Source organism: Eriocheir sinensis, unplaced genomic scaffold (assembly GCF_024679095.1).
Source record: "Eriocheir sinensis breed Jianghai 21 unplaced genomic scaffold, ASM2467909v1 Scaffold481, whole genome shotgun sequence".
Taxonomy (NCBI): Eukaryota; Metazoa; Arthropoda; class Malacostraca; order Decapoda; family Varunidae; genus Eriocheir; species Eriocheir sinensis.
The window spans coordinates 83370-227548 of NW_026111811.1; positions in this window are offsets into that span (position 1 = coordinate 83370).

The following is a 144179-nucleotide window of genomic DNA, read 5'->3' on the forward strand; positions in this document are numbered from 1 at the left end:
GCCTGTCTTCGTCAGTGAGAACCGAGTTACCAATCTTTGTGTCGTCTGCAAATTTACTAATGCGGTTATTGAGTCCAACATCCACGTCGTTGATGTAAATAATGAAGAGCACTGGGCCAAGAACCGAGCCCTGAGGGACGCCACTAGTGACAGGCGCCCACTCTGAGTTAAATCCGTCAATCACTACTCTTTGTTGTCTGTTGCTCAACCAATTCGCGATCCATTGGTTTACTTGACCGTCAATACCTATTTGCTTTAATTTGTAAAGTAATTTATGATGCGGGACTTTATCAAACGCTTTCTGGAAATCAAGATAGACTACGTCCAGTGATTTGGTTACGTCATAAACAGTGAAGAGGTCGTTATAAAAGGTTAATAGGTTTGATAGGCAGGATCTGTTGTTTCGGAAGCCATGTTGTGAGTCCCCAATCAATGAGTGGCTTTCAAGGTAACTCACAATTTTGTCTCTAATTATGCCCTCAAGTAGCTTACCTACAACCGAAGTTAGACTAATGGGCCTGTAATTACCTGGTACTTTTTTGTCTCCTTTCTTGAAAATCGGTGTCACGTTAGCCTTTTTCCAATCTGAAGGGACGATGCCTTGTCGCAAGGACATATTGAATATGGTTGTGAGGGAGGAGAGTATTTCGCTCTTTGTTTCTTTCAGCAGAGTTGGATATACTTTGTCAGGTCCAGGACTTTTATTTGTTTTAAGTGAATGGAGAGCTTTAAGGACTTCATCGGTTGTTATTTCAAAATTAGGCAATGCATGCTCGAGATTTACAATAGTACTGGTGTTGGTGGTAGCGAGAGAAAGACTGTTAGTATTAAACACCGAGGAAAAGTAATTGTTTAAGAGGTTTGCAATGTGTTGGCTGTCAGTCACTAGTGCACCGTCGCTGTTTGTTAAAGGTCCAATACCACTTTTGATCGCCTTTCTGTTGTTTATGTAACTGAAGAAAGATTTCGGATTATTTTTACAGTTGGCTGCAATATTTTCTTCGTATCTACGCTTTGCCTGACCTACTAGTCTTTTTACTCGTCGCCTGGCATCATTATAAAGTCTAATGTTTTCGGGCGTGCTTTGTTCTTTCTTTAACCTGTAAAACAATTTTCTCTCATTGACTGATTGTTTAATTTCGCTATTAAACCACGGTGGGCTTTTATTAGTGTTAATTCGCTTCTCGCACAAGGGGACGAATGTGTTCTGCTGAGTGAGTAAGTGATTTTTAAGGCTTAGCCAGGCTTCCTCCACGTTGCCGTCATCTGATAGTTGTATTTCTGTTAGTTTTTGTCGGATTTCTACGAAGTTAGCTCTTTTGAAATTGGGCACCTTTACTTTATTTTCAGTCACTGATGATTGAGCTTTAATGTCGACGCGCACTAATTTATGATCGCAAGAACCGAGGTGTTCTCCTACCGTGACACTACTGACTAGGTTATCTTGGGTCGTTATAACAAGGTCAAGTATATTATTTTGTCGAGTTGGCTCAGAAACCATTTGGCTTAGATAATTTTCTTCTAGAAATTCGATCATTCTATGTGACTCGCCTTCTGTACCTGACAGTGTCGCCCAGTCGATATGGGAGAGGTTAAAGTCTCCTGATATCAGTGAGTCGCTGTTATTAAGTGACTGCCTTAAGACGCTGTACATTTCAAGGTCGTCATCGAGTGATTGCCCAGGAGGTCTGTAGGTGACAGATATATTTAAATTGACTTTTGCAATGTTTATTCGCACGCACAAATGTTCAACGTTACTGTTTCCCGGTGTTTTGTCAGTGGGTTGCAAATAGCTTTTGACATAAAGGGCGACGCCACCGCCTCTACGGTTTACACGATCTTTGTTGAAGAGTCTGTAGCCATCTATGTTGTATTCGGAACTTAAATCAATATTTGTGGTGTCGATAAATGTTTCGGTTATAGCAATTATGTCAAAATTTTCTGTTAAAGCAAGACATCTCAGTTCATCAAATTTGTTTCTTAGGCTACGCGCATTGAAACTAAGGATTTTTAAGTTATCTAGAGGCTTGGTAATAGAGGTGGTGGTACTTGCGGGATCACGGTTACGGGTTTGTTGCGATGCACGGCGTCTATTTACACGGGCAGGGTGAGGGACGTGGCCGTGACTCGTTTTTTGCTCGGATGACACGCACTGCTTCGTTGAGGAGCCTTCCGAGTCTGGCTGCCCCGATGGGAGAAAGGTGCAATCCGTCCCTGTGGAAGAGCTCATTTTGTCCATAGAAATTGTCCCATGCGTTTAGGAACTCCACGTCAAGCTCCCTACAAAGAGTCTGTAAGCGGTTGTTTAGGCTGAAGGCCTTACTGAAAAATCGCTCCGCCCAAGTCCGTGGTAGAACTCCTGAAATCAAAATGTTAGGGGATTTAGTCTTATACTGCTGGATGAGCCTACGGTACTTCTCCAGGAGTTCCTCAGACCGGGTCGTGGTGACGTCGTTCGTACCTGTGTGAATAACAAACAGTGAATCATTAGTAGCCTGGGGGGAGATCTCCTCAAGAGCAGCAGTTATGTCGTCGATCCCAGCACCAGGATAGCAATAGTTCCGTCTTCGACGAGGAACTCTGCCGCAGAACTCAACGACCTGCTGGCGAATCATGGAGTCACCCACCAGGAAGGTGCTCTCCTGCTCGTCCTCCTCCTCCAGAATGGCAAACCTGTTGAAGCAATGAACAGGATAAATCGCTTGTCTGGCTGGTTTGGCTCCTCCATTCACGACGGTGTAGCAATCATGGGCGGTGCCACTAGCATCCTCCCGTTGCGTGGTGTTGTCCGCTGGTGTCGACGGTACCGCTGAGGGCAAGGGGGCGGTTGGAGAAGGGTTTGGCACCACAGCAACGTTAGCCTGGATGAATTCCTGCAAGGAGGCAACAGTGCGAGAAAGAGAGAGAGAGAGAGAGAGAGAGAGAGAGAGAGAGAGAGCTTTATATATATATATATATATATATATATATATATATATATATATATATATATATATATATATATATATATATATATATATATATATATATATATATATATATATATATATATATATATATATATATATATATATATATATATATATATATATATATATATATATATATATATATATATATATATATATATATATATATATATATATATATATATATATATATATATATATATATATATATATATATATATATATATATATATATATATATATATATATATATATATATATATATATATATATATATATATATATATATATATATATATATATATATATATATATATAGATATATATATATATATATATATATATATATATATATATATATATATATATATATATTTTTTTTGTTAAAAGGAGACAGTCCAAGGCACAAAAAGTAAACATTAACAAAAAGCCTGCTACTCCCTGCTCCTAAAGAATCCAAAGAGGCGGCCGAAAGATAGGTCAGCTTGGAGGAGAGGTGTCCTGATACCCTCCTCTGAAAGAGTTCAAGTCGTAGGCAGGAGGAAATACAGATGAAGGAAGATTGTTCCAGAGTTTACCAGCGTGAGGGATGAAAGAGTGAAGATGCTGGTTAATCTTGCATAAGGGGTTTGGACATAGGGATGAGCATGAGTAGAAAGTCATGCAGCGGGGCCGCGGAGGGGGTGAGGCGCAGTTAGCAAGTTCAGAAGAGCAGTCAGCGTGGAAATATCGATAGAAGATAGAAAGAGAGGCAACATTGCGGCGGAATTGAAGAGGCAGAAGACTATCAGTATGAGGAGGAGAGCTGATGAGACGAAGAGCCTTAGCCTCCACTCTGTCCAGAAGAGCTGTGTGAGGGAGCCCCCACACATGAGATGCATACTCCATACGAGGGCGGACAAGGCCCCTGTAAATGGATAGCAACTGTGCGGGGGAGAAGAACTGGCGGAGACGGTACAGAACGCCCAGCCTCGAGGAAGCTGATTTAGTAAGAGAAGAGATTATGGACCGAGGATGTTTAATGTTGAAGAAGGTGAAAGCTGAGTGTTGTCAAAGAATAGGGGATAGTTGTTTGGTAGATTGTGTCGAGTGGATAGGTGGAGAAACTGTGTTTTGAGGCGTTGAAGGACACCAGGTTCTATGCCCCAGTCGGAAATAATACTAACGTCTGAGGCTGTTGTTCTGCAGCCTCCAGCCTTGAGACGTTAAGTTCCTGAAGGGTGGGTCTTCAATAAAAAGAATATGAGTAATGCAGAGTGGAATCATCGGCGTAGGGAATGGATAGGACAGTTCGTTTTGGAAAGAAGATCATCAATGAACAACAGAAAAGAGTGGGAGATGGACAGAACCCTGTGGGACACCACTGTTAATAGATTTAGGAAGAACAGTGACCGTCTACCACGGCAGAAATAGAACGGTCAGAAAGGAAACTGGAGATAAAGGTACAGAGAGAAGGATAGAAACCGTAGGAGGGTAGTTTAGAAAGCAAAGATTTGTGCCAGACCCTATCAAAAGCTTTTGATAATGTCCAGCGCAATAGCAAAAGTTTCACCGAAACGGTTAAGAGAGGATGACCAAGAGTCAGTTAAGAAGGCTAGGAGATCACCAGTAGAACGCCCCTTGCGGAACCCATACTGGCGATCAGATAGAAGGTCAGAAGTGGAAAGGTGCTTTTGAATTTTCCGGTTAAGGATTGATTCAAAAGCTTTAGATAGACAAGAAAGTAAAGCTATAGGACGGTAGTTTGAGGGATTGGAGCGGTCACCCTTCTTAGGTACAGGCTGTATGAAGGCATACTTCCAGCAAGAAGGAAAGGTAGATGTTGACAGGCAGAGGCGAAAGAGTTTGACCAGGCAGGGTGACAGCACGGAGGCACAGTTTTTAAGGACAATAGGAGGCACTCCATCAGGTCCATAAGCCTTCTGAGGATTGAGGCCAGAGAGGGCATAGAAAACATCATTTTGAAGAATCTTTATAACAGGCATAAAGGAGTCAGAGGGGGGATGAGTAGGAGGAATATGCCCAGAATCGTCCAGAGTGGAGTTTTTGAAAAAGTTTGAGAGAAGAGTTCAGCCTTAGAGATAGATGAGACGGCAGTGTTGCCGTCAGGACTGAGGAGTGGAGGGAAAAATGAAGAAGTGAAGTTGGAGGAGATGTTTTTGGCTAGATGCCAGAAGTCACGGGAATAGTTAGAGAAAGGAAGGTTTTGACATTTTCTATTAATGAAAGAATATTTGGTTAGTCGGAGAATAGATTTGGCACGATTTCGGGCAGAAATGTAAAGATCATAATTATCATTAGTTTGAAGGCTCTGGTACCTTTTGTGAGCTACCTCTCTATCATTGACAGCACGAGAACAAGCGTGATTAAACCAATGCTTTTTAGCGTGGGGAGTAGAGAAAGAACGAGGGATGTATGCCTCCATTCCAGAGACAATCACCTCTGTGATGCGCTGAGCACACACAGAGGGGTCTCTATCCTGGAAGCAATAATCATTCCACGGGAAATCGGAAAAGTACATCCTCAGGTCGTCCCACCGAGCTGAAGCAAAATGCCAGAAGCATCGCCTCTTCGGTGGGTCCAGAGGGTGTACAAGAGCGATAGGACAGGATGCAGAAATAAGATTGTGATCGGAGGAGCCCAACGGAGAGAACAGTTTGACAGAATAAGCAGAAGGGTTTGAGGTAAGGAAGAGGTCTAGAATGTTGGGCCGATCTCCAAGACGGTCGGGAATACGTGTAGGGTGCTGGACCAACTGCTCTAGGTCGTTGAGGATAGCAAAGTTGTAGGCTTGTTCACCAGGATGGTCAGTGAAAGAGGATGAAAGCCAAAGCTCATATATATATATATATATATATATATATATATATATATATATATGTATGTATATGTATGTATATATATATGTATGTATATATATATATATATATATATATATATATATATATATATATATATATATGAAAAAAGATTTATAAGTAGATACAGATACAGAAATGGATAAATATATAGATGGATAGTTATATACACAGATAGATAGATATAGTGATAGTAGGTAGGTAGACAGACGGACAGATAGACTTATATAACGTAAACTGATAATTATTTAGATTCTCGTGTTGCCTGGAAATGACCAAAGGAAGCAAAAGAAATGAAAGCGGGGCACCAAAACCGCCTCCTCGGGGAACGTGTGTTTTCTCTTATAGGCGCGGAAAGACACTTCATCTCATACCTCTGATATTAAATTCCTTTTTATTATCATTTATCACCTTTATATATGTCACCATGCGCTTGTGGGGAAGGATGCATGTGTGTGTGTGTGTGTGTGTGTGTGTGTGTGTGTGTGTGTGTGTGTGTGTGCTTTCTCTTCATCGCTCCTCTTTTCATCATTATTCCGCACACTCGCGTCTTTCATTGGCAGGGAACATTATGTCTCTGTGCTCGGAGCTAAATCGCGTTAGGTCGATGCCGCGCGGAGGGAACTGTAAATGGACTAATTATCTCCCTGCACTGAGAGAGAGAGAGAGAGAGAGAGAGAGAGAGAGAGAGAGAGAGAGAGAGAGAGAGAGAGAGAGAGAGAGAGAGAGAGAGAGAGAGAGAGAGAGAGAGAGAGAGAGAGAGAGAGAGAGAGAGAGAGAGAGAGAGAGAGAGAGAGAGAGAGAGAGAGAGAGAGAGAGAGAGAGAGAGAGAGTGTGTGTGTGTGTGTGTGTGTGTGTGTGTGTGTGTGTGTGTGTGTGTGTGTGTGTGTGTGTGTGTGTGTTTGCATTCATTCATCGCTCCGCATTTCGTCATTGGCATTTCCGCACTTTATCTATATATCTGTCTGTGTCTTTCGGCGTGTATGTGTGTGTGTGTGTCTGTATGTTTGTCTGTCTATCTGTCTATCCTGTGTCTGTGTCAAGTTGTTCCATACGTTGCGTGAGCTGGGTGCGGCGCACGTGTGTTAGCAGCGCTGGTGGCGATGTACTCGCTGACAATGGTTATTATTGGTACAGCTGTATTACCGGCCACGATTGGTGTCAGGCAGGGCTCACCAACATCCTGCCTACTGTTTATAATTTTTTGTGAATTTCATGATAAGTTTGATAAAGTCCAACTGCAGTCCAGACGGTTTCTTACAGTGGCTTCGTATACTCGTCATTATGGATGATACCGTCCTCCTCTCGACGACGCGCCACGGTATGGAACGATAGCTTGCATTACTAAATCAGTTCTGCGTCAATAATGGCATGCTTGTGAATAACATCAAGACCAAGTTCTTTGCAATTCATTGCTTCTGTGGGGGATCGTGAACAGTGAACCGTTCCGTGTTGGCGAGATGGAGGTGCGGTGGTGCGATAGTTACGTGTATCTGGGCAGTGTGTTTACGAGTAAGGGAACCCTGTCGTCTGCTATTGCCGCCCACACCCAAGCAAAGATGTGCCACATCTTGAAATTTGTGTCATTTTTAAGGACAAATGTTGACATACCATTTTACGTTAAAAAGAAAATGTTTGAGGCAGCTTTGATGTTATCCATCCTGTATGGTTGTGAGTCCTGGTTCAATAGAGACCTGAGACCCGTAGAAAAACTGTATAACTGGGGTATTAAGCAGTTGCTTGGGGTTCGCATGACGACGTGTACGGACATCTGTTACTTGGAGCGCGGGTATCCGCCACTAAAATCCTTAGTAATAGCAAGACAGAGGAAACTCTTCCGGCGAGTGTGGGCGGAGAGACGAGGTGTGCTGGATGACCCGTGGCGCACGCCGTCAGGCTCACTTTGGCGACTAATACACCCACAAGTAAACACACAGAATTTGATTAATGTGGCTGTTGATGATATTGGAACAGATTATCAAACTTTGAGACAATCAGTTGCTAATTCAACGTCGTCTAGATGACAAACGTACTATATATTAAATCCCGCCCTAGCACTTCATGAAATTTATAAACGCCGCGGTGAAATCAATGAGACGCACAGACTATCATTTAGTCGGGTGCGGGTCGTCGGTCATAACCTTGCGATCGAGACGGGTCGCTGGAGCCGGCGTGGGCGGGGACGTCTGGAGGTGGCGGAGCGGCTCTGTCCGTGCGGGGCCGTGCAAACAGAGCTGCACGTACTTGAGTCGTTTCCTCTGACACAGGACATACCCACCAGATATAATTTTACCTCCTGGACTCGGCTGATTGATGATGATGGCCAGTTCCCAAGTGCGGAAATAGTGTATAAGGTTCTTCCTTGTTTTCCCTAGGATGTCTAATGTCATGTTGTCTGACGGCCTGTAATTGCAATCTTCCCAAGGTATTATACTTTTTCTGGTTCTTATTGTTTTCGTATTAGTAAAGTTGTGTAAATATTTTGTATGAACTTCAAAGAAATGGAATTTGTGTTGTTGCCAGGTATTGTGGTGACTGGAACTATAGTTAACGTATTATGTGATGCATCCAATATGCCTTTAGTGATGGTTATTAAATATGAACCATAAATGTTTGATAATTAGTGATTTCCGAATTTATTTTGCTAAAGATTTAATTACTTGAAATCTTGTATATACATAATTGTAAATTGTGGTCAATAGATGTTTACTTGCTTACTTACTCTGTCTGTCTGTCTTTTTATTCTGTGTGTAATTGTGTGTTTCCATACCTGTGGAGGGGGGGGGGGGAGTGTGTTAGCGTGTGTAATAATAATAATAATAATAATAATAATAATAAACGGTTTATTGAGTGATTGCAGCTGTATAGCTGAAAATATACATGTTAAAATACAATATTGAAATAAAATAGAAAAAAAAAGTACAATGTGAAAGGGGTATAGGGGGTCTGGGGTGGTGAGGTGGTGGAATGCAGTGCGTTAGTGCTGTAGGAGGCGGTGTGGTTTTCCGGGTGACGGGTCAGGTGTTTAAGCCCCAGGTCAAAAAAGGGTCAGGTCGCAGTTGATAGCAGGGGTGCAGGTAGAAGCGGTGTCGGCCGTCACTCAGCTTAGTGATGACCTGCTAATCCCTTCAGCCGGTGAGGCAAGATAGGAAGAGGTGGACCGAGAAGCGGTAGGCGTGGGAACATCTAACATCTGCACTGCCCCATGCCACTTGCCCCAACTATGAGTCCACCTGAGTGACGGGCCTTAACACTGCACTGCACCTGAACCGAGTTCTCCCAGCAGCATGATGGTCGGGCTGGTGTACCTGGGGGCACCTGGGGACCGGCGTCGGCTGGATGGTAAGGCGGCGTCGACGTCACACTGGCCATTACTACTCTTCATTGTCTTCACGGCACCACAAACGCACTGCACTCACTTTCTCTCACCATGATTAAGCTTTATGTCACAAAAGTTTCTTACAGTGTTGGGTTATTGGTGAAAAGGGAGAGGGGGATGGAGGGGAAGGGGAGAGGCCAACAGGCTGGCCCCAGGCTGCTCCTTACGGAGCGCCGTGACCCATGTCTGACCTCGGTCAGGTCTGGGCCACAAGTCGTGCGTGTGTGTGTGTGTGTTGAGGTCGTGTCGCCGCGTCATAAGCGAAGCGGCAGTGCATACATTCTACACTCGACACGTGCGCGCCTCGGCGGGAATCTTTATAAAATCATTGTGAAGACAGCGGCGGAGGAGGAGGAGGCAGGAGTGCGCCGCGCCGCCACTCATTAACGAGGCCAGGGTGCTCCTTACTCCCCGCTGAGGAGCGCCGTTACCGAGCTCCCACGTACTATTAGAGGCTATAATCTCGCTGCCAGATGATTATCCGCGTTTGGGTACTGTAATAAAGGCACTTGGATTATTCTGAAGGGGTAAAAAACAAACAGACCTCACCGACACAACGGGTGAGCGACACTGTTTGAAGAGGCCCTAAAACAGACCTCACCGACACAACGGGTGAGAGACACTGTTTGAAGGGGTACTCAGACACACAAAGGACACAAAGGAAGAACAAACAACAGCAGACCTGCTGGTCCTTACGAGGTTGTTTGTGACAAGCTACACTAACTATCTAATCAAAGGTGGAAGATGAAGGACAGCAAAGGCGAAGCCTCCTCCCCACCCCCCATCCCTCCAGCCAAAGCTGGCAGGAAAGGAAAAAGAACCATGCAGCATGGAAAAACTGCATGGAAATTATGTAGGAAAGAGGAAAGAACTTCCATTACTGCTACCACTAACCGGGCGATAAAAGCGGACAAGGACACCAGTATTCAAAAGAACTTAACGTTATTACGACAATGAGTAATATCTTAGTTGCTGGTTGGATTCAAAATACTTGTCTAATCTATTCTTGAAGGACGTAACTGTTGTACTATCAACGACATCACAGGGTAGAGAGTTCCAAACATTAACAACTCGATTGAAGAAGAAGTGTTTAGCTTCGTGCGACGAGAATCTTTTACCACTTATCTTCAAATTGTGATTTCTTCTTGTTCTATTTGATCGATCAATTGCAAGGTAATCTTCCACATCAATATCACTGAATCCTTTAAACATTTTAAACACTTCTATTAGATCGCCTCGCATTCTTCGTTTTGATAGACTGAATAAATTTACTTCTTTAAGCCTTTGTTCATATGATAAATTTCTCAACCAAGGAATCATCTTTGTTACTCTTCGTTGAACCCGTTCCAACTTTTCTATGTCTTTTCTGTAATAGGGAGACCAAAACTGTACACAGTACTCTAGACGGGGTCGAACCAACGAATTATACAGTTTTCATATTACTTTTTCCGATTTATTATTAAAGACTCGTCCGATGAAGCCAACCAATTTGTTTGCAGTTTTAACTACCTCTGAACAATGCTGACCGGGCTTTAAATCGCTTGATATAGTGATTCCAAGATCCTTTTCTTTACTTACTGCAGAAAGTTGTTGGCCATTCATTACGTACCGAACGCGATTGTTATTTATTCCGATGTGCAACACTTTACATTTGTCAACGTTAAATTTTATTTGCCATTGATTGGCCCAACGTGCAAGTCGATCTAGATCTGATTGTAAAGCTTCTTTGTCGAGTGTCGCAGTTACTTTACTAGCAATTTTTGTGTCCTCAGCAAATTTTGATACTTTGCAATTGAGCCCATCATCGATATCATTAACATAAATTAAAAAGAGCACGGGGCCAAGCACTGATCCTTGAGGTACGCCGCTTCTGACGTCGAGCCAGTTAGATGTAACACCGTTTAGAACTACTCTCTGTTCCCGCTCAGAGAGCCTGTCCACAAGCCAATTGTGAATGTTACCCGAGATACCGTGCGCCAATAGTTTGCTGAGCAATCGTTGGTGGGGGACCTTATCAAATGCCTTTTGAAAATCCAGATATATGATATCTACTGATCTGCTTTCATCGAACACCTCAAAAATATAATTAAAAAAAATCAAGTAAGTTAGTTAAACACGAACGTTTACTACGGAAGCCATGTTGCGAATTATTTATTATATTATTTTCTTCGAAGAATTTCACCATATTGTCGCGAATGATAGTCTCCATTAACTTACAAACAATCGATGTCAGGCTAATTGGTCGGTAGTTTCCTGGATGAGACTTGTCCCCCTTTTTGAAAATTGGTGTGACATTTGCAAGTTTCCAATCCGACGGAGCTTTTCCAGCTGTTAAAGATTTATTGAATATGATGGAGAGCGGTTTACAAATTTGATGTTTGATTTCTTTAAAGACCCTAGGGGTAATTTTGTCTGGACCAGGAGCTTTGCTTACTTTAATTATTGGCTGGAGTAGGTAGGAAGACACCTACCGAACGGGCGCAAGCCACTCCCGGTGAGGTATATATGGGAGGTGAGAAGGGAGCTGAAGCCCTCCAAAGACCCTTCCCATGTCCTCACTAACCGTTTCCCTATTGTCTCACCAACACTGGAGAGTAGTTCAGCATGCTCTCTAAAGACAGATCCTCTCTTTATCCACACCACACTACATTCACACAACATATACACCTTTTCCCAAAATTAAAATTTCAAAATGGCGCACATACACCAAGCCTCGGAGTCCCCGCCTGGGGGGGGGACCACAAATTCCCCCAGGGAGGACTCCCCTTCTGGCTGCCGACCCGAGAGGTGTCTTGATAACTCCTCGAACCTCTTTCTTCTCAATTTCTGCAACATTCGCGGTCTTCGCTCTAATTTTCATTCTGTGGAACATCATCTCTCCTCCTCTAAACCTCACCTTCTCTTCCTTACCGAAACACAGGTTTCTGAGGCTACTGACAGCAATCTCTACTCTGTTCCCTCCTACTATCTCTATCCTAAATTTCAATCCAAAGCTGGATGTTGCGCCTACGTGCGCAACGACATCACTTGCTCTCGTGCCCACGACCTTGACTCTTCTGAATTTTCCACCATCTGGCTAAGACTTCATTGTCATTCTATTACTAAATACATCTGTGCTGTTTATCTCTCACCTAACTCTACCAACTATGTAAAATTCTTTGACTATTTGAATTCTAAAGTGGAGCACATCTTGACCCACTCTCCCTTCGCTGAAATCTCCATCCTAGGAGATTTCAATGTTCACCACCAGCTTTGGCTTTCATCCTCTTTCACTGACCATCCTGGTGAACAAGCCTACAACTTTGCTATCCTCAACGACCTAGAGCAGTTGGTCCAGCACCCTACACGTATTCCCGACCGTCTTGGAGATCGGCCCAACATTCTAGACCTCTTCCTTACCTCAAACCCTTCTGCTTATTCTGTCAAACTGTTCTCTCCGTTGGGCTCCTCCGATCACTATCTTATTTCTGCATCCTGTCCTATCGCTCCTGTACACCCTCTGGACCCACCGAAGAGGCGGTGCTTCTGGCATTTTGCTTCAGCTCGGTGGGACGACCTGAGGATGTACTTTTCCGATTTCTCGTGGAATGATTATTGCTTCCAGGATAGAGACCCCTCTGTGTGCTCAGCGCATCACAGAGGTGATTGTCTCTGGAATGGAGGCATACATTCCTCGTTCTTTCTCTACTCCTCACGCTAAAAAGCCTTGGTTTAATCACGCTTGTTCTCGTGCTGTCAATGATAGAGAGGTAGCTCACAAAAGGTACCAGAGCCTTCAAACTAATGCTAATTATGAACTTTACATTTCTGCCCGAAATCGTGCCAAATCTATTCTCCGACTAACCAAATATTCTTTCATTAATAGAAAATGTCAAAACCTTGCTTTCTCTAACTCTTCCCGTGACTTCTGGCATCTAGCCAAAAACATCTCCTCCAACTTCACTTCTTCATCTTTCCCTCCACTCCTCAGTCCTGACGGCAACACTGCCGTCTCATCTATCTCTAAGGCTGAACTCTTCTCTCAAACTTTTCTAAAAACTCCACTCTGGACGATTCTGGGCATATTCCTCCTACTCATCCCCCCTCTGACTCCTTTATGCCTGTTATAAAGATTCTTCAAAATGATGTTTTCTATGCCCTCTCTGGCCTCAATCCTCAGAAGGCCTATGGACCTGATGGAGTGCCTCCTATTGTCCTTAAAAACTGTGCCTCCGTGCTGTCACCCTGCCTGGTCAAACTCTTTCGCCTCTGCCTGTCAACATCTACCTTTCCTTCTTGCTGGAAGTATGCCTTCATACAGCCTGTGCCTAAGAAGGGTGACCGCTCCAATCCCTCAAACTACCGTCCTATAGCTTTGCTTTCTTGTCTATCTAAAGCTCTTGAATCAATCCTTAACCGGAAGATTCAAAAGCACCTTTCCACTTCTGACCTTCTATCTGATCGCCAGTATGGGTTCTGCAAGGGGCGTTCTACTGGTGATCTCCTAGCCTTCTTAACTGACTCTTGGTCATCCTCTCTTAGCCGTTTCGGTGAAACTTTTGCTATTGCGCTGGACATATCAAAAGCTTTTGATAGGGTCTGGCACAAATCTTTGCTTTCAAAACTACCCTCCTGCGGTTTCTATCCTTCTGTCTGTACCTTTATCTCCAGTTTCCTTTCTGACCGTTCTATTTCTGCTGTGGTAGACGGTCACTGTTCTTCCCCTAAATCTATTAACAGTGGTGTCCCACAGGGTTCTGTCCTATCTCCCACTCTTTTTCTGTTGTTCATTGATGATCTTCTTTCCAAAACGAACTGTCCTATCCATTCCTACGCCGATGATTCCACTCTGCATTACTCAACTTCTTTTAATAGAAGACCCACCCTTCAGGAACTTAACGACTCAAGGCTGGAGGCTGCAGAACGCTTAGCCTCAGACCTTACTATTATTTCCGATTGGGGCAAGAAGAACCTGGTGTCCTTCAACGCCTCAAAAACACAGTTTCTCCACCTATCCACTCGACACAATCATCCAAACAACTATCCCCTATTCTTTGACAACACCCAGCTATCACCCTCCTCAACACTAAACATCCTCGGTCTATCCTTAACTCAAAATCTCAACTGGAATCTTTATATCTCATCTCTGACTAAATCAGCTTCCTCGAGGCTGGGCGTTCTGTACCGTCTCCGCCAGTTCTTCTCCCCTGCACAGTTGCTGTCCATATACAGGGGCCTTGTCCGCCCTCGTATGGAGTATGCATCTCATGTGTGGGGGGGCTCCACTCACACAGCTCTTCTGGACAGAGTGGAGACTAAGGCTCTTCGTCTCATCAGCTCTCCTCCTCATACTGATAGTCTTCTACCTCTTAAATTCCGCCGCAATGTTGCCTCTCTATCTTCTATCGATATTTCCACGCTGACTGCTCTACTGAACTTGCTAACTGCATGCCTCCCCCCCTCCCGCGGCCCCGCTGCACTCGACTTTCTACTCATGCTCATCCCTATACTGTCCAAACCCCTTATGCAAGAGTTAACCAGCATCTTCACTCTTTCATCCCTCACGCTGGTAAACTCTGGAACAATCTTCCTTCATCTGTATTTCCTCCAGCCTACGACTTGAACTCTTTCAAGAGGAGGGTATCAGGACACCTCTCCCTCCCGTCTTTGATCTTCCTTTCGGGCACCTCTTTTGTTTTACTTTAGGAGCAGCGAGTAGCGGGCTTTTTTTATTATTGTTTTCTTTTTTTGTGTGCCCTTGAGCTGCCTCCTTTGTTGTAAAAAAAAATAAAAAATCTTTTCAATTATGCGTAAAATGTCACTTTCTACGATGAGCACGCCACTTAATATCTTTTCGGTCCTTCTAACCTCCGCGGTTGAGGTGATAAACAATCTTCGTCGGTAAATACGGATGCAAAAAAGTTATTTAGGATTGTAGCCATTTCATTTTCATCGTTCGTGTGGTTACCATTATCATTAGCAAGCGGTTCGATACCACAAGTGAGTGACTTTTTATTATTTACATAGCTAAAAAAAAAACTGGATTAGATTTAATCGTTTCCGCTATATATTCTTAAAGATTTTTCTTGCTTCGTTTTATTAATTTCTTGGTTTCGCGGCGAATTCTGTCCCACTCTAGTTTGTCAGCCTCACTCTAAGTTGATATGTATCTACTGTATACGCATTTTTTAAGAGATAGGCAATTTTGAATTTCGTTATTCCACCATTTGGTTTTTTTCTTAGAAGCTGAACGTCTGTTACGATAGGGTACGCATATGCTTATGGCATTGTTCAATATTGTGGTGAAGACACCCCAAGATTTATCAATATCTGTTTCCGCCGAGATTTCAGTCCAGTCAGAATTATTTAGAATTGATCGGAGTCTAACGAAATTCGCTCTCTGATAATCAGGCACCTTTTCTTTACTAGGAGCTACTTTACTTTCTTTCATATTGATGCTGAATGTGATTGTTCGGTGATCGCTAGAACTAAAAATTGGACCAACATTTACTTCGTTAACTAGATCAGCTGTCGTTGAAAAAAAGGAGGAGGAGGAGGACCATAAATGAGAGGAGAGGAAAAACAAGGATAAGATAAACAGAGAGAGAGAGAGAGAGAGAGAGAGAGAGAGAGAGAGAGAGAGAGAGAGAGAGAGAGAGAGAGAGAGAGAGAGAGAGAGAGAGAGAGAGAGAGAGCACCGTTATAAGTTTATGGGCTATTAATGTGGTTTCCAACACTATATTCTTTTCCTCATTTCCTCACCTCTCATATTTATCGCTTACAGACACCCTCTTCTCCTCCTCTTCCTCTTCCTCCTAAAACACAAAACAAGGAACGGGAAAATATGACAAAAAAGGAAACAATGCCACGATAAAATAAAATAAAAATCAAGCTACGAAGTCAAACTGAAAAAAATGAGGTAATGAAAAGATAGACAAAAAAATTGATGAGTTATGAGAGGTAAGAAGGGAAGAAAAGATAGCGACCGAGAAAATGTTAAAAAATCTAACGAAAAAAAGTATTTCAGAAAAACGAAAAAAATAATTATGAAAAAGTGGAATGAGAGCAAAATGAAGTAAACATAAGAGGAACAAAGAACAACACCGACACAGGCAATACATGAAAAGAACAAATGATGCGAGGAAGAAATGACAGGGAAAGCTAAAAAGAAGAAAACACAAAAACTAAAAAAAAAAACTCCGAAAGAAGCAGAAGAGAAAGAAATTACGCACAAAAAAACGCACACACACACACGCAAGGACTCCAGCTTCATTACTTCCTTCAACAGGTTAATGAGAACAAGGAAAACAGGTAATGCCAGGTGGAGTAATTAAGGCTGATTATGCACAGGTAACAGGTGGGACAGGGAGAGAGGGAGAGTGGAAGAGAGAGAGGGAGGAAGGGAGAAAGGAACGAAGGAAGAAAGAAAAAGAAGAGTGGGAAGGTAGGAAAGAAAGGAAGGAAGGGAAGGAGGAGGGAATAAGAAAGAAAAGAATGAAAGAAAAGAAACTGAAAAGAAAACGAATGAGAAAAATAAAGGAAGGGAGAAAAGAAGGGAGGGAGGAAAGAAGGAGCGAGTAAGGAAGGAACTATTGAAGGAAGGAAGGAAAGAATGGAAGGAAAAAGGAAGAAAGGAAGGAAGAAAGGAAGGAAAAAAGAGAAAAAGGAAGGAAAACAGGGGGAAAAGAAAACAAAATAATTGGGTAAAGAAAGAAAAGGGAGATAATAGACGGAAATGGAACAGGGATATGAAATAAGGCAGATAGATAGAGAGTAGATATAGACTCAAAACAGACAAGGGAATGTAGCAGATATTCAAAGAGAATTTAACACCGACGAAGGAGAAGAAGAGAAAAGGGAGGGGAGAAGGAAGGCAGCAAGAGAGGAAAAGAGCGGAAAAGGAAAAGGCGATGAAAAGGGTATATGAAAGAAAGAGGGAGAGAGAAAGTGAGCGAGAGATAAAGAGGGTGATATTGTGCTGGCTAAACAAGGGGAAGGGAATTAAGGAAAGGAGGGAAGGAAGGAGGGAAGGAGGATAATGAGAAAACGATGCAAAGGAGAGAACAGAGGGAGAGAGAGAGAGAGGGTGGATAAACAAGGTAAACAGGATAACGGAAGATAATGTACAAGGGAAACTGATAAAAATGAGGAAGAGGATAAGGAAAATCTAATCTCTGCGAGGCAAAAATGAGAAAGGAAAACGTTATGATAGAAGAGAAGTGAGGAGAGACGCTGATAAAGATTGGAAGTGAAGGAAAATAAGGAAAAGAAGAGATAAAGGAAATATGAATTAGTGTGGGGATTACAGGCCACGGAGGAGGAGGAGGAGAAGAAACATAAAAACGGAAGATGACAAGAAAAAGAAGAGGAAGAGGCTTACAATGAGAAAAAAAGTGCTGAAGCCTAGATTGAAGAATGAAGAGAGGGAGAAGAAGAAAGTAGATAATGGGGATGATGATGTAGAGCAAAAGAGGAAGGAGAAGAAAAGAGGAAGAACTGTTATGAACACAGTTAACTGACGTCTAGGGGTTGATTTGTGTTGGAAAGATAGCTAACTGGGACATAACATAATTGTAAGGTTAAGTGAAAGCAAATGGTACAATTTTACTTATTAAAACTTAACCTAATAAGACAATTACTTAGAACATATGACAAAATAGGCAATGACAAGAGTAGGTGGTTTGGTTCCCTGAGGTGATTAGTTATAGTTACAATTACACATAAGGAACTAAGAATGTGAAGTATCTTTGAGGAACCAAACAAGAATTACAAATGTGGAACGAAATATTAGTTCACTGAGGTGTTTTAGTTTAGAGTTAAGAATTACACATAAGGATTACAAATATATATGCAAGTGAGAATGGGTATGCGTGTGTAAGTGTGTGTGTCAGACCTCGTGGTGAATCCTGGTTTAGCTCACGATAAATTGAAGAGTCCCTGCTTCCTCGGAATGTGAGCTACCTCGGATGAGACTGTCGGGGTTAGCTTGTGGAGGTCTATTTATAACCTCGGCGGGCGAGACGAGTCCTCAAAATTGTGTGATATTCAATTGAATGATGGGTGAAGCCTCGGTGTGGAGTCACGAGTCCTCGGCGAGTGCGGCTGGAGCTTCAAGGATTCGTGCGTGAGTTGGTTATTGGTGAAGTGGTGATGTGATGATGGCGCGCTTCGAGGCTCGAGTAGACGAGGGTGCCATAACAGAACAAATACAACAATAAATGAAAATAATTAGCGAATAAAAAAGAGAAGAAAATGAAAATGAAAATAATATGCGACTGTTAAACTGACTGTCTAACCAAATGACTGATAGAAAGACCTACTGACTGACTAAATGACTGACTGACTGACTAAGGGATTCTGAAAGGACCAATTGACTGACTATGCGAGTGGCTGACTCTATAATGGGACGGCAAACTGGCCTATGAACTAACTGACTAACAGACTGCCCGACCTACTAACTGACTGTGAGAGAACGTACATTTCCTGACTATATGACTGACTGGTGAGGTGACAAACTGAGCTACCAACGGAGTGGCTGACTGATCGACTGACTGTCAGACCACAAGAAGAATTCAATTGGTTGACTGTGACTGACTAATTAGGTGACATACAAATTTACGGAACTACTAACGGAATGACTGACGGACTGACGGACGGACGGACTGCCGGGGCCTCCGTGACTAAGTGAGTGAGTAAGTGATGAGCCTTACCAAACAACTAACTTCCCAGAGAGAGAAAAAGAGACGGAGAATAAAGTGTGGAAAGAAATTCGGGTCAGTCAAATTAATTCCAAAGTTGAAACCGAGAGAGAGAGAGAGAGAGAGAGAGAGAGAGAGAGAGAGAGAGAGAGAGAGAGAGAGAGAGAGAGAGAGAGAGAGAGAGAGAGAGAGAGAGAGAGAGAGAGAGAGAGAGAGAGAGAGAGAGAGAGAGAGAGAGAGAGTCCTTCAAAAAAGTTTTATTAATTTTGCTTTGAAAAGTGAAGTTAAATAAAAACAATTTCGTCTAACACACACACACACACACACACACACACACACACACACACACACACACACACACACACACACACACACACACACACACACACACACACACACACACACACACACACACACACACACAACGGGCCCGTCACCTCATAAGAAACTTTTTAAAGAGATTTCTGAAACTTTTTAACGAGAGGTGCAACAAGTCATCCAGGTGGTGGTGGTGGTGGTTGACGGAATGAGTAGAAATGTAGAGGAGAGAAGAACTTATAAATATGAAGATAACGATTTGATAGATGGATAATAAACTAGAAGAAGAAAATGAAGATCACGAAGAAAAAAAAGAGGCAGCTTAAAATTCACACTTCACAATCGAAGAGCAACAGCAAAAAACGGTAAAAGAAAGATAAATATAAGGAAAGAAAAAGAAAGAGAAACGGGATGAGGGGGAATAGGCGAATATGGGAAGAAATGATAGTAATGGAAAGATTGCTGATAGAGGGTGGTGAAGAAGTGTACTGAATAATGAAACGTAAAGAAAATAGGGAAGATGGAAATAGGGAATGAAAAAATGAGGGCAGAAGGGAGCCAGTGAGTAAGGACGATGAATATAGGTCCCAGCAGGGATGGTGATGAGGGTGTGGGGATGACGGTGTGGTGGTGAGGGTGCGGGGATGACGGTGTGGTGGTGAGGGTGCGGGGATGACGGTGTGGTGGTGAGGGTGTGGTGGTGAGGGTGCGGGGATGACGGTGTGGTGGTGAGGGTGCGGGGATGACGGTGTGGTGGTAAGGGTGTGGTGGTGACGGTGTGGTGGGTGAGGGTGCAGGGATGACGGTGTGGGGGTGAGGGTGAAGGGATGACGGTGTGGTGGTGAGGGTGCAGGGATGACGGTGGTGGTGAGGGTGACAGGTGTGGTGTGGTGGTGAGGGTGTGGTGATGACGGTGTGGTGGTGAGGGTGTGGGGATGACGGTGTGGTGGTGAGGGTGCGGGGATGACGGTGTGGTGGTGAGGGTGCGGGGATGACTGAGTAGGTGGGTTTGGTTGAGGTGATATGCAAGGGAGAATGGGTATGTGGTGGTGAGACGGTGTGGAGTGAGGTGCGGGGAGTGAAGGTGCATGAGGATTATTGGTGAAGTGGTGATGTGATGATGGCAGGCTTGTAGTGGTGAGGGTGCGGTATGACTATGATGGTGAGGTGGACATGAGATACCGAGGGAGTGGCTGACTGATGTGGTGACTGAAGAATTACTGGTAATGAGGGTGCACGGAATGACTGACGGACTGGTGGACGGATGGTGCCGGGGTGAGGAGGTGTCAGGTGGTGAGTGTGGTGGTGAGGGTGGGTGAGAGAGGGGATGACGGTGTGGTGGTGAGGGTGGGGGATGACGTGTGGTGGTGGTGTGGTGGTGTGGGGATGACGGTGTGTGGTGGTGTGGGGTGCAGGGGATGACGGTGTGGTGGTGAGGGTGGGGATGACAGTGTGGTGGTGAGGGTGTGGTGGTGGAAGTGGGTGGTATGACGGGTGTGGTGGGTGAGGTGCAGGGATGACGGTGTGGTGGTGAGGGTGTGGTGGTGGGGGGTGCAGGGATGACGGTGTGGTGGGTGAGGGGTGCAGGGATGATGGTGTGGTGTGAGGGTGTGGTGGTGAGGGGTGCAGGGATGACAGTGTGGTGGTGAGGTGTGGTGGTGAGGGTGGGATGACAGGTGTGGTGGTGAGGGTGCAGGGATGATTGTGTGGTGGGTGATGACGTGTGGTGGTGAGGGTGCAGGGGGATGACGGTGTGGTGGGTGAGAGTGCAGGGATAACAGTGTGGTGAGGTGAGGGGGTGGCTGTGAGGGGTGTGGTGGTGAGGGTGCAGGGATGACGGTGTGGTGTGTGGGTGCAGGGATGACGGTGTGGTGGTGAGGTGCAGGGATGACGGTGGGTGGTGAGGGTGTGTGGTGGTGAGGGTGTGGGGATGACAGGGTGTGGTGGTGAGTGCAGGGATGACGGTATGGTGGGTGAGGGTGCAGGGATGACGGTGTGGTGGTGAGGGTGCAGGGATGACGGTGTGGTGGTGAGGGTGTGTGGTGGGTGCAGGGATGACGGTGTGCTGGTGAGTGTGGTGAAGGTGTGGGGATGACGGTATGGTGGTGAGGGTGCGGGGATGACGTTGTGGTGGTGAGGGTGAAGGGATGACTGTGAGGTGGTGAGGGTGTGTGGTGGTGAGGTGCAGGGATGACGGTGTGGGGGTGAGGGTGAGGTGGTGAGGGTGCGGAGATGACGGTATGATGGTGGGGGTGCAGGGGATGACGGTGTGTTGGGATGACAGATGGGTGAGGTGTGCGGGGATGACGGTGTGGTGGTGAGGGTGCGGGGATGACGGTGTGGTGGTGAGGGTGCAGGGCTGACGGTTTGGGGGTGAGGGGTGTGGTGGTGAGGGTGCAGGGGATGATGGTGTGGTGGTGAGGGTTTTGGGATGATGGTGTGGTGGTGAGGGTGCGGGGATGACGGTGTGGTGGTGAGGGTGTGGGGATGACGGTGTGGTGGTGAGGGTGAGGGGATGACCGAGTGGTGGTGAGGTGTGACGGTGGTGGTGAGGGTGCAGGGATGACGGTGTGGTGGTGAGGGTGGGATGACGGTGGTGGTGGTGAGGGGTGGGGATGACGGTGTGGTGGTGAGGGTATGGGGATGACGTTGTGGTGGTGAGGGTGTAGGGATGACTGTGTGGTGGTGAGGGTGCAGGGGATGACGGTGTGGTGGTGAGGGTGTGGGATGACGGTGTGGTGGGTGAGGGTGGGGATGACGTGTGGTGGTGAGGGTGAGGGGATGACGGTGTGGTGGTGAGGGTGCGGGGATGACGGTGTGGTGGTGAGGGTGCGGGGATGACAGTGTGGTGGTGAGGGTGTGGTGGTGAGGTGCAGGATGACGGTGTGGTGGTGAGGGTGCAGGGATGACGGTGTGGTGGTGAGGGTGCAGGGGATGATGGTGTGGTGGTGAGGTGTGGTGGTGATGGTGTGGTGGTGAGGTGTGGGGATGACGGTGTGGTGGTGAGGGTGCAGGGGATGACGGTGTGGTGGGTGAGGTGGGGTGCAGGGGATGACGGTGTGGTGGGTGAGGGTGATGAGTGGTGAGGGTGCAGGGATGACGGTGTGGTGGTGGTGGTGGGGGTGAGGTGTGGTGGTGAGGGTGCAGGGGATGACGGTGTGGTGGTGAGGTGGTGGGTGTGGTGGTGAGGTGGTGGTGAGGGTGTGGTGGTGAGGGTGCGGGGATGACGGTGTGGTGGGTGAGGTGTGGTGGTGAGGGTGTGGTGGTGAGGGTGTGGTGGTGAGGGGTGAGGGATGACGGTGTGAGGTGTGGTGTGAGGGTGTGGGTGAGGGTGTGGTGGTGAGGTGTGGGATGACGGTGTGGTGGTGAGGGTGCGGGGATGACGGTGTGGTGGTGAGGTGTGGGGATGACGGTGTGGTGGTGATGGTGTGGTGGTGAGGGTGCAGGGATGACGGTGTGGTGGTGAGGTGTGGTGGTGAGGGTGGGGATGACGGTGTGGTGGTGAGGGTGTGGGGATGACGTGTGGTGGTGGGTGCAGGGATGACGGTGTGGTGGGTGAGGGGTGTGGTGGTGAGGGGTATGGGATGACGGTGTGGGTGGTGAGGGTGCAGGGGATGACGGTGTGGTGGTGAGGGTGTGGGATGATGGTGTGGTGGGTGAGGGTGTATTGGTGAGGGTGTGGTGTGACGGTGTGGTGGTGAGGGTGGGGGATGAGGGTGTGGTGGTGAGGGTGGTGGTGAGGTGGGTTATGAGGGTGGGGATGATGGTGGTGGGTGAGGGTGGGGATGATGGTGTGGTGGTGAGGGTGTGGTGGTGAGGGTGCGGGGATGACGGTGTGGCGGTGGTGAGGGTACGGGGATGACGGTGTGGTGGTGAGGGTGTGGTGGGTGAGTGTGGTGGTGAGGGTGCGGGATGACGGTGTGGTGGGTGAGGTGCGGGGATGACGGTGTGGTGGGTGAGGGTGTGGGGATGACGGTGTGGTGGTGGAGGGTGTGGGGATGACGGTGTGGTGGTGGAGGTGGTGGGATGACGGTGTGGTGGTGAGGGTGGGATTGGGTGTGGGATGAGGGTGTGGTGGTGAGGGTGTGGTGGTGAGGGTGTGGTGGTGAGGGTGGGGGATGATTGGTGTGGTGGTGAGGGTGCGGTGATGACGGTGTGGTGGGGAGGGTGTGGTGGTGAGGGTGTGGGTGATGACGGTGTGGTGGTGAGGGTGAGGGATGACGTGGGTGGTGAGGGTGTGGTGGTGGTGAGGTGCGGGGATGACGGTGTGGTGGTGAGGCGGGGATGACAGTGTGGTGGTGAGGTGTGGGGATGACGGTGTGGTGGTGAGGGTGGGGATGACGGTGTGGTGGTGAGGTGATGGGTGAGGGTGATGACGGTGTGGTGGTGAGGGTGTGGGATGACGGTGGTGGTGAGGGTGTGGGGATGATGGTGGTGGTCAGGGTGGGAGGATGACGGTGTGGTGGTGGTGAGGGTGCGGGGATGACGGTGTGGTGGTGAGGGTGCGGGGATGACGGTGTGGTGGTGAGGGTGCGGGGATGACGGTGTGGTGGTGCGGGTCGGGGGATGACGTTGTGGTGGTGAGGGTGTGGGATGACGGTGTGGTGGTGAGGTGGGATGATGGTGTGGTGGTGAAGGTGTGGGGATGTCGGTGTGGTTGTGAGGGTGCGGGGATGACGGTGTGGTGGTGAGGGTGCGGGGATGACGGTGTGGTGAGGGGTGGTGGGGAGGGTGTGGTGGTGAGGTGTGGTGGATGAGGGTGTGGTGGTGAGGTGTGGGGATGACGGTGTGGTGGTGAGGTGTGGTGGGTGAGGGTGGGGATGACGGTGTGGTGGTGAGGTGGGGATGGCAGTGTGGTGGTGGTCAGGTTGTGGGGATGACGGTGTGGTGGTGAGGGTGTGGGGATGACGGTGTGGTGGTGAGGGTGTGGGGATGACGGTGTGGTGGGGGTTAGGGTGCGGGGATGACGGTGTAGTGGTGAGCGTGTGGGGATGACGGGGTGGTGGGAGGGTGCGGGGATGATTTGTGGTGGTGAGGTGCGGTGTGGTGGTGAGGGGTGTGGTGGATGACGGTGTGGTGGTGGTTAGGGGGCTGGGATGACGGTGTGGTGGTGAGGGTGCGGGGATGAAGGTGTGGTGGTGGGGTGTGGTGAGGTGGATGACGGTGTGGTGGTGAGGGTGGGGTGGTGAGGGGATGACGGTGTGGTGGTGAGGGTGCGGGGATGATGTGGTGGTGAGGTGGGGATGACGGTGTGGTGGTGAGGTTTCGGGATGACGGTGTGGTGGTGAGGGTGTGGGGATGACGGTGTGTTGGTTAGGGTGGGGGGATGACGGTGTGGTTGTGAGGGTGTGGGGATGACGGTGTGGTGGTGAGGGCGGGGATGACGGTGTGGTGGTGAGGGTGCGGGGATGACGTTGTGGTGGTGAGGGCAGGTGTGGTGGTGAGGGTGTGGGATGACGTTGTGGTGGTGAGGGTGAGGGGATAACGGTGTGGTGGTGAGGGTGCGGGGATGACGGTGGTGGTGAGGGTGCAGGGTGTGGTGGTGAGGGTGTGGGGATGACGGTGTGGTGGTGAGGGTGAGGGGATGACGGTGTTGTGGTGAGGGTGGGGATGACGGTGTGGTGGTGAGGTGGGGATGACGGTGTGGTGGTGAGGGTGGGGATGACGGTGTGGTGATGAGGGTGTGGGGATGACAGTGTGGTGGTGAGGGTGCGGGGATGACGGTGTGGTGGTGAGGGTGTGGTGGTGACGGTGTGGTGGTGAGGGTGCGGGGATGACGGTGTGGTGGTGAGGGTATGGGGATGACGGTGTGGTGATGACGGTGTGGTGGTGTGGTGGTGAGGGTGCGGGGATGACGGTGTGGTGATGACGGTGTGGTGGTGTGGTGGTGAGGGTGCGGGGATGACGGTGTGGTGGTGAGGGGTGTGGTGGTGAGGGTGGGGATGACGGTGTGGTGGGTGAGGGTGCGGGATGACGGTGGGGTGGTGAGGGTGTGGGGATGACGGTCTGGATGTGAGGGTGCTGGGATGACTGTGTGGTGATGAGGGTGCGGTGCTGAGGGTGTGGGGGTGTGGGTGTGGGTATGACGGTGTGGTGGTGAGGGTGAGGGATGACGGTGTGGTGGTGGAGTGGTGGAGATGACGGTATGGTGGTCAGGGTGCGAGGATGACAGTGTGGCGGTGGTGAGGGTGCGGGGATGACGGTGTGGTGGTGAGGGTGAGGGGATGACGGTGTGGTGGTGATGATGGGGGGATGACGGGGTGGTGGTGCGGGGGTGGGGATGACGTTGTTGTGGTGGTGAGGGTGTGGTGGTGAGGGGTGGGGATGACGGTGTGGTGGTGAGGGTGCAGGGGATGACGGTGGTGGTGGTGAGGGTGTGGTGGGTGAGGGTGCAGGGATGACGGTGTGGTGGTGAGGGTGTGGTGGTGGTGGGGGTGTGGTGGTGAGGGTGTGTGGTGGTGAGGGTGTGGGGATGACGGTGTGGTGGTGAGGGTGGTGGTGAGGTGTGGGGATGACGGTGTGGTGGTGAGGGTGTGGGGATGACGGTGTGGTGGTGAGGGTGCGGGGATGACCTCGTGGTGGTGAGGGGGTGGGGATGACGGTGTGGTGGTGAGGGTGCGGGGATGACGGTGTGGTGGTGAGGGTGAGGGGATGACGGTGTGGTGGTGAGGGTCTGGAGATGACGGTGTGGGGGTGAGGGTGGGGATGACGGTGTGGTGGGTGAGGGTGCAGGGATGACGGTGTGGTGGTGAGGTGTGGTGGTGAGGGTGTGTGGTGGTGAGGGTGTACAGGGATGACAGTGTGGTGGTGAGGGTGCGGGGATGACGGTGTGGTGGTGAGGGTGTGGTGGTGAGGGTGTGGGGATGACGGTGTGGTGGTGAGGGTGTGGGGATGACGGTGTGGTGGTGAGGGTGTGGGGATGACGGTGTGGTGGTGAGGGTGCGGGGATGACGGTGTGGTGGTGAGGGTGCGGGGATGACGGTGTGGTGGTGAGGGTGTGGTGGTGAGGGTGCGGGTGTGGTGGTGACGGTGTGGTGGTGAGGGTGCGGGGATGACGTGGTGGTGGTGAGGGTGGGATGACGGTGTGGTGAGGTGGGGATGACGGTGTGGTGGTGAGGGTGGGGATGACGGTGTGGTGGTGAGGGTGGTGGTGGTGAGGTGTGGGGATGACGGTGTGGTGTGGTGAGGGTGCAGGATGACGGTGTGGTGGTGAGGGTGTGTGGTGGTGAGGGTGGGGATGACGGTGTGGTGGTGTGGTTGGGTGGATGACGGTGTGGTGGTGAGGGTGTGGGGATGACGGTGTGGTGGTGAGGGTGCGGGGATGACGGTGTGGTGGTGAGGGTGTGGTGGTGAGGGTGTGGTGGTGAGGGTGCGGGGATGACGGTGTGGTGGTGAGGGTGTGGTGGTGAGGGTGCGGGGATGACGGTGTGGTGGTGAGGGTGCGGGGATGACGGTGTGGTGGTGAGGGTGTGGTGGTGACGGTGTGGTGGTGAGGGTGTGGTGGTGAGGGTGTGGGGATGACGGTGTGGTGGTGAGGGTGCGGGGATGACGGTGTGGTGGTGAGGGTGTGGTGGTGAGGGTGTGGTGGTGAGGGTGCGGGGATGACGGTGTGGTGGTGAGGGTGCGGGGATGACGGTGTGGTGGTCAGGGTGTGTGGATGACGGTGTGGTGTGAGGGTGTGGGGATGACGGTGTGGTGGTGAGGGTGCGAGGATGACAGTGTGGCGGTGGTGAGGGTGCGGGGATGACGGTGTGGTGGTGAAGGTGCGGGGATGACCGTGTGGTGGTGAGGGTGTGGGTGAGGGTGTGGTGGTGGATGACGGTGTGGTGGTGAGGTGTGGGGATGACGGTGGTGGTGAGGGGATGACGGTGTGGTGGTGAGGTGCAATATATATATATATATATATATATATATATATATATATATATATATATATATATATATATATATAATTATAATTTGGCAACGAATCTATATATATCAAGCTTCCTGACAGACTGTATATTTATTACATTGTACTATTATTATCTTTCTAAAGGTTGCAGATAGTTCAACCATAAACCTAAATACAAATATACAATAAATAACAACATTAACTATAATACCAGATGAAGTTATAATAGTTATATCTAAAATGTTAACTATAATAACAACTACAACAGCATCAACAATAATAATAATAATAATAACAATAATAATAATAATAATAATAATAACAATAATAATAATAATAATAATAATAATAACAATAATAAAAATAATATGGACAATAGTACTATGCAATTCACTGATTAGATTTAATAATGTAAATTTGTGTTCATGTTTCAGGAATAAATTATAATTTTAACCGTGATTGTTTTGGATTGCAAATAAGTGTGTTTTACTGACTTTTAAATAGAGAGAAATTATTACTATTAAGGAGATTTTTATTTCTACTGGCAAAGAATTCCAAACTTGAGGTCCTGAGCATAAAATACTATTTCTGAAAAGAACTGTCCTGAACTGTGGAGAGATAAGATTTATATTGTTCCTGCGCGTATTATGCACTGTATTAATAACTTGAAAAGGATGAGTTCCATGCATCAGTGCAAGTTTTTATAAATAATAGTAGAAAATAACAATGAATGTTTTAAAATTAAGAAATCTATGTGTGGAAAATACGTTATGTGTGGAATCAAACTTGTTCATGTAAACATACACCTAAATATCTTATTTTGAGAAACCTGAAGATTTTTAAGAAAGGAAGGTCACGTACACAATAAATGAGATGCGGGTAACAAAGTGTATAATAAATACTGATAAGTGCTTCTTGTGTAAGGCTATTTCTTATTCGATACAGTATGCCACATATCCTAGATAGTTTATTTGCAACAGAATTAATTTGGTATTTCCAATTGATATTTTGATCTATGACAACGCCCAAAAACTTAGTATAAGAAACTCGTTCAAGTACTTTTCCTTCAAGTGTTATAGGTGGCATGTTAGTAGTGACTGATCGGTTTTGAAAGATAATGTATTTTGTTTTAGTGATATTTAACCTTAACTTATTATGTTTAAGCCACATATTAATTGAATTGAGCTCATTATTAATGTTTATATGCAAACTATTTATATTTTTATCATCTAATAGTAAATTAGTGTCGTCAGCATAAATGGTATACTTAAATTTATTACTAGCATTGACAATATCATTAATATAGATGAGAAAAAGTATAGGTCTAGGATAGATCCTTGCGGTACACCCATTTTGATAGGCTTGAAAGAAGAATATTTAGAATTACAGTAAACAGCTTGAAATCGATTTGTTAAATAATTTTGAATAATTCTAAAAGAACTCCCTGAATCCCAAAATTACTAAGTTTACTTAATAGAATTTTATGACATAGCGAATCGAAAGCCTTAGAAAGATCTAAAAATTCCAACTAAATAATGTTTCTTTTCCAGATATTTATACACATTATTGGTAACTGAAATATGGCTGACTCAGTAGAGCGCCCTGGTCTAAAACCATGCTGACAATTCGAAAATAAATTATTTTCTCAATGAAATTTACAAGACGAGTGCATATCACTTTTCAAAGACTTTACTGAACACAGGAAGAACTGATATAGGTCTGTAGTTATTGACATCATCTCTATTATCTGACTTAAACAATGGAATAATTTAGCTTTCTTAAGTTCGTCCGGTAAGACTCCTTTCTTTAATGTGAGGTTAACTATATGTGTTAATGGCAAGGAAATTATGCTGGCAGTTTGTCTTACGACCAAGGAGAAATTTCATCAAAACCAGATGATGTACCTTTTAATGTCTTAAGAAAGTTTTCAATTTCTATCTGTGTAGCTGGTGATAAGTATACCGAGTAATTAGGTGAGTTGTGTAAATATGTCATATATTCATCCCTACTATATCATGATCTAGCCCCAACCTTCAAAAATGGTCATTAAATGTTTCAGAACTGTCAGTACAATGTGGCATTAATTCAATAACTGTATGTTTAGCACCTGTGCATCTACCAAGAATAGTATTAATGGATCTCCAGTGTTGTTTTGGATTACCTTGGCTATTAAGTAACTGCTCTTGGTTATACTTCTTCTTGGCTAATTTTAAAAGTGACGTTAATTTATTTCTATATATTCTATAAGGCTTAAACGTTAAAGGCCATTTATGAGCTAGTTTTTCAAGTCGATGTTTTCTCTAATACTATTCTTAAGAGCTAGAGTAATGTGTGGACTACGTTCCTTTTAAAACTAAATTTAATTTTCTTTCCGGAAAACACTTATCAAAACATGTTTTAAATTTACTGTAAAATAAGTTGTAGGCCTCATTAGCACATATACAATTAAATGTGTCACTCCAATTAGTTTGTGAGAGACTATTACTAAATTTTCCAAGGGAGTCCTGATTAAATATTCTTTTAGTTACGTAAGTGGGAGAAGGATGACGATATTTATCACATTTAAATACAGAGATTACTGGGTAGTGGTCACTGATATCTGTCTTTAATATATAATTGGCAGTATTACTTTCAATCTGAGATGACCAAACATGATCAATTAACGTGGATGAAGTTGAAGTTACTCGAGTAGGCAAGGTAGTTAGAGGAAATAAAGAATAGCTGTACATTATATTAATTAAATCCTGCACATTGTCATTATTACATTGTAACAAATCTATGTTTAAGTCTCCAAACACAAAAACCTCCTTGTAATTTTTATCTTTAATTAGGGATAAGATTTCATTAAGTGAATTGTGAAAATTATTTATACTGCTTTGAGGTGGTCTGTAAATACAAAGAAATAAATAGGTATTAGCATTACATATTGCTTCGATTCCCAAACATTCCATAAAAGGTTCCAATTTAGAAAATTCATTGATCACAGAAGATTTGTACTTACTAGAAATATAAATGGCCACTCCCCCACCAAACCTGTTTCTGTTATTAGTGAACATTTCATATTCCGGTAGTGAGGTGGTGAGGGTGCGGGGATGACGGTGTGGTGGTGAGGGTGTGGTGGTGAGGGTGTGGGGATGACGTTGTGGTGGTGAGGGTGCGGGGATGACGGTGTGGTGGTGAGGGTGTGGTGGTGAGGGTGCGGGGATGACGGTGTGGTGGTGAGGGTGCGGGGATGACGGTGTGGTGGTTAGGGTGTGGTGGTGAGGGTGTGGTGGTGAGGGTGCGGGGATGACGGTGTGGTGGTGAGGGTGTGGTGGTGAGGGTGCGGGGATGACGGTGTGGTGGTGAGGGTGTGGGGATGACGGTGTGGTGGTGAGGGTGCGGAGATGACGGTATGGTGGTGAGGGTGCGGGGATGACGGTGTGGTGGTGAGGGTGCGAGGATGACGGTGTGGTGGTGAGGGTGCGGGGATGACGGTGTGCTGGTGAGGGTGTGGTGGTGAGGGTGCGGAGATGACGGTATGGTGGTGAGGTTGCGGGGATGACGGTGTGGTGGTGAGGGTGGGGGGATGACGGTGTGGTGGTGAGGGTGTGGTGGTGAGGGTGCGGGGATGACGGTGTGGTGGTGAGGGTGTGGTGGTGAGGGTGCGGAGATGACGGTATGGTGGTGAGGGTGCGGGGATGACGGTGTGGTGGTGAGGGTGCGGGGATGACGGTGTGGTGGTGAGGGTGTGGGGATGACGGTGTGGTGGTGAGGGTGCTGGGATGACGGTGTGGTGGTGAGGGTGTGGTGGTGAGGGTGCGGGGATGACGGTGTGGTGGTGAGGGTGCGGGGATGACGGTGTGGTGATGAGGGTGCGGGGATGACGGTGTGGTGGTGAGGGTGCGGGGATGACGATGTGGTGGTGAGGGTGTGGGGATGACGGTGTGGTGGTGAGGGTGTGGTGGTGAGGGTGCGGGGATGACGGTGTGGTGGTGAGGGTGCGGGGATGACGGTGTGGTGGTGAGGGTGCGGGGATGACGGTGTGGTGGTGAGGGTGTGGGGATGACGGTGTGGTGGTGAGGGTGTGGGGATGACGGTGTGGTGAGGGTGTGGGGATGACGGTGTGGTGGTGAGGGTGTGGGGATGACGGTGTGGTGGTGAGGGTGCGGGGATGACGGTGTGGTGGTGAGGGTGTGGTGGTGACGGTGTGGTGGTGAGGGTGTGGTGGTGACGGTGTGGTGGTGAGGGTGCGGGGATGACGGTGTGGTGGTGAGGGTGTGGTGGTGACGGTGTGGTGGTGAGGGTGCGGGGATGACGGTGTGGTGGTGAGGGTGCGGGGATGACGGTGTGGTGGTGAGGGTACGGGGATGACGGTGTGATGGTGAGGGTGTGGTGGTGACGGTGTGGTGGTGAGGGTGCGGGGATGACGGTGTGGTGGTGAGGGTGCGGGGATGACGGTAAGTAAGTAAGTAATAAGTAAGTAATGTTTATTGCCATAATATATACACATTGATATATACATATATATATATATAATTATAATTCTGGCAACGAATCTAGCCTGTCAAGCCGAAGCTTCCCGACAGACTGTATATTTATTACATTGTACTATTATTATCTTTCTAAAGGTTGCAGATAGCTCCCAACCATAAACCTAAATACAAATATACAATAAATAACAACATTAACTATAATACCAGATGAAGTTATAATAGTTATATCTAAAATGTTAACTATAATAACAACTACAACAGCATCAACAATAATAATAATAATAACAATAATAATAATAATAATAATAATAATAATAACAATAATAATAATAATAATAATAATAATAATAATAATAACAATAATAAAAATAATATGGACAATAGTACTATGCAATTCACTGATTAGATTTAATAATGTAAATTTGTGTTCATGTTTCAGGAATAAATTATAATTTTAACCGTGATTGTTTTGGATTGCAAATAAGTGTGTTTTTACTGACTTTTTAAATAGAGAGAAATTATTACTATTAAGGAGATTTTTTATTTCTACTGGCAAAGAATTCCAAACTTGAGGTCCTGAGCATAAAATACTATTTCTGAAAAGAACTGTCCTGAACTGTGGAGAGATAAGATTTATATTGTTCCTGCGCGTATTATGCACTGTATTAATAACTTGAAAAGGATGAGTTCCATGCATCAGTGCGAGGTTTTTATAAATAAATAATAGTAGAAAATAACAATGAATGTTTTTAAAATTAAGAAATCTATGTGTGGAAAATACGTTATGTGTGGAATCAAACTTGTTCATGTAAAACATACACCTAAATATCTTATTTTGAGAAACCTGAAGATTTTTAAGAAAGGAAGGCCACGTACACGCCCACACAGATACACAATAAATGAGATGCGGGTAACAAAGTGTATAATAAATACTGATAAGTGCTTCTTGTGTAAGGCTATTTCTTATTCGATACAGTATGCATAATTTCCTAGATAGTTTATTTGCAACAGAATTAATTTGGTATTTCCAATTGATATTTTGATCTATGACAACGCCCAAAAACTTAGTATAAGAAACTCGTTCAAGTACTTTTCCTTCAAGTGTTATAGGTGGCATGTTAGTAGTGACTGATCGGTTTTGAAAGATAATGTATTTTGTTTTAATGATATTTAACCTTAACTTATTATGTTTAAGCCACATATTAATTGAATTGAGCTCATTATTAATGTTTATATGCAAACTATTTATATTTTCATCATCTAATAGTAAATTAGTGTCGTCAGCATAAATGGTATACTTAAATTTATTACTAGCATTGACAATATCATTAATATAGATGAGAAAAAGTATAGGTCCTAGGATAGATCCTTGCGGTACACCCATTTTGATAGGCTTGAAAGAAGAATATTTAGAATTACAGTAAACAGCTTGAAATCGATTTGTTAAATAATTTTTGAATAATTCTAAAGGAACTCCCCGAATCCCAAAATTACTAAGTTTACATAATAGAATTTTATGACATAGCGAATCGAAAGCCTTAGAAAGATCTAAAAAAATTCCAACTAAATAATGTTTCTTTTCCAGATATTTATACACATTATTGGTAACTGAAATATGGCTGACTCAGTAGAGCGCCCTGGTCTAAAACCATGCTGACAATTCGAAAATAAATTATTTTCTCAATGAAATTTACAAGACGAGTGCATATCACTTTTTCAAAGACTTTACTGAACACAGGAAGAACTGATATAGGTCTGTAGTTATTGACATCATCTCTATTATCTGACTTAAACAATGGAATAATTTTAGCTTTCTTAAGTTCGTCCGAAAACTCCTTTCTTTAATGTGAGGTTAACTATGTGTGTTAATGGCAAGGAAATTATGCTGGCAGTTTGTCTTACGACCAAGGAGAAATTTCATCAAAACCAGATGATGTACCTTTTAATGTCTTAAGAAAGTTTTCAATTTCTATCTGTGTAGCTGGTGATAAGTATACCAGTAATTAGGTGAGTTGTGTAAATATGTCATATATTCATCCCCTACTATATCATGATCTAGCCCCAGCCTTCAAAAATGGTCATTAAATGTTTCAGAAATGTCAGTACAATGTGGCTTTAATTCAATAACTGTATGTTTAGCACCTGTGCATCTACCAAGAATAGTATTAATGGATCTCAGTGTTGTTTTGGATTACCTTGGCTATTAAGTAACTGCTCTTGGTTATACTTCTTCTTGGCTAATTTTAAAAGTGACGTTAATTTATTTCTATATATTCTATAAGGCTCCTTAAACGTTAAAGGCCAGTTATGAGCTAGTTTTCAAGTCGATGTTTTTCTAATACTATTATTAAGAGCTAGAGTAATGTGTGGACTACGTTCCTTTTTAAAACTAAATTTAATATTTCTTTCCGGAAAACACTTATCAAAACATGTTTTAAATTTACTGTAAAATGAGTTGTAGGCCTCATTAGCACATATACAATTTAATGTCACTCCAATTAGTTTGTGAGAGACTATTACTAAATTTTCAAGGAGTCCTGATTAAATATTCTTTTAGTTACGTAAGTGGGAGAAGGATGACGATATTTATCACATTTAAATACAGAGATTACTGGGTAGTGGTCACTGATATCTGTCTTTAATATATAATTGGCAGTATTACTTTCAATCTGAGATGACCAAACATGATCAATTAACGTGGATGAAGTTGAAGTTACTCGAGTAGGCAAGGTAGTTAGAGGAAATAAAGAATAGCTGTACATTATATTAATTAAATCCTGCACATTGTCATTATTACATTGTAACAAATCTATGTTTAAGTCTCCAAACACAAAAACCTCCTTGTAATTTTTATCTTTAATTAGGGATAAGATTTCATTAAGTGAATTGTGAAAATTATTTATACTGCTTTGAGGTGGTCTGTAAATACAAAGAAATAAATAGGTATTAACATTACATATTGCTTCGATTCCCAAATATTCCATAAAAGGTTCCAATTTAGAAAATTCATTGATCACAGAAGATTTGTACTTACTAGAAATATAAATGGCCACTCCCCCACCAAACCTGTTTCTGTTATTAGTGAACATTTCATATTCCGGTAGTCTGTACAGTCTACATCTAAGCGGGTTTCTGTTAATCCTATGACATCAAATTTAGTTTGGCACGAAAGGACAGTGTCTACAAAGTATTGGAAATTCGATGAGATGGATCTAATATTCAGTGTTAATAAATATAATTCACTATTATTAGTAGAAAAAGGAAAGCTATCCAGATAAATATATTCAGATTTAGAAAAATTTAAATTTCTTGCTCTTAAATAAAACTGAGTTACATCAAGATCGTTATTATAATTTCTATCTTCTACACTAAGTGGATGGAAAGCATGTAGGTCTTGATTTTGTATTATTGACATTAAAACAATGCAACAAATCTTCATTGTTAATAGAGGCAAAGGAAAATATAATCTATTGGTGGAGGCATATTATCGTTAGTAGTAGTAGTGGAAGTAGTAGTAGTAGTAGTAGTAGTAGTAGTAGTAGTAGTAGTAGTAGTAGTAGTAGTAGTAGTAGTAGTAGCAATAGTAGTAGTAGTAGTAGTAGGTGGTGATGGTAGTAGAAGTAGTAGTAGTAGTAGTACTAGTAGTAGAAATAGTAGTAGTAGTAGTAATAGTAGTAGTAGTTGTGGTGGTGAGGTGTGGTGGTGACAGTGTGGTGGTGAGGGTGGGGATGACGGTGTGGTGGTGAGGGTGCAGGGGATGACGGTGTGGTGGTGAGGTGTGGTGGTGACGGTGTGGTGGTGAGGGTGCAGGGATGACGGTGTGGTGGTGAGGGTGTGGTGGTGAGGGTGTGGTGGTGAGGGTGCGGGGATGACGGTGTGGTGGTGAGGGTGTGGTGGTGAGGGTGTGGTGGTGAGGGTGCGGGGATGACGGTGTTGTGCTGAGGGTGTGGTGGTGAGGGTGTGGTGGTGAGGGTGTGGTGGTGACGGTGTGGTGGTGACGGTGTGGTGGTGAGGTGCAGGGGATGACGGTGTGGTGGTGAGGGTGTGGTGGTGAGGGTGCAGGGGATGACGGTGTGGTGGTGGTGGTGCAGGGATGACGGTGTGGTGGTGAGGGTGCAGGGATGACGGTGTGGTGGTGGGGTGCAGGGGATGACGGTGTGGTGGTGAGGTGTGGGGATGACGGTGTGGTGGTGAGGTGTGGTGGTGAGGGTGCAGGGATGACGGTGTGGTGGTGAGGTGCAGGGATGACGGTGTGGTGGTGAGGTGGGGATGACGGTGTGGTGGTGAGGGGTGTGGGGATGACGGTGTGGTGGTGAGGGTGCAGGGATGACGGTGTGGTGGTGAGGGGATGGTGGTGAGTGTGGGGATGACGGTGTGGTGGTGAGGGTGGGGATGACGGTGTGTGGTGGTGGTGAGGTGTGGGGATGACGGTGTGGTGGTGAGGGTGTGGGTGACGGTGGTGTGAGGTGTGGTGGGATGACGGTGTGGTGGTGAGTGGTGAGGGTGTGGGGATGACGGTGTGGTGGTGAGGGTGGGGATGACGGTGTGGTGGTGAGGGTGTGGTGGGGATGACGGTGTGGTGGTGAGGGTGCAGGGATGACGGTGTGGTGGTGAGGTGCAGGGATGACGGTGTGGTGGTGAGGGTGTGGTGGATGACGGTGTGGTGGTGAGGGTGCAGGGATGACGGTGTGGTGTGGTGAGGGTGCAGGGATGACGGTGTGGTGGTGAGGGGTGGTGGTGACGGTGTGGTGGTGGGTGCAGGGGATGACGGTGTGGTGGTGAGGGTGCGGGGGTGACGGTGTGGTGGTGAGGGTGTGGTGGTGAGGGTGCGGGGATGACGGTGTGGTGGTCAGGGTGGTGGTGAGGGGTGGGGATGACGGTGTGGTGGTGAGGGTGCAGGGGATGACGGTGTGGTGGTGTGGGTGGTGAGGGTGCGGGGATGACGGTGTGGTGGTGAGGGTGTGGTGGTGAGGGTGTGGGGATGACGGTGTGGTGGTGAGGGTGCGGGGATGACGGTGTGGTGGTGAGGGTGTGGTGGTGAGGGTGCGGGGATGACGGTGTGGTGGTGAGGGTGCGGGGATGACGGTGTGGTGGTGAGGGTGCGGGGATGACGGTGTGGTGGTGAGGGTGCGGGGATGACGGTGTGGTGGGGAGGCTGCGGGGATGACGGTGTGGTGGTGAGGGTGCGGGGATGACGGTGTGGTGGTGAGGGTGTGGGGATGACGGTGTGGTGGTGAGTGTGTGGGGATGACGGTGTGGTGGTGAGGGTGTGGGGATGACGGTGTGGTGGTGAGGGTGGTGATGACGGTGTGGTGATGAGGGTGCGGGGATGACGGTGTGGTGGTGAGGGTGCGGGGATGACGGTGTGGTGGTGAGGGTGTGGTGGTGACGGTGTTCCGATGACGGTGTGGTCGTGAGGGTCCGGGGATGACGGTGTGGTGGTGAGGGGTGTGGTGGTGAGGGTGTGGGGATGACGGTGTGGTGGTGAGGGTGCGGGGATGACGGTGTGGTGGTGAGGGTGTGGTGGTGAGGGTGCGGGGATGACGGTGTGGTGGTGAGGGTGTGGTGGTGAGGGTGTGGGGATGACGGTGTGGTGGTGAGGGTGCGGGGATGACGGTGGTGGTGAGGGTGTGTGGGTGCGGGTGCGGGGATGCCGGGGTGGTGGTGAGGGTGTGGGGATGACGGTGTGGTGGTGAGGGTGTGGGGATGATGGTGTGGTGGTGAGGGTGCGGGGATGACAGTGTGGTGGTGAGGGTGTGGTGGTGAGGGTGCGGGGATGACAGCGTGGTGGTGAGGGTGTGGGGATGACGGTGTGGTGGTGAGGGTGTGGGGATGACGTGTGGTGGTGAGGGTGCGGGGATGACGGTGTGGTGGTGAGGGGGCGGGGATGACGGTGTGGTGGTGAGGGTGTGGTGGTGAGGGTGCGGGGATGACGGTGTGGTGGTGAGGGTGTGGTGGTGAGGGTTGTGGGATGTCGGTGGGGTGGTGAGGGTGCGGAGATGACGGTATGGTGGTGAGGGTGCGGGGATGACGGTGTGGTGGTGACGGTGTGGTGGTGAGGGTGCGGTGATGACGGTGTGGTGGTGAGGGTGTGGTGGTGAGGGTGCGGGGATGACGGTGTGGTGGTGTGGGTCTGGGGCTGACGGGGGGGGGATGACGGTGTGGGGGTGTGGTGGTGAGGGTGCGGGGATGACGGTGTGGGGATGACGGTGTGGTGGTGTGGTGGTGAGGGTGAGGGGATGACGGTGTGGTGGTGAGGGTGGGGTGATGACGGTGTGGTGGTGAGGGTGAGGTGATGACGGTGTGGTGGTGAGGGTGTGGTGGTGACGGTGCGGGGATGACGGTGTGGTGGTGAGGGTGGGGATGACGGTGTGGTGGTGAGGTGTGCGGGATGACGGTGTGGTGGTGAGGGTGTGGGGATGACGGTGTGGTGGTGAGGTGTGGGGATGACGGTGTGGTCAGGGTGTGGGGATGACGGTGTGGTGGTGAAGCTGCGGGGATGACGGTGTGGTGGTGAGGGTGCAGGGATGACGGTGTGGTGGTGAGGGTGTGGGGTGACGGTGTGGTGGTGAGGGTGTGGGATGACGGTGTGGTGTGGTGAGGGTGCAGGGGATGACGGTGGTGGTGAGGTGCGGTGCTGACGGTGTGGTGGTGAGGGTGCTGGGATGACGGTGTGGTGGTGAGGGTGCGGGGATGACGGTGTGGTGGTGAGGGTGCGGGGATGACGGTGTGGTGGTGAGGGTGTGGTGGTGACGGTGTGGTGGTGAGGGTGCGGGGATGACGGTGTGGTGGTGAGGGTGCGGGGATGACGGTGTGGTGGTGAGGGTGTGGTGGTGACGGTGTGGTGGTGAGGGTGCGGGGATGACGGTGCGGTGGTGAGGGTGCGGGGATGACTGTGTAGTGGTGAGGGTGTGGTGGTGAGGGTGTGGTGGTGAGGGTGTGGTGGTGAGGGTGCGGGGATGACGGTGTGGTGGTGAGGGTGTGGTGGTGAGGGTGTGGTGGTGAGGGTGTGGGGATGACGGTGTGGTGGTGAGGGGTGTGGTGGGTGAGGGTGTGGGATGACGGTGTGGTGGTGAGGGTGTGGGGGTGAGGGTGGTGGTGACGGTGTGGTGGTGAGGGTGCGGGGATGACGGTGTGGTGGTGAGGGTGCGGGGATGACGGTGTGGTGGTGAGGGTGTGGTGGTGAGGGTGCGGGGATGACGGTGTGGTGGTGAGGGTGCGGGGATGACGGTGTGGTGGTGAGGGTGCGGGGATGACGGTGTGGTGGTGAGGGTGCGGGGATGACGGTGTGGTGGTGAGGGTGCGGGGATGACGGTGTGGTGGTGAGGGTGTGGTGGTGAGGGTGCGGGGATGACGGTGTGGTGGTGAGGGTTTCGGGGATGACGGTGTGGTGGTGAGGGTGAGGGGATGACGGTGTGGTGGTGAGGGTGTGGGGATGACGGTGTGGTGGTGAGGGTGCGGGGATGACGGTGTGGTGGTGAGGGTGTGGGGATGACGGTGTGGTGGTGAGGGTGTGGGGATGACGGTGTGGTGGTGAGGGTGCGGGGATGACGGTGTGGTGGTGAGGGTGTGGTGGTGACGGTGTGGTGGTGAGGGTGTGGTGGTGACGGTGTGGTGGTGAGGGTGCGGGGATGACGGTGTGGTGGTGAGGGTGCGAGGATGACGGTGTGGTGGTGAGGGTGTGGGGATGACGGTGTGGTGGTGAGGGTGCGGGGATGACGGTGTGGTGGTGAGGGTGGGGTGGTGACGGTGTGGTGGTGAGGGTGTGGTGAGGGTGTGGGGGTGTGGTGGTGAGGTGGTGTGTGGTGGTGAGGGTGGGATGACGATGTGGTGGTGAGGGTGCAGGGATGACGGTGTGGTGGTGAGGGTGTGGGATGACGGTGTGGTGAGGGTGTGGGATGACGGTGGTGGTGAGGGTGGTGTGTGGGGATGACGGTGTGGTGGTGAGGTGTGGTGGTGAGGGTGTGGTGGTGAGGGTGCAGGGATGACGGTGTGGTGGTGAGGGTGTGGTGGTGAGGGTGTGGTGGTGAGGGTGTGGGGATGACGGTGTGGTGGTGAGGGTGTGGTGGTGAGGGTGTGGTGGTGAGGGTGCGGGGATGACGGTGTGGTGGTGAGGGTGTGGTGGTGAGGGTGTGGTGGTGAGGGTGTGGTGGTGACGGTGTGGTGGTGAGGGTGCGGGGATGACGGTGTGGTGGTGAGGGTGTGGTGGTGAGGGTGCGGGGATGACGGTGTGGTGGTGAGGGTGCGGGGATGACGGTGTGGTGGTGAGGGTGCGGGGGTGACGGTGTGGTGGTGAGGGTGTGGTGGTGAGGGTGGGGGGATGACGGTGTGGTGGTGAGGGTGCGGGTATGACGGTGTGGTGGTGAGGGTGCGGGGATGACGGTGTGGTGGTGAGGGTGTGGTGGTGAGGGTGTGGGGATGACGGTGTGGTGGTGAGGGTGTGGTGGTGAGGGTGTGGTGGTGAGGGTGTGGTGGTGAGGGTGTGGTGGTGACGGTGTGGTGGTGAGGGTGCGGGGATGACGGTGTGGTGGTGAGGGTGTGGTGGTGAGGGTGCGGGGATGACGGTGTGGTGGTGAGGGTGCGGGGATGACGGTGTGGTGGTGAGGGGTGTGGTGGAGGGTGTGGTGGTGAGGGTGTGGTGGTGGTGAGGGTGATGGTGTGGTGGTGAGGGGTGGGGATGACGGTGTGGTGGTGAGGGTGGGGATGACGGTGTGGTGGTGACGGGGGGGTGGGGAGGGTGCGGGGATGACGGTGGGGTGTGGTGCGGGATGACGGTGTGGTGGTGAGGGTGTGGTGTTGAGGGTGTGGTGGTGAGGGTGTGGTGGTGAGGGTGTGGTGGTGAGGGTGGGGTGGTGAGGGTGTGGTGGTGAGGGTGTGGTGGTGAGGGTGTGGTGGTGAGGGTGTGGTGGTGACGGTGTGGTGGTGAGGGTGCGGGGATGACGGTGTGGTGGTGAGGGTGTGGTGGTGAGGGTGTGGTGGTGAGGGTGTGGGGATGACGGTGTGGTGGTGAGGGTGTGGGGATGACGGTGTGGTGGTGAGGGTGTGGTGGTGAGGGTGTGGTGGTGAGGGTGTGGTGGTGAGGGTGAGGTGGTGAGGGTGTGGGGATGACGGTGTGGTGGTCAGGGTGTGGGGATAACGGTGTGGTGGTCAGGGTGTGGGGATGACGGTGTGGTGGTGGTCAGGGTGCGGGGATGACGATGTGGTGGTGAGGGTGCGGGGATGACGGTGTGGTGGTGAGGGTGCGGGGATGACGGTGTGGTGGTGAGGGTGTGGGGATGACGGTGTGGTGGTGAGTGTGAGGGTGTGGATGACGGTGTGGTGGTGAGGTGTGGTGGTGAGGGTGGGGATGACGGTGTGGTGGTGAGGGTGCGGGGATGACGGTGTGGTGGTGAGGGTGCGGGGTTGACGGTGTGGTGGTGAGGGTGCGGGGATGACGGTGTGGTGGTGAGGGTGCGGGGATGACGGTGTGGTGGTGAGGGTGTGGTGGTGAGGGTGTGGTGGTGAGGGTGTGGTGGTGAGGGTGCGGGGATGACGGTGTGGTGGTGAGGGTGCGGGGATGACGGTGTGGTGGTGAGGGTGCGGGGATGACGGTGTGGTGGTGAGGGTGTTGGGATGACGGTGTGGTGGTGAGGGTGCAGGGGTGACGGTGTGGTGAGGGTGCGGGGGTGACGGTTTGGTGGTGAGGGTGTGGTGGTGAGGGTGTGGGGATGACGGTGTGGTGGTGAGGGTGCGGGGATGACGGTGTGGTGGTGAGGGTGTGGGGATGACGGTGTGGTGGTGAGGGTGCGGGGATGACGGTGTGGTGGTGAGGGTGAGGGGATGACGGTGTGGTGTTGACGGTGCAGGGGATGACGGTGTGGTGGTGAGAATGAGGGGGTGACGGTGTGGTGGTGAGGGTGTGAGGGTGTGGGGATGACGGTGTGGTGGTGAGAGTGCGGGGATGACGGTGTGGTGGTGAGGGTGTGTGGATGACGGTGTGGTGGTGAGGGTGCGGGGGTGACGGTGTGGTGGTGAGGGTGCGGGGTTGACGGTGTGGAGGTGAGGGTGTGGTGGTGAGGGTGTGGGGATGACGGTGTGGTGGTGAGGGTGCGGGGATGACGGTGTGGTGGTAAGGGTGCGGGTATGACGGTGTGGTGGTGAGGGTGTGGGGATGACGGTGTGGTGGTGAGGGTGCGGCGATGACGGTGTGGTGGTGAGGGTGCGAGGATGACGGTGTGGTGGTGAGGGTGCGGGGATGACGGTGTGGTGGTGAGGGTGCGGGGGTGACGGTGTGGTGGTGAGGGTGTGGTGGTGAGGGTGCGGGGATGACGGTGTGGTGGTGAGGGTGCGGGGGTGACGGTGTGGTGGTGAGGGTGCGGGGATGACGGTGTGGTGGTGAGGGTGCGGACACGAGAAGATTTGGGCGGGAGGGGTTGAAGGGAAGGGAAGTAATGGGAAACAAAAGAGCAGAACGCGGAAATTGTTAAAAGACATTGAGCTGAAATATGGCGGAAAAAAGGAAAGAAAAAAGAAAAGGTAACAGCCAGTGACATCAACAACTATAACTACCACTACAACTACAACAAAAACACCAATAACATGAACATCACAACCACCAACAACCCCACCCCCACCACAACCAACAACAACAACAAAAAGGTTGATTCCTTTGTCGAAACAAAAACACGTCACAATAACTCGTTATCCTTTCTTTGTTTCCAAAATGTTGATTTCTTTGTCGATAAAACTAAATGAACTCAAAAATATATTTTCCTTTCTTTGTTTCCAAAACGTCGATTCCTTTGTCAATAAAACTAAACCATCTCAAAACTATATTTTCCTTTCTTTGTTTCCAAAACGTCGATTCCTTTGTCGATAAAACTAAACCATCTCAAAAACATATTTTTCTTTCTTTGTTTCTAAAACGTCGATTCCTTTGTCGATAAAACTAAACCATCTAAAAAACATATTTTCCTTTTTTTGTTTCCAAAACGTCGATTCCTTTGTTGATAAAAACACATCGCAATAACTCGTTATCCTTTCTTTGTTCTCAAAGTCGATTCCTTTGTCGATAAAACTACGACATCCCAACAACTCATTTTCCTTCCTTTATAGTTCAGTATCCCACCCCGACATTTACGTCAGGGTCAGCATCCCACCCCGACATCTACGTCAGGGTCAGCATCCCACCCCAACATTCAAGCTGGGGTCAGCATCTAACCCCAACATTCAAGCTGGGGTCAGCATCCCACCCCGACAATTAAGTCAGGGTCAGCATCCCACCCCGACAATTAAGTCAGGGTCAGCATCCCACCCCGACAATTAAGTCAGGGTCAGCATCCCACCCCGACAATTAAGTCAGGGTCAGCATCCCACCCCGACAATTAAGTCAGGGTCAGCATCCCACCCCTACAATTAAGTCAGGGTCAGCATTCCACCCCGACAATTAGGTTAGGGTCAGCATCCCATTGTGAGCCGAAAATGTGGATGATGACTTTTTCCTTTTTAGGATCTTGTGTTTCTATCGTATTCTTCTTTTCTCTGGTGTTCTTTTTTCTGTATTTTCCTTGTGCTGGTTTTCTCTTTCTTCATTTTCCTTTTTCTGGTGTTGTTTCTACTGTATATCGGCTTTTCTTGGTGCCGTATCCTGCTACAGACGAGTCTCCTTCACCCCCGAGAAGCCTCGCCCGTACCAACATACAACACCAAAGTCCTTAATCCTAGTTGTTCGTTTTGCTAATGTTGTGTTTTGTATCTGATTTCTTTTTCCTAGTATTCCTTTTCTGTATTATCCTGTCTCCGGTGTTATTTTTCTTTATTTGTCGTGTGACAGTGTTGTGTAGAGCATCTACATCGCCTCCACCTGGTGCCGTATCTTGCTACAGCGGAGTCTCCCTCACCCCAGAGAAGGCTCACCCATACCAATATACCACACCAAAGGCCTTCATGCTGGATTTTTGTGTGTTTTTGTTTTATTTCTTCATTTTTCTCATCTGTGCTTCTATGTTATCTGTTTCCTGGAATTCCTCTCCTGTATTATCCTATTTTTGATGTTCTTTTAGTATATTTTCCTTATTTTCGGTGTTTTTCACCTGTAATATCCCTGTCGTGGAGTTGTTCTGAAATCGCCCTTCCTTGGTGCTGTGTGCTGATACGAATGAGTCTCCTTCACCCCAGAAAAGACCCGCCCATACCAACACACAGCACCAAACGCACTCCCCTCCCCACGCCCCTGGACACTCGGGATCTCCGGCACCGCCATGGACGCCCCGAGGGAGCCAAGACGCCCTGCCGGAACCCCTGAGCCCCGCGACGCTCGCCAGGGAGACCTTGGGCTCCCCGACGCTCCCCAGCACCGCCGAGGCGGGGGAGGGCGGGAACTCCAGACAACGCAGAACAACTCCAGACGGGAATATTAAAATAATCGTAAACACCGTGACGGCGCAAAGGCTGCGTTTGTCGAGTCTGGGATGGCAGGAGCCGCCGAGTGTTTTGGCGCGGCATGCGTTTCCCTCTTTGTTTCTGATTTCCCTCATTGTTTTTTGAGAGAGAGAGAGAGAGAGAGAGAGAGAGAGAGAGAGAGAGAGAGAGAGAGAGAGAGAGAGAGAGAGAGAGAGAGAGAGAGAGAGAGAGAGAGAGAGAGAGAGAGAGAGAGAGAGAGAGAGAGGGGAGGAAAGTGGAGAGGGAAGAGGGAAGGGGAATGCAATTGGGAGTTAAAGAAAGAGTGTAGAATATAAATTAATAGTTAATTCCATTTCGTCTCTATATGACCATCTCGTTCACTATTATTTTTATCGCTGATATCCACTTTTTTCAGGTCGTTCCTCTTCCTCTTTCCCATCTCCCTCTTTGTCTTTTTTTTCATATTCCTCCATTTTTCCTTTCTCATATTCAGCATTGTCATACTATCGTTTTCCGGCTTCCTCCTCTCCTTCCTTTTTCTTAGTTTCGTTGTTTTTTATCTTCTATCATCAGAGTAGGAGTAGGTAGGAAGACACCTACCGAACGGGCGTGAGCTACTCCCGGTGAGGATATATTGGAAGCGAGGAGGGTGCTGAAGCCCTTCAAAGACCCTTCCCATGTCCTCACTAACCGTTTCCCTTTTGTCTCATCAACACCAGAGAGCAGTTCAGCATGCTCTCTAAAGACAGTTCCTCTCTCTTTCTACACCACACTGCATTCACAAAACACACACACCCTTTCCCAAAATTCAAAATTCAACATGGCGAAAAAAATAACTGCCTCGGCGTCCCCGCCTGGGGTGGGGGGGGGCCCATAAATTCCCCCAGGGAGGACTCCCCTTCTGTCTGCCGACTTGAGAGATGTCCTGATAACTCCTCGAACCTCCTCCTTATCAATTTCTGCAACATTCGCGGTCTCCGTTCTAATTTTCATTCTGTGGAACACCATCTCTCCTCCTCTAAATCTCACCTTCTCTTCCTCACCGAAACACAGGTTCTGAGGCTACTGACAGCAACCTCTACTCTGTTCCCTCCTACTATCTCTGTCCTAAATTTCAATCCAAAGCTGGATGTTGCGCCTACGTGCGCAGCGACATCACTTGCTCTCGTGCCCACGACCTTGACTCTTCTGAATTTTCCACCATCTGGCTAAGACTTCATTGTCATTCTATTACTAAATACATCTGTGCTGTTTATCTCTCACCTAACTCTACTAACTATGTAAAACTCTTTGACTATTTGAACTCTAAAGTGGAGCACATCATGATTCACTCTCCCTTCGCTGAAATCTCCATCTTGGGAGATTTCAATGTTCACCACCAGCTTTGGCTTTCATCCTCTTTCACTGACCACCATGGTGAAAAAGCCTACAACTTTGCTATCCTCAACGACCTAGAGCAATTGGTTCAGCACCCTAATCGTATTCCCGACCGTCTTGGAGACAGGCAAAACATTCTAGACCTCTTCCTTACCTCTAATCCTTCTGCTTACTCTGTCAAACTGTTCTCTCCGTTGGGCTCCTCCGATCATAACCTTATTTCTGTATCCTGTCCTATCGCTCCTGTACATCCTCTGGACCCACCGAGGAGGCGATGCTTCTGGCATTTTGCTTCAGCACGGTGGGACGACCTGAGGATGTACTTTTCCGATTTCCCGTGGAATGATTACTGCTTCCAGGAGAGAGACCCCTCTGTGTGTGCTCTGCGCATCACAGAGGTGATTGTCTCTAGAATGGAGGCATACATTCCACGTACTTTCTCTACTCCTCATGCTAAAAAGCCTTGGTTTAATCATGCTTGTTCTCGTGCTAATAAAGATAGAGAGGCAGCTCACAAAAGGTTCCAGAGCCTTCGAACTCCCACTAACTTTGATCTATACATTTCAGCCCGGAATCGTGCCAAATTTATTCTCCGACATACCAAAACTTCTTTTATAAATAGAAAAAGTCAACACCTTGCTTCTTCTAATTCTTCCCGTGACTTCTGGCATCTAGCCAAAAATATCTCCTCCAATTTCACTTCTTCTTCTTTCCCTCCTCTTCTTAACCCTGACGGCAGCACTGCCGTCTCATCTGTCTCTAAGGCTGAACTCTTCGCTCAAACTTTCTGTAAGAACTCCACCTTTGAAGATTCTGGGCATATTCCTCCTACTCATCCCCCCTCTGACTCCTTTATGCCTGTTGTTAAGATTCTTCCTAATGATGTTTTCTATGTCCTTTCTGGCCTCAACTCTCAGAAGGCTTATGGACTTGATGGAGTGCCTCCTATTGTCCTTAAAAACTGTGCTTTTGTGCTGACACCCTGCCTGGTCAAACTTTTTCGTCTCTGCCTATCAACATCTATCTTTCCTTCCTGCTGGAAGTATGCCTTTGTACAGCCTGTGCCTAAGAAGGGTGACCGCTCCAATCCCTCAAACTACCGCCCAATAGCTATACTTTCATGTCTATCTAAAGCTTTTGAATCAATCCTTAACCGGAAGATTCAAAAGCACTTTTCCACTTCTAATCTTCTATCTGATCGCCAGTATGGATTCCGCAAGGGGCGTTCTACTGGCGATCTTCTTGCTCTCTTAACTGACTCTTAGTCATTCTCTCTTAGCAGTTTTGGTGAAACTTTCTCTGTTGCACTAGATGTATCGAAAGCCTTCGATAGAGTCTGGCAACAGTCTTTGCTTTCTAAACTGCCCTCCTTCGGATTCTATCCCTCTCTCTGTTCCTTTATCTCTAGATTCCTCTCCGGCCGTTCTATCTCTGCGGTGGTAGACGGTCACTGCTCTTCCCCTAAACCTATCAACAGTGGCGTACCACAGGGCTCTGTCCTATCACCCACTCTCTTTCTGTTATTCATCAATGATCTTCTTTCCATAACAAACTGTCCTGTCCACTCGTATGCCGACGACTCCACTCTGCATTATTCAACTTCTTTCAATAGAAGACCATCACAACAGGAAGTACACGACTCCAGACTGGAGGCTGCAGAACGCTTAACCTCAGACCTTGCTATCATTTCCGATTGGGGCAGAAGGAACCTTGTGTCCTTCAATGCCTCAAAAACTCAATTTCTCTACCTATCAACTCGACACAATCTTCCAAACACCTATCCCCTATTCTTCGACAACACTCAGCTGTCACCTTCTTCAACACTAAACATCCTCGGTCTATCCTTAACTCAAAATCTCAACTGGAAACTTCATATCTCCTCTCTCGCTAAATCAGCTTCCTCGAGGTTGGGCGTTCTGTATCGTCTCTGCCAGTTCTTCTCCCCCGCGCAGTTGCTATCCATATACAGGGGCCTTGTCCGCCCTCGTATGGAGTATGCATCTCACGTGTGGGGGGGCTCCACCCACACAGCTCTTCTGGACAGAGTGGAGGCTAAGGCTCTTCGTCTCATCAGCTCTCCTCCTCCTACTGATAGTCTTCTACCTCTTAAATTCCGCCGCGATGTTGCCTCTCTTTCTATCTTCTATCGATATTTCCACGCTGACTGCTCTTTTGAACTTGCTAAGTGCATGCCTCCCCCCCTCCCGCGGCCCCGCTGCACACGACTTTCTACTCATGCTCATCCCTATACTGTCCAAACCCCTTATGCAAGAGTTAACCAGCATCTTCACTCTTTCATCCCTCACGCTGGTAAACTCTGGAACAATCTCCCTTCATCTGTATTTCCTCCTGCCTACGACTTGAACTCTTTCAAGAGGAGGGTATCAGGACATCTCTCCTCCCAAATTTGACCTTGCGTTTGGCCGCCTCTTCTGATTCTTTTATGGGAGCAGCGATTAGCGGGCTTTTTTTTATTATTGTTTTTTTTTTGTGCCCTTGAGCTGCCTCCTTTGTTGTAAAAAAAAAATCTTCCCTCTCTTTCTTTTTCTCATCTTCGTTATTACCTTTTTCATCCTCCTCCTCTTCTCCATCATCCTCATCCTTGTCATTCTCCTTATTATCACCTTTCTCCTCCTCTTCTTTTTCACCCAAATCTGTCAGAATCTTTCTTTTTTTCTCATTCCTATTCTTCTCCCTCATCTCTATGATAGGCATCCTCTTCTCTCTTATCTTCCTTTTCTTTTCAGTTTTCTTTCAATTTCATTCATGTAATCCCACTTTTTCATCTTTACTTTCTTCTATGTAGTTTTCATCCTTGCCATCCATCCACTTCATCATTTTCCTCATCCTCTCTATCCTTCCTCATCCTTATCTATATCCTTCTCCTCTTCTTCGTCATCCTCATCCATCTCATCCTCTCCCCCCTCTTCATCTTCCTCATCTATATATTCTGTTGTGTTTCTTTTCTGCCCTCCTCCTCCGCCTCTCTCTTTCCCTCCCTTATTATCATAATCATCGCCGTCGCTTTTAATATATTTCGTCTTTACAATTACTGGGCAACGTCTTTCTCAAACTTCCTGTTATATCCAACTCCTTTCTTCCTTCCCTCCTTCGTTTTCTTTCTCCTCTCCTTTGTCATCACCACCATTATCATTAATTATTTTTCGTCTCTCCGTTTATGCAGCAAATTATTTTCTTGACTGGTGATTTTTGTATATAATGGATTACAGCTCTCTCTCTCTCTCTCTCTCTCTCTCTCTCTCTCTCTCTCTCTCTCTCTCTCTCTCTCTCTCTCTCTCTCTCTCTCTCTCTCTACGGACAAAGTGAGCTCTTCCACAGGGACGGAATACACCTGTCCCCCATCGGGGCAGCCAGATTCGGAAGGTTCCTCAACGACGCAGTACGTGACACCCGATCAAAAAACGACCCTCAGCCACGTCCCTCCACCCCGCCCGTGTAAATAGACGCCATGCATTGCAACAAACCCTTAACCGTGATCCCGCAAGTACCACCACCTCTATTACCAAGCCTCTAGATAACTTAAAAATCCTTTGTTTCAATGCGCGTAGCCTAAGCAACAAATTTGATGAACTGAGATGTCTTGCTCTAACAGAAAATTTTGACATAATTGCTATAACCGAAACATTTATCGACACCACAAATATTGATTTAAGTTCCGAATACAACATAGATGGCTACAGACTCTTCAACAAAGATCGTGTAAACCGTAAAGGCGGTGGCGTCGCCCTTTTTGTCAAAAACTATTTGCAACCCACTGACAAAACACCAAGAGACAGTAACGTTGAACATTTGTGCGTGCGAGTAAACATTGCAAAAGTCAATTTAAATATATCTGTCACCTACAGGCCTCCCGGGCAATCACTCGATGACGACCTTGAAATGTACAGCGTTTTAAGGCAGTCACTTAATAACAACGACTCACTGATATTAGGAGACTTTAACCTCGCCCATATCGACTGGGCGACACTGTCAGGTACAAAAGGCGAGTCACATAGAATGATCGAGTTTCTAGAAGAAAATTATCTAAGCCAAATGGTTTCTGAACCAGCTCGACAAAATAACATACTCGACCTTGTTATAACGACCCAAGATAACCTAGTCAGTAATGTCACGGTAGGAGAACACCTCGGTTCTTGCGATCATAAATTAGTGCGCGTCGACATTAGAGCTTAAACATCAGTGACTGAAAATAAAGTAAAGGTGCCCAATTTCAAAAGACCTAACTTCGTAGAAATCCGACAAAAACTAACAGAAATACAACTATCAGATGACGGCAATGTAGAGGAAGCCTGGCTAAGCTTTAAAAATCACTTACTCACTCAGCAGAACACATTCGTCCCCTTGTGCGAGAAGCGAATTAACACTAATAAAAGCCCACCTTGGTTTAATAGCGAAATTAAACACTCAGTCAAGGAGGGAAAATTGTTTTACAGGTGAAAGAAAGAACAAAGCACGCCCGAAAACATTAGACTTTATAATGATGCCAGGCGACGAGTAAAAAGATTAGTATGTTTGGCAAAGCATAGATATGAAGAAAATATTGCAGCCAACTGTAAAAATAATCCGAAATCTTTTTTCAGTTACATAAACAACAGAAAGGCGATCAGAAGTGGAATTGGACCTTTAACAAACAGCGACGGTGCACTAGTGACTGACAGCCAACACATTGCAAACCTCTTAAACAATTACTTTTCCTCGGTGTTTAATACTAAAAGTCTTCCTCCCACTACCACCAACACCAGTACTATTGTAAATCTCGAGCATGCATTGCCTAATTTTGAAATAACAACCTTAAAGCTCTCCATTCACTTAAAACAAATAAAAGTCCCGGACCCGATAAAATATATCCTATACTGCTTAAAGAAACAAAGAGTGAGATACTCTCCTCCCTCACAACCGTATTCAATATGTCCTTGCGACAAGGCATCGTCCCTTCGGATTGGAAAAAGGCTAACGTGACACCGATTTTTAAGAAAGGAGACAAAAAAGTACCAGGTAATTACAGGCCCATTAGTCTAACTTCGGTTGTAGTTAAGCTACTTGAGAGCATAATTAGAGACAAAATTGTGAGTTACCTCGAAAGCCACTCATTAATTGGGGATTCACAACATGGCTTCCGTAACAAAAGATCCTGCCTATCAAACCTATTGACCTTTTATAACAACCTCTTCTCAGTTTATGACGTAACCAAATCACTGGACGTAGTCTATCTTGATTTCCAGAAAGCTTTTGATAAAGTCCTACATCATAAATTACTTTATAAATTAAAGCAAATAGGTATTGACGGTCAAGTAAACCAATGGATCGCGAGTTGGTTGAACAACAGACAACAAAGAGTGGTGATTGACGGATTTAACTCAGAGTGGGCGCCGGTCACTAGTGGCGTCCCTCAGGGCTCGGTTCTTGGCCCAGTGCTCTTCATTATTTACATCAACGACGTGGATGTTGGACTCAATAATCGCATTAGTAAATTTGCAGACGACACAAAGATTGATAACTCGGTTCTCACTGACGAAGACAGGCAAAGCCTCCAAGAGGATTTGCACAAAATTTCAGCTTGGTCGGATAGATGGGAGATGCCCTTTGACGTAGACATGTGCCAGGTCCTTCAAGTTGGAACAAGAAATAAGAAGTTCGATTACGAAATGCGCGGCGTTAAACTCACAAGCGTTCAATGCGTTACGGACCTGGGGGTCAAAATCGCGTCAAACCTCAAATTCTCACATCAATGCATCGATGCAGCAAATAAAGCGAACAGAATGTTGGGCTTCATTAAAATAAACTTTTTATTCAAAAATAAAGATATAATACCTCCGCTCTACAATAGTTTAGTCAGACCCCACTTGGAATATGCGGTACAGTTTTGGTCTCCTCATCATGCAAAGGACATTGCTAAATTAAAAGGTGTTCAGCGTCGGGCAACAAAAATGATCCCTTCCTTGCGCAACAAATCCTACGAAGAAAGGCTTTCCACCCTTAATATGTTCTCTCTTGAGAAACGTCGCCTCCGAGGGAAACTGATCGAATGTTTTAAAATACTTAATGGTTTCACGAATGTAGACAGAACAAAATTGTTTATGATCGATAACACTTTGCGTACGAGGAACAATGGCACAAAACTCAAATGTAGACAAGTAAATTCAGACTGTACCAAATATTTCTTCACCAACGTTGTAGTGCGAGAATGGAATAAGCTCCCACCGTCAGTGGTCCAGTGTAACACGATTGACTCCTTTAAGAACAAGCTCGACCGTCACTTCCTTGAACTTAATATTAATTAGAGTAGAAAAGCAACGTTTTGGAGCCTTCTGATTAATGTAGATTCACTTAGGTTTAAGGACAGACCACCTAGTCTGGACCATGGGGTCTGTGTGGTCTGATTTTCTATGTAATTCTATGTAATTTTTTTTTGTTCTCTCTCTCTCTCTCTCTCTCTCTCTCTCTCTCTCTCTCTCTCTCTCCATCCTTGTCGTCATTATCAATCATACCTTTTCCTTCCGTCACTCCTCTCCCCTTTCTTTAACTCCGGCCTTTACTTGTCTCCCTTCCTTCTTTCCTTCGCCATATCCCTTTCTTTCTCTACTCTCCATTTCTTCCTTGATCATTTTCCTTCCCTCCTTTCCTTCTTTCCCTGCTCTTCCCTTCCCTTCCTTCTGCCTCTCCCCCTCCACTCATTTCAGCTGTATCCTTTATCTTATTCCCTTCCCTCCCTTCACTTTCCTTTCCTTTTTCTTCCTCATTGAAAATGCAAAACAGAAGAACAATTTTGGCAAGAAAAAAAGGCTGACGCTGGGGATTAAAAGAACCAGACGAATTTTCTTCACACTTTCGGCTCTCAGAGATTTAAGGTTTTAATTTGGATGAACGGTACTTATTTGGCATCTTTTATTTATTGTGTTGGGAAAGAAATGACGTTGAGTGAGGCCAATCTGCTTTTTATTTATTTATTTATTGTGTATATTGAAAAAAAAATATTGAGTGAGGTCAATATTTGTGGCCTATTTGCTATCACCTTTAATCAAATTTGGAACTTTTTTTATGTCAGCTTTCAGATATAAGTTTTCTAATATTGCATGAAAGGTGCTGGCCATGAATCAGTTTATTTTTATTGTTTATCAGGAATATGGATAAAACCTGAGACTAATGTTGACGCTTTCTTTGTCACTTTCAAGGTTAGTCAGTGTAGGCCAGGGGTTCCCAGCCTTTTTGTTCCTCTGTACCCCTTGGGCATTTTTATAAGTTCTCGTGTACCCCTAAAAATTTAGAATAAAAAAACGATGAAATTGTAATATTTTTATGTTATTTTATAATGAAATCTGTATGTGTAGACCGATGATATAATTTAAATAACAGTTTTGCTTACTAAAATAAGGAAATGAAAAAAAAAAACACGACATTGTGCAATTTGGATGCAGATTACAACACCATGTATTGTACAGTAGTGGTTATTCTCTCGGACCCAATGTACCCCCTGAAAAGTGCAAATGTACCACTGGGGGTACATGTACCCCAGGTTGGGAACCCCTGGTGTAGACTATGGGATAAAAAATAAAGTCGACACCTCATGTTGAACGATAATTAGTAATTCCTCACGAACCATTCTGGCATTCCGGCTGTACTGGGAAGGACGTGTCAAAATACTTCCTCCTCAGCTACACAGTTTAATCATCCTGAGAGTAAAGTTACGTGTGGAATATGAGGCAAAAAGTTGATTTATCATAACGAAAAATAATAACTGACATGATGAGCTTTTTACTTTAAGATAGCTTGGCATGTGTCAAAATGCTTCATACGCGTCAGTATGTTTTCGTCAGTCATCTTTCATGTACATGTATTCATCTCTCCCTTTTGGTCATCTTTGTTTTTCATCTTTCTCGTCTTCCTCCTATTCATTTGTCTTCTTAGAGAACACAATACCATGCTTCTAAACGTGACACAGTTATTGCCTTAATACAACGGTGAAATAAAATGTGAAAAAATAGAAAGTCGACAAAATGCCCCTTAAAGGTAAATATATTGAAGGAAAGCATGGCAGCAAAACACTTCCGGAACACAACAGTTGTATCCTGTGACAAAAACAACAACAAAAACAAAAACAACAACACATAGATACGCTCTCGTACACATGCATACAAACATTGTTTTTAAAAACAAATAAAAACCTCTCTCTCTCTCTCTCTCTCTCTCTCTCTCTCTCTCTCTCTCTCTCTCTCTCTCTCTCTCTCTCTCTCATTCCTTATTCCTCTTTTTTTTCTTCATCTCCATTTTTTTGCTTTTAATCTCAAATTGTTCCTTTTTTTCTTTTATTTCACAACATTCAATACCAACAACAACTACCTCCTCCCCCTCCTCCTCCTCCTCCTCTTCCTCCTCTTCTCCTCTGTCGCTGGGGGGTGACTCCTCCTGTGGTTGGGTAGTGAAATATTTCCACCACCGTATTCCCTGCGTGTCGTAAGAGGCGACTAAAAGGGACTTCTTCCTTTCTCTCCGGACTATTACCTTTTTTTTTCCTTCCTCTGGGTAGTCTATCCAAGGGTTGTCACCCTCCCCTACACTTTGAGGACACATCCCTTCCTTTCTACAGGTATTCTACCCAGCCTCTAGAATCAGTCTACCTCCGATGTTTATCTCACTATCCCGGGAGGTTCTAGTCACTTCGGAGTGTTCGCGGCGGTGTTCTTTTCTCCTGCGGAGTCCTCAGAGCACACCTGGTGACAGGTGCCTTGGGCCAGGGCCCGCAAGGCTCGTGCTTGAAGGGGGACACATGTTGTGATGCTCTTGGGTGGCTGACTCCTTTCTCTCTACCCAGTGTGGGTGATGGTAACAACGCCGGCCCCAGTCTGTTTGGGACAAAGCTCAAGGACAAATTCGACCAGGTTGACAAGGTTGCCAGCCTCAAATCCGAAGGCTCATCACTCATAATGCCCATTTTCTGGGTTTTTCTGGCCCTGCGGAGGTCTCCATACCTTTATTTTCCTGGGGCACTGGGAAACCGCAGTATCTCTTTTCTATGCATTTAACTTTTTTTAAATTGTATTATGGTGACACCCTTAAGTTTACAGTAACTGCGCTCTAATTGCTTTCATTGTCAGTTAAGAAATTGCTAATGCCGTCTCAACTGAGAGATTGCGAAGTATGTTGCGAGAAGTTCGCTCCTAAGTATTTTAGAAACTCCTCTGCTTGTCGCTTTTGTGTTAGCGACCGTAAGTATGGCGATTTGAAAATGAAATATGACATTTTAGAAATAACAACACGAATCCCTGAAGGAGTTTGTTGCGGCCAACATAGTTGTGCCGCAGACTAGCGACACTGCCCCTTCTTTGCCCAACCCGACCGTACCGACCTATGCCCAAGTCACGAGAAATCCGAGTACCGAAGCACCTGATGACGGTTTCATTCCTGTAAGGAATGGAGCCAGGCCTTATACGCCAAGAAAAATGTTGCAAATCACGATCTTCAGTCGATTTGCTATTTTAAAGGAGAAAGTTGATGAGGAACACGAAACCCGGTTGATTGGCGATTCAGTAATCAGAGGTCAGTTAACAGAATTTTGCGGTCGTGCTTCATATGAGAAACGTAAGCGCATGTGTTTCCCCGGTACAGGTGTAGATGGCACCACTGCGGCGTGCGACGATGTTATGACCGGCTCAGACCAAAACTCACTGTTCGTCATCCATGTCGGAACGAACGACGTAACGGCCAATCGTTCAGAAGAATTAATGGAAAAGTATCGTAGACTGATCCGACAATTCAAGGAAAAAACAAACAACATAATGATATCTGGTATCCTCCCGCGGATGAGAGAAACTAACGCCTTCTACAGTAAAGCCTTCAGCACTAACAACCGACTATAGTCATTATGTGCTCAAGAAAATGGTTTGTGAACTTTTGGAATAACATCTACTATGGTGCAAATGACTTATACGAACGCGATGGTGTGCACCTAAATCCCACTGGGGCGGCTAGACTTGGAAGACTCCTTACTGAGTAGGTGTCACTTTTCAGAGAAAAAAAAAAAAAAAAAAAAAAAAAAAACAGCGAGCCTCGACAGAGAACGCCACGTAAACAATCAAAGGACTACTAACCAATCCCACCATGACCATATAAACGCGTGTTACGTAAACGCCCGCAGCATTCGAAATAAATTCACAGACCTGGAAGAACTTGCTGCAACGGAAAACTTCCACATTATCGCCGTCGCGGAGTCATGGTTGAATACAAATAACAGAGATTTTATTGCGGAGTTTAACTTACCCGGCTATTCAATTTTTCTTTGCGACAGAGAAAACAGAGTTGGTGGTGGCGTCATCTTATATACTCGTGCTGGTTTAAACCCAAGTGTTATCAATGTAGAAAGAATAAATAATATAGACACCGTTTTCGTGAAAATTAAAAACCGTTCAAGTAAATTAGTTATTGGCATTGTTTACAGACCTCCAAACCAAGCAATGCAAATAGACAGAAAACTGTTCGAACAAATTTCTAACATATGCAATCAATTTGAAGCTGTAATTATGGAAGACTTTAACTTACCAGTAAAGAGTTGGGGAGACACGTTAAATATACACTCAGGTCACGATCTATACAGTGACTTATTAGAAAGTGCGCTTTATCAGCATGTGCATAAACCAACTTGCGAAAATAGCATCTTCGATCTAGTTCTCACAACTAAAGAAAGCCTAGTTAATGATCTCAATGTTGGTACAGAATTCAGCGACAGCGATCATCGAATGATTTCGTTTAAAATAAAAATAAAAGAGGACATGAAAACGAGTGACGACAGAATACCTGATTACGGACGTGCCGATTTTGACAAACTAAGAAATTTACTAGCGAATGCAGACTGGAGTGAAATGTCTGCAGCCTCAGATATAAATAATGCTTGGGAAACATTCACAGAAACCTTAAGTAGAGCCGTAAATTTATGCGTACCATTCCGTAAAAGACGACCAACAGCCAACTGGAAGCCTAAGTGGTGGAACAATCAACTCAAACGCCAAATTGAGAATAAATATCGAATCGAAATATTAAATAAAAATCGAACGCGTCGCAAATACTTAATTACAAATAATAAAACAGACAAAATTGATTTCCAAAGATTACGCCGAGAATCAAAAAGAATCACACGTCTCAATTAAAGAAACCTAGAGCTTCATATTGCAAGCACCAGCAAAACAAATCCCAAAGAATTTTTGCCTACGTAAGAAATAAAAAAGTTCTCACCCCCAGTATTGGCCCAATAGCAACTGTAAATGGCGAATCCACGAATGATGATAAAGAAATCGCTAACATATTGAATGATTATTTTGCCTCCGTTTTTACAGAAGAAATCTTATCCGATAGGCAACCTGAAGCTCCAAGATGACACATCCCTGAGTAGTATTAGCGATATTGTAGAAAGTGATATAGTGCAAATTATCGATAATATTAAAGTAAACAAAACGCCCGACCCAGATAAAATATCCCCGCGTATTCTATACCCTAGAAAGGTATTCCCTAAATTTTAACGTTCCGGGTATACGTGTGCCAATTGGAATCACTGTAGGAAAAAAAATAAAAATAAAATATAAAGACATGTTTTAGTGATTATAAATGAAATTGTGGTACAAAAAAAAGTTTTCCGGAGTAATACTGGCTATGTTTTATATTAACAAAATAAAAAAAATCTGTCTTTTAGATCATTGAAAAAAAAAATCCAAAAGATAAAAATATTTTGAGAAATATTTTTTTAAAAAAAAAAAAAAAAAAAAAATGAAATTAAAAAAAAAATGTGCCCTCACTAAACTAGAATGATGGTAGATGCCCCAGTCTGCCTCTCAACCCTGGGCTGCACAGCAATCATGGTGCCTATAATGAATAGAAATGGGGGGTGATTCCAATTGGCTTCACTCTAGGAAAAAAATAAAAATAAAATATAAAGACACGTTTTATTGATTTTAAATGGTACTCTGGTACAAAAATAAGTGATCCGGACTACTACTAGCTATGTTTTATAATTACAAAATAAAAAAAAATTGACTTTGACTGACCAGTTATTCTTAGAGGGGGAGGGGGACATCTCCACACACACTCACGGAGGAGTTCCCAGCATCAGTGATTGATTCCAGTGTGATGTCTGTTGACTGAGACATCACACTGGAGTTCAGTATCCTACATATGTCATCATCAGGAATTGGTCGTGTTCGTTTTGTGGCCATGACTCAAACCCACAAAAAAAAAACACGTATATAATATATAAAACTTGGTTTAGTGTATGGGTCATGTTTACTGATCAGCAATTTTTACTCACTGTAACAATCGGAAAATTCGCGCCAATTGATCTAACATAGCAGAACATATGACTACTTTCCTTCACACTTTTTTTTTTCCTAAAAACGATTCGGGTATACCTGTGCCAATTGGATACACAACTACTTACCATACTCCGAAACAAATGCGGAGCACTGACGCACACCCTTCCCCTACGAGAGCAAGTGGAATACAGAGGATATAAACATCAAATGCTGCAAAATACCCATTGCTGTGTGAACAATGCGTGCGAAAATTAGAAACACGCAAGTGTGTGATTCCAAATGGCACATGAATACCCTTCTAGGGTTAAAGAGGCAAAACATCAGCTCAACAAGCCCCTCTTGAACATATTCTCAAAGTCGCTAAACACAGGAAAAGTACCACTAGAATGGAAACTCGCTAACCTAACTCCTATCTTTAAAAGAAAAGGCGACAAGTCGCAACCAGGTAATTATCGACCGATCAGCCTAACGCCAATCGTGTGCAAAATTTTGGAGACGATCATTCGCGGAAAAATTGTAAAGTTATTTTTTTTAAGATAACAGACTAATTAAGGATTCGCAACATGGTTTTCGAAACAAACGTTCCTATTTGACTAACCTTCTCGATTTCTTCAACTACATCTTTAATGTATACGATGAAAGTCAATCAGTAGACATTGTATATTTGGATTTTCAGAGAACATTTGACAAAGTCCCTCACAACCGCCTCCTTAGTAAATTGCAAGCTCACGGTTTAACTGGTAATATTCATAAGTGGCTCAAAGACTGGCTTACCGACCGTAAACAGAGAGTTGTTATGAATGGTATATCATCTGACTGGCGAGACGTCAAAAGCGGTGTTCCACAGGGGTCGGTGTTGGGACCTGTTCTGTTTTTAGTGTACGTAAATGACATTAACGAGGGGCTATCGTGTAAAATATCGAAATTTGCCGACGACACAAAAATAGCCAGCAGAGTCACTACGACAACGGATAAAGAACACTTACAAGCTGATCTCGAGCGTTTAAGTACTTGGACACGAACATGGCAAATGTATTTCAATATTGAAAAATGCAAGGTTATGCATATCGGAATCAACAACGACCGTATTCATTATCAAATTAACGGAGTGCGACTTTCTGAAGCCAGCAAAAAAAATGATATTGGAGTAATAATTTCGAACGATCTTAAACCGAGTCAACATTGCACAGAAGTAGTAAACACTGCCAACAAACTGATCGGATTTATTGGTAGTACATTTGAACACAAATCAGAAAAAGTAATATTGACACTGTACAATTCGTTAGTTCGCCCACATCTTGAGTAATGTGTTCAGTTTTGGTCAGGGGCGGATACAGGGGGGGGGCCCGGGGGGCCCGGGCCCCCCCAAAAAAAATCTCCGCCCCCCCAGAAAATCTCGATTGTATGCGGATAGTGGGTACAGAACTGACTCGCTTATAATGTGCTGCAACTATAATACGGAATGTGTTGTCAGCTGTAAGCATATGCATGGGCGGATACGGGGGAGGGGAGCCAGATGGCCCGGGACCCCCCCAAAAAATATTAGGATAACTAAAATATATGAAATATCCATGAATTGAGAAAACATAAAATATATTTAAGATACCCCTAAAAAAACTAGAGAGCTGGGGAGCGAAGCTGCCCGCCGCTAGATAGCTCTGGACGCTGTCCTCCAAACTTTAAAAATAATCCTCCTGTATAGGTTCCTTGGGCTTTATTATGCGGAGGTGGACGGGATGCTCAGGCAAGATTTATATTTTTCGGTGTCTGATGTAATTTTTCACTCTCCTGCAGGGCCAGAGCACAACGGGCACGTGCCCAGGGCCCCGCGCTCTTATGGGCCCCGCACTCATCTAACAATCTATATACTCGTACGGGGCCGTATTACGCCGTACCCAGGGGAGAGAGGGACTGGGGGTGTCGTAAGATATCCTCCCCCCCCCCCATCTGGTAAAATGTTCCACATCTGGAGAACTCAGGATTTTCTTTATTTATTTTCAGTATTTAAGTTACGGAATCGTATATTGAATATTATAGCACAAGATTTAAAGGCCTAGGAAAAAATCTTTGTGACCTCATCCCTCACATGCAAGCAGAAACTGAATTTTAGTGCAGGCCACTATCATCATTCGGCACTTCGAAGAGGAAACAAGGAAAGACTTACTTGCCTTTGTGTACGCCCAAGACCTCACCGGTAGAGGTTTAGCCTGGCTCCTTTTGCACACCGTTGAAGACCTCGGATTGGACATGGCCAAGTGCAGGGGACTTGGTTTCGATGGAGCAATTGCCATGATGGGAAAATCCAAAGGGTGTGCCGCATTACTCACGAAGAAGTACACCCTGGCCAAGCCAATCCACTGCTTTAACCACCGGCAGAATCTAGTACTGACGAAGGCGTGTGACGTCAAGGAAGTGAAGATCGCTCTTCAAACACTGACCGAGGTGTACAACTTCGTTCATTCTTCGAATATGTGCTCTCGCCGCCTCACAGAGGTTGTCAAGCTTACCTCGGCCAAGCGCGAAAAACTTGTTCCCCTGTGACCCACCAGGTGGATTGAGAGGCATGACGCAGTGCTGGTTTTCGTTGAATTTCTGCCTGTCATCGCTGGTTTTCTCGAGGAGAAAGTTGACGCTACCGCTGGGCTCCTTCTCATCGCCATACGTGTTCCCCGCTTTCTCGTTGAACTGGTTGTAATGGAGTGTATATTGGCGCATATTCTCGAGCCGAGCCGAACTCTTCAGAGAAAAGATGGCGACCTGGTGTCAGCCTATGCCACGATTCGTGGCATCAAGACCATTTTTGCCAATTTCAGAGCAGATACAGAGAATCATTTCCACGACGTGTTCATGAAATCGGAAGAGCTTTTGGTCGAGGTGGGGTCATCGCGTGACACCATCCCTGTGCCACGACTCTGTGGAAGACAAACCCAGCGGTCAAATGTTCCGTGCGAGAATGCTGAGGAGTACCTACTACCGCCGGGCGGTGTACATTCCGTTCGTGGACCACGTCTTGGCTGAGTTAAAGAGTCGGTTCGGCGACGACACAGTGCCTGTCGCACTTCAGCTCAAGCAGCTCCTCAAAGGCCCCAAAACAGATGTTGCGGCTGTGCTTCAAGCGGCGAAGCTCTGCGAGCTCGACATCGAATCCCTGACACGGAAGCGGAGTGTAGCGGCACCTTAGGCCGCTACTAAGAAAACCAAACATTTATGTTTGCATGTTTTCCAGACAGCATACGTTGATAGCTGGTACAACGCCGTGTGATTCCGCTACGGCCGTCTTGAAGGATCAGTGAAACAACTGGTATCCTGGTGGTGACTCCATTGAGGAAAGCATTTATTTCGGAGAATATAAATGTATTTGAATATTGTGAATGAATATTTACAATTGTGATATACAGTAATACTTACAATAATGGGTCTTTGATAATGCAGCTTGAACATATTGTTGTTTATAATAATAAGAATGATTATGTACATTTATTATATGTAGTGACTCGTAAGAAAGGAAATTAATGTGTGATGAATATGTGTAATAGATGAAATGGAATAGTGTGTGTTGAGAGTGAGAGAAAAGAAAGAGAACGTGATGATTAAGGGTAGACTGAAGAAATGGAAGATGGAGAGAACGGGATGAGCAATAGAAAACGAAAAGACTTAGAGGGTCACTACAGGAGCGCTGGGCATTATCTGTTCCGGTGAGACGACTGATTGTATTCGATTTTTTTAGTCTGAACGTTTTCGACAGTTTAACATGTTTAAGAATGAATATTTTCGACAATGATTTGGCAACGTAGACTGATTATTTTCGATGGTTCTGCAATATATTTTTCAATCATGATTATTTTCGACACATTAAAAACATTGGTTGGAATGTTTTCGAAACTAAATAAACTTCACTATGAATGTTTCCGACACTAAAAAAATATTGAACTGAATGTTTTCGACATAAATAAATTTTTGAACTGAATGTTTTCGACACTAAGAAATGGTAAATTCTGAATGTTTTCGACACTGGAAAAAATGAACTGTCACATCACGTCACGTTTAGACTTAAACAAAAGACTAGAAAAACTAGAAAAAAGCTATCACACGTCACACTTAAAAATACTAGAAAAAAATCCTGTGCTTCATGGTAAACTCTGCTCTACAGATTGAGCAAGTGGATCCAATCCTTTCTACACAGTAGTCACAGTAGTAGCTATGACCGCAAGGAATCAGAATGAATCTGACATCTTTCACCTGGAAACACACCTTGCAATTCATCGGATTGTCTGCTACTTCCTCTTCCTCTTCCTCTTCTTCCTGAGGTTCAATGTCAATGTTTTCTTCATCAAGTTCGAGATCAAAATCCACATGTCTCTTCTTGAAACTAGTCACAGTATGTGACATGGCACTCAGGAATTGCATTGGTGTAGGTCTCATCTCCAAGCTTTCCAAAGTAGAGACGTCTTTTTTCCATGTTTCTTTTTGACACAATTTTCCTTGGCCTGTTAAGTGTTGTCAGGCCATTGTTCGTGCGAGTGATATCTAATTCTGCCCTCTTGCTGGTCTTATTCATCTGCACACAAAAGTGCCAGAAAGATGGGTGATTCACCTTGCATTCACGATTTAATCTTGAGTGTAATGACTCGCAATCGTTGTTTGTGGAGCGATCAAGGCCAAAAACTGTGAGGTTTGAAGGGCCAACCTGTAGCAGCCAAAAATTCTGCCAGTATTTCAGAAGCTGTTTCACCATAGTCTTCTCCTCTGCAGCCTCAACAAGGCCAAGTGCTTGTTGCTTGAGTTGCTGGAATGCAGGCTCAATCTGATCCTCTGGAAGGAAAGGAATCGACATGAGCATCCGTCCCCAGCGCTTGAAGTCCTTGTTGGATGCATAGACATTTGTCAGTCCCACTTTTTGTATCTTTGCATATATACTCTTGGCATAGTGAAACTGACAACCTGACAGCTTCATGTCAGGGAAAGCTTCGAGGAATGCTTTTCGACTTGCTTTCTCGAAATCAGACATGCCGGCAACAGGCTTGAAAGCTGGCGCAATCGTCTTCAGTTTTGCAAGCACACCCTTGTACAGCTGTTTGAGTGCACAGGTTAGGTAAATGTATTTGCCATTCTGTGACTTCTTGTTTTTGCTGTAGATGAAGGCATCAAACAAGATCATCTTAGTTCTTCCTTTCTTGTACGTCCCCTCTGTGTAGTTGCTCATCGTGGTCGCGGAGGTCGGAAGGTCACTCAACACGTAGTCTGTAGTGTAACAAGAAAGACTACAATATAATATAATATGTAACAATAATATGAAAGATTGATCTAACTATGTGACGTGGTAATGCATCTGTCCCTCCCCTTTTAACGAAACAAAAATCAAGTCACCTTCTCTCTCTTCTTCCTCTCTAACACTGCCATCCAAATCCAATCCATACCAAGCTTAACCAATAGACAAATAGAAATAATGAAATGAGTGAACCGTTTCGAAACACTTGAACACCTCCTTACTACTACTACTACTACTACTACTACTACTACTACATATTTCTGCTACTACTACTACTACTACTACTACTACTACTACTACTACTACTACTACATACTTCTGCTACTACTACTACTACTACTACTACTACTGAGACGACTGATTGTATTCGATTTTTTTAGTCTGAACGTTTTCGACATGAAATGAGTGAACCGTTTCGAAACACTTGAACACCTCCATACTACTACTACTACTACTTCTACTACTACTACTACTACTACTACTACTACTACTACTACTACATATTTCTGCTACTACTACTACTACTACTACTACTACTACTACTACTACTACTACTACTACATACTTCTGCTACTACTACTGCTACTACTACTACTACTGAGACGACTGATTGTATTAGATTTTTTTAGTCTCCAAAATAATCCAAAACGAACACTAAATGTGTAAGAGTAGTGTCGAAAATAATCCAAATAAGTTAAATTTATGTGTCGAAAACAGTCCAAAAAAACATAAAATGGGTTGTCGAAAATAATACTTCTTGGCAAGAATCGAAAACATTCAGTGTAAATTACTTTTGTAGAAAATCGAAAACATTCAGACTAAAAAAATCGAAAATAATCAGCGACCCCGTTCCGGTCTTCCAAACTATCAGAGAAGCCCAGGCACACGCCAGCACCAGCATGTTCCCCAATCTCGCCATTCTCTTGAAAACTCTGTTGACGCTTCCAGTCTCCAAAGGCGGAAGCCGAGAGGTTTTTCTCTGCATTGAAAAGGCTGAAAGCCTATCTGAGGAGTACCGTCGGCCAAGAGCGCCTGAACGGACTTGCCCTCCTCTGTGTCCACTATGATTATCTCCATTTCAGTCGAGAGTTCGGCAAATTCGACGAAAAAAAACCGCCGACCACGCTTTGCTTAGTGAGGCACTTGTTGAATACTTGGGAATTTGTAAATATATTTCTTTAGATCAGCCAATATTTGCAAATGAGTTACCTCAATTCCATGTAAAAGAAGCCCTATAGGAATTCCTCTTTATCTTCAGCTGTGTCTAATTTTACATATTAACTTTTTTGTAAAGGTTAGGTTTGTAATTTATATATGACCTGTATTATGATCACCCTTGCTGCTTACATATCGAAATAAACGTTTAGTTTTCTTCGAATGCTCGTATGGTGATGATTTCTACCTGTTCAGATCTGCCTTTTCACTGGTCGGATGTACAATTTGAAATGTTTCTTTCATTTGTCACATATACGTTGATTGCTCGGGAGCTGCGGATTTTAAGCAAAGAACCGCTATCATTATTCATTGGTCTTCACTCTTTGGAGGGCGTCGCTAACGTGAAATGTTACCATATGGCCCCCCCCAAATTGATTTTCTGGATCCGCCCCTGGTTTTGGTCTCCCTACAACATAAAATATATAGATAAACTCGAAAGGGTGCAGCGCCGAGCTTCTAAAACGATCACTAGACTGCGAAACAAACCGTACGAAGACAGATTTAAAGAACTGAACTTATTCAGCTTATCACAGCGCAGGCTAAGAGGTGACCTTATAGAAGTGTTTAAAATTTTCAAGGGATTCGATAACGTTATTGTTCATGATTATTTAAAGTCTCTCAATCAAGTGTAACAAGAAACAATGGATGCAAAATAACGAGGAATCGTTTCAACTCAAATGAGTCAAAACACTTCTTCAACTGTGTCATCAATGTATGGAATGGTTTGCCTCAAAACGTCGTCGAAAGGGAGACTATTTGCACGTTCAAAAACCGACTAGACAAATATTTGGAAGCTAACCCGAACATCCGCTATTTTGCTCCGGTCTGACAGAAAGTAGTGTTAGCCTAGTCGTCGTGAATGATGATCTTTCTATTCATATAAAATTCCATTGTAGTGCCAGCCTCGGCTGGAGGGACCGGTGGGAGGGGAGGAGCCTTCGCCTTTGCTGTCCTGTGTCTCTGACTAGTAGATTAGAGTAGATGGTAGCAACAACCAACAGCCTAGTTAGGACCAAGAGGTATGTTGCTGTTTGATTTTCCTTTGTACTCCTGTGTACTCCTCCTCCTCCTCCTCCTCAGCCAAGACCGATGAAGAGATACTAAATAAACACTGTCTATCTGATGACCACCACTACCACCACCAACAACAACAACAAAGTCACCACCACCATCACCAATACCACCACCACCAACAACAACGTCACCTCCACTATCACCACTTTTTTTTTTTTTTTTTACGTCTTGGCCTATTGCGCCGGTAGGCTTCTTCCCGGTGGATCCTGATGGTCGGTCCAAGACTTCTTCCAGGTGGGGCCTGATGGTCGGCCCAGCCCGTTCTGGCGCAGGCGTGTTTATAGTGGCGCCATCTTGCATTGGCTCATGCTGCCCTCCCGGAGCTGATCTTTAATCCTAGAATCTAGAGTCTGGGTTGATAGGTGGTCTTCTGGACAGCATGTGGGTAGTTTTAAGCCACTCGACGGCGGCTGAAAAATCCCAGCTTGGTGGCACCAGCCGGGGATTGAACTCGCGTACTCCTGAACGCGGAGCCGTCTCGCTATCTGTTCAGCCACAGCCTCCCCAAACGAAACTACCACCACCAACAACAAAAGGACATAAATAACATAACCACCACCCCCACCATCAACTACCATCACCACCACCAACACCTGCTGCATGTCTCTCGCTCTCTTTCGCTCGTCTCTCTCTCTCTCTCTCTCTCTCTCTCTCTCTCTCTCTCTCTCTCTCTCTCTCTCTCTCTCTAGTGACTGACAGCCAACACGTTGCAAACCTATTAAACAATTACTTTTCCTCGGTGTTTAATAATAACAGTCCTCCCGCCACCACCACCAACACCAGTACTAATGTAAATCCCGAGCATGCATTGTCTAACTTTGAAATAAAACCCGATGAAGTGCTTAAAGCCCTCAAATCACTTAAAACAAATAAAAGTCCTGGACCTGACAAAGTATATCCAACTCTGCTGAAAGAAACAAAGAGTGAAATACTCTCCTCCCTCACAACCGTATTCAATATGTTCTTGCGACAAGGCATCGTCCCTTCAGATTGGAAAAAGGCTAACGTGACACCGATTTTTAAGAAAGGAGACAAAAAAGTACCAGGTAATTACAGGCCCATTAGTCTAACTTCGGTTGTAGGTAAGCTACTTGAGGGCATAATTAGAGACAATTGTGAGTTACCTTGAAAGCCACTCATTGATTGGGGACTCACAACATGGCTTCCGAAACAAAAGATCCTGCCTATCAAACCTATTAACCTTTTATAACGACCTCTTCGCTGTTTATGACGTAACCAAATCACTGGACGTAGTCTATCTTGATTTCCAGAAAGCGTTTGATAAAGTCCCACATCATAAATTACTTTACAAATTAAAGCAAATAGGTATTGACGGTCAAGTAAACCAATGGATCGCGAATTGGTTGAGCAACAGACAACAAAGAGTAGTGATTGACGGATTTAACTCAGAGTGGGCGCCTGTCACTAGTGGCGTCCCTCAGGGCTCGGTCCTTGGCCCAGTGCTCTTCATTATATACATCAACGACGTGGATGTTGGACTCAATAACCGCATTAGTAAATTTGCAGACGACACAAAGATTGGTAACTCGGTTCTGACTGACGAAGACAGGCAAAGCCTCCAAGAGGATTTGCACAAAATTTCAGCTTGGTCGGATAGATGGGAGATGCCCTTTAACGTAGACAAGTGCCAGGTCCTTCAAATTGGAACGAGGAATAAGAAGTTCGAATACGAAATGCGCGGCGTTAAACTCAAAAGCGTTCAATGCGTCAAGGACTTGGGGGTCAAAATCGCGTCAAACCTCAAATTCTCACAGCAATGCATCGATGCAGCAAATAAAGCGAGCACAATGATGGGCTTCATTAAAAGAAACTTTGTATTCAACAATAAAGATGTAATACTCCCGCTCTACAACAGTTTAGTCAGACCCCACTTGGAATATGCGGTACAGTTTTGGTCTCCCCACCATGCAAAGGATATTGCTAAATTAGAAGGTGTTCAGCGTCGGGCAACGAAAATGATCCCTTCCTTGCGCAACAAATCCTACGAAGAAAGGCTTTCTAACCTTAACATGTTCTCTCTTGAGAAACGTCGCCTCCGAGGAAAACTGATCGAATGTTTTAAAATACTTAATGGTTTCACGAATGTAGACAGATCAACATTGTTTATGATCGATGACACTTTGCGCACGAGGAACAATGGCGTAAAACTCAGATGTAGACAAGTAAATTCAGACTGCACCAAATTTTTCTTCACCAACGTTATAGTGCGAGAATGGAATAAGCTTCCACCATCAGTGGTCCAGTGTAACACGATTGACTCCTTCAAAAATAAGCTCGACCGTCACTTCCTTCAACTTAATATCAACTAGAGTAGAAATGCAACGTTTTGGAGTCTTCTGATTAATGTAAAATCACTTAGGTTTAAGGACAGACCACCAAGTCTGGACCATGGGGTCTGTGTGGTCTGATTTTCTATGTAAATCTATGTAAATCTCTCTCTCATATCAAGGTGTCTGTTTCTGTTGAACTATTAATCAACTTACTTAATTTTCTCCTCCTCCTACTCTTCGCCCTCCTCCTCGTCCTCCTCTTTCTCTTCCTCCTTAACCGTTTCTTCTTCCGTCTCTTCTCTTCGTCTTCTTTTCCACCTCTTTCTGCTCTTCCTCATCATCTTCCTCCTCATCTCCCTCCTCCTCCTCTTCCTCCTCCTTCCCCTCCCCCTTGCACAGTTTCTTCTTCCCCAAGTTATCAGACGCAGTAGTGGATAGATCTGTGGCGTACGTCGATCAGGTGGCGCGAAGTTGTGTCCAGGTATGAAAAAGTTGTGTTGGCTGCGGGCGGGGAGCGGCGCCCGCGAGGTGTTCTGCGTCCTGTTTGCTGATAACAGGCGATGCTTCTATCAATTGCCAGGCTGTTGCCGCCCCTGGATACTCGTGGGTGGCAGCTGCAGGGGAAAAGGAGACGTGGCAGGAGGGCGAGAATCAGAAGTATTTGAAGGACGCAGTTTGGAGAGGCGAAGGGTTAAAAAAGTGGAGAGCCGGAGTGACGAGGTGCACGGGGATGTTGCTCGTACTTGCAGGGCCTGTGAGGTGGCTGGCAACAAGCGTGTCTGGCCGCCTGACGGGCTGCCCGGCTGACGTGGAGTGCCGCCCCGACGTTCTCCCTTCTTCGGTAAGTAGATTCTACTGTCATATTTGGCGCCTGAAGTATTTGGCGATGCCGGGCTGTGACGGATGGATATGTACACTTGAGCTGTGTGGGTGTGGAATGGAGGCGTGTGGGTGGGTTGGTAGTGTGGGGGGATGCGTTGGCGGGTAGCAGTGTGTGGGTGTGGAGGCCTTGTGTGTGTGGGAAGGGCGTGGGCGTGTGGGTTGACGTGGAGGGGGATGAGGAAGAGCTGAATTGTGCTCTGAGGGGGAGATGAGATGAAGGGAACACACACACACACACACACACACACACACACACACACACAACTGCAGCAGCGGTGACCTAAGACTTCCCCACGGCAGAATGCATTACCCTCACTACCCCCCGCAAGTATTCCAATATGTATAAATCAGCCCAGGCCCGTAACAGCGGCCCGTCACTCCTCGCTATAAATACAGGCGGCACCTTCGTGTGGCAACATTTCAGCCAGCAGATGGGGGGGGATTCGATTCCCGTCAGCACCCCCAGAGGGCAGCACTGAGGCGAGTCGAGCTGCGTGCCGACCCTTTGAAGCCTTGACTAAGAGTAATCAAACGCAAAGGGGACAGACTAAGAGAACCTATGGTACATCAGCTTCACATCGTACCTTAACAATACCCATGAACACCTGTTAGGCATAAGTAAGGAGGCGCGAGCTTTGTTATACTGGAATCTAATCTTATACGTGGCTAAAACTATCACTGCTTTTCTATTCGACTGACTAAAGACCTTCACTTGACCGGCTCTTGACCAGGCAAGGGTAGGAAGTAGGGGGAGGCGGATCGTATTGAGAGCATGGCGGCGGTGTCTCTCCCGCGGGTGTTTTGTCGTGTGTAGTGTCGTGAACTTTATCGCTCGTCATCCGCGTCATCCGTCACCGATCACCCTCCACGGCCCATCAAGACTATATATGAAGGTATGGTGAATATTTTGAGCCTATCTATGTGTCACTTACTCCTATGGTTGCTGTGTAATTTGCCTATCTCCATGAACATCTCCATTTTTACTCACTGTTGGGCAGCCATCACGCGTTACGAAGGTGGAGGAGGATGGGTTCACAGCTTCCCTCCTGTGATACTGGCTCCCTTGGTTTATGTCCGTAGCGAGCGTTGCATTTCTCTTGTCTTAATCGCTCAACATCCTCACCATAACTTGTCCGTCGGTATTTGCCGTCATTCAAAGTGGTATAGGAAGGTATGGTGAATGTGTTAAGCTTCTCTGTGACATTTCCTCCCGTGGTTTATGTGTGTATTAAGAGATTTGGTTTTCTTGTTACTCGTTGGAAATCCTCGCCATCCCTCATCGTTCACCATTTATATTAGATAACAAGGATAGAGAAAGGTATGGCGAGTGTTCTAAGTGTGTGTGTGTGTGTGTGTGTGTGTGTGTGTGTGTGTGTGTGTGTGTGTGTGTGTGTGTGTTATTATGTCCAGTTAAGTATGTATAAATGGCATGAGTGAAATAATGGCCCAGGCGCTCTGTAATACCTTGTGTCGGGGAAAGTGTGTGTGTGTGTGTGTGTGTGTGTGTGTGTGTGTGTGTGTGTGTGTTTGTGTGTTAGGCTTACGAATACCTTGGGTGATGGGTTTTATAAGAGAGAGAGAGAGAGAGAGAGAGAGAGAGAGAGAGAGAGAGAGAGAGAGAGAGAGAGAGAGAGAGAGGTATCATTTCCTACCATCCGTTTTCTTTGCACTTATAATAACCAGCGTTGAAGGAAAGCGGGAAGCGAGGAGAGGATTGAGTGAGTGTGTATGTGTGTGTGTGTGTGTGTGTGTGTGTGTGTGTGTGTGTGTGTGTGTGTGTGTGTGTGTGTTAATCGTAATAAAACCTGGGGTGAAGTGGTTTGTAATCAGAGAGAGAGAGAGAGAGAGAGAGAGAGAGAGAGAGAGAGAGAGAGAGAGAGAGAGAGAGAGAGAGAGAGAGAGAGAGAGAGAGAGAGAGAGAGAGAGAGATGGTCTTTGTGTTATGCAGCGGGAATGTTAACCCTTTCACGCACCAAAAGTTTAAAAGTCAAAGAGAAACTGTTCCTTAGATAACAGAGGAAGGAAGGGAGAGAGATAGAGTGCTTGCGTCAGGAAATTGATAGAGTATGCATGTGTGTGTGTGTGGGGGGGGGGGGGGAGACAAGGAAGAAAGAAAGCACAGAAGGAAGTGAGGAAGGAAGGAGAAAAGGGAAGAATAGGAAGAGGACGCAAGGAAGGAAGTCAGGAAGGAAGGAGAAAAGGGATTAATAGGAAGAGGACGCAAGGAAGGAAGGAGGGAAGGAAGGAGAAAAGGGAAGAATAGGAATGAGGGGAGGGAGGAGGGGCAGGAGGGGAGGGAGGAAGGGAAGGAGAGATGGAAGGAGAGATGGAAGAAAGGTTGTGGGGTAGAGGAGGAAGGAAAAGAGGAAGAAAAGAAGTACGGAAAGAAGGAAGAAAGAAAGAAAGGTTAAAAATGTATAGAAAGAAATAGGAAGATATATCGGAACGTAGGAAGGAAGAACGGATGGAATAGAGAATGAACGGAAAGAAAGAAGGAAGGAAGAACGGAAGGAAGGAAGAACAGAAGGAAGGAAGGCAATGAATGAACAATAGTACCTAAGTGATAAGTTATGCAATGTAGATCACTATTATTATTAAGTGAAGAAGAACCAAACCCACGGATAAAGTAACCGAGGGGGAAGGGTACGGAATATTGAAGAGCAGAAACCACTACGTTTGCCTTTTTGTACCCAGCTAAGCGCTTATCCGTATGACCTAGGATAAATGAGAAGTGAGGATTCGAACTGTTGATGTGTTTCGGGGTTGAGGAACACGAGGAAGATGAGTTTGAAGAGGGAACGATGAAAGAAGGTCGCTAAAGGGTTAGTTAGAGGAATGAGGATAAGAACTGTAGATGTGTTTTAAGAGGCTGAGGAGCACGAGGAAGTAGAGGTTGAAGAGGGAACGATGAAAGAAGTTAGTTAAAGGGTTAGAGGAGTGAGGATACGAACTGTAGATGTGTTTTAAGAGGCTGAGGAGCACGAGGAAGTAGAGGTTAAAGAGGGAACGATGAAAGAAGTTAGTTAAAGGGTTGGGGGAGTGAGGATACGAACTGTAGATGTGCTATAGGAGGCATGGGAACACGATGAAGGAAAGGTTAAAAAGGGAACGATGTGGGAGGTTAGTGAAGCCGGTAACACCTCTGAATATATACGACTACAAGACCTAGAGATCCTGGAGTGACCTGACGAAAGAGTAGTTGAGAATAAGGCGACGGAGGAGCAGTTAGCTTGACAATATTGGCAGAAGACAGTACGGGAAGCAATACTGCGGTGGCTTTTCAAGAGGTAGAGGACAGCCAATAGGAAGAAGGGAGATGATTATATGAAAAGTCTTAGTAGCATAATCTTCATAGACATTTCGATGCACTATCACACGCATGCGACATGACTCGTAGGCATTGTGTTGGGCATTTCCATGTATAGTTTTATGACCCTGGTGGTAGTGTGACAAAGCTTCTGTACCATGTGCGTGAGGAACACTCTGGAGAACCCGACGTATCATCCTTGTGCCCTTGGAAATAGTTGTTGTGACAGTCCAAAGCGTCTTAGAATACTTTTGTTTTACGTTTCGCCTTTGGCGCCGGTGTGGTAGCGAGCGTTGCATTTCTCTTGTCTTAATCGTTCAACATCCTCACCATAACTTGTCCGTCGGTATTTGCCGTCATTCAAAGTGGTATAGGAAGGTATGGTGAATGTGTTAAGCTTCTCTGTGACATTTCCTCCCGTGGTTTATGTGTGTATTAAGAGATTTGGTTTGTTACTCGTTGAAATCCTCGCCATCCCTCATCGTTCACCATTTATATTAGATAACAAGGATAGAGAAAGGTGTGGCGAGTGTTCTAAGTGTGTGTGTGTGTGTGTGTGTGTGTGTGTGTGTGTGTGTGTGTGTGTGTGTGTGTTATTATGTCCAGTTAAGTATGTATAAATGGCATGAGTGAAATAATGGCCTAGGCGCTCTGTAATACCTTGTGTCGGGGAAAGTGTGTGTGTGTGTGTGTGTGTGTGTGTGTGTGTGTGTGTGTGTTAGGCTTACGAATACCTTGGGTGATGGGTTTAATAAGAGAGAGAGAGAGAGAGAGAGGTATCATTTCCTACCATCCGTTTTCTTTGCACTTATAATAACCAGCGTTGAAGGAAAGTGGGAAGGAGGAGGATTGAGTGAGTGTGTGTGTGTGTGTGTGTGTGTGTGTGTGTGTGTGTGTGTGTGTGTGTGTGTGTGTGTGTGTGTGTGTTAATCTAACGAAAAACTGGGGTGTTGGGGTTTATAAAGAGAGAGAGAGAGAGAGAGAGAGAGAGAGAGAGAGAGAGAGAGAGAGAGAGAGAGAGAGAGAGAGAGAGATGGTCTTCAAATGCAGTGCAGGAATGTTAACCCTTTCACGCACCAAAAGTTTAAAAGTCAAAGAGAAACTGTTCCTTAGATAACAGAGGAAGGAAGGGAGAGAGATAGAGTGCCTGCGTCAGGAAATTGATAGAGTATGCATGTGTGGGGGGGGGGGGGGGAGACAAGGAAGAAAGAAAGCACAGAAGGAAGTGAGGAAGGAAGGAGAAAAGATAAGAATAGGAAGAGGACGCAAGGAAGGAAGTCAGGAAGGAAGGAGAAAAGGGATTAATAGGAAGAGGACGCAAGGAAGGAAGGAGGGAAGGAAGGAGAAAAGGGAAGAATAAGAATGAGGGAAGGAATGAGGGGAGGGAGGAAGGGAAGGAGGGGAGGGAGGAAGGGAAGGAGAGAAGGAAGGAGAGATGGAAGAAAGGTTGTGGGGTAGAGGAGGAAGGAAAAGAGGAAGAAAAGAAGTACGGAAAGAAGGAAGAAAGAAAGAAAGGTTAAAAATGTATAGAAAGAAATAGGAAGATATATCGGAACGTAGGAAAGAAGAACGGATGGAATAGAGAATGAACGGAAAGAAAGAAGGAAGGAAGAACGGAAGGAAGGAAGAACAGAAGGAAGGAAGGCAATGAATGAACAATAGTACCTAAGTGATAAGATATGCAATGTAGATCACTATTATTAGGAAGTGAAGAAGAACCAAACCCACGGATAAAGTAACCGAGGGGGAAGGGTACGGAATATTGAAGAGCAGAAACCACTACGTTTGCCTTTTTGTACCCAGCTAAGCGCTTATCCGTATGACTTAGGATAAATGAGAAGTGAGGATTCGAACTGTTGATGTGTTTTGGGGCTGAGGAACACGAGGAAGATGAGTTTGAAGAGGGAACGATGAAAGAAGGTCGGTATAGGGTTAGTTAGAGGAGTGAGGATAAGAACTGTAGATGTGTTTTAAGAGGCTGAGGAGCACGAGGAAGTAGAGGTTGAAGAGGGAACGATGAAAGAAGTTAGTTAAAGGGTTAGAGGAGTGAGGATACGAACTGTAGATGTGTTTTAAGAGACTGAGGAGCACGAGGAAGTAGAGGTTAAAGAGGGAACGATGAAAGAAGTTAGTTAAAGGGTTGGGGGAGTGAGGATACGAACTGTAGATGTGCTATAGGAGGCTTGGGAACACGATGAAGGAAAGGTTAAAAAGGGAACGATGTGGGAGGTTGGTGAAGCCGGTAACACCTCTGAATATATACGACTACAAGACCTAGAGATCCTGGAGTGACCTGACGAAAGAGTAGTTGAGAATAAGGCGACGGAGGAGCAGTTAGCTTGACAATATTGGCAGAAGACAGTACGGGAAGCAATACTGCGGTGGCTTTTCAAGAGGTAGAGGACAGCCAATAGGAAGAAGGGAGATGATTATATGAAAAGTCTTAGTAGCATAATCTTCATAGACATTTCGATGCACTATCACACGCATGCGACATGACTCGTAGGCATTGTGTTGGGCATTTCCATGTATAGTTTTATGACCCTGGTGGTAGTGTGACAAAGCTTCTGTACCATGTGCGTGAGGAACACTCTGGAGAACCCGACGTATCATCCTTGTGCCCTTGGAAATAGTTGTTGTGACAGTCCAAAGCGTCTTAGAATACTTTTGTTTTACGTTTCGCCTTTGGCGCCGGTGTGGTGTCATCTGTCATCCGGTGTCCTAAGACATCCCATCCTTAATTTCGCATCGCGGAACCCAATCTTTACTATCACAGAGTAACTAAGTGAAGCGTCTAAGTGTAAAAAAGTACCAAGGAGGTCCTAAAAAGCGATGCAAAGTGGAACAGGTCACAAGAAGAAGTGATTGTTTATATCGTAGTTATATACATACATGCGTCATCATTTGCTTTCATAATAACAAATAAACTTGGGTGGGACAGATCCCGACAAGCAGTCGACAAAAGACACGGTACCGTGTCGAAATTCATGTATGTATTCAGGATGGGATGTCTCACGATCTTGGGATGTCTCATGACACCACAGCGGTAGTCTTTTTTGGTAGGCCTGATGGTCAGCCCCACCCCATTATGGCGCAGGCAAGTGTTTATAGTGGTGCCATCCTGCTTGGCCAATGCTACTCCCCAGAGCTCATCTTTGGTCCTCTTTTAAGAGAATCTAAGAGTCCGTGTTGATGGGTGGCCACTCAGTGGTGATTGAAAAATTGTCAGCTTGTTTGAAGCGGCGGGCGTGACGTGAACATGCGTCTTCCTGGACGCCACGAAGCACGCTAACATTCAACCGTCACCTCCCCCGAGGCGTGTTTTTTATTATTATTATTATTATTATTATATGAATCAATGAAGGTGACCCGCCGGAAAGCACGAATGCTATAAGCCAAAAGGCCCAGCGGACGACACTTCACCGATATCGGGAAATACAGAATGAAGGAGAAAGCAAAGAATAGGAAGATGGAGAAAAATCTAGTAGGTAGCGAGGTAAGAGAGAAGAAAGGCATTCACATGTATTTTAAATGTTTCACAATTACTAGAATTAATAATCACAGTAGGAAGTGTATTCCACAGTTTGACGATCGTTGGGATGAAACACCGGGAAAATTGTGATGCATTACATCGGTCGACAGACAAGGAACGGTCATTTAGCTCCAAGGAGTGTCGTGATCGTTGTGAGAGAGCAGGCAAACGACGGTGCAATGGGTGGTCGATATTAGACACAATTTTGAAAAAAATAAGACAATGATCCCACCAAGCGACGATGCCGAAGATTAATCTCGAGATTCGGAAGAAGAAATTTAATCTGGTTGAACACTCTATCCAACAGCTTTAAGTGAGACTCAGCTGCAGAAATCCAAACGGAATGACAGTACTCGAAATGAGGCAGTATGAAGGAGTAAAAGCATTTTTTTACAACATCATCAGAAGAATAAAGCTGACTGCACTTTTTTTAATTTTTTTACAGCGGAGACAGCACAAGGGCACAAAAAAAGGAAACAACAATAAAAAAAACCCCGCTACTCGCTGCTCCTGTAAAGAATTCGAAGAGGGTGCCTGAAAGAGCAGTCAATTACGTGAGAAGAGGTGTCCTGATACCTTCCTCTTGAATGAGTTCAAGTCGTAGGCAGGAGGAAATACAGATGAAGAAAGATCGTTCCAGAGTTTACCAGCGTGAGGGATGAAAAAGTGAAGATGCTGGTTAACTCGTGCGTAAGGGATTTGGACTAGAAAGGGATGAGCTTGAGTAGAAAGTCGTGTGCGGCGTGGCCGCGGGAGGGGGTGGGGGGGGGGGGGGGAGTTATGCAGTTAGCAAGTTCAGAAGAGCAGTCAGCGTGAAAATATCGATAGAAGATAGAAAGGGAGGCAACATCACGGCGGAATTTGAGAAGTACAAGACTATCAGTAAGAGGAGGAGAGAGATGAGACGAAGAGCCTTAGCCTCCACTCTGTCCAGAAGAGCTGTGTGAGTGGAGCCCCCACCACACGTGAGATGCATACTCCATACGAGGGAGGACAAGGCCCCTGTATATGGACAGCAACTGTGCGGGGAAGAACTGGCGGAGACGATACAGAACGCCCAACCTCGAGGAAGTTGATTTAGTAAGAGAAGAGATGTTGGGAGTTGTCGAAGAATAGGGGATAGGTGTTTGGAAGATTGTGTTGAGCTCATAGGTGGAGAAATTGAGTTTTTGAGGCATTGAAGGACACAAAGTTCCATCTACCCCAATCGGAAATGATAGCAAGGTCTGAGGTTAAGCGTTCTGCAGCCTCCAGCCTGGAATCATGTACATCCTGTTGAGAGGGTCTTCTGTTGAGAGAAGTTGAATAATGCAGAGTGGAGTCATCAGCGTATGAGTGGATAGGACAGTTTGTTATAGAAAGAAGATCATTTATGAATACCTACGCACTTACGCAAAAAAACAACTTTTTGTGAGACTGCTGACGCAAGTGAACGCAGGTGCAACTCAAAAGTGAGTTTGGGATCAAAAGTCACTCCGAGCAACTTCAGTGAGGAACAATTAGGGATCGGTATTCCACTGACCTCAATATCAGGGTGAGGAGGAAAGGGAGTCCATGACCTGCTAGGAACCAAACTGTGGGATTTACTCGGCTTCAGCTTCATACCCCACCGACCACACCAAGACAGACACATCGCGAGTGAGAACATTGGCAATTCTCTGTCTATCCTGAAGGGAAGGAATTACTGCATATATAGAGGTGTCGTCATATATTAGACTCGATTGCACACCACATGTCAAATGTATAAATATAATAAAAAGAAGGGTTCCCAGGACACTACCTTGGGGAACACTTCTCACTCACTTCATTCTCACTTCACTCCATTCCCACGCCAGCCCAGTCATGTTTCTTTTTCACTTTCCTTCCCACTTCATCTCAGTTTCAGGCCTCAAAATTCTCTTCCTCCTCCTCCTCTTCGTCCTCATTCTCCTCATTCTCCTCCCATCATACACCAAGGCCTTCAACAGAAGACACACGCAGACACCAGACTACTGAGCCTCGAAGCGTTGAAGTCAAGAAGGACATTGCTATCCTATCCTGTATTCCCGACCGTCTTGGAGACAGGCCCAACATTCTAGACCTCTTCCTTACCTCTAATCCTTCTGCTTACTCTGTCAAACTGTTCTCTCCGTTGGGCTAATCCGATCATAACCTTATTTCTGTATCCTGTCCTATCGCTCCTGTACATTCTCTGGAACCACCGAAGAGGCGATGCTTCTGGCATTTTGCTTCAGCTCGGTGGGACGACCTGAGATGCAATTTTCCGATTTTCCGTGGAATGATTCCCTCTGTGTGTGCTCAGCGCATCACATAGGTGATTGTCTCTGGAATGGAGGCATACATTCCACGTACTTTCTCTACTCCTCATGCTATCTTCTATCGATATTTCCACGCTGACTGCTCTTCTGAACTTGCTAACTGCATACCTACCCCCCTCCCGCGGCCCCGCTGCACACGACTTTCTACTCATGCTCATCCCTATACTGTCCAAACCCCTTATGCAAGAGTTAACCAGCATCTTCACTCTTTCATCCCTCACGCTGGTAAACTCTGAAACAATTTTCCTTCATCTGTATTTCCTCCTGCCTACGACTTGAACTCTTACAAAAGGAGGGTATCAGGACACCTCTCCTCCCGAAATTGATCTTTCTTTCGGCCACCTCTTTTGATTCTTTTTTTGGGAGCAGCGAGTAGCGGGCTTTTTTTTTTATTAATGTTTATTTTTTTTGTGTGCCCTTGAGCTGGCTCCTTTGTTGTAAAAAAAAAAAAAAAATACACCAACACGCGGAGCTTAATACCCAAACGGGATGGGTTACTTGCCTACGTTGACGCAGAAAGACCGGACGTGATTGCCATCACCGAAACGTGGGCCACCTCTGACCACCTAATGACCGAATTCTCAATTCCGGGATACGAAAGCTTCTACAAAAACAGACTTCACAAGAAAGGAGGAGGTGTTATATGATACATCAAGAACAAATACCCTGCCGTGAAAATAACTAAAGGGGACTCAGAGAAATATGGCACTGTATGTGTTGAACTGGAGACTAGCAAGCACAACAAAATAACGATTGGAACCGTTTACAGACCTCCAAAGCAACAAGCAGCGGACGACGCAGCTGTGTATGAGGAAATTCCCACCATAACACAAAACAAACAATCAGTCATTATCGGGGACTTTAACTGTGCCAACACTGACTGGACCACAATGATTGGAGATCGAGAGGGTAACAGATTGCTCGAAATGTTAGAGGACACTTTTCTAACTCAGATTGTTACCCAACCTACAAGGGAAAATAACTTATTAGACCTAGTACTCGTGAGTGATTCCGATCTCACACGTGAATGTCAGGTCGGCGAAAAACTAAGTGGTTGCGATCATCACCTAATTCGCCTAAAGATGAGAACAGACCACGAACTCACCGAAAACACGTCGAAGATTCCAAACTACAAAAGAGCCAATTTTAATCTCGCTCGTGAGCTGCTAACCCAGACAACTTGGGAACCCATGAACCTCACTCCTATGGGCGGCGCGTGGAACGGCTTCAAGAACAAACTCCTAGAGGTAGAGAGAACCACTGTTCCCATGAAGACTAGAACAAATAATGCCATAAGCCCACCATGGATGACTATCCAAGTTCGACGGGCGATTAATTTAAAGAAGAGAAAATACAACTTGCTAAAGGAAAACAGCACTGACGAGGCACGCGAACAGTACCATCAAAGCCTCAGAGCTTGCAGAACTCTCATTCGCCAGCGTAAACGCGACTATGAAAAGCAGATTGCGCGCGAGGTCAAGTCCAACCCGAAAAAGCTGTTCACGTATATAAGAACCAAAAAGAAGACAAAAAGCAATATCGGTCCCCTAAAAGATGATTTTTTTTTTTTTTTACAGCTAAGGAGACAGTTCAAGGGGGTAAATAAAAAAAAAAAAAAAACCCGCTACTCACTGCTCCTGAATAGAGATCAAAGGCGTGTCCAAAAAGAGAGGTCAATTTCGGGAGGAGAGGTGTCCTGATACCCTCCTCTTGAAAGAGTTCAAGTCGTAGGCAGGAGGAAGTACAGATGAAGGAAGATTGTTCCAGAGTTTACCAGCGTGAGAGATGAAAGAGTGAAGATGCTGGTTCACTCTTGCATAAGGGGTTTGGACAGTATAGGGATGAGCATGAGTAGAAAGACGTGAGCAGCGGGGCCGCGGGAAGGGGGGAGGCATGGAGTTAGCAAGTTCAGAAGAGCAGTCAGCATGAAAATATCGATAGAAGATAGAAAGAGACGCAACATGGCGGCTCAATTTGAGAGGTAGAAGACTATCAGTATGAGGAGGAGATCTGATGACACGAAGAGCCTTTGACTCCACTCTGTCAAGGAGAGCTGTGTGAGTGGAGCCCCCCCACACATGAGATGCGTTCTCCATACGAGGGCGGACAAGGCTCCTGTGAATGAATAGCAACTGTGCGGGGGAGAAGAACTGGCGGAGACGGTACAGAACGCGCAGCCTCGAGGAAGCTGATTTAGTAAGAGATGAGATATGAAGTTTCAAGTTGAGATTTTGAGTTAAGGATAGACCGAGAATGTTTAGTGTTGAAGAAGTTGATAGCTGAGTGTTGTCGAAGAACAGGGGATAGTTGTTTGGAAGATTGTGTCGAGTGGATAGGTGGAGAAACTGTGTTTTTGAGGCGTTGAAGGACACCAGGTTCCTCTTGCCCCAATCGGAAGTAATAGTAAGGTCTGAGACTAAGCGTTCTGTTGCCTCCAGCCTTGAATCGTTAAATTCCTGTGGAGTGGGTCTTCTATTAAAAGAAGTTGAGTAATGCAGAGTGGAGTCATCGGCGTAAGAATGGATAGGACAGTTCATTTTGGAAAGAAGATCATCAATGAACAACAGAAAGAGAGTGGGAGATAGGACAGAACCCTGTGGGACACCACTGTTAATAGGTTTAGGGGAAGAACAGTGACCGTCCACCACAGCAGAAATAGAACGGTCAGAAAGGAAACTGGAGATAAAGGTACAAAGAGAAGGATAGAAACCGTAGGAGGGTAGTTTGGAAAGCAAAGATTTGTGCCAGACCCTATCAAAAGCTTTTGATATGTCCAGCGCAATAGCAAAGGTTTCACCGAAACGGCTAAGAGAGGATGACCAAGAGTTAGTTAGGAAGGCAAGGAGACCACCAGTAGAACGCCCCTTGCGGAACCCATACTGGCGATCAGATAGAAGGTTAGAGGTGGAAAGGTGCCTTTGAATTTTCCGGTTAAGGATTGATTCAAAAGCTTTAGATAGACAGGAAAGTAAAGCTATAGGGCGGTAGTTTGAGGGATTGCAACGGTCACCCTTCTTAGGCACAGGCTGTACAAAGGCATACTTCCAGCAGGAAGGAAAGGTAGATGTTGATAGGCAGAGACGAAAGAGTTTGACCAGGCAGGGTGTCAGCACGGAAGCACAGTTTTTAAGGACAATAGGAGACACTCCATCAGGTCCATAAGCCTTCTGAGAGTTGAGGCCAGAGAGGGCATATAAAACATCATTTGGAAGAATTTTAAGAACATGCATAAAGGAATCAGAGGAGGGATGAGTAGGAGGAATATGCCCAGAATCGTCCAGGATGGATTTCTTACAGAAAGTTTGAGCGAAGAGTTCAGCCTTAGAGACAGATGAGACAGCACTGCTGCCGTCAGGGTTAAGGAGAGGAGGGAAAGAGGAAGAAGTGAAATTGGAGGAGATATTTTTGGCTAGATGCCAGAAGTCACGGGGAGAATTAGAAGAAGCAAGATATTAACATTTTCTATTGATAAAAGAAGTTTTGGTAAGTCGGAGAATAGATTTGGCACGATTCCGGGCTGAAATGTAAAGGTCAAAGTTAGCGGGTGTTCGAAGGCTCTGGAACCTTTTGTGAGCTGCCTCTCTATCTGTAATAGCAAGAGAACAAGCATGATTACACCAAGGCTTTTTAGCATGAGGAGTAGAGAAAGAACGTGGAATGTATGCCTCCATTCCAGAGACAATCACCTCTGTGATGCGCTGGGCACACACAGAGGGGTCTCTCTCCTGGAAGCAGTAATCATTCCACGGGAAATCGGAAAAGTACATCCTCAGGTCGTCCCACCGAGCTGAAGCAAAATGCCAGAAGCATCGCCTCTTCGGTGGTTCCAGGGGATGTACAGGAGCGATAGGACAGGACACAGAAATAAGATTATGATCGGAAGAGCCCAACGGAGAGAACAGTTTGACAGAGTAAGCAGAAGGATTAGAGGTAAGGAAGAGGTCTAGAATGTTGGGCCTGTCTCCAAGACGGTCGGGAATACGAGTAGGGTGCTGAACCAACTGCTCTAGGTCGTTGAGGAGAGCAAAGTTGTAGGTTTGTTCACCAGGATGGTCAGTGAAAGAGGATGAAAGCCAAAGCTGGAGGTGAACATTGAAATCTCCTAAGATGGAGATTTCAGCGAAGGGAGAGTGAGTCAAGATATGCTCCACTTTTGAGTTCAAATAGTCAAAGAATTTTACATAGTTAGTAGAGTTAGGTGAGAGATAAACAGCACAGATGTATTTATCGGAAGAGTCAAGGTCGTGGGCACGAGAGCAAGTGATGTCGTTGCGCACGTAGGCGCAACATCCAGCTTTGGTTTGAAATTTAAGATAGAGATAGTAGGAGGGAACAGAGTAGAGGTTGCTGTCAGTAGCCTCAGAAACCTGTGTTTCGGTGAGGAAGAGAAGGCGAGGTTTAGAGGAGGAGAGAAGGTGTTCCACAGAATGAAAATTAGAACGAAGACCGCGAATGTTGCAGAAATTGATAAGGAGGAGGTTCGAGGAGTTATCAGGACACCTCTCAAGTCGGCAGCCAGAAGGGGAGTCCTCCCTGGGGGAATTTATGGTCCCCCCCCCCCAGGTGGGGACTCCGAGGCTCTGTAATTTTTCGTCATTTTGAATTTTGAATTTTGGGAAAATGATGTGTGTGTTGTGTGAATGTAGTTTGGTGTAAAAAGAGAGAGGAACTGTCTTTAGAGAGCATGCTGAACTACTCTCTGGTGTTGATGAGACAAAATGGAAACGGTTAGTGAGGACATGGGAAGGGTCTTTGAAGGGCTTCAGCACCCTCCTCGCTTCTCATATATCCTCACCGGGATTAGCTCACGCCCGTTCGGTAGGTGTCTTCCTACCTACTCCTACAAAGTGACGTACTAACACGTCAGCAGACAAATGGTCGAAATCCTAAACAAAAACTTCGCGTCTGTTTTCACGGTCGAGAACACCCAGTCCGTACCCGAGAGCCCTACCCCGCCGATGGGAATCACTCCCCTAGAAATTGGCACAATCGACGAACGGGATGTGAAAAAGTACCTAGACAAACTCGAGACAAACAAGTCCACCGGACCCGACGACTTGTCACCCAGGCTGCTCAAGGAACTCAAGCAGCAAATCCTCAAGCCACTCACCGCCATCTACTATCTGTCACTACAACAAAACAAAGTCCCAAAAGACTGGAAACAAGCGAACGTAACACCGATCTACAAAAAGGGAGACAAGAGCGTGGCCCTAAACTACAGACCAATCAGCTTGACCTCAGTGGCGGGAAAAATCCTCGAAAAGATCATCAGAGACAAACTCCTTAGGTTCCTTGAAGACAACAGCATCATTTCCGATGCTCAGCACGGTTTCAGGAATAAGCGCTCATGCTTAACCAATTTATTGGACTTCTTCCAAGGTATCTATGAAAACTGGGATAATCATATCCCCAGTGATGTTATATATCTAGACTTTCAAAAAGCCTTTGACAAAGTCCCACACGAAAGACTCCTCAAGAAACTCAAGTCGGCGGAGTTAGGCGACAATCTGACAGCGTGGAAGAAAACAGAGTTGTACTCAACGGGCAGGCCTCCGAATGGCTCCCGGTCACAAGTGGAGTACCACAAGGGTCAGTGCTGGGAACCATAATCTTTATCATATATATCAACGACCTAGAACTAGGATTGAAATCCAATCTTTCAAAATTTGCCGACGACACAAAGGTGGGTGGGAAGGCCCTCACGACGGCAGACCGCGAAATTATCCAGAGGGACCTGGACCAGATCACTCGGTGGTCAGAAAAATGACAGATGTCCTTCAGCACTACCAAATGTAAAGTAATGCATATCGGATCCAGAAACAGCAACCACACATACCACATGGGTGGCGAACCACTACATGTAGTGCAAGAGAAAAGAGACCTCGGGGTCACCATCAGCAGTGACTTGAAACAAACAAAACACTGCAAGTCCGCCTGTAAGAAAGCCAATACAATGCTTGGGTTCATAGCGAGGAACTTCGAATACAAGACGCCGGGAGTTATGTTATCCTTGTATAATTCGCTGGTAAGGCCCCACCTGGAATACGCCGTGAAATTCTGGTCTCCAAATTACAGGAAAGACATTGAATTACTTGAGAGAGTACAGCGCCGCGCCACGAAGATGATACCATCACTGAGGACGAAGCCCTATGAAGAGCGACTCGGGCGACTCAACCTCATCACGTTGAAAAAGAGACGACTGCGGGGAGACATGATACAAGTCTTCAAGTACCTGGAAAAGCTCAGCAACGTTGATCACTCCAAACTCTTCACGCTACAAACCAACCTGAGAACACGAAACAACGGAAAAACAATTCAAGCAAAACGATGCAATACCGACATCGGCAGGAGTTAATTCTCGAATAGAGCTGTTCGCCACTGGAACAGCCTCCCTGCAGAAGTGGTTAGCGCAGAGAGCATCAACTCCTTCAAGATTCGCATTGATCGCCACTTTGCTGCATCGGGAGTGAACTGAACGTATCCAAGAGTAGGTACACAAGTGCTTTAATCCTTCCCTGCAAGCCACTCCTATGGCAAACGGATTGATTAAATCACTGAAAGCAGGCAGCCTAGTAATGAGCCAACAGGCTTTCTGCTGCCTGCTAGTCCATGTTTCCATGTTTGTTTCTCCTCCTCCTCCTCCTCTTCCTTCTCCTCATGGTGGCAGTAGTGGTGGTGGGTGGGAGGGGGAGTACACGGGACAATTAAATATATCGAAGTGGGTGTGTTTATGGGTGTGGACGGACGAGAGAAAGGGGGAAAGAAAGAAAGAACAACCATTGTATTACTGCCAGGATCTGCGCAAACAGTCTTGACATTTATAGGAAAAAGCGCAGGTAACCGAGACACCAGGAACACCTGAATCAAATAACTGTATGTGGCACTGAGTAGGTTATGCATCCCTCCGCGCAGTGGTTAGCATCCCTGACCACAAATCTGCGGGCCAGGGTTCGAGTCCCGGCCTTGGCAGTCGGAGTGCAGCCCACCCAGCTGTTCATCCTCCTCTTCGGGATGGTCGATGAATGAATATCTGGGGAAAGCTGGGGAAGGCAGGATGTGGAAACCCGGATGTTACGCTGGCCCGTGTCGGGGTAATGGATTCTTATCCACCACAGGTTCAGAGGACCAACGGGACGGAGATGAGCACCGCCGCCACGCGCACTGTAGGGTGTGCTGTCAACTTTACCTTTTGTTGATTAGGTCCCACCTGGGTCATCCTTTTTTTCCCTTTGTTCCTCCATTACATAATGCATATAGATTCCCTCGAATCAGTACTCGAATGAATGAATGAATAAAATGCTCCAAGGATTTATATTTTACAGCCAGAGAACAATTGAAAACCTTAACTTACACTCTTTTCAAAGGCGTAGACTTCGAGGAGATGCAAATGGGGTTTCTGAATAGGTTAAAGGGATTGGCAAGGGAGTTCCTGATGAAACACTTATATAAAAAAAATACACAGAGAAAAGAACAAACAACAACGAATACAGATTAGATGAATTTAGGTTGAGGAAGGAAATGACAAAGAACTACTTCACGATCAGGTGGTGGTAGGTGAATGGAACACAAGGGGCAGACACCACTGAAAGATTTCAATAGAGGTTAGACACATTCATGGCCGGGAAGGGAGCTCGGTGAATCAACCATTCCCAGGAGGCGCCGTGTGTACGCCTACTGGCCTCCTGTGGTCTGCATGTATCCCTATTCTCCCTCCTGTACATAGTGGTCATGACGACGGCTTCGCACACTTCGGAGTTTTTTTTCTTCCTATAGTCATCTTGCGCAGGCTTAGCCTAGAGGCCCCCCCCTCCCCCTTCCCTTAAGATAACAGTGGGTGGGGCTTCTTGGTCAGTTTGGTGTAAAGTTACTACAGAGACCTTAGCATCGCAGTGATTTGCGCCCTTAAAGGTATACCATTCAGCTCTAGACTCTGGACCATGCAATGTCAACTCCGAGCTACCCAAAACGGCGTGTCCGAATCCGAGGTGACGGGCTGAATGGAACGCCTATACGCGTGTATCCACTACCTGGACCAATGGCAAACAAAACCCACTACGAGCTCCTGGGCGTGAGGCCCGAGGCCACCCTGCAGGAGATCAAGAAAGCCTACCACCGCCTCGCCCTCAAAATTCACCCTGACAAGAACCCGAATGACGCGAACGCCAAGACAAAATTCCAGCAGCTGCAGCAGGTGATGGAGACGCTCTCCGACCCCGACTCACGGGCCCGATACGACGCACGGATAAGGAGCACGGCCAGTCAGGCCAAGGCTCCGGGGAGGAAGCCTTCCTACTCGGCCTTTTCTTCTTCTTCGGCCTTCTCCTCCTCGTACACGTCCTCCTCCTACCACTCCTCCTCCTCCTCTGCAGGCTCCTTTTCAACACCGAAATCTAAAGCAAAATCGTTTCACAAAAATAAACAGAAAATAAACAAGGAGACTGAAGTAGGCTCGACGGCCTACATGTGGCACCTCCTATTTCCCTTCAGATATAAGACGATCGCAATAGACAACACCTCGCCCAAGGAGAAGAAGGCCAGGAAGAGGAAGCGGTACTGGCAAAACAAGAAGAAGGCGTCGTTTCACTAAAAAGGGACGCCGGGACGGCAGGCAGGAGTGAGGCGTCAGGAATTAAGGGTTTTGAACCTACATCATTCTATCAGTTCTCTCTTCTTCCTTTCTTACTGACTCATTCATGTGTTTCCCAGCTCCATCTCTTCCCAAAGTCAGACCCAGTATATACTTTCCCTGTGTCGGGGTATTCATTGTGTCCCTTCTATTACGATATCCTTTTATTACTGTTATTGGGACTATCTTACAGCAAAGCAACTTATTTATATCACTTCTTTTTTTTCCATTGCTTTTCTCGGGTTGTGTAGCGCGCTGATGCTTCGTGTGTCCCAGTGAGCGCTGTGGCTGCTTCCCTTCATATTCCGAGGCCGTGTTGTATGTCTGGTCATTTATCAGTTCTCTCAAGGAAGTGTCTTAGTCTTTCGTCAACTATCCTTCACTCTTTTCCCTTGCACTTTCATTTTTCTTTCTCCTACGTTTCCTCCTGTTCCATGTTTACTGACTCCTGTTAGCTGTAGGATGTCTTGAGTTACCATGACTTGCAACATTCGAATTTCCTTCCCTCTGCCTATCGTTCTTATCAGTATTGCTGGTACTGTTCTCCTTGTTATATTCATCTCCATCCTATTCCTCACCTTCCCATTCATCTCTCCGGCTGCTGCTCCAACCATTATTACTATTACTGCTGCTGCCATTCCTACCACTACTACTTTGGTGCTGCCTGTAACGCCATTTCTTGGGTCTCGTGGACGACCCCAACCTGTTAGTGGCGCAGGCGAATTTTCCTCATATTGACTGCCTCGATAGATGACTCCTGCCAGGCCCATGCTGCCCCCCCCCTCCCCCCGTGCTCCTCATGACCGAAGTCGCTGAAGTTTAGGTTGACTAAACATCTGGACAGCATGTGGGTACTCATCCGCCCCTCGGCGATGATTGAAAGGCGTCAGCGTGTAGCGGTGGGTCTCGAACCTAGGTCCCCGAGCTCACCATGCCCGCACGCTAACCACTCGGCCATCGCATCTACTACCATTACTTTGACTACTACTACTACTACCACCACCATTACTATCATTTCTATATTTTTTTCTAGCTTTGACCGCATGCACATGAACATATTGGCAATCTCTCCTTACACTCATTCAGAAGATTGAAGTTTCAAGTCTCTAGTTTTCTTTTATGCTAAAGAAGACGATGGTATCTTCAAGGAGGTTTTCCATATTGCACAACTTTTGCCATAAGAAAACTTGTCAATACGCCTCGATTTCAGATATTCCGACTTTCACCCGTTGACAAGTCTCAGACATACGGATTCTTTGTGTCAGTGTATTCTCAGAAGTTTTCAATAAGCAGTGCGAGAGTTTTCGACTCGAGAGCCACTTTCATATTACGTGCTCAGAGTAGGCTTGGTCCATATTGTTAAAACATTTCAGCGCGTAAGCAAACATATTTGACAAAGTTCTCGTAGTAGTTTTTGGCATTTGCAAAGGTAGTGTGATGACCCTGGTGGTAGTTCGGCCTTCCTCCTGTACCATGAAGCTAAAAAAAACACTCATGGGAACCCATTGTTATTATTATCATTATTATTATTATTGCTTTTGTGGTTTAAGTTGTCGCTGTTGTCCCCGTCGTTTTTATTGCTTGTATTGTATTGTGTCGTTTGCTTGTACTGTATTGCGTTTGTTTTGTGTGGTTTGCGTTGTTTTGATCAGCTCATTGTTATTTGTTATTGATATTGTTGGTGTTGTGTTTCTTAATGTAATTTTAGTGTTGGTATGAGAGAGAGAGAGAGAGAGATTTACATAGATTTACATAGAAAATCAGACCACACAGACCCCATGGTCCAGACTTGGTGGTCTGTCCTTAAACCTAAGTGATTTTACATTAATCAGAAGACTCCAAAACGTTGCATTTCTACTCTAGTTGAAATTACGTTGAAGGAAGTGACGGTCGAGCTTATTTTTGAAGGAGTCAATCGTGTTGCACTGGACCACTGATGGTGGAAGCTTATTCCATTCTCGCACTACAACGTTGGTGAAGAAAAATTTGGTGTAGTCTGAATTTACTTGTCTACATCTGAGTTTTACGCCATTGTTCCTCGTGCGCAAAGTGTCATCGATCATAAACAATGTTGATCTGTCTACATTCGTGAAACCATTAAGTATTTTAAAACATTCGATCAGTTTTCCTCAGGCGACGTTTCTCAAAGAGAACATGTTAAGGGTGAAAGCCTTTCTTCGTAGGATTTGTTGCGCTAGGAAGGTATAATTTTCGTTGCCCGACGCTGAACACCTTCTAATTTAGCAATATCCTTTGCATGGTGGGGAGACCAAAACTGTACCGCATATTCCAAGTGGGGTCTGACTAAACTGTTGTAGAGCGGGAGTATTATATCTTTATTCTTGAATAAAAAGTTTCTTTTAATGAAGCCCAACATTCTGTTCGCTTTATTTGCTGCATCGATGCATTGCTGTGAGAATTTGAGGTTTGACGCGATTTTGACCCCCAAGTCCTTGACGCATTGAACGCTTTTGAGTTTAACGCCGCGCATTTCGTAATCGAACTTCTTATTCCTCGTTCCAACTTGAAGGACCTGGCACTTGTCTACGTTAAAGGGCATCTCCCATCTATCCGACCAAGCTGGAATTTTGTGCAAATCCTCTTGGAGGCTTTGCCTGTCTTCGTCAGTGAGAACCGAGTTACCAATCTTTGTGTCGTCTGCAAATTTACTAATGCGGTTATTGAGTCCAACATCCACGTCGTTGCTGTAAATAATGAAGAGCACTGGGCCAAGAACCGAGCCCTGAGGGACGCCACTAGTGACCGGCGCCCACTCTGAGTTAAATCCGTCAATCACTACTCTTTGTTCTGTTGCTCAACCAATTCGCGATCCATTGGTTTACTTGACCGTCAATACCTATTTGCTTTAATTTGTAAAGTAATTTATGATGCGGGACTTTATCAAACGCTTTCTGGAAATCAAGATAGACTACGTCCAGTGATTTGGTTACGTCATAAACAGTGAAGAGGTCGTTATAAAAGGTTAATAGGTTTGATAGGCAGGATCTTTTGTTTCTGAAGCCATGTTGTGAGTCCCCAATTAATGAGTGGCTTTCAAGGTAACTCACAATTTTGTCTCTAATTATGCTCTCAGGTAGCTTACCTACAACCGAAGTTAGACTAATGGGCCAGTAATTACCTGGTACTTTTTTGTCTCCTTTCTTAAAAATCGGTGTCACGTTAGCCTTTTTCCAATCTGAAGGGACGATGCCTTGTCGCAAGGACATATTGAATACGGTTGTGAGGGAGGAGAGTATTTCGCTCTTTGTTTCTTTCAGCAGAGTTGGATATACTTTGTCAGATCCAGGACTTTTATTTGTTTTAAGTGATTTGAGGGCTTTGAGGACTTCAAATGTTTTATTTCAAAGTTAGACAATGCATGCTCGGGATTTACATTAGTACTGGTGTTGGTGGTGGTGGTGGGAGGACTGTTATTATTAAACACCGAGGAAAAGTAATTGTTTAATAGGTTTGCAACGTGTTGGCTGTCAGTCACTAGTGCACCGTCGTTGTTTGTTAAAGGTCCAATTCCACTTCTGATCGCCTTTCTGTTGTTTACGTAACTGAAGAAGGATTTCGGATTATTTTTACAGTTGGCTGCAATATTTTCTTCGTATCTACGCTTTGCCTGACGCACTAATCTGTTTACTCGTTGCCTGGCATCATTGTAAAGTCTAATGTTTTCGGGCGTGCTTTGCTCTTTCTTTAACCTGTAAGACAATTTTCTCTCCTTGACTGAGTGTTTAATTTCGCTATTAAACCAAGGTGGACTTTTATTAGTGTTAATTCGCTTCTCGCACAAGGGGACAAATGTGTCCTGCTGAGTGAGTAAGTGATTTTTTAAAGTTTAGCCAGGCGTCCTCTACATTGCCTTCATCTGATAGTTGCATATCTATTAGTTTTCGTCGGATCTCTACGAAGTTGGCTCTTTTGAAATTGGGCACGTTTACTTTATTTTCAGTCACCGATGTTTGAGCTCTAATGTCAACGCGCACTAGTTTATGATCGCAGGAACCGAGGTGTTCTCCTACCGTGACATTACTGACTAGGTTATCTTGGGTCGCTATAACAAGGTCAAGTATGTTATTTTGTCGAGTTGGTTCAGAAACCATTTGGCTTAGATAATTTTGCTCTAGAAATTCGATCATTCTATGGGACTCACCTTCTGTACCCGACAGTGTCGCCCAGTCGATATGGGGGAGGTTAAAGTCTCCTAGTATCAGTGAGTCGCTGTTATTAAGTGACTGCCTTAAGACGCTGTACATTTCAAGATCGGCATCGAGTGATTGCCCCGGAGGCCTATAAGTGACAGATACATTTAAATTGACTTTTGCAGTGTTTACTCGCACGCACAAATGTTCAACGTTACTGTTTCTTGGTGTTTTGTCAGTGGGTTGCAAGTAGCTTTTGACAAAAAGGGCGACACCACCCCCTCTACGGTTTACACGATCATTGTTGAAGAATCTGTAGCCATCTATGTTGTATTTGGAACTTAAATCAATATTAGTGGTGTCGATAAATGTTTCGGTTATAGCAATTACGTCAAAGTTTTCTGTCAGAGCAAGACATCGCAGTTCATCAAACTTGTTTCTTAGGCTACGCGCATTGAAACTAAGGACTCTTAGGTTATCTTGAAGCTTGGTAATAGAGGTGGTGGTACTGGAGGGTTCAATGTTACGAGTCTGTTGCGGTGTATGGTGTCTATTTACACGGGCGGGATGGAAGGACGTGGCTGAGAGTCGTTTTTTGTTGTTCGGGCGTTACGTACGGCGTTGTTGAGGAGCCTTCCAAATCTGGCTGCTCCGATGGGGGACAGGTGTATGCCGTCCCTTTGGAAAAGCTTACTCTGGCCGTAGAAATGGTTCCAGGCGTTAAAGAACTCGACGTCAAGCTCTCCGCAGAGAGTCTGTAGGCGGTTGTTGAGGCTGAAGGCCTTACTGTAGAAGTCGCCCTCATCCCATGTCCGTGGTAGAATTCCTGAAATCAAAATATTAGGGGATTTAGACTTATACTGCTGGATGAGCCTACGGTACTTGTCCAGCAGTTCCTCAGACCGGGTCGTGGTGACGTCGTTTGTACCTGTGTGGAGAACAAAGAGTGAGTCATTAGAGGCCTCAGCGGAGACCTCGTCCAGGGCAGCTGTGATGTCGTCAACACCAGCTCCAGGATAACAGTAGTTACGCCTACGAAGGGGGACTCTGCCACAGAATTCAACCACCTGATGGCGAATCATAGAGTCACCGACCAAGAAGGTGCTCTGTTCCTCGTCCTCCTCCTCCAGTATGGCAAATCTGTTGTAGCAATGAGTAGGATAAATGGCTCTAGGGGGGGGGAGAGAGAGAGAGAGAGAGAGAGAGAGAGAGAGAGAGAATTAGTATGATATTAATAGTAAAAATAGTATATAGTATAGTAATAGTTCTAGTTCTTGTCGTTGCTGCCGCCCCAATATTGACATAAACAGACGTTATTGCATTTTATCGTGATGGATATTTTGATCTGTTTGCCGGCGCCGTCACGCTCAGCACGGGGCTAGGAGCCGCGGGTGAGTGCGTGCTCCGGGCTCTGCTATACACGATCTGTCTCTGCTGGTACAAATGTGTGTCTGATGTCAGGTGTGGACGTTAGCTGCACTCTATATACACTCTTATGTGTTATCATGTTAGCCTTTGTTACATACTTCTTCCTTCTTTTCCTTTCTTTCTGTCTCTATCTCTCTCTCTCCCTCGCTCTCTTTTTGTCTAAGCTCTCTGATACACTCTTCTGTATCGTTTATTTGTTGTATACTTCTTCCCGCCCTTAGTTATCTCTCTCTCTCTCTCTCTCTCTCTCTCTCTCTCTCTCTCTCTCTCTCTCTCTCTCTCTCTCTCTCTCTCTCTCTTCTTGTAAACATTCTGATAAACTCTTTTCGGTATGATCTTGTTATCCTCTGCTGTTTTCCTCTTTCCTCTTCCTCCCCTCGCTCCCTTCCTTTCTCCCTCCCTCTTTATAGACCTGATAAACACTTACTTTTGTATTATCATTATAACACTTTGCTATTTCGCTCTTTTCCCTCCCTTCCTGTCTTCCTCCCCCTCCCCTTTTCTATTTCCAAGTATTTCGATAATCACACTTTGATGTGATTTATGTTATTTCTCTTTCCCTGCTTCCCTCCCTCCCTTCCTGCCTCCCACTCTCTCTATTTCTAAACCGTTTAATAAACACTCACTTGAACTATTATGATTGTGTGATATTTCTCTCTTCGCTTCTTCCTTCCCTCCTTCTCTCTCTTCCTCCCACCTCTCTCTTTTTCCAAACCTTCCGATCAACACTACCCTTTGTATTATCATGTGACCCTTTGCTATTTTCCTCCTTCCTCTTCCTTCCTGCCTCCCCCTCTCTCTTTTTCTAAACTTTCTGATACACACTCACGATTGTGCTATTACCTGGCTTTTCGTTACTTACACCTTCCCTTCTTCCCTTCCTCCATTCCTCCCTTCTCTAATCTTAACCCTCCTGGTAAGAATTCACTATTCTACTATCATATGGTCTTTATTATTTCCGTTTTCCCTCCCTCCTTCCCTTCCTTCCTCCTTCCTGCCTCTCTATACCTTCCTCACTCCCCGTGCATTGCCTACCATTTCCTCTTTCTTCCTTCCCATTGTTTCCACTATTTTCTTTGTCCTCCTTCATATATTCTTACTTCTGGTCCTCATTTCAATTTTATTTTTACTTTTTCCTTTTACACACCTTCTTCAAACGTTTCCCCACATGATCTATCTTTCATTTACAATCTCTTCCTCTCCACTTCTCCCTCCATTTCTTTCCTTCATTATTTTTTGTAATTCTATCTCTCATTTCAATTCATTCCTCTTCCTACATTCTCTTTTTCTCTTAGCCTTCTACCTTTTTTCCTCCATGTGATCTTCCTTTCAATATTTCTTTATTTATTTCCACTTTCCTTTCCAGTTCTTTCGTCCGTTCATTGTTTGTTTCTATTCCTTATTTCAATTGGTTTCTTTTTCGTCATTCACTCCTTCGCTAAATCTTCCATATTTCCTCTACGTGTTCCTCCTTCCCCTTTTCCTTTCTTTTTTTCTATCTTTCTTTCCTCCAAAGTCTTTTTTTCCTTCATTTAATAATTTGCTTTTAGTCCTCCATTAAATCTTCCACGTTTTCTTCACATGGTCTTCCTTTCCCTTTATTTTCTTCCTTTCCCTTTTTTTCTCCAGTTCATTAGTTATTCACTTATTTTTGGCTTTCATTTGATTCGATCCTCTTCATATGGAGTGTTGGTCTTATATCTCTCTCTTGTTTATTTTCAGGTAAGTTGTGCTGTGTGGGACGACGCCAACGTGAGTACACAATATTGTTATCATGATTTTGAAGTCCATATTATCATTGTTTCAGTGTGTGGGTAAGCTACAGAAAGGCTGACGTGTAGGGCGCGAGTGTGTGTGTGTGTGTGGGGGGGGGGGTCAGTGTGTTTGTGAGGGGGAGAAAGAGAAGAGAGAAGAAAGAGAGGGAGAGGGAGAGATAATCATTCGAATACGAAATCGCATAATGAAAAAGATATAAATAACAGTTACAAAGGCGAAGGGAAAGAGATCTATATATACAGAGAGAGAGAGAGAGAGAGAGAGAGAGAGAGAGAGAGAGAGAGAGAGAGAGAGAGAGAGAGAGAGAGAGAGAGAGATTTAACATGCCAGACTCTTCTTCGTGATCTACGAAGGAATTATCTCGTAGGTGATATATTAGAAAAAGGCAAGCGTTGAATAATCCCTTTTTTTATCAGTTGAAAAACACGAAATTTAACTAAAAAGCTTCAAAGCCTTTCAGGTCAGAGGATTTCCCGTAAACCTTGCACCGGGTACGCTAACGGGGAATAGCATTTTTATAAGATTTCCAATGGCGGAGTTTCCATTCCGTTACGTGGAACGGCTGTTGAGGAAATGCGTGAAACACGAGAGGCGGCGGAAGTTGAATGTCCTGAGGAATTGTCTTATATGTCTTAACCTGCCCAGCCTGGAGACTAGGTGGTGATGGCAGTGTGCTGTTAGTAGTAATAATTGTTGAACCTATTGACATTATAGGTAGTGGATTAGAAGTTCGCCCTATAGGGTTAGAGTTTAAGATCCGCCACAGCACAGCCGCAACACTAGAATTATCATAATCTCTTCTCAAATCTCGTTAAACTACTTGCGCGTGCGTGCGTGTGTTTGTGTGTGCACTATAATGTCTCCCAACAATACCATGACCACCAGCATGACTAATACCACCACCACCACCACCACCCCAAGTCTAGTATTCACACACTAGAGTTTCAACGTCGCCAGATGCTGGATGGGTTGTGTCGACTCGTCCGATCCATACCGTCCTGTCCCGTCTCACCTCAAATCGTAACGGGTAGCGGCTGGTTGGCTTACTAAGCACGCATGCACCAACCACATTATCACCACCACCACCACCACCACCACAATAAGATATTTAGCATCGTCACAGAAAAATTATGGACCTCAGTGTTGGCGACAGAGATGACGGTGGCATCGACAGGGAACTTAAAACCAACACAACACAAATGAAGTCGTCATAATGCACCGCCATAATTATTATCATCAACCACCACTACATCTACTACCATCAACTTACATTTGGAATGTATTCTAAACTTGTGTGGTGAGCGTGTCAATGGCAACTGTCGTGGAGATGTTAGTGAATGTGATGACATTCCTGGTGCGTTATCTGAAAGTTGTGTGGAATAGGAGGAGCTAATTTGTCGGTGTACAAACAAAAGATGAGGAATATTGTTCGCAGCCTTCAGCACCACCGCCAGTTACTTAATCATTCGAAGATGACACACCATCACCACCACCACTACCTCAAGAAGAAAATCCAGAACTTGTGATATTCTTTAGTTAGCGTGCTCCACCACCACCACCACCACCACACCATCACCACCACCACTACCTCAAGAAGAAAATCCAGAACTTGTGATATTCTTTAGTTAGCGTGCTCCACCACCACCACCACCACCACCTCAAGAAGAAAATCCAGAACTTGTGATATTCTTTAGTTAGCGTGCTCCACCACCACCACCACCACCACACCATCACCACCGTCATCATCAACGCCATCACCATCACCCCGCATGAGATCTTCCTCCATTACAACAACAACAGTTTTGATAAACTCTAACGAAATACAGTTGCTCTTGGTTGACATCTTCAAGTCACACAACCCAACTTGAAGCTACTTGAGAAATGTCCTGAATTATACAACTCTTTAGTGACAATATTGATAAGTGAGTGGTCGTCAACAACAACGTCAACTGATGATGAAGGTGATTGTCGCGGTGAAAAAAGAAATAAACGCCACCACCGCTGTAACAACACAAACCACGAACACATTCACAAGCTATGGAAAAAATGAATATTCCATTAGGAAGTACCAAAGAACGAGTTCGTGATTGTAATTTGGATTATATTTTGAGGACTAATTTTCTTTTTGGATACGGTGTTTTGTGAAGTTCAGCATCATCAACCTCCAAAGCGATATCGCTTTTAGTATTATTCAATTCATCAAACTCATAAGAAATAATTGAAAGAATAAAGATAATGGCCAAAAGAGTAATGCTGCACCGTGCATTCCAAATTTTCTCTATATAAGCTTAATGACTATATTTTTGTTGAATTTGACAATAACAACTGAAAGGCTACCTGTTATATCCGCAGACTTATATTCTCAAATATTCGCGGATTTTGAGAACATGATGACAAGTCGAAAGCTAATGCCAACAGAGAGAGAGAGAGAGAGAGAGATTTACATAGATTTACATAGAAAATCAGACCACACAGACCCCATGGTCCAGACTTGGTGGTCTGTCCTTAAACCTAAGTGATTTTACATTAATCAGAAGACTCCAAAACGTTGCATTTCTACTCTAGTTGATATTAAGTTGAAGGAAGTGACGGTCGAGCTTATTTTTGAAGGAGTCAATCGTGTTACACTGGACCACTGATGATGGGAGCTTATTCCATTCTCGCACTACAACGTTGGTGAAGAAAAATTTGGTGCAGTCTGAATTTACTTGTCTACATCTGAGTTTTACGCCATTGTTCCTCGTGCGCAAAGTGTCATCGATCATAAACAATGTTGATCTGTCTACATTCGTGAAACCATTAAGTATTTTAAAACATTCGATCAGTTTTCCTCGGAGGCGACGTTTCTCAAGAGAGAACATGTTAAGGGTAGAAAGCCTTTCTTCGTAGGATTTGTTGCGCAAGGAAGGGATAATTTTCGTTGCCCGACGCTGAACACCTTCTAATTTAGCAATATCCTTTGCATGATGGGGAGACCAAAACTGTACCGCATATTCCAAGTGGGGTCTGACTAAACTGTTGTAGAGCGGGAGTATTACATCTTTATTCTTAAATAAAAAGTTTCTTTTAATGAAGCCCAACATTCTGTTCGCTTTTAGAGAGAGAGAGAGAGAGAGAGATCTACAAAGATTTACAAAGAAAATCAGACCACACAGACCCCATGGTCCAGACCTGGTGGTCTGTCCTTAAACCTAAATGATTCTACATTAATCAGATGGCTCCAAAACGTTCCGTTTCTACTCTAGTTAATAATAAGTTCAAGGAAGTGTCGGTCGAGCTTGTTTTTAAAGGAGTCAATCGTGTTACACTGGACCACTGAAGATGGGAGCTTATTCCATTCTCGCACTACAACGTTGGTGAAGAAAAATTTGGTGCAGTCTGAATTTACTTGTCTACATTTGAGTTTTATGCTATTGTTCCTCGTTCGCAGAGTGTCATCGATCATAAACAACTTTGTTCTGTCTACATTCGTGAAACCATTAAGTATTTTAAAACATTCGATCAGTTTTCCTCGAGGCGACGTTTTCAAGAGAACATGTTAAGGGTGGAAAGCCTTTCTTCGTAAGATTTGTTGCGCAAGGAAGGGATCATTTTTGTTGCCCGACGCTGAACACCTTCTAATTTAGCAATGTCCTTTGCATGATGGGGAGACCAAAACTGTACCGCATATTCCAAGTGGGGTCTGACTAAACTATTGTAGAGCGGAGGTATTACATCTTTATTCTTGAATACAAAATTTCTTTTAATGAAGCCCAACATTCTGTTCGCTTTATTTGCTGCATCAATACAGTGATGTGAGAATTTGAGGTTTGACGCGATTTTGACCCCCAGGTCCTTAACGCATTGAACGCTTGTGAGTTTAACACCGCCCATCTCGTAATCGAACTTCTTATTTCTTGTTCCAGCTTGAAGGACTTGGCACTTGTCTACGTTAACGGGCATCTCCCATTTATCCGACCAAGCTGAAATTTTGTGCAAATCCTTTTGGAGGCTTTGCCTGTCTTCGTCAGTGAGAACCGAGTTACCAATCTTTGTGTCGTCTGCAAATTTACTAATGCGATTATTGAGTCCAACATCCACGTCGTTGATGTAAATAATGAAGAGCACTGAGCCAAGAACCGAGCCCTGAGGGACGCAACTAGTGACCGGCGCCCACTCTGAGTTAAATCCATCGATCACCACTCTTTGTTGTCTGTTGCTCAACCAATTCGCGATCCATTGGTTTACTTGACCGTCAATACCTATTTGCTTTAATTTATAAAGTAATTTATGATGTGGGACTTTATCAAACGCTTTCTGAAAATCAAGATAGACTACGTCCAATGATTTGGTTACGTCATAAACTGAGAAGAGTTCGTTATAAAAGGTCAATAGGTTTGATAGGCAGGATCTTTTGTTACGGAAGCCATGTTGTGAATCCCCAATTAATGAGTGCCTTTCAAGGTAACTCACAATTTTGTCTCTAATTATGCTCTCAAGTAGCTTACCTACAACTGAAGTTAGACTAATGGGTCTGTAATTATCTGGTATTTTTTTGTCTCTCTTAAAAATCGGTGTCACGTTAGCCTTTTTCCAATCCGAAGGGACGATGCCTTGTCGCAAGGACATATTGAATACGGTTGTGGGAGAGGAGACTATTTTGCTCTTTGTTTCTTTAAGCAGTATAGGATATACTTTATCGGGTCCGGGACTTTTATTTGTTTTGAGTGACTGGAGAGCTTTAAGGACTTCATCGGTTGTTATTTCAAAATTAGGCAATGCATGCTCGACATTTACATTAATACTGGTGTTGGTGGTAGTGGGAGGAAGACTGTTAGTATTAAACACCGAGGAAAAGTAATTGTTTACGAGGTTTGAAATGTGTTGGCTATCAGTCACTAGTGCACCGTCGCTGTTTGTTAAAGGTCCAATTCCACTTCTGATCGCCTTTCTGTTGTTTATGTAACTGAAGAAGGATTTTGGATTATTTTTACAGTTGGCTGCAATATTTTCTTCATATCTACGCTGTGAATGACATACTAATCTTTTTACTCGTCGCCTGGCATCGTAATAAAGTCTAATGTTTTCGGGAGTGCTTTGTTCTTTTTTTAACCTGTAAGACAATTTTATCTCTTTGACTGAGTGTTTAATTTCGCTATTAAACCAAGGTGGGCTTTTATTAGTGTTATTTCGCTTCTCGCACAAGGGGACGAATGTGTTCTGCTGAGTGAGTAAATGATTTTTAAAGCTTAGCCAGGCTTCCTCTACATTGCCGTCATCTGATAGTTGTATTCATGTTAGTTTTTGTCGGATTTCTACGAGGTTAGCTCTTTTGAAATTGGGCACCTTTACTTTATTTTCCGTCACTGATGTTTGACCTCTAATGTCGACGCGGACTAATTTATGATCGCAAGAACCGAGGTTTTCTCCTACCGTGGCATTACTGACTAGGTTATCTTGGGTAGTTATAACAAGTTCGAGTATGTTATTTTCTCGAGTTGGTTCAGAAACCATTTGGCTTACATAATTTTCTTCTAAAAATTCGATCATTCTATGTGGCTCGCCTTCTGTACCTGACAGTGTCGCCCAGTCGATATGGAGGAGGTTAAAGTCTCCTAATATCAGTGAGTCGATGTTATTATGTGACTGCCTTAAAACGCTGTACATTTCAAGATCGTCATCGAGTGATTGTCCGGGAGGCCTGTAGGTGACAGATATATTTAAATTGACTTTTGCAATGTTTACTCGCACGCACAAATCTTCAACGCTACTGTCTCTTGGTGTTTTGTCAGTGGGTTGCAAATAGCTTTTGACAAAAAGGGCGACGCCACCGCCTCTACGGTTTACACGATCTTTGTTGAAGAGTCAGTAGCCATCTATGTTGTATTCGGAACTTTAATCAATATATGTGGTGTCGATAAATGTTTCGGTTATAGCATTTATGTCAATATTTTCTATTAGAGCAAGACATCTCAGCTCATCAAACTTGTTTTTTATGCTACACGCATTGAAACTTAGGATTTTTAAGTTATCTAGAGGCTTGGTAATAGAGGTGGTGGTACTTGCGGGATCACGGTTACGAGTTTGTTGCGATGCATGGCGTCTATTTACACGGGCGGGGTGGAGGGGCGTGGCTGAGAGTCGTTTTTTGATCGGGTGTCACGTACTGCGTCGTTTAGGAGCCTTCCGAATCTGGCTGCCCCGATGGGAGACAGGTGTATTCCGTCCCTGTGGAAGAGCTCACTTTGTCCGCTCTCCATCATATTCAGTAAATCTTTAACAGCTGGAAAAGTTCCGTCGGATTGGAAACTAGCATATGTCACACATATTTTCAAAAAGGGGGACAAGTCTCATCCAGGGGAAACTATCGACCAATTAGCCTGACAAAGATTGTTTGTAAGTTAATGGAGACTATCATTCGCGACAATATGGTGAAATTCTTCGAAGAAATTAATATAATAAATAATTCGCAACATGGCTTCCGTAGTAAACGTTCGTGTTTAACTAACTTACTTGATTTTTTTCATTATATTTTTGAGGTGTTCGATGAAACCAGATCAGTAGATATCATATATATGGATTTTCAAAAGGCATTTGATAAGGTCCCCCACCAACGATTGCTCAGCAAACTATTGGCGCACGGTATCTCGGGTAACATTCACAATTGGCTTGCGGACTGGCTCTCTGAGCGGAAACAGAGAGTAGTTCTAAACGGTGTTACATCTAACTGGCTTGATGTCAGAAGCGGCGCACCTCAAGGATCAGTGCTTGGCACCATGCTCTTCTTAATTTATGTTAATGATATCGATGATGGGCTCACTTGCAAAGTATCAAAATTTGCTGATGACACAAACATTGCTAGTAAAGTAACTGCGACACTCGACGAAGAAGCTTTACAATCAGATCTAGATCGACTTGCACGTTGGGCCAATTAATGGCAAATGATATTTAACCTTGACAAATGTAAAGTGTTGCACATCGGAAAAAAATAACAGTCGCGTTTGGTACGTAATGAATGGCAAACAACTTTCTGCAGTAAGTAAATAAAAGGATCTTGGAATCACTATATAAATCGATTTAATGACCGGTCAGCATTGTTCAGAGGTAGTTAAAACTGCAAACAAATTGGTTGGCTTCATCGGACGAGTCTTTAATAATAAATCGGAAAAAGTAATATTAAAACTGTATAATTCGTTGGTTCGACCCCATCTAGAGTACTGTGTACAGTTTTGGTCTCCCTATTACAGAAAAGACATAGAAAAGTTGGAACGGGTTCAACGAAGAGTAACAAAGATGATTCCTGGGTTGAGAAATTTATCATATGAACAGAGGTTTAAAGAAGTAAATTTATTCAGCCTATCAAAACGAAAAATGCGAGGCGATCTAATAGAAGTGTTTAAAGTGTTTAAAGGATTCTGTGATATTAATGCGGAAGATTACTTTACAATTGATCGATCAAATAGAACAAGAAGAAATCACAATTTGAAGATAAGTGGTAAAAGATTCTCGTCGCACGAAGCTAAACACTTCTTCAATCGAGTTGTTAATGATTGGATTCCTCTACCCTGAGGTGTCGTTGATAGTACAACAGTTAAGGCCTTCAAAAATAAATTAGACAAGTATTTTGAATCCAACCAGCAACTAAGATATTACTCATTGTCGTAATAACGCTAAGCTCTTTCGAATACTGGTGTCCTTTTCCGCTTTTATCGCCCGGTTAGTGGTAGCAGTAATGGTAGTTCTTTCCTCTTTCCTACATAATTTCCATGCAGTTTTTCCATGCTGCATGGTTCTTTTTCCTTTCCTGCCAGCGGGGGCCGGAGGGATGGGGGGTGGGGAGGAGCCTTCGCCTTTGCTGTCCTTCATCTTCCACCTTTGATTAGTCAGTGTAGCTTGTCACAAACAGCCTCGTAAGGACCAGCCGGTCTGCTGTTGTTTGTTCTTTCTTTGTGTTTCTTTGTGTTCCTCCTCCTCCTCCTTCTCCTCTTCCTCCTCCTCCTCCTCCACCTCCTCCTTCTCCTCCTCCTCCTCCTCCTCCTCCTCCTCCTCCTCCTCCTCCTCCTCCTCCTCCTCCTCCTCCTCCTCCTCCTCCTCCTCCTCCTCCTCCTCCACCTCCTCCTTTTCATCTTCCTCCTCCTCCTCCTCCTCCTCCTCCTCCATCACTTCCTCCTACACCACCTTTTACTTCTCCGCTTCCTTCTTCTCTTTCTCCTACCACACCTCTTCCTTCTCCTCTTGTTCTTCCACCGTCACTTCCTCCTCCTCCTTCTCCTTATCCTCCTCTTCCTACTCATCATCATCTTCATCTTCATCCTCCTCCTCCTCTTCTAATATGTAACTTTTCTCTCTTTTTCATCTTCAAGTATTTTTGGGGTAATTCATTTTCTTCTATCAATTATCGTGGCTTGATTTATAAAAAAAAAAAAAAAAAATTCAAGTTCATCTTTTCAATCCTCTCATGTTTCTGGGGGCGGGTGTTTTTTTATTGTCATATTTAGTCAGGCTCCTGCATTTCACTTTGTGGTTTTATCTTTCTTTTTTTAGTGTGTGTGTGTGTGTGTGTGTGTGTGTGTGTGTGTGTGTGTGTGTGTGTGTGTACAACAAAGGCAGCAGCTCAAGGGCACAAAAAAAGGAAACAATAATAAAAAAAACCGCTACTCGTTGCTCCTAAAAGAGAATCCAAAGAGGTGGCCGAAAGAGAGGTCAATTTCGGGAGGAGAGGTGTCCTGATACCCTTCTCTTAAAAAAGTTCAAGTCGTAGGCAGGAGTAAATACAGATGAAGGAAGATTGTTCCAGAGAGTACCAGCGTGAGGGATGAAATAGTGAAGATGCTGGTTAACTCTTGCATAAGGGGTTTGGACAGTATAGGGATGAGCATGAGTAGAAAGTCGTGTGCAGCGGGGCCGCGGGAGGGGGGGAGGGATGCAGTTAGCAAGTTCAGAAGAGCAGTCAGCGTGGAAATATCGATAGAAGATAGAAAGAGAGGCAACATCGCGACGGAATTTAAAAGGTAGAAGACTATCAGTAGGAGGAGGAGAGATGATGAGACGAAGAGCCTTAGACTCCACTCTGTCCAGAAGAGCTGTGTGAGTGGAGCCGACCCACATGTGAGATGTATACTCCATATACGAGGGCGGACAAGGCCTCTGTATATGGATAGCAATTGCGCGGATTAGAAGAACTGGCGGAGACGATACAGAACGCCCAACCTCGAGGAAGCTGATTTAGCGAGAGAGGAGCTGTGAAGTTTCCAGTTGAGATTTTGGGTAAAGGATAGACCGAGGATATTTAGTGTTGAAGGTGGTGATAGCTGAGTGTTGTCGAAGAATAGGGGATAGGTGTTTGGAGGATAGTGTCGAGTTGATAGGTGGAGAAATTGAGTTTTTGAGGCATTGAAGGACACAAGGTTCCTTCTGCCCCAATCGGAAATGATAGCAAGATCTGAGGTTAAGCGTTCTGCAGCCTCCAGTCTGGAGTCGTGTACTTCCTGTTGAGAGGATCTTCTATTAAAAGAAGTTGAATAATGCAGAGTGGAGTCGTCGGCGTATGAGTGGACAGGACAGTTTGTTATGGAAAGAAGATCATTGATGAATAACAGTGGTGTGGAACACCACTGTTGATAGATTTAGAGGAAGAACATTGATCATCTACCACCGCAGAGATAGAACCGCCGGAAAGGAAACTGGAGATAAAGGAACAGAGAGAGGGATAGAATTCGAAAGAGGGCAATTTAGAAAGCAAAGACTTGTGCCAGACTCTATTGAAGGCTTTCGATATGTCTAGCGCAACAGAGAAAGTTTCACCGAAACGGCTAAGAGAGGATGACCAAGAGTCAGTTAAAAAGAGCAAGAAGAACGCCAGTAGAACGCCCCTTGCGGATCCCATACTGACGATAAGATAGAAGGTTAGAAGTGGAAAGGTGCTTTTGAATCTTCCGGTTAAGGATTGATTCAAAAGATTTAGATAGACAGGAAAGTAAAGCTATAGGGCGGTAGTTTGAGGGATTGGAACGGTCACCCTTCATAGGCACAGGCTGTACAAAGGCATACTTCCACCAGAAAGGAAATGTAGATGTTGATAGGCAGAGACGAAATACTTTGACCAGGCAGGGTGTCAGCACGGAAGCACAGTTTTTAAGGACAATAGGAGGCATTACATCAGGTCCATAAGCCTTCTGAGAGTTGAGGCCAGAGGGCATAGAAAACATCACTTGGAAGAATCTTAATAACAGGCATAAAGGAGTCAGAGGGGGGATGAATAAGAGGAATATGCCCAGACTCGTCCATGGTGGAGTTCTTACAGAAAGTTTGAGCGTAGAATTCAGGAGCAATAGGACAGGAAACAGAAATAAGGTTATGATCGGAGGAGCCCAACGGAGAGAACAGTTTGACAGAGTAAGCAGAAGGATTAGAGGTAAGGTAGAGGTCTAGAATGTTGGGCCTTTCTCCAAGACGGTCGGGAATACGTGTAGGGTGCTGAACCAACTGCTCTAGGTCGTTGAGGAGAGCAAAATTGTAGGCTTGCTCACCAGGTTGGTCAGTGAAAGAGGATGAAAGCCAAAGCTGGTGGTGAACATTGAAATCTCCCAAGATGGGGATTTCAGGGAAGGGAGAGTGAGTCAAGATGTGCTCCACTTTAGAATTCAAATAGTCAAAGAATTTTACATAGTTAGTAGAGTTAGGTGAGAGATAAACAGCACAGATGTATTTAGTAATAGAATGACAATGAAGTCTTAGCCAGATGGTGGAAAATTCAGAAGAGTCAAGGTCGTGGGCACAAGAGCAAGTGATGTCGTTGCGCACGTAGACGCAACATCCAACTCTGGATTGAAATTTAGGATAGAGATAGTAGGAGGGAACAGAGTAGAGATTGCTGTCAGTAGCCTCAGAAACCTGTGTTTCGGTGAGGAAGAGAAGATGAGGTTTAGAGGAGGAGAGATGGTGTTCCAGAGAATGAAAATTAGAACGAAGACCACGAATGTTGCAGAAATTGATAAGGATGAGGTTCGAGGAGTTATCAGGACACCTCTCAATTCGGCAGCCAGAAGGGGAGTCCTCCCTGGGGGAATTTATGGTCCCCCCCCCCCCCAGGCGGGGACTCCAAGGCAGTGTTGTTTTTCATCATTTTGAATTTTGAATTTTGGGAAAAGGTGTGTGTGTTGTGTAAATGTAGTATGGTGTAAAAAGAGAGAGGAACTGTCTTTTGAGAGCATGCTGAACTGCACTCTGGTGTTGATGAGACAAAAGGGAAACGGTTAGTGAGGGATTGGGAAGGGTCTTTGAAGGGCTTCAGCACCCTCTTCGCTTCCCATATATCCTCAGCGGGAGTAGTTCACGCCCGTTCGGTAGGTGTCTTCCTACCTCCTCCGGATGTGTGTGTGTGTGTGTGTGTGTGTGTGTGTGTGTGTGTGTGTGTGTGTGTGTGTGTGTGTGTGTGTTTTTATGCATGTGTTCCTACTTTTTTTCCATTCTGTGTTTGTGTAATTTATTGCATGTTTTTTTTCATAAATGTAAATTTTTTCTGTTTTTCCAGTATTTTTTTCCATATTTTTTTCGTCTGTTTGATCGTGTTTCGTGTTAATTCTTGTTTATGTACCTGTTTGCCTGTTTTATTAGTGTGCTTTTCGTGTCTTTTCCTTTTTCCATGTTCGAATACCTGTTTGCCTTCTTACATTTATGAATATATATATTTTTTTACAACAAAGGAGACAGCTCAAGGGCACAAAAAAGGAAACAATAATAAAAAAAGCCCGCTACTCGCTGTGCCTAAAAGGAATTAAATGTGGTGGCCGAATGAGGGGTCAGTTTCGGGTGGGGAGGGGTCGTGATCCCCTCCGCTTGAAAGAGTTCAAGTCGTAGGCAGGAGGAAAGACAGATGAAGGAAGATTGTTCCAGAGTTTACCAGCATGAGGGATGAAAGAGTGAAGATTGTGGTTAACTCTTGCGTGAGGGATTTGGACAGTAAAGGGATGAGCTTCAGTAGAAAGTCGTGTGTGGCGAGGCCGCGAGAGGGGGGGAGGCATGCAGTTAGCAAGTTCAGAAGAGCAGTCAGCATGAAAATATCGATAGAAGATAGAAAGAGAGGCAACATGGCAGCGAAATTTAAGAGGTAGAAGACTATTAGTAAGAGGAGGAGAGCTGATGAGACGAAGAGCCTTAGACTCCACTCTGTCCAAGAGAGCTGTGTGAGTGGAGCCCCCCCACACGTGAGATGTATACTCCATACGAGGACGGAAAAGGCTCCTCTATATGGAAAACATCTGTTCGGGGAAGAAGAACTGGCGGATACGATACAGAACGCCCAACCTCGAGGAAGCTGATTTAGTAAGAGATGTGATGTGAAGTTTCCACTTGAGATTTCGAGCTAAGGATAGACCGAGGATATTTGGTGTTGAAGAAGGTGACAGCTGGGTGTTGTCGAAGAATAGGGGATTGGTGTTTGGAAGATTGTGTCGAGTTGATAGGTGGAGAAAATGGGTTTTTGAGGCATTGGAGGACACAAAGTTCCTTTTACCCCAATCGGAAATGATAGCAAGGTCTAAGGTTAAGCGTTCTGGAGCCTCCAGTCTGGAGTCTTGTAATTCCTGTTGAGAGGGTCTTCTGTTGAAAGAAGTTGAATAATGCGTATGAGTGGATAGGACAGTTTGTTATGGAAAGAAGATCATTGATGAATGACAGGAAGAGAGTGGTTGATAGGACAGAGCCCTGTGGAACACCACTGTTGATAAGTTTAGGGGAAGAACAGTGACCGTCTACCACAGCTGAGATAGAGCGGCAGGAAAGGAAACTGGAGATAAAGGAACAGAGAGAAGGATGGAATCCGAAAGAGATCAGTTTAGAGAGCAAAGATTTGTGCCAAACTCTATCGAAAGCTTCCGATATGTCTAGAGCAAGAGAGAAAGTTTCACCGAAGCGGCTAAGAGAGGATGACCAAGAGTCAGTTAAGAGAGCAAGAAGATCCCCAGTAAAACAGAGACAAGCCAGTCCTCGTCGACAGACCGACTTGGTCGGCTAGATTTCGATCGCTGATAGAGTCGGTCTGTCGACTCCCTGCTACGGGCCGCTTTTGGCAAAGGCCCGAGCTCCCTCGTGCAAGAGTGAGCAATCCTCCCCCCCCCCCCCCAGTAGAACGCCCCTTGCGGAACCCATACTGGCGATCAGATAGGTTATTATTATTATTATTATTATTATTATTATTATTATTATTATTATTATTATTATTATTAGTAGTAGTAGTAGTAGTAGTAATAGTAATAGTAGTTGTAGTAATAGTATTGTTATTATTATTATCATTATAATTAGTAGGCTAGTAGTTGTGTTCACAGGAATGATACCCGCCCAGATCTCAGTGAATCTTTGAAAGGGCGCAATTTAGGTCCAAATGGGGACGCCCCGTGGATCCGCTACTGCATATGAGAATCTAGGGAACTAAATATTATAGCCTACCTTTTGAAATTTTGTGAGAAATGTTGTGCAGTACAACTGTTAATACAACAAACATTATGGGTTGTTGTTTAGGGTAAAATAATCTTGTACTTATTTTTTGGAAACACTTTTCGGTCTCATCATGTATCATAACTACATTATGATCTGCATGCATGAGAACATAGTTTTTCGAAAATAACATTTGAGAAAAAGTCCATAAATGGATTAAAAATGCATCTATGGTCATGAATAATTTTATATATATATATATATATATATATATATATATATATATATATATATATATATATATATATATATATATATATATATATATATATATATATATATATATATATTTATATATATATATTTGTACCTTTGTTATCATATGAAAATTTTAAGCTGATCAGATGAAATGAAAAATTAAGAATATTATTTTTCGTAATTTTTATGAACATTTTGAATTTTCTCTCAGCCATTTTTTTACTGATTTCCTTGTGACACGCACATCTGATAATTCATTGTTATTCTAACAGATGGTCAAGATGTTTTCTTGAAGACTAGTTTTGTTAATCTGTAATTTTTTTTTTTGAATTGTTTTGGAGAATTTTCCCATATATCAAAACTATGCTGTTTAAAAAAGAAACATCTTTTAGAATATTAGTACGATATATGATCTTGTATGTCCTAAAGTTTCATGAAAGTCGTGCAGAAAATAAAAGCAAACAAATATTTTTATGTTCATTTTGTACTACTTTTGAGAAAAACGCGATTAAAGTTTTGCCAAAGTTCTTGGGCCCAGTGTAGGTACTATACTGTCAATGCTACTTTGATATGAATTTCATGGGATCAGTAATCACATATCAGTGAGTGCATAAAAGGATCAGGCACCTTGTCCCCCTTATAAAGGTATTAATCGCTCAAAGGTGAGGGTGTCAGGGCGCGCCACGCCCCTCATTGTTGCAAGGTTCAATCAGTACTCTCCAGATGCATAGCTATCGGTTGGAAGTCCTTTGTCTGCCTTCCTCTTCTTCTCTATTGTCGTCTTCGGTGTAATTATTCTTGTCTTTTCTCTCATTTATAATTTTTTTTTTATGTATTCATTTGTTCCAAACTTTTTTTGTGAGCAGGTTGCGCTTTTCATATCCAATTTTTTTTTTATTCTACTTGCCAGCCTATAGCGCCGGTAGGCTCTCTTGAGGGGTCTAGATGGTATTCGGCCCCAGCCCGTTATGGCGCAGGCATGTGTTTTATTAGTGGCGCCATCTTTTCTTGGCTCATGCTGCCCCGGAGCTCGTTCTTGATTCACTTGGACGGTTTCCTCTAGAGTCCGGGTTGGTGGGTGGTCTTCAGGGCAGCATGTGGGTAGTTTCAAGCCACACGGCTGTGACTGAAAAATCCCAGGTGGTAGCGGCGTATTCGAGCCCGCGTCATCCATCACGCAATGAATGCGGGGCACGCACGCTAACCACTCAGCCACCGCCTACCCAAATTATGTTCTAAAACTGTTACATGGGTTACAAACTTCAGCCTGAAGATTGTTGCATGTTTGATTTTTCAACATTTATTCCATACTTTGGCATGCCAGCTAATGCGCCGCAGTCAGCGTGACACGCCCACACAGTAGCCATTTAAATCTCCTCGCTATTGACATTTAAATATATGTTTGACCGAAAAAAGATCTACCAAACGAAAACCAAAGGAGAGGATGTTGCCATAGACCATGTAACTCAATTTCGTATTTTTTAAAAATTATTTTCGTATTTTCAGGGAGGACTCTTCCCTTAAACAATACGTCGAAAAAGGCTGGTATTTTGGGGGAGTTTGTTTGAGACCCAGACCTGATTAGTAAAAATATGCTTACGTGCCAAATGTGGATAATTACGGCACTTGTTGGAGTAACTTTAGGGTAAACCTCGATAAAACACACTGGCACAGGTAGCGAGGCTAGGCGTGTCATCATATTAATTTGCAACTCCTCACAATCATGTCGAGACGTCGACGTAACGTCTAACTATGAAGTAGTATTTATCACTGTCCCAAAAGGCAGTTCTGTCTTTTTGCCTCACACACACACACACACACACACACAAACACACACACACACACACACACACCTGCATATTTAACATAGAACAGTGATTCTTAGTCATGTTATCACCGCGCCGCTCTGGTAGGCTATTTGGTTTACCCCTCCACGCCCCCCAGTACTTGGTTTATCCCTCAAGTAGCTATATGATCATTCCATCCACATATCCTGGCATTTTTTTCTCAACGCCCCCTCTCATCTTTTATCAAACTGATAATATTATAAAATATAACTGGAAAAGTAGCATTTTGCCGCAGACTTTTTTTGCAAAAATTCTTTAGTGGCAAAATGGTTAAGAAGCATTGCTTCTTGTTACATGCATATGCCATGTAGTACTAATGGCAGTATTTTCCATGCAGAGGATAAATGTTTTCCTTAGAGTAAAACTTTTTCGCAAATATTTTCATATGAGCATCAACTCCATGTGTAGGGCTGAAATATTGTTACAGTGTGTGTGTGTGTGTGTGTGTGTGTGTGTGTGTGTGTGTGTGTGTGAAAGGTAGAAAGACAAAACAAAGAGACTAATACGACAAGGTTAAACGTCGACGTCTCGACATGATTGAGAGGAGGTGCAAATTAATATGATGACACGCCTGGCCTCGCTACCTGTGCCCGTATGTTTTAGCGAAGTTTGCGTAAAGTTACTCTTACAAGTGCCGTAATCATCCGCATTTGGCACGTAGGTATTTTTTACCAATCAGGTCTGGGTCTCAAACATCCTCCCCCAAAATATCAGCATTTATCGACGTTACTCTCGAAAAATCCCCTGAAACCAATAGTGGTGTTTTCATCACACTGCAGCCATCAGAATAATACATACTTGAGAAATGTGATGCCTTTCTTTCTTTGAATTCTTGTCGCACTTATTAATACAGCTATCCAGGAAACACTATTACGTATATATTACGTAGTATAAAGGTAATGGTTTTGTAACTTTTACGTAGCCAAGAAACAGTTATTACGAAAATGTGTGGACTCCCAGGTACGTCCTTTCTGCAGCCGTATGACAACGTACCATTAACACGTTTTTATGACGTTTCTACTACCTTTTTACCACGTCCCTCATCACCTTTTAACAACCCATTTACTACGTATCAATTACGTTTTTGCTACGTTATTGCTGCCCTTAGCGTGCATATAGCCACGACCTTCCTGCTACGTACCATTAGCTTTCTACGTACAACGGTTCGTGCAACAGCTCCTCACAGTACCTGTAGCCGGTGTGTCATAACTTATTTTCCTTTACTGCTTCAGTCACATAACCATATTATTTACCTTTTTTTTATGCATATTATCACCAGTGAAAATCAAAGTTAGTTCACTTGTAGATTAGCTGAGCCTTAAAATCTCAGTAAATGGATTCAAACTGCAATCTTACCTACATTTTTTTTCTAATCACTAAGCTTCTATGGAGTTCAGGTATCAAATAGGGATTCTACTTTCATCAAAATAACTTTCTTATTGTATGGACAGAATAAGTGGCTTAACTAGCAAAGTATATTATCCTATCTGCTCTCTGAAAAAAAATCCACCTTGTCAATAATTTGCACTCTGACATGATCTAAGTAAATATGTTATATTGTAATTGCATATACTGATTTTCAAAAGAGAAAGGAGAAAAGCATGAATAGAATATCAACTCACCACATCTCATTCTATCTTTGTTCATTTGCTGGTTAAGACCAACTTAGATTTTAAGGCTCAGGTAATCTTCTAGTAAAGAACCATTGATTTTCATTGTTGATTATATGGGTAAAAAAAGAGGTAAAGAATATGGTTGTGACTGGAGCAGTGAAGGAAAATAAGAGTTATGACACAGGCTACAGGTACTGGAAGGAGCTGCTGCACGAACCATTGTTCTAGCAACGGGCGGCCGTTCGACACAAGTTGTGATTGATGAATGATTGATAGTTTATTGTCGCAAGTAAACAACAATAGAGAAGGGAGGAGCATGCCATCCCAACCCTAGTAATACATGGGGAGTTGGGTTCGTGTGTGGCGTGTCGGCGTGTGTCAACGGGCGCGAGTCTCTAGGGCCGGCGGCGGCGGCGGCTACACATGCTCGTTTTGAATGAAGAATTATGGTACATACAATACTTATTTTGGCATTACAATGAGGTGATAACTGTGTCTCGTACATTATAACATTTGTTTATTTCATTTACTTTGGCCAGACAATTCTTATAGCTAATAAATAAAAAAAACATACGTCCTTGAGTAAATGACGGTAACTCTGCTGGGTCGCTAAGTCTGTCAGACGTCACTCACGCCAGTTTGCCTCAGGCCTCCAGTCCGTCTCTACACTACGCCCCACTGACTTTTTACCCCTTCATTTTGAACATTCTAGTTGCCTCTGTTTTACCATCGAGGATAAAGAAATACTGGAAAAGAAGTAAGAACTGTTCAAGTGACGGAGAGGGGCGAAGAAAAGACAGAATAGACGAAGTACTGGCCATTCTTCTCCCCCCCCCCCCCCGCTTCCAAATGACTGTCTTTTTGTTGTCGAGGAAGTGGCCTAATAGTGAAAACATAATGAAAACTAGGTAGCTACTCTACGGTTTCAGAGCTGGTTATCTTTCCGCTTTTTTTCTCTCCATAATGGAAAAAAGAAATGAAGATATATGATTAGTTAACTAGACAAATTCTTGGTACGATTTTGATGTTTTTTTTTTTTTCTTGAATGCCAAAACGAGGATATAGAAATGTAAATGCAAGTTGACTGAATGATTGTGTCTTACTCTCCGTCTTTCCTGCCCTGGTTATTTAGGTATTTATTATCACGATGTAACGAATCGTTCTTCTAAGGGTATTTGCAATGTCTGTAGTGTAATATTTGTGATTCTTATCTCCGTATAAAACCTCTCGCAGTCCCCGCCGCGCCGCGCCGCCCCAGCAATGGATAAAATTGTTTCTGGTCAACCTATTTCCACCCCCTTGACGTATCAGAAACTTACTAATTAAAAAAAATGTAATTCAAAGGCTCTCCACCATGGATGTGTCCATGTGTAAGTGTGTCTTACTCAAGTGGCAGAAATTCTCTCTCTCTCTCTCTCTCTCTCTCTCTCTCTCTCTCTCTCTCTCTCTCTCTCTCTCTCTCTCTCTCTCAGACACACCTGTACGTATCTCTTATCACCATCGCTGTCTATTTTGTGCTGATTTTTCCTGAATAATAAAATCAACAGCGAGGTAGCTACATACATGATGCGTGTGTACGACATTTGTTTGCCGAGTGAAGATGTCTCCATTCTTCCTCCAAGCCTGTGACGAGCGACAGAGGGAGGGAGGAAAGGAGGTAGGGAGAGAGAGAGAGAGAGAGAGAGAGAGAGAGAGAGAGAGAGAGAGAGAGAGAGAGAGTTACCTCCGTTTTTTTATACTCTTTCTTTTTACTTTCCAGTAGCTTCTTTTCACTCATTATTCACTATTGTTTTACACTATTGATTCGGTAGCAGTACTTAGTGTTCATGAGCGTTATCGTTGTTCAGATAAATGAGTACGATGCTAGGTGTTAGAAGCGCGAAAATTTGAAAACGTCGGAGCTTATTGGGTTAAATCGTAGACTTTGGGTGTGTCTCCCCGGAAGCAATCTTTAATGCTTTATTGCTATATTATTGTGAAACGGTGCCGGAATAAATATTTAGAGGCTTCGAAAACGTGTCGTGGAACATAACCCCCTATAATTAATGGGATGATCGGTTTGATATATGCGAATTCACATTATGCGAGCTTTTTGCAGAACGTAATCCTCGCATATAACGAATACCTGGTGTATATAATCTTCAAATTTAATCTTTAATACATTAGGAAGCAGAGTATACAATTTTTGTATAGAAAAAAATTACGGAGATTAAAAATTTATATAATCATATCCTAGAGCATGCTAGGACAATGAAGTGTAAAACTGACACAAAAATTATAAAATCCAATAATTTTTTTTCTACTGAATCGCTAGATCCCAAAATATGAGTCATGAGGAAACAAAACTAGGTATTCCTTTTTCTCATAAAGGAAGAAATACATACAAACAATCATTGCTTGAATCATATATGAAAAAAGATATACTTTCCTCTGAAATCAAAATAATTTCACCAAACAAACTTATTCCAGTAGGTAATCGCCCTAATACATTAGGGACTAGATTAACAATGCCTAGGGACTATAGCAGATCTCCAAGATCCTATTAGAAAGTTGTGTGTAATGCAGTGGTTCCCAGACTGGGGGAGGCATGAGCTGGATACAGGGGGCTGGATATATATATATATATATATATATATATATATATATATATATATATATATATATATATATATATATATATATATATATATATATATATATATATATACACATATATAAATAAATAAACAAAGGATAGTGGGGGCATGAGGATTTCCTAGAAATCAATAGAGGGCATCATGTAAAAAGTTTTGGAACCACTGGTATGACGGAAGACATAAAGACATGAACACTCCGAAACAGTGCATTTTTTAAGGAAATTTCACTGGGCGACATGACTTGAATATCCCAAACCCAAAGCTAAAATCAATGTATATAAATGATAAGGAGTTTAATAAAACTAAGTTATATAAATATTAATATCAATGATCGAGGAATTTAATTCGAACTTTGCACGCTGTAATGTAATATCTTTTGTAATGTAATGCATCATTTTCTTTCAAAGAAATACAATAAACCAAGAATACACATTAACAAAACTTATGAGGAGGTACCTCGTGGTCCTATCAGTACCAAATTAATACATGTATTTATAGTTTTATACTGGAAATAATATACTTTTCTGGTAAATTACTCCATATCACAAAAATAGCAAAATATGCAATATAGAAAATAAGAAGATTATTTAATCCACATGTGTATCAAAAGAAAGAAAATATGCACATTAATTGCCACAAACTGGGGTTTTTTCAGAAAAAAAAAGTTTAAATAAGAAGCAGCATGATCAAGAAACAAATAAAGACATTAAACTGAATTCTTCTTGGCAAAGAACTTCTTTATAAAATGCCTATCTTGATATAATTCTTTGTCTGGAACTTTGTATCTGCGCTGTTTTTTTCTGGAGAAACTTTGCTACAGCGGGTCTAAGATCAAAGTGTGCTTTCCCACTACTGTTAAGGGCAATATACATCCGACTATTGATGGCCTCTCTTAAGTAGCTGGATTGTTTAGGGCCTCTGAGAATAGTATGGCATGAGACAGCTCGTTCAGGACCAATACTGTGAGGGGTTAGTGAGACATAGGCTTGAACTAGTTTGGAAAACACAGTTCCGGATTGGGAGATTTTTAACATGTGGTAGAGTTTCCCTGTTCCGTCTGTAATGTTACCAGGAACAGGAAGGTTTTCAGAGGAAAAATGTCCAAGAACTTCATCAGAGAATTCAGTAATGCAGTCTATTCCAAAAAGACCTTCTACAACCTTTCTTGTTGAGTTAATCATTTGTGCAGCTGTTTTTCCTTCGAGGAATACTTTAATTTGTTTTACTATGTCCTCTTGTTCCAGGTCAAGTCTTTGAGACAAATATTCCTTTGCACCTAAGACAATTCCAGTTCTAACACTTGATGTACTCCTCCTTGTTGAAACATAGTGATTGTGAGAGATTCTTCTTCCACTTTCACTTGTTGAAGCTTCATGCTTTTCCCTCAGCTTTTCTTCCATACCTCCTGGATATGGACCAGCTTCCATTAATGTCACAGATGCAAGAGCAGCAGCTTTAGATACTTCAATATCACAGAGCGTGGCCATAGATTTCTGACTATCTTTTTGTAGCTTTTCAAACAGGCGAAGGAGATCAAGCATCAGTGCTGAATAAAACTCTTGGTCGCCACCTTCTTTCCAGAGTTTCAGGAAGCCATTTACTGTTGCTTTTTCATTTCGGGTGCTAATTTTTTATGTGTATACAGAATTTCAGTGTGCCGGTATAGATGGCAAATTCTTCCAAACTGATTCACACAGATTTAAAAGATGCTCGACAAATCTGACCTCAAAGTGCTCAGGAAACCTAAAAAAAGCAAAGCCTGATTCTGCAACAATTTTCTTAAGCTCATCTGTTCGAACTGCAGAAGCTCTGTAATAAGATGCTACAGCTTTGATATTTGTTCTCCAATCTTTGATCTCAGTCACTGATGCCTCTGAATCAGAAAATGCTAGATCTGATCGATGTGCCACACACCATACACAAAGAAGATCTCTACCTAGATATTCATTTAGCTTGGGACATAACCCAGACTTCCTTCCGATATTTGCACTTTCGCCATCTGTAGTCAATCCGGTCAGCTTCTTCTTTGCCACCTCGCCAATACCCAGGTATTTGAAATTAGTCAGTACAGCATCCATTAATCCTTCAACCCCACGTTTTTCGGAATGACTTTCACGAAAGAAAATGTTCTTCATGTTCTTTTCCCTCCCCACAAAACGATCAGTAAAAAATTTGTTATCAACTGAATATTTATCAACAGAACCATCAACTTGTAGTGAAAAGCAGTCAGCATCAATTATTTTTTGAACAGTAGCTTCCATAACTACTTCAGCAACAGTGTCAAGCATCTCTCGATACACATTTGGATCTCGATAATGAAATGCAGATGCCGGTGGGTGAAAATCACTAAAGGATGCATCTAGGCCATATTCACGGTATACAGAGATCTGGTTGCTAGAATGCATTTTTGCCAGTGATCGGCCATGAATTCGCAGATAATGTCATTTGCTTGCTGTCATTATGCACATCAACTGCTAACTCGATTAACTGGGATACAGTTTCAGCTTCATGTGACTTCATAATATTTACCCATGGGTGTTCATCAGACTGACTTAACCAGAGTTTTTGGGTCTCCTCTGCACAAACTGCAGCTTTGTGGACATCACTCTTCAGATGATCAATAATTCTCTTCAGTTCCCTTTTGCCATCTGATCTAAAACCATCAGCCATTGGCACTTGTCCATTGCGTGCATACTTCTTTGCTTCTGAAATATGATTGTAGCACACTGTGCATTTTAAACCTTGTCGCCTTCCTAATCGCGTTTTCTCTAGTACATTAGGATATGAGAAAAGTAGCCCCCCCAAAAAATCAACCTTGCATCCTTTATGCCACTCAGTCTCTGTACACTCCTCCTTTTGTGTGAGAATATCACATCTAGATGAAGTTTCTGTAACTCCTGTTATTTTCGTTGCTGGGCATGCTGGCGTTATATCATGGCTGTCCTCTTTACCACCACCTCTCTGTGTAAAATTGTCAGACCCAGTTAACGGGGTCACTAAATCTCTAGAAGGTGTCTCATCAGAACTGAGAGATATTGATCCAGCTGGTCTTTTCTTTGCTGCAGCTGGAACGCTGAAATAATCTGTGATACGTTTAGCCATGCTTGAGACTTGAGTCTTGACTCTTGAGTTCTTTTAATTACTGAAAAGTGAAAAATATAAATGAATAATATTTTGTGATAATCTACTACTAAAATCGAAATATAATTTCACATAATAATAATAATAATAATAATAATAATAATAATAATAATAATAATAATAATAATAATAATAATAATAATAATAATAATAATAATAATAATAATAATAATAATAATAATAATAATAATAATAATAATAATAATAATAATAATAATAATAATAATAATAATAATAATAATAATAATAATAATAATAATAATAATAATAATAATAATAAAATAACAACAATAATAATAATAATAATAATAATAATAATAATAATAATAATAATAATAATAATAATAACAACATCAACATCAGCCCTATCTTATACTTCTAAGTCACACTGAGGCAAATAAATTGATGAAATGGTCCTTTAAATATGTGCTTAATCATTAATCATATTATATATTAACGGATCTAGACTTAGTGAGGCGCCTTTTTATTAAACTACACCAGCTGACCCGGGTCCATGATGGGGTATAAGGACTGACTAGGCTGTTTTCCTTATGTCTGGCTACTTAAACAATCTGGGAGGAAGGCCTAGATATAACACAGGACCCAGGGGTCCTTTTCTCTCATATACTGGCAAGAGCACGTTACAGCCGGCGGCGGGGGACACGCCCTCCCACTTCTCCCAACTCTCACCGTCATTCCTATACAAAAAAAAAAAAAAAAAAAAAATCCTTTACGACACACCACGCCACAGCAACACTCCCTCCTATGTGTAATACTCCCAAGCAGATTGTGAGGCTCTAAGCCAGGGGTTCTTAACCAGGGGTTCTTAACCAGGGGTATCCATATCCCTTACGGGCCTTACCCCTTACGGATCTGGGAAGTGAATGTTTGGGGTATGTTACTCGATCTCAGGCAGACAAGTTATAGGACTTCTGATGAAAATTATTTTGACAGGCAAGTTAAGAGGCTATGGGATCATACTGGGCAATCCAGTGGGGTTCTGAAACGGTTCAAACCTTCAGAAGATTGAGAACCCCTGCTCTATGCTGTAGCTAAATTCGGCACTGATATTTAAAGTAACAAAACGTTTTCCTACCTCTCGGGACAACCACAGTCAGGTGGACTTTGAAACCAAACAAGTAACATTCGTATCTGCTGTATATAGCTACATGATGGAAAACTTCCACCATTATATGCTTGGCTGTTTATTTCATCATAAATGTATTATTATTATTTTGATAATTTATTATGTTATAATAAACTATCATACTCACTCTATGTAAAAACACTGAAATCAGTAAGGGAGAAAATTTCAATATTAACGAATTCTCAAATGAAAGAAAAAGGAGATAGAAGGCCAATGCAAGAGCTGTCTTAAATTTACAAAAAAATCCTCATAATGTTTGAGGATTTGATATGGTCGCCCAGTACTTAAAAAATCGCTTTACTGGGCGACCATTTTTCATCACTGGGCGACCAAATGGTCGCCCAGTTATAATGTTAAAAAATGCACTGCTCCGAAGGGGTAATCAAATAACCATTTTTATTAATTAATGTGAAATTACAGAGACAAGTGAGAACTAATTTTTTTTTTAAACTTATAACTATGAGACATTATTTTTTTTTCCTATTAAGCTCAAAGAAAGGATCCAGGATAGCAATGCACTTGAACCAGGCCTTTAGAGAAAGTTATCAAAACTTAATGGCGGAACCAAATTATTTACTGAATGGAAAGGTACTGATGAATAGTAATCATGTATATTTGAGATGGTCACAACTCATTTTCTTATGGGCTTAGCTCATTATTATTTTTTTTCACCTAATGATAATGCCCAAATGAATACATAATAAATAAATTGAAAACTAAAAACTAGCACCAAATTAAGCTAAAAACTACCCACATGCTGTCCTGAAGACCACAAACCAACCCGGACTCTAGAGGAAACCGTCCAAGTGAATCAAGAATGAGCTCCGGGGGGAAGCATGAGCCAAGAGAAGATGGCGCCACTAAAAAACACTTGCGTGTGCCATGACGGGCTGGGCCCGACTACCATCCAGGCCCCTCAAGAAAGTCTACCGACGCTGTAGGCTGGCACGAAAAAAAAAAAAAAAAAAAAAATTGGGAACCAGATGTACTCTATATTATTCTGAACACACAGGCCGACAACAATCACTGATCCAGCACTGTTGGGCCCGGCAACTTAATAGGGGATATGTTGCTGGATTACAGGTTTGCCTTATCCTGCCCTCTACATATCCTATAACACATATAAATCATCAAATATTATAGGTAGAAAGTAAAGTAATAACTAAAAGACTAGAAAATTAAGTGGAAAATGGACATATCAATTTTGGATATACATAGTGTCAAATGAGGAAAAAACATATTATGAAAGGGTATGTAGAAGGATATTGTTGCTGGAAATTTGCAGTTCAGTACAGAGCAAAATTCCAAAAAAGTAAATAATTAAATAAACTTTACATTTCAATGAACACTGTTGGACTGGTGGACAGTCTATACTAAATTATATCTAGTTTTTATTCTGACAACACTTTGTGCAAAACTCCAAATTTTGAGAAAACATCATCCAACTTCTGAACGCTATGATGCCACAATTTCATGATCTTTAATACAACTAGAGTAAATATTTATTTACTTGCCACTTCCTTTTCTCGGTATATTTCTTCCATTTGATAGATTTTTAGTTAATTTGGGTGTTTTGATACCTCATTTGTTGTGCAAATGAATAATAACCACACTATGACTTGACATGAGGGTGGATTGTTTCACTCACTTGCTGATATCTCTTTCCCCACTTAACCCAGTACTCCTGTGTTGGCATATACATTTTCTACTAACCTTCAATCCTCCCAAGAAAACACAGGAAGGAGTGTAGAGGTCAAAGCAACAACAAATCTTTCCATTAGTCCTGTTTCCTTTATTTGTTGTTTTCTTCTTCCATTTGATATATTTTAAGCTCTTTAGTGTTTTGAGGTATAATTTCTTGTACAAATGAATAATAACTATAATATGACCATGTCCATTGGCTCAAGATTGCCAATATCTCGTTCTTTACTTAATCAACTATGACATACTATTCTGTTGTCATATATATATATATATATATATATATATATATATATATATATATATATATATATATATATATATATATATATATATATATATATATATATATATATATATATATATATATATATATATATATATATATATATATATATATATATATATATATATATATATATATATATATATATATATATATATATATATATATATATATATATATATATATATATATATATATATATATATATATATATATATATATATATATATATATATATATATATATATATATATATATATATATATATATATAGGAAACCGTATAGAGGTAAAACTCAACTGTGAAATCTGCAATGAAATGTTTGTGGGAACCTTATCCTCCACGGGCAACTTAAACCCGTGGCTCACCACCAAATCTTCTCTGCTGCCACTGACAACAACGGTGTAGTACAAAGCCTATCACGCATATTTCCTGTAAATAATCAACATAGCAAATCTAATTAAACTAAATTTATCCTAATTTGATCTAACCTAAACTAACCTACCTACCTAACGAACCTAACCTAATCTACCTATGATAAATATATGTTTGACATTGTAATATTAATTATTATTCATTTGCGACGGAAATGAAGTACAAAATCATGCAATTCACTACATTTATCACCAGAAAAACATGAACCACAGAAGAAAATCGTTGGTTGGGTGAACTGTAACTTGTCCAAATGGTTTAGTTAGCAATGCGGTAACCCACAGGTTTACGTTGCCATAGGCGACGTAAATCCGTGGCTCACCACTTCATCGCTGCCAGTGACGACAGCGGAACAGTGCAAAGACCACGTACCACATGTATAAAAGATCAAACTTAACTAACCTGACCCTAACTATATTTCACTTTGAACAGCCTACACATGGCATGGCGGCCATTCAGTCAATTGGCAGGGGAGTCAAGATTGCCACGGTAATAATGGTTACTATTAATCATTTGCACAACAAATAATTTATCTAAACACTCATATGACACCCTCAAAGAAAATGAGATGGAAGAACAATAACAAAACCTGGGAATGGCAATAAAATAAATAAATACCATGTAGAGCTGAGTAGCAGAACTAATATCAGCACAGCTTTCCATCAACTCACGCCCAACTTCTCTCTGATCTTCTCATTTAGCTGTCCAGCACATCCCAAACTTCCCTTCACCTTGACCCATCCTCATTGTCTGATAACATTTCCGGGCCATTTTACTTTCTTATGTGCTTTTACACTAGAATATTACCGAGCCTCCGTGGTCAGCGTGCCTGGCTACTACTCCGCGGGCCCGGGTTCGACCCGGGTCCGGGCAGTCGGCGTGCAGCCCACCCAGCTGTTCATTCTCCCTTTCGGGCTGGTGGATAAATGGGTACCTGGGGAAACCTGGGGAAGGTAAGCTGTGGTAACCCGGATGTCACACTGGCCCTGTGTCCCGGGGTGATGGGCTCCCTCCCACCACAGGCTCAAGGGCCAATATCACAGAGATGAACACCGAGGCCACGCACTGCCACAGCGTATGCCCCAACTTTACCTTCTTCTTCTTCTTCTTGGGTGTTTTATGGGGCTAGTTAGGCTGTGGGATCACAGCCCCCAGAGTCCCATCAAGCTGAGTCCGGCTGGTTTTCAAACTAATCTGATGATGTGATGATGACGATGTCAACGTCCCGCTTTTCTAACGGGTTGACACTCAAATTCAAATAACAAAACTGAAAATTATATTGCAAAAGTGTATTGTAGTGAGAAGAGACAGATAATAATAAGCAGTGTGTGTAAATAAGCAGAGGGGAGGACCAAGAAGAGGTGGATTTACGAAGCGATATAAGGCGATACAAGTCAAAATAAGAAGACATAAGGGTGGAGGTGGTTTATATAATGACTCAATGTGTCTCCTGTTGACATTTCACATCATCCACCTGCATGATGGAACCGCATTATTCGGCATATAAGATAAACTACAAACTTTCCCAACGTTTCCAAAATGATACCTTATCAAAATTTAAGATTATTTATGTAGTGTATTTGCTGGGGAGAGAGAGAGAGAGAGAGAGAGAGAGAGAGAGAGAGAGAGAGAGAGAGAGAGAGAGAGAGAGAGAGAGAGAGAGAGAGAGAGAGAGAATGACGGTTAATGTCATATTAACGTTATGTTCACATATCTTGAACTAACCTACAATACTTATTCACTACGTATATACAACGTTTTCAACTTTTCAAGCATCAAATGCAGCGCTTATTTTCACGATGTTATAAATGCGTGAGCATGACGTAAAACCATTACGTAGTGTATTTGTAGATGTAACACGATCGAATTACAGTAACGTTCAAATTGACTATATACCAAGAGACAGTGGTATGTAGTAATGCCTCGGGCGTGCGGAAGTAGCCCCATCTATTGGGGTCCACCAAAAACGTCACATTTTTAGGGGTAGCTTTACTATTTATGAAGTACCTGCCACAGCACCCTATCCAGCTTTTACTTGTTTTTTTCATTATTGTAAAATGATTTACGAATGGGGTAAAGAAAAATGTATTTGTTCTTATGTTTTATTATTGGTATTATCTACACTTTATCAATTTATTATTTTAGGAAAAATATGGTGTATAAAGCATTTGCTAATATATATATATATATATATATATATATATATATATATATATATATATATATATATATATATATATATATATATATATATATATATATATATATATATATATATATATATGTGTGTGTGTGTGTGTGTGTAGCAAACATATCCAGTGCTTTAAATACAAGCAAAGCATACCACATTCTATGCATGCTAGATTACTATAATGCCTTTGCAACTGTGGTAACCCGGATGTCACACTGGTCCTGTGTCCCAGGGTAATGGGTTCCCTAACACCACAGGCTCAAGGGCCAATGTTACGGAGATGCGCACCGAGGCCACACGCTGCTACAGCGTATGCTCCCAACCGTACGTTTACCTTTTGCAACATGCTCTTAGCTGAGCAAGAATATCATGCTAACTGTACAAGTGCCAGATAATGGCAAGCATTGCATACTGCTTGACAGGGCAGAGAACAAAAGCTTCTAAGCATTACAACTGAAATAAACAATGGGAGACACTCAAAGCTTGTTAACTGAACATGACCCGATTTATAGCAGGCAAAACCAACATTGGTGCGTTATATACAATAAAAACTGTATAAAAATGTTGCAAGGCACATCAACATAAGAGCAAAGCATCATAAAGCATGCTGAAATACATGATGGAGGACATCAAGAAGGTAACACATGAGTTGTATTAAATGGAATGCAATAACTTGGTGGTCCTGGGAGACAGCCGAGCCTGGAGGTGAAAAAGGGATGTAGGAAACGGTATGATTTCACAAGCTCTGACCTTGGTGTCAGGGTCATGAAGATATTAAGCTCAGCAGGCACAACTATGCAGCGGAGGCACATATGATAAAAGCAAATGAGACAAAATAAGGCAACTCATAGTGTAAGAAAATAGCAGGAAAGTTATGCTGCAGTATGTGACACAACAAATTACAGGACAGAGAGTGATATGTGTCATGATTTCATTATTCAGGGAGTGGCCTGTGGAAAATTACCGCGGGAGTCCCCGCCATTTTGATTGAGCGTAAGAGCGTAAGAGCACTGTTAGGCCTCTCATGGTTACATCTCTTGGAGATCTAACTAACAGCGAGGACGTAAGGAAGGAGGTGGAGAGAGACAACACCCTGCACGGCGTACGCAAACGTTTGTAGGAAAACAGTGTCATACAGCTGAACGAGAACCGCGTCAATTTTATCAAGCAGCGTGGCATGATTTATAGGCAGATTATCTCTCCCTCTGGTGAAAAGAAATTGCAGCTAGTTGTGCCTGCGAGATACAGAGAAGCTGTTCTCAAGTTAGGTCACAGCACTACTCTAGGTGGTCATATGGGAAGAACCAAGACACTCGCTCGCGTACAAGCACATTTTTATTGACCAGGGATAGGCCAGGAGGTAGCTAGATACGTGAGGTCGTGCGATGTGTGTCAAAAGACTATAGATAGGGATAGGGTAAAACCTGCACCCTTACAGCCACTGCCCATTATCGATTCTCCCTTTGAAAGAGTAGCGGTAGATTTGGTGGGGCCAATAGAGCCCCGAGCCAGCGATGGCTCCCGGTATATTCGTACGCTTGTAGATTTTGCCACGCGTTAGGCGGAAGCGGTGCCGCTGAAGAATATTGAAACGTAAACTGTGGCTGAAGCTCTCATGACTATATTTTGCCGAGTAGGTATACCCAGACAAATACTGAGTGATCGGGGTACTCAGTTCACCTCAGGGATGATGGAGGAAGTACTACGTCTGCTAGCGTGCAAGGGGTTACATACCACGCCCTACCATCCCATGGGGAATGGACTGTGTAAACGTTTTAACGGCACACTTAAGAAAATGCTTAAACGCATGGCTGCCGAACAACCCAAGGAATGGCCTAGGTACCTGGCTCCTTTGTTGTTCGCGTACAGAGAAGCGCCACAGAGCTCCACCAGGTTCTCCCCGTTTGAGCTAATGTATGGTAGGTCGATTAGAGGTCCGCTTCAGTTATTGAGAGAGCTGTGGGAGGACAATGTACCGGACCCGGAGGTCAAGATCACATACCAGTACGTGTTGGATTTAGGCGACAGGTTCAGAGAAACCTGTAACATTGCTAAGGAGGAGTTACTCAAAACAAAACAAGTACAGAAAAGTTACTACGACAGGAAGGCAAAGTTGGGTAAGCTCAGTGTAGGAGAACGGTGCCTAGTTTTGCTTCCCACAGCGAGCAACAAGCTGTTAGCTCAGTGGAAGGGACCTTATGAGGTTCAGGAGAAGGTGAATGACCTTAATTATACTCTCCTGGTTGATGGACACCCAAAACGGTTGCATATCAACATGTTGAAACAATACTACCGGCCAGAAGTAGCCGCAGGTTGTTTGCGAGAAAGTGAGTATGATGAGGAGAAAGTGAGGTGTCTAGAGTTAGTTAAAGCTCACTATTCTCAAACTCAGACCGTAGATGTGGGAGCGGCAGTAGTAATACAAGATGATGAGGACGGCGAGGCTCCTCTCAGTAACACTTCTAGACAGACAGAGTCAGTGCATGGCGTGACGTTGGGAGGAAAGTTAACCCCAGAGGAGAGGGAACTATTGGCATCGTTGCTAGAGCGTCTGGTGGCCGATTAAGATGATCAAAATGGACAAGTAGGTGGCTCGGAGACTTTATATTCACTAGTGGCAGTGAGGTGTGGGTGCAGTAAGGTGACGGGGTACTGGATGCGTGCCTAGTACCGCCGGTATAACGAGGATCAAGCCTCTACCTGTAACCCCTGTAACTACACCTCACCCATCGTGAGTAGTGGGGGGGGGATTCTGGAGCTGCCCTGTGTAGGCCACCCAGCCTCTTGCAGTTTCCCTATGTTCTTATGTTCTTATGATCTTGGGACCTTAAGATTCAGATGAGTCGAGGAACCAAGTGACGAAAGTGTTCAGATTAGATGGGTTCAGGCGTCGCCACCCCATGGTGCGATCAGCCAAGCTCACTACTCTCAGCCTCAGACCGTAGATGTGGGAGAGTTTTGCGGCATGCTTAAAATTTAAGTCGCATGGTATGGTGCATGGTGTGATAATGTAAGAAAAATTAGGCAGTTAGCCAGGAATTTATACAATACGTTACACCATTTTTACACCTACCTACCGCTACTCCACAACTGTCCCACCTACAATACGTATACATACATAACACCACTTACATATTGTGAATAAATGTGGCGAAGTTCGCCAAGCCCGCTCTAAAAGGTACTGGCGCCTCGCTATGGAGTTTTCCCTCTAGTTTGAGTATTAACGTAAATGTTGAGGTTTTTTCACTCACAGGCGAACCGTCAATTACCTGAGCAGAGGTTAACTGACATACACCACAGTATGAGAGGGTGTGTGAAAAGTGTGAGAAAGTACTGTCAGGAACATGCTAATCTGTAGGTGCAGGTGTAGGGCATGTTACCAGTGTTGGCAGCGTATTCACAGTTTAAAAACTTTTCTCTGAAGACAAAAGTTTTCTTAAATGGGGGGCGAAATGTCATGATTTCATTATTCAGGGAGTGGCCTGTGGAAAATTACCGCGGGAGTCCCCGCCATTTTGATTGAGAGAGCGAGAAGAGTCACAGATCAGGCTGGAAACAGAAGCTTTTCAAATCATATTCGTTATTACTGCCAACGCTGAGCTATGTGTGGGATGCATGACCCACTGTGACCAAGTGCATGTGTTAGGTTATTAATACATAACAATCCATAGCCGTTAGGGCGTTTTAGCGTAAGTGTTGCACAGAAAACGAGATGTCAGTATGGCGAGAGCTGGCATCTTGACGCGACCGGCGCGCGCGGAGCATTGTGGGACCACCACCATCTTCCAAGTCATCTTCCGCCCAGACTCGGCCGCGAGTAGACGTCCCTCCCGCCTCCCGCGCCACGCTGTCCATCGTGGGGTTTTCCTGCCTTTGAGTATCCACAATTCCAGAGTGATTGTGTACTCAGGCGAGGGGAGCCGTTGGGAGGTAAGGAGGGCACGGCGCGATGCAGTGAGGAACGAGAAGAGGACAGAAGGACTCCAGGCCGAACGGACCACGAGGAAGATCAGGGTGTGGCTTCCCTCTTCTCCACCTACAGCTAAGTAACCATTCGCTAGGATGTTTTAGGATAGCTACTAGGTTGCTGTGTGCTTGGTGTTAATCAATTATTCTTAATTTCCAGCGAGTCTCTTTGTTGTTTTCAATAAACTTAAGAGCAGGTTTATCTGGCTTTTGCTTACCCTATGAGAGATGTGACTGGTCAGATATTTAAATAAATAAGGACTAGAGGGGCTGTGAGTCTGATAACTCAATTTTCAGTTATTTTATTTTATATTTTTTTATTACTGAAAATTTACGGGATTTTCGGAAGTCCAGACCTTTCAAGAACCCCACAATATGTATTCCATAGGCTACATCAGCAAACATGTTGCATTTATTGCAAGAAGCACACATTAAAGTTGGATGTAATAAAATCATTTGATATGAAACTCCTTGAACTGGCCAACCAAACAAACCACTCTCTGTCCCCCTTAAAAAAGCATTACTTTTCACAAGGTTTATGAGGCATTAGTCAAGCATATCAACTTCCATTACATTTTGTTAAAAAAAATCATACCTATGTGATTATGTATATTATATAAAGCAGAAAAAAACATTGCATGCTGTAATACAAACAAGATTACTCCTGGAAGCCACATTAATGATGCCAGACATGTGATGATAGACACTTAGTGTGATGAAACTACATGCTGTATTTCACATCATGAAACCAAGCCAAGTGTCACTGCAGCACATATTAGGTAAGGCAGACACCAAAAGCTTCTTACCTGAACAAGATTAAATATTACAGGCAAAATCCACAATAAAGCATTGCATACTGTTGGGTAGGACAGAGATTACACCTGAAATAAACATTGGCAGATATTCAAAGCTTGTGAGCTGAACAAGATCTGACTTATAACAGGCAAAACCAACAATGGTGCATTACATGCGATATCTGGCAGGGGATTCCTTGCATTACAACTGGAAAGTGGCAGACACCTAAAGCTTGTTAACTGAGCAAGTTCTGATTTATAACAGGCAAAACCAACAATGATGTATTACATGTGATATCTGGCAGGGGAGATAAATGATTCCTTGCATTACAACTGGAAAGTGGCAGACACCCAAAGCTTGTTAATTGAACAAGTTCTGATTTATAACAAGCAAACCCAACAATGGTACATTACTTGCAATATTTGGCAAAGTATATGGAAAAAAATTCTTGGCGTAACAAGAGTAATACTAAATAATGGCAAATCCCACAAAGTTTCACTTCTTTTGACAAAGCCTGTGCTCTTTGCTGCAGGGCTGTCAGAGTCTGTTTGCTCCAGCTAACATTTACTGAAATACTCCTAAGTCATGAGTGAAGTGTTGAAACTGAAGGCAAGCGATATACTGTGCTTAGAAATCTATTAGCATTTGGACTTTGATAGTATAAGGCCAGAGCAAACCTCCTCTCTTGTAACCCATATCTCCTACCAGGCTTAGATCTTGGCATCTTGCCGCATGTTGAACCTGACCTCAGAAAAAAATCCATCCCTATTGGATCTAAAAAATTGCTGGCTCTGGGCAAAAACTGCCCAGGAGTTGTAACAGCCTGGGCTTTGAGCTGCCTTGCCTCCCGGCGCAGACGACAGACTGTTTTGTGCAGCAATTTTAACTTTTCATGTCTGAAAATACATGCAAAAATATTTAATCACAATTAATCACAGTTCTAAATAATAAAATGTGTGCATGTAATTGCATTATTTTCAGTGCTATAAGGACAGTGAATCTAAGCATTGACATTATGTCTGCACGCCAGCTTCGATGGAAGGCTTCACTTAGATTGCCTGACAAGAGTAATATTTTCAGGAGATGGGGGAGAGGATACAACTGGAGACTCTTGACAGATATAATGTCAAGATCTACAGCACCCATTTACCATATATACCTTTGATGTTGAGTCCATACTAAAACATTTGTCAATGTGTTGCCACACTAAAAATATAAAAATTCCCTGTTTCTGCAATGTTAGTCATACCTAAGCCCTGCTAGACCATCTAAGTGAATCAAGAATGAGTTCCGGGCGGCAGCATGAGGCAATACTAAATGGCGCCACTATAAAAAAAAATGCCTGCATCATGACGGGCCTGGGCCGACCGCCAAGCCCCTGAAGAAAACCTACCGGCGCTATAGGCAGGTGGGGGAAAAAAAAAGGATCATATCAGAAGAATGGACAGAGGTTTGTTAGTGGCACTTCAATGTTATGCTACCTCTTCAAAGATTGGCCAGTCATGGTTTAAAGTGGAACTTGATAAACAAGAAACAGGTAGGTATCTGTGGACACTACTGTTACTATCAATTGCCAGCCTATGGCAAAATTTGAACCTATGCTATCAAGAACATAAGACCCATATGTTGATCACTCGACTAATCGTAACGGTACTACAGCCAGAGAAACATAATAAAGAGTTTAAATATATCACTCAAAATGTCAACCTTTTTACATACCTTTTCTTTAAGATATGAAGCCTAGTAGTGTAACAGTTAATTATTGAACTCAATTTGTATGCAGAGATGTGAAGTTTGTTATTAAGCTGTAATGTTTCCAACACATTAGTTGTGATTAAAGCAACACATAATAGTAACTAAAGAGGATAAATTATCACTGAGAACAAGAGGTTCCTTATTATATTGTGGTGAGCTTGATGGCCGAGTCGAGTTTTCTCCAACCCCATCAAGTTCACACCCTGTTAAGAGGCAATTTTTTAATCAAAGTGAAAAATGGATGCAAATGGTCACTAAAACTAGTTATTATACTTGGTGTCACAAATTCGGGCAAAGAATCTAGGGAAGGACTCCCGGACTTGGCGTCACTGATGAGGTAAATGATCTCGTGCACTCATTGGGCTACAATATATACATTGTTATAATGTGTATTATTGTCTTGTTACTATATATTACCTACTGATAACGGAAATACATGTCAGGATTAATCGTCAAATACAAGGAAAAAAGAATCAGGTATGGAAATTGTGAACTTTTAAGTTCATGTAACAAACAAGGTTTATTATACACAAAAAGGTTGGATAATTCAGATGTAAAAGATTTTTGGATATAACATCACCCCCTTCCTCCATATTGGTTCTTTAAAGCAAGGGTTGACTACAGCTCATTATTATTTGCGGCAGGTTTAATGACACTTTTTTTTTTTTTAGTGCAAAGCATCTGGAAATCAATGATCATTATAAGGAATACTTCTCATGAGTAGCTACTAAAACTTGACAACCTAGAAGGATGCACCATCAGACTGTAAAGGATAGATATATTATAAGACATAGCTACATTGGTGGATCCAAGGGGGCCCCCCCCCCATGGTCTTGAGTGATACAGGAAAATTAGCTCAAAAGCGCGCTGCGGCTAAAACAATGCTTTTTCTCAGAGGGATCAGGCGTCTCATTCGGATCCGAAGAGGAACACTGGCCGCCCAGGAATGCTTCGGCACAAAGTCCAGGCCGTTATACCCATTGATTTAGGTCACTCCACCAGTTTTTCAAGACCAGGACTGCCGAGAATGGCTAATCGGTAATGCTAATGCTCCTTCCACCCGCAAAAAGTCTGACGTCCCCCCCAAAACTCATTTCCTGGATCTGCACCCAAAGACATACCGTAACATGGTTCAGTGATCATGGACAAAAAAAATGTTAAGACAATCAATATCCAATCATTTCAGGATACATAAATCAGCATCCATATGAAGGAATTCTACAACTTAAAAGTGATGTTGAGCAGGGCATGTGTTAAGTGACTTGCACAGTCTATTTTGTGAAGTCATAATTAGACTAATATCACAACAATTAACAAACACTAGATGAAGTATTCATACCAAAATCAGTACATGGAGCTGGTGCACTGCAATGGGGAGCACATTCCTGCAGCTCACCAAGAGGGTTGGATGCTGCCATGTACTTCATGGGGTGGGTAAATGTCTTCACCCTTGGCCTCTTTCTTGGACTCTCCCCTTCAGCTGCCACATTCTCTTGGATGATATCGGACGTGTTCGGATCTATTGGGATGTGGTTGTGTTAGATGTGGAATAACATTCGACAGTGGAACATGGAAGGAAAGAGTATGTCCACACGGTAAAATACAGAGATGAGGATTGCACTGCATTAGTTAAGTGATTACAAGATGTAAACTGAAATTCTTTGGATACTGAAAGGATGTACGGGGACAACTGGGTGAGAAGGGAGAGAGATGCAGATTTTGATGTTATATAGCTAGTTACACCAACGAAGACTTAGGACATACGCATTCAGAAAGACCACAATTTTGGCTGCTAGACGGAAAAGCACTAGATGTCAAAGTGCCAGGACATTGAAGGAAGTAATAATAAGAAAAGCAATAATAATTAATATATTTCTGATATTTTTGTTTATCTTAATACTAATATTGGAATATTCAAACACTAAGAATATAATAATTAAATATTGATAAATTAATGAAAATAAATACATTAATTGTACTAATACTACCACAAACAACATTAACATCACTGCACCTAACAGACTGAGCAATAAACTGAGTCTGATATATAACCATAATTAAACTGTCTCTGAGTGTTATGTGAAGCTTGCTCCATGCACCGTGATATGAATGGCATAGATGCATGCAGGTTGCTGAGATACTTACAGTCACCAGCCACTTGTAGATATGGCACCAAAATGCGTTGGAAGCATTGGCGGCCAACTTCTATTTATTTAATTATTATTTTCTTTAAACAAAGGAGACAGCTCAAGGGCAACAAAGCGTACTAGAAAAAAAAGCCCCACTACTCACCACTCCCAAACAGACAAAAGTAGAGTCTTGATACACTCTTCTTGAAGGTCAGGTTATAAGCAGGAGGAAATGCTGACGAAGGAAGGCTGCTCCAAAGTTTATCAGTGTAAGGGATGAAAGAGTGAAGATGCTGGTTAACTTTTGCATAAGATGTTTGGCAAGATAGAACATGCAGTAATTGACCTAAATTAGAAAAGTATAGATTTAGGAGGGAAATGGGCAGGCATTGGTTTAGTAATAGGGTGGTGGGGGAATGGAATAGACTCAGCAATCACATAGTGAGTGCAGGGACGATAGCTTGTTTTAAGAGTAGACTGGATAGCTACATGGACGAGGCTGACAGGTGGTAATGGGGAGGAATCTGGAGCTGCCGTGTGTAGGCTATTCGGCCTCTTGCCGCGGGAGGAGGGGAGGCATGCAGTTAGCAAGTTCAGAACATGTCAGCGTGAAAATTATTAGAATTTCCACATTATCATTATTTATATATATCACTTACCCCGGCTGGCATCCTTCCGTAATAAATGTAGCTTCACACCAGGCTGTGTCCTCTTCATCACCACAAAGGGACATGATTTGAGGCTCCGGCTGGTAAACGTGGCGGCCGCGGCGGTGTTATGATTTTTGAACGAGGCAGCGTTGCAATCGGAGCAGAGAAAGATATTGCTGCGAATAGCGGTATGATAAACAGTATAAGTTAGACCAAGATAATTATATTCACCCACTCTTTCCCCCTACAAACCAATGATTCAATGTAAATCATTACTGATGGAAGTCAACGTGCGTGCTAAAACAATGAGTTTGGAAGAAAAACATGATCACATAGTTTTTAAAGAACGGCAGTAGGGCTACAACCTTGGTTCGTTCCAGTATGTATACGGAAAGGTTAAACACATAAAACACATCTAACCACTGGTAGCCTCCCACAAATGCAGAGAAAGTAATATAATTGCAGTATAATAATATAACAATAGTATTACTCATGACATGCAGTCAGGCTATATCTACCTAGTAAATATATATATAGTTCCTACTGTTCATTTTAATATTTATGTACCTTTATTTTTCTTATTTAAAATGGGAAATAACCAGACTGAAGAAAAAAGTAGCAACATTTGCTGCTTGATCCCATGTAGCAACACTGCTGATGGGTACTGGGGGTAGGGGCGGGTGTCTGGAGGGGGGGAGGTGCCTGGATGTAAACAAAGCTGCTCCTGCGCCATCTGTTGCAACCGACATACACCACCACCCGCCCACGGTCTCCCATAGAGGCCCCCTCTCCTGTTCTATAGTCTCCTTGAGTCTGACAGAGGTAGCACAAACGGTTTCACCTCCTCATCACCACCACCACCATCACCACCGCCACCACCACCACCACTAAGATCCTCCTCTCCGCCAATCCCCTACCAAGCTAATCTCTTCGTGTCCGTAATGATCGGTGGATTATTATTGTAGATGTGCGATTTGACGAAATAATTGAACAAAAACAGTAAGTAAAAATGAGAATGGCTGGTGATTTCGCGTGTTTGAAATTATTTATATTCAGAGCTGAACTTAATAGTGAGGATGGAGGGGGAGTATTATTATTATTGTTATTATTATCACTATTGGTGGTGGTGGTGGTAATGGTGGAGGTGATGGTGGTGGTGATGAGGTAGTGGTGGTAGTAGTAGTACGTAGTAGTAGTAGTAGTAGTAGTAGTAGTGGTAGTAGAAGAAGAAGCAGTATTTAAAAGAGTACAGTAGTAGTTTGGTGGAAGTAGTACTAGTAGTAGTAGTGGTAGTAGAAGAAGCAGTATTTAAAAGAGTCCAGTAGTAGTTTGGTGGAAGTAGTAGTAGTAGTGGTAGTAGAAGAAGAAGCAGTATTTAAAAGAGTACAGTAGTAGTTTGGTGGAAGTAGTAGTAGTAGTAGTAGTGGTAGTAGAAGAAGAAGCAGTATTTAAAAGAGTACAGTAGTAGTTTGGTGGAAGTAGTAGTAGTAGTAGTAGTGGTAGTAGAAGAAGAAGCAGTATTTAAAAGAGTACAGTAGTAGTTTGGTGGAAGTAGTAGTAGTAGTGGTAGTAGAAGAAGAAGCAGTATTTAAAATAGTACGGTAGTAGTTTGGTTGAAGTAGTAGTAGTAAGAGTAGTGGTAGCAGTATCATTTGGTATTATTTATAAGTACTATTTTTTATAGTTGTGTTTTTCACTATTATTCCTGCTGTTGTTATGAAGTCGTCGTCCACTTTATGTATTAAAGCATTTACTTTATCTTATTTAGAGTTGGTAGTAGAGATTCTGGCGGTGGTGATGGTGGTGGGGGTGATATTAGTTAAGAGTTCATCCGTAATATTACTAAAGGGACTTCACTGTCTGTACACACACACTCACACACACACTCTCTCTCTCTCTCTCTCTCTCTCTCTCTCTCTCTCTCTCTCTCTCTCTCTCTCTCTCTCTCTCTCTCTCTCTCTCTCTCTCTCTCTCTCTCTCTCACACACACACACACACACACACACACACAGACACACACACACACACACACACACACACGCACCGGGTTTAACGTTACCAAGAATTTTGGCTCCTTAGAATAATTAGCGTATTTGTATAATGAATCGAGGCCGAGTGTCCATTTACGAGGGAGTAAGTCTGTCATTACGTGTGTTGATGGTTTGAAGTTTCTGGTTGTGTTTAGTGAATGTGCTGGTCTGTTATGGTGTTTGTTGATGCTTGTGCAGGGTGATTGTGGTGATGTCGTTGGTGATACTGATGTGAACTAACGTGAGATAGAATATAGATTGAGGGATATAAACACATATGGCAGTTGATAGACCCTCACAGAAGTAGTTGGTGAGGCAGAAGGAAAAGGAGTAAACGAGTGTCTTATTGTTATTACCATTAGAAAATCCGCCTTCAACCTTGTGATACCTTCACTAAACACTCTTCAGGTTACCTTGGCAGATAACCCCAGCCAGGGAAATACCATTAACCAGCACCATCTTTTCCCAAAAATCCGCCCATCACATGTAGCCTGAGTTGAAGGGAGGGAGGGAGTGACGTTATTTTCGCTTGGCTAATGATATACGCGTAATGGGGAAGGGTAGGAGCTTCTAGGCGCAACGACATCACTTGCTCTCGTGTCCACGACCTTGACTTCTGAATTTTCCACCATCTGGCTAAGACTTCACTGTCATTCTATTACTAAATACATCTGTGCTGTTTATCTCTCACCTAACTCTACTAATTATGTAAAACTCTTTGACTATTTGAACTCTAAAGTGGAGCGCATCTTGACCCACTCTCCCTTCGCTGAAATCTCCATCTTGGGAGATTTCAATGTTCACCACCAGCTTTGGCTTTCATCCTCTTTCACTGACCAGCCTGGTGAACAAGCCTACAACTTTGCTCTCCTCAACGACCTAGAGCAGTTGGTTCAGCACCCTACTCTTATTCCCGACCGTCTTGGAGACAGGCCCAACATTCTAGACCTATTCCTTACCTCTAATCCTTCTGCTTACTCTGTCAAACTGTTCTCTCCGTTGGGCTCCTCCGATCATAACCTTATTTCTGTTTCCTGTCCTATCGCTCCGGTACATCCTCTGGACCCGCCAAGGAGGCGATGCTTCTGGCATTTTGCTTCAGCTCGGTAGAACGACCTGAGGATGTACTTTTCTGATTTCCCGTGGAATGATTACTGCTTCCAAGAGAGAGACCCTTCTGTGTGTGTTCTGCGCATCACTAAGGTGATTGTCTCTGGAATGGAGGCATACATTCCACGTACTTTCTCTACTCCTCATGCTAAAAAGACTTGGTTTAATCATGCTTGTTCTCGTGCTATTAAAGATAGAGAGGCAGCTCACAAAAGTTTTCAGAGCCTTCGAGCTCCCACTAACTTTGATCTATACATTTCAGCCCGGAATCGTGCCAAATCTATTCTCCGACTTACCAAAACTTCTTTTATAAATAGAAAATGTCAACACCTTGCTTCTAATTCTTCCCGTGACTTCTGGCATCTAGCCAAAAATATCTCCTCCAATTTCACTTCTTCCTCTTTCCCTCCTCTCCTTAACCCTGACGGCAGCACTGCCGTCTCATCTGTCTCTAAGGCTGAACTCTTCGCTCAAACTTTCTGTAAGAACTCCACCTTGGACGATTCTGGGCATATTCCTCCTACTCATCCCCCCTCTGACTCCTTTATGCCTGTTATTAAGATTCTTCCTAATGATATTTTCTATGCCCTCTCTGGCCTCAACTCTCAGAAGGCTTATGGACCTGATGGAGTGCCTCCTATTGTCCTTAAAAACTGTGCTTCTGTGCTGACACCCTACCTGGTCAAACTCTTTCGTCTCTGCCTATTAACATCTATATTTCCTTCCTGCTGGAAGTATGCCTTTGCACAGCCTGTGCCTAAGAAGGGTGACCGCTCCAATCCCTCAGACTACCGCCCAATAGCTTTACTTTCATGTCTATCTAAAGCTTTTGAATCAATCCTTAACTGGAAGATTCAAAAGCACCTTTCCACTTCTAACCTTCTATCTGATCGCCAGTGTGGGTTCCGCAAGGGGCGTTCTACTGGCGATCTTCTTGCTCTCTTAACTGACTCTTGGTCATCCTCTCTTAGCCGTTTCGGTGAAACTTTCTCTGTTGCGCTATACATATCGAAAACCTTCGATAGAGTATGGCACAAGTCTTTGCTTTCTAAACTGCCCTCTTTTGGATTCTATCCCTCTCTCTGTTCCTTTATCTCCAGTTTCCTTTCCGCCCGTTCTATCTCTGCCGTGGTAGACGGTCACTGCTCTTCCCCTAAACCTATCAACAGTGGCGTTCCACATGGCTCTGTCCTATCACGCACTCTCTTCCTGTTATTCATCAATGATCTTCTTTCCATAATAAACTGTCCTGTCCACTCACACGCCGACGACTCCACTCTGCATTATTCAACTTCTTTCAATAGAAGACCTTCTCAACAAGAAGTACACAACTATAGATTGGAGGCTGCAGAACGCTTAACCTCAGACCTTGCTATCATTTCCGATTGGGGCAGAAGGAACCTTGTGTCCTTCAATGCCTCAAAAACTCAATTTCTCCACCTATCAACTCGAATCAATCTTCCAAACACCTATCCCCTATTCTTCGACAACCCTCACCTGTCACTTTCTTTAACACTAAACATCCTCGGTCTATCCTTAACTCAAAATCTCAACTGGAAACTTCATATCTCCTCTCTCGCTAAATCAGCTTCCTCGAGGTTGGGCGTTCTGTATCGTCTCCGCCAGTTCTTCTCCCCCGCGCAGTTGCTATCCATATACCGGGGCCTTGTCCGCCCTCGTATGGAGTATGCATCTCACGTTTTTGGGGGCTCCACCCATACAGCTCTTCTGGACAGAATGGAGGCTAAGGCTCTTCGTCTCGTCAGCTCTCCTCCTCCTACTGATAGTCTTCTACCTCTTAAATTCCGCCGCGATGTTGCCTCTCTTTCTATCTTCTATCGATACATCCACGCTGACTGCTCTTCTGAACTTGCTAACTGCATGCCTCCCCCCCTCCCGCGGCCCCGCTGCACACGACTTTCTCCTCATGCTCATCCCTATACTGTCCAAACCCCTTATGCAAGAGTTAACCAGCATCTTCACTCTTTCATCCCTCACGCTGGTAAACTCTGGAACAATCTTCCTTCATCTGTGTCTCCTCCTGCCTACGACTTGAACTCTTTCAAGAGGAGGGTGTCAGGACACCTCTCCTCCCGAGTTTGACCTTGCTTTTGGCCGCCTCTTCTGATTATTTTATGGGGGCAGCGATTAGCGGGCTTTTTTTTATTGTTTTTTTTTGTGCCCCTGAGCTGCCTCCTTTGTTGTAAAAAAAAAAAAAAAATGGGGGCGGATGAGATGTGGAGCGATGCAATGCGGACGTAACGATGTTGTTGGGCTCCTCATTGTTGGTCTCTCGTGGTCTTACCTGGCGGCAGTGCTGGAATTGTATGCGTATAGTTGTGTGCTGTTCATTATTCGCCTGCTGCCTTGCTTCCTCTGACGATGCGTGTTGTGTCAGGAAGCCAAACCCATGTCCCTGCCTCCCCGTCCTCCTTACACGTGACAATCTTGCCATTAATAATGATAATAAAAGTTGTGTGTATCTCAATATTCTCTTGCTATCATGATTCCTTTGATAATAAGTATCAGGAAGCCAAACCCATGTCCCTGCCTCCCCGTCCTCCTTACACGTGACAATCTTGCCAATAATAATGATAATAAAAGTTGTGTGTAGCTCAATATTCTCTTGCTATCATGCTTCCCTTGATAATATGTATTGCATCAGGAAGCCAAACGCATGTCCCTGTCCCGTCGTCCTCCTTATGCGGGAAACAGAGTAATAAAGCTTTTGGTAATGGTAATAATGAAGAATAAAGCGAGGAAGAGAAGGTAGAGTGTGGGAGAAGTCAGAGTTATGTCATTTCCTGCGGCAGTAATGATCAGGAGAGCGAGTCGAGTCAGGCTGCAGCAGCTGCTTATGTAAACCCGAGTGAATGCATAGGAGGCGAGGCTACACACACACACACACACACACACACACACACACATGCACACACACAAACACACACACAAACAGCTCAATCGGTGAAGCGCTGCCCTGCAGGGCTTCACGGCCAAACAGGCGGCGGTTTGAGCCCTGCTCAGGCCGGTGTGGTATGAAATATGGACCCCCATAAAAAAATACTCCCCAGTAGAAATTCCATATGATAAAAGTACTCCCCCAGTCATTATTCCATATAATATATGCACTCCCCAGTAGGCGGTGGCCGAACTGGTAGCGTACTGGGACCCACATTCACCGCGTGATGGACGACGCGGGTTCGAATCCCCACGCTACCACTCGGATTTTTCAGTCACCGCCGAGTGGCTTAAAACTACCCACATGCTGTCCTGAAGACCACCCATCAACCCGGATTCTAGAGGAAGCCGTCCAAGCGAATCAAGAACGAGTTCCGGGGGGCAGCATGAGCCAATGCAAGATGGCGCCTCTATAAACACTCGCCTGCGCCAGAACGGGCTGGGCCGACCATCAGGCCCCACCTGGAAGAAGCCTTGGGCCGACCATCAGGCCCCACCTGGAAGAAGCCTTGGGCCGACCATCAGGCCCCACCAGGAAGATGCCTACCGGCGCAACAGGCAGCGACGTAAAAAAAAAGATAAAAAAAAATATGGAATATGAACTGACCCCCGTGGGATAAGTACTCCCCTACAATTTAAGGTCCATTAAACAAAATTACCTTAAATTTTAGTTTTGTTTTCCTCTATAAATGATCAGTAACATATCCAATTGCTAAATAGTGAAAATAACTATCCGCATCCGAGTCCATAAATACTGAAAAGTCAACATACGGTCCACCTCTAGTTATGATACATAATTCCTTTGACGTAATCAAAATGGTTACTGTTGGTATGTTGTAGGTAAATAACAAGTTTATCACAAAGGCTCGAATCGCTGAGACTACGTGACTTTTCTAAAATATTTCGTTCAAATAGGGCCCAATCCCCTCTCTGCAGCCACAGCATTATGTCTGCTTGAAGTAGTGAACCCGCTGTAAATAGCTCAGCATTTGTTGCCCATTCACCGGTTGCTGTCATCTTGCCCAGATGTTCTTCAACGTGTTGCACATGGCTTTTTAACTCCTCTGTTTTTGCGGTCATATGGTTAATAATAGCCTTCCTAATTTTACTGTGCGATGACTGCGCCCCAGTAATGGCAAACGAGATGGCCCTGTAAAAAAAACATGAATAAGATTGGGTTTAAAGTTTCATTAAGACTGGGTTTTAAAGAGTCACTAACATAAGCTATACCCTACATAAAGCCTATTGTATACTATACTGTACTGAAATAGACAGTTTAATTACCATCCATGCTCTCAAGTGTTGTTGGTTTTGTGAATAAACATGATTATGACTATTTAAGCTCTCACTGACATAAGTTGTATCCTACATGAGATTGTATAGTATACGTACCGAGAGAAAGAATTGCCATCACCATCCATTATCTCAAGTGTTGCTGGCTTGGTGAGTAAACATCCTCTTTTCCGTGGGCGATAAATGCTCTGAACAGTCGGTTGTAGTTGAGCAGCCTTTTGATACTGCCAAAGACCAGTGACAGGGTTGTAAGTGCAGGGAGCCTTTTGTTGGATCTTGATGACTTTAACATCATCTTCAGCCGTCTCTTTTTCCTTTTCCTTTTCTTCCTCTAGACTTTCATCTTCTTTGGGAGGAGCAAAGAATGGTTTCAAGTTAGCAATATTTTGCTTCATCTTAAGAACTTCTCCTTTTTCATTCTTTAGTGTGCAAACTTGATTGTCGTTAATCTTTACGATAACGTAAGGCCCCTTGAAAGGCAAAGCTGTCTTACCACCTTTCCTGTCCTTTCTGTACATATCCTTCAGTAAAACTCGCTGCCCTTCTGTAAGGGAAGCACCAGTCAATCCTTGCCTTTTGTCATACTGCTGTTTTTGCGTTGCCTGGGGAAGCTTGATATTGCTATGAGCTGCATCACGTGCCTTTTCTTGAGTCTTCAGCATTCCTTCCATCACTTTCATCACTTCATCTTCATCTAACTCCCAGATTTCTTCATCAGTGTTGCTATCATCTTCATGAATAGAATTGGAGTTGTCATCAGTAGTATAATCACTATCTAAAAGGTTGGCAGCATCTACAGGCAATATTGGATGTCTTCCATACATTAGGAAAAATGGTGTCATCTTTGTTGATCGATGTACAGCTGTACGAGGAGCAAATAGCAGGGGCTCAAGACATCTTGGCCATCCATCAGGCCTTCCTTGTAAAACTTTGAGAAGCCTACTCTTAATAGTCCCATTCTGTTTTTCGACAAGGATGATAAGCGCTTGTCAGTCGTTGATGGACTCCAGTGAGACGCTGCAACTCTGTAGACACAGAGTTTACAAACTCTCTTCCTTGGTCATTGATTTTAATTTTGACACAAGAATGACGACATATTAGCTTGAATAGGAAGTTGGCCACTGAAGCTGCTGTCTTTTCTTTCAAGGGCTCCCCTTCAGTCCATTTGGAAAAATAGTCTACTAAAAGGATAAAGGAATTATATCCATCTCACTCGGGAAGTGAAGCAATGTCGACTCCAATTTGTTGCATCACAGCTTTTGGGACAGGAACATTCTGTAAGGGAGGTTTCTCTTGCCTCCACTTGGGATTGGCTTTCTGACACATCACGCACTGCTTGCAATGTTCTTTAATATCAGCATCCATTGTACGCCAATAATATTTTCTGTTTAGAGTATTTGTCATTGCCGTTTTTCCCCGATGTCCACTCATACTTTTACTTTCAATATTGGTACTAAGGCCTTCGTGTGCACATCGAATTGCTCGTTGTTGTTATGTCTTTGTTGTGAGCACTGAGTAACAGCAGCTGGGAAAAAAAATATTAGAAAGCATATGAGGCATGTGTGTGTGTGTGTGTGTGTGTGTGTGTGTGTGTGTGTGTGTGTGTGTGTGTGTAAGCCAGCAAATAAGTTTGGTTTATTATTAGAAACATAATTCATCGGTAGGGGAGACAGCAAGCACCAATGGAAAAACACTGGCCACGACTTTATATTGTCATATCACACTCATTATTTTGATAAAAATTACCAATAGACAACAATAATACAGGTCTGCTTATCTTACCTCCACCTTCTCTCCAGTCTCGTCATTTTTTACCTTCTTGTAGAATAGCTCTTCATCCTTTACTGCAAAGGGCCTACATGCCTTGCGGAAGTTGGCTTTTTCTCCTTTGGTACATACACTAGGGGGCCACACACCCTTCATAAGATAATCATATATGGAGTCAAATGACACGTGCGGCATTGTCAACAAATCTTAGGACACTGACAGCAAGCTGTAAAGTAAAGTTCAACCTTACATCAATTACACACTAACGACCAGGGATTGCTAATGACAGTTGTCATGAACAAGTTACTAGTTTGAGTCTAGGGGATTAATGTTGAAGAGAGGTGGGTAACTTATTCAGACATAATTATAAGATGACAAAAGGAAGGAAAAACAAATATATCCCATTATATTAAACACCGTGTAGTCATCCGAAAGTGATCTGGGCAATTTATTTAAGATTAATTTGAGCAAGATAGCACAATATTACATACAAAATCAAAAAGGATCACTGGTGCAAACAAAAGAAAAAAAAACACGAAACACAAAACACAACCTCGTAAACAAACACTTGTCTCCCGTGGTGCAAAATAGTACTTACAATGACGATGAAATGGGAACATGTGCCTCGGCTGCCTTCCTCCACTACGCCTCGTAGCTTCGTCCACTACGCCTCGTAGCTTCGTCCACTACGCCTATTGCTTCGGTGTGAAGGGGAGAGTCGGGGAGTGGTAATTGATGATTGTTGATGAGGCATTTGGATAGGGCCATCATACAATTTGTTGATAATTTAAATGTCTCAGTGCCTCCTAATCCTGCTAAGTGGGGGGAGTACTTATTTCACAGGAGGGAGTAAATTTCCCATATGGAATAATGACTGGGGAACTACTTTTACCATAAGGAATTTGTACTGGGGAGTACTTATTTTTGGGGAGTACTTATCCAATATGACACCGGATTCTTTCTGTTGACTAGGAGCGGTTACTGTCCCCCCTTGAGCAAGGAGGATGGAGGGTGTGGTGTGTGAGGTCCTGGCAGTACCCAGAGATCGATTATGATGAGCACTTGTTCACGTCGGAAGGGTACCTGCTGGCGGGACCGAGTCCAACTCGTGATCAGGCCGAGGTGAATTACACACACACACACACACACACACACACACACACACACACACACACACACACACACACACACACACACACACATGACTTTTTAATCAGTATTTATCATAGGAGGAATACTTTCTCTTTGTAATGTTGACGGATATTGTATTATGGCATGTGTGTGTGTGTGTGTGTGTGTGTGTGTGTGTGTGTGTGTGTGTGTGTGTGTGTGCGTGTGCGTGTGTGTGTGTGTGTGTGTGTGTGTAACTTCGCCTCCTATACATTCACTCGGTTTTAGGTTATCGGGTCATTGGATCAAAATGTACATCCGCTGCATCAAAATCCACAGCCTCGCCCAAGTTTATGTTATATAAGTACGGTGTGTGATTGTGGTCTCGTGGGCTCCCTTTGTGGCACTGTGTCGCTTCAGTCTGTACATTGCGCTGGTTGAGCTCCATCAAAGCCTCTCCGACCGTAAGCTGTATACGCGCTCTTCACTAACCTGCTCAAGTCACGCCCGCACTATGCACCCCTCACCTCAGTTTGCACACACCTCCTCTTCTATTCAGGTAACTCTCCGCAGAACGGGCCGCACCAAACTAAATATATAACACCATGAATGCCCGAATGGTGGGCGACTTTTTTTTTTTTTTTTTTTGCAACAAAGGAAACAGCTCAAGGGCACAAAAAAAGATAACAAAAATAAAAAAAAAGCCCGCTACTCGCTGCTCCCAAAAAAGAATCAAAAGAGGTGGCCGAAAGAAAGGTCAATTTCGATAGGAGAGGTGTCCTGATACCCTCCTTTTGAAAGAGTTCAAGTCGTAGGCACGAGGAAATACAGATGAAATAAGATTGTTCCAGAGTTTACCAGCGTGAGGGATGAAAGAGTGAAGATGCTGGTTAACTCTTGCATAAGGGGTTTGGACAGTGTAGGGATGAGCATGAGTAGAAAGACGTGTGCAGCGGGGCCGCGGGAGGGGGGGAAGGCATGCAGTTAGCAGGCTCAGAAGAGCAGTCAGCGTGGAAATATCGATAAAAGATAAAAAGAGAGGCAACATCGCGGCGGAATTTAAGAGGTAGCAGACTATCAGTAGGAGGAGGAAAGCTGATGAGACGAAGAACCTTAGACTCCACTCTGTCCATGAGAGCTGTGTGAGTGGAGCCCCCCCACACGTGAGATGCATACTCCATACGAGGGAGGACAAGGCCCCTGTATATGGATAGCAACTGCGTGGGGGAGAAGAACTGGCGGAGACGATACAGAACGCCCAACCTCGAGGAAGCTGATTTAGCGAGAGAGGAGATATGAAGTTTCCAGTTGAAATTTTGAGTTAAGGATAGACCGAGGATGTTTAGTGTTGAAGACGGTGACAGCTGAGTGTTGTCGAAGAATAGGGGATAGGTGTTTGGAAGATTGTGTCGAGTTGATAGGTGGAGAAATTGAGTTTTTGAGGCATTGAAGCACTGTTGCCAGATCATCGTACTCAGAGCCTCATATTTACCGGTTTCTGAGCCATAGGTATTGCGAAAAAACACCAATAATAAACCATTTTAACGCTAACTATATATGAAGGCAGTTAGTGGGGTCGAGGATTCAGTTTTGGGGTCGGAAATCGGGAAACATCGGAGGCTGAGTATGACAATCTGGCAACGTTGCATTGAAGGACGCAAGGTTCCTTCTGCCCCAATCGGAAATGATAGCAAGGTCTGAGGTTAAGCGTTCTGCAGCCTCCAGTCTGGAGTTGTGCACTTCATGTTGAGAGGGTCTTCTATTGAAAGAAGTTGAATAATGCAGAGTGGAGTCGTAGGGGTATGAGTGGACAGGACAGTTTGTTATGGAAAGAAGATCATTGATGAATAACAGGAAGAGAGTGGGTGATAGGACAGAGCCATGTGGAACGCCACTGTTGATAGGTTTAGGGGAAGAGCAGTGACCGTCTACCACCGCAGAGATAGAACGGGCGGAAAGGAAACTGGAGATAAAGGAACAGAGAGAGGGATAGAATCCGAAAGAGGGCAATTTAAAAAGCAAAGACTGGTGCCAGACTCTATCGAAGGCTTTCGATATGTCTAGCGCAACAGAGAAAGTTTCACCGAAACGGCTAAGAGAGGATGACCAAGAGTCAGTTAAGAGAGCAAGAAGATCGCCAGTAGTACGCCCCTTCCGGAATCCATACTGGCGATCAGATAGAAGGTTAGAAGTGGAAAGGTGCTTTTGAATCTTCCGGTTAAGGATTGATTCAAAGGCTTTAGATGGACATGAAAGTAAAGCTATAGGGCGGTAGTTTGAGGGATTGGAACGGTCACCCTTCTTAGGCACCGGCTGTACAAAGGCATACTTCCAGCAGGAAGGAAAGATAGATGTTGATAGGCAGAGACGAAAGAGTTTCACCAGGCAGGGTGTCAGCACAGAAGCACAGTTTTTAAGGACAATAGGAGGCACTCCATCA